The 144,179-nt window shown below is 39.2% G+C and overlaps 1 protein-coding gene across 2 annotated transcripts; it reads right to left on the bottom strand.

Annotated features, from left to right (window-relative positions):
- Positions 1-27,843: 27,843 nt before the first annotated feature.
- Positions 27,844-137,809, bottom strand: spon1a (spondin 1a). Of its 2 annotated transcripts, none has more exons than XM_057840026.1 (16): positions 137,350-137,809; positions 133,413-133,519; positions 125,581-125,714; positions 103,246-103,319; positions 102,756-102,878; positions 95,929-96,077; positions 56,232-56,296; positions 41,179-41,380; positions 36,736-36,876; positions 33,663-33,738; positions 33,382-33,567; positions 32,796-32,966; positions 32,518-32,685; positions 30,257-30,421; positions 29,133-29,402; positions 27,844-28,838 (listed from the first exon to the last, which is right to left on the bottom strand). In XM_057840026.1, exons 1-16 carry the CDS (start codon positions 137,579-137,581, stop codon positions 28,675-28,677), a joined length of 2,427 nt encoding a protein of 808 aa, XP_057696009.1. In that variant the 5' UTR covers positions 137,582-137,809; the 3' UTR covers positions 27,844-28,674. The 2 variants fall into 2 exon arrangements, with proteins under 2 accessions (XP_057696009.1, XP_057696010.1); XM_057840027.1 differs by having other exon boundaries at positions 33,382-33,564.
- Positions 137,810-144,179: the final 6,370 nt, after the last annotated feature.

The following is a 144,179-nucleotide window of genomic DNA, read 5'->3' as shown; positions in this document are numbered from 1 at the left end:
GGATTTTTGCTCACCGTTCTTGTTATCATTTTGATGCCACGGGGTAAGATGTTGCAGGGAGCTCAAGATCGAGGGAGATTATCAGTGGTCTTGTATGTTTTCCATTTTCTAATGATTGCTACCACAGTTGATTTCTTTACACCAAGTGTTTTACCTATTGCAGATTAAATCTTCCCAGCCTGGTGCAGGTCTACAATTTTGTCAGCTCTTTGGTCTTGGCCATAGTGGAGTTTCGAGTGTGACTGACTGACTGAGATTGTGGACAGGTCTCTTTTATACCGATAATGAGTTAAAAAACAGGTGCCATTAATACAGGTAACGAGTGGAGCCTCGTTAGACCTCGTTAGAAGAAGTTGGACCTCTTTGACAGCCAGACATCTTGCTTGTTTGTAGGTGACCAAATACTTATTTTCCACTGTAATTTGGAAATAAATTCCTTAAAGATGAAACAATTTGATTTTCGTTTTTTTTTTTTTTTTTTTTTTCTTCTCCACATTCTGTCTCTCATTGATGAGGTTTACCCATGTTGACTATTACAGGCCTCTGTAATCTTTTCAAGTAGGAGAACAATTCAACAAGGAGCACAATTGGTGGTTGACTAAATACTTATTTGCACCACTGTACATATTGTATATAAATAAAAACCGAATGCACAGATATTCACATGTAGATTTGAGGTGGATTTATACTTCATTTTTACAAAGACTTTAGCAAAATATTCAAACAAACAAGATTATTTCATTCCTTAATCATTCACCAAACCTTGAGAGAGTATTCCTTTTCTTGTTGTGTCAGCTCATTTCTCAATCGAAGCATTGAGTGAATAGACTCCTTGGTGTAAAAGTGTCAAATATTACTAATTATTAATTATTTTTCTCAACCTTTTTGAATTGTATTGTTTGAGTTGTTACTATGAAATTCTTATTGTGACCCCTTTTTTTTTTTTATCTTGCGCTTGATAAAAATCCTAAAAACAAAAAAGGCTAAAATCAATATTAAAATAACATGAACTCAGCTAAAACAAATCAGTTAAAAAAAAAACTGAATTGTGACTAACTATTCCACTCTAAAACCTAATAAAAATGTACTGCATTGTACTGAATGTACTGCAAACTAAGTTCAAATTTAATGCAAACCAACTATAATGAAAAATCCAATACGATTTTGACTGTTACCCACGCTTTATTTTTATAAATCCACTATGGCCTGAGTGATAGTATAACAAATGAGACTTGTGGTCCATTGTGTAAATAGCATTTTCCGTTGTCTCTTTGAACAGCCTCAGCTGGCTGGCCGCATATTAGAAAGAGAGAAGTCAGTAAGTAGACTCTGGGGAACAGTGGTACAAGCTCCTATGTGGTGTTTAAATGCATTCACATGAATACAACAAGTCATGTTTGCGTGAAAGTGTGTGCTTTCTGTATTATACATGTTTAGAGATTGTATTGTATGTACCAGGGGACAGTTGGCAGCAACATCTCATGTTTGAAACATAGCTTCTATATTCACAATATTTTACCAAATGGAATGTGTCCTGATGTGGTTATTGCATTTGTGTCCTTAGGGTTTAGAATGCTGGAGCGATTGGCAACATGGCAAGCTTTGTCACATTCCCTGCAGACAGTCATGCAATATGGGGATCACGCCACTTATGGCAAAACTAATAGATTTATAAATTTTTTAGTTGTGCATCATCATGTTGAAGTCATCATACTTTTTTTTTTTTCTTTTTTTTTTTTTTTTTATAGATGTGGTAATAAAAAGGCATAACTGGGATGTTTCACTAAATGTGTAATATGGTATTGAATCATGCATGTCCCTTCTCAAGCGCTAGTGGCTCCGTGTGACTAATCACCCCAACCCCCACAGTATGCCTTTTAGGTGTCTGGTCTTTCCCAACACCATTGCAACAGTGCATCTCATACAGTCGAAAACGACACACACGCAGCTCTGCATGGTGGGTTGCCACGGTAACAATGCAGCAAATACCTCTCGCGCTCATGTCTTTGATTATGGCTGTCCATTTCCATTCTTAGGTAGAGGGATTGATCACGATTCTGCTCACCAAATGTCTAATCTGAATTGGCGCCAGAGCAGAACAGCTGAAAATGACCTACACATTCTGATAAATCCTCTATTCCATTACATTTTGATTTGATTTTACTTGAAGAGGAGCATAAATGTTCCTATCACACTGCAAAAGAAATCCAGTACAGGATGATTACAAATCCCGCCTCAAAAAGTAGGATGCTTCCGTTGATAGGACAGGATGTGTAAATTTCTGAGTTGGACTTCCTGGCGGTTTAATCTGTTGGAACAGTTAAGGCGACTTATATTACTGCAAGCAACATGCACGCTAATTAAGGAACTGCGTGTTTTCACAATTGTACAGCGATGATATGAGTTTTGTCGCAGGGGGTGGAGCAAATAAACACAAATTGTGTTGTGATTACAATGACACACGTGTACACGTGCAGCAACCGTAGTCCTAAGGAGTAACGTGTGTTATCTACTAATAAACACAACAATTTCTCAAGAAGTCGATCTACATGCTTGTATTGCTCTCAGAGGATGATCCATGTCTAAATAATTCATTTTAACGACCCAAATGAAACATTTGTGCTCTGACTCCTTTGTCTGTGACTCCATTAAGCTATGCTCATGCTTCATTCATACTCAATTTTTGACAATATGGAACTGTAGAGAACAGAGACATACGCGTTACATAGCTTTTTCAAAAAGATAGTTTGAGTTTTGTATGGTTGAAGCATTCAATTGTTTAGCACAAGATAATTTGCCCAGCGCACAGTTTTGTATCTTGTTCAGTTCTTGACACCTGAAATGGAAAACTGCATATGTGCAGTGAATCTGAGCTTGGTCATATCAACTTAAGCTTATTTCTATAACCCAGGGGGCTGCAACCCTTGCCCTCGAGAGCCGCTATCCAGCTTGTTTTCCATGTCTCCCTCCTTTAACACACCTGAATCAAATAATCAGGATTGTTATCTGGCTCCTGCAGAGCGTATTGATGAGAAGATCATTTGATTCAGGTGTGTTAAAGGAGGGAGACATGGTAAACAAGCTGGATAGCGGCTCTCCAGAACCAGGGTTGCAGACCCCTGTGGCCTATACTACGAACGGAGTTCAACCTCCCCAGAAGTAATCCAGTTTACTAGCGGGTAACCGGAGTTGACAAAACCTGGTTGTCTAGTTTGTGGTCAATCGGTGCTACGACGCTGATTATGAGGTTGATTAGTCGAACCTGTGTCAACCCAGTCAGAGTTACTGCGCGTTCACATAAAAGGGGGCGGAGACCATAGTCAAACACTACTTGTGACGATGGCACGGGCACCTTACTTCACGGAGGAGGAATGCGCGATGATTAAAATCCACCCTCACCACGAAATCCAACACCGATTCGGCGAGTAGAGTGCGACGGGTCTATTGACAGCGAATTTACAGATCGTGTGATTTGTGAATGCGTCAATATGCCAGTTTACTTATGTCCATCAAAAGAAATAAAGCCTGCTGTTAGGACAATAAAAGAAGATTTGGTACGTTAACAGTAAGAAATAATTTATCACGCATCACCACATGAAGCAGGATGATTGTATGTTTAGTCCCCTTGACTGTATGAATATTTATTATTACTTATTTTTAGTTTGGGGCTAAAAAATCCAGCCCGACCCGAGTCCGATCAATCAACTTGATTTGCAGGCCCAAGCCCGACCAAAAAAAAAAAAAAAAATGGTTATATTTGTGAGGACTCAAGGAGAAGAAGGAAATGCGGGATGCCATGCGTTGTTGCGTAAATTAAAGCCCGTCTTTTGTAACGAATTTTCACAGTTAAACAAGACTGTAAGGTGCATATTCAATAAACATTTATGTCTTTTATATTTGTGCGTCTGTCCTATCAGTGGATTTGACAATTTAATCTCTTCGAGTTGGCAGAAAAAAACGCAAGTTTTCTCAATGTTTAAATAGTCTATATTTTTCTATGATTATTATAACTGCATTTACACAACGAAATAACGCTGGAAAGTTTGTTAAATATATTTCTTGTATGAGAGCAATGCTCCGCATTCGTTTACATTCAGCGATTTTAACAATCAATTTGAAGCGTTTCCATACCCCACTCCGAATCGCACGGCATACAGTGTTCTTACGCAGGTATTCAGCATCACAGATGGAATACATATATTGTCCCTAGCAAAAGAGCGCACGGACAGGCACACAAGCTGCGCGGTTGTGAGGGCCTGACTCGGCGGGTTACATTAGTGACGTCTGCCTCGATCATTTGTCACAGGTAAAGAATTCCCTAAGCTGAAAATCTATATCTTTCGTGGAGTACATCGTCCGGGTACGGCAGCGGATTCTGGCGGTCCCGAAATACCCGTGCCCTCCGGAGAGAGCCCCTCACAATCCGCGCGCCAATGTCGTATGGGTCGTCCAAGTACGCTGTCATTGTCAGGAGGACACGTCCGCGGAGGAGTGTTGTTTAAATAGAGCGTGGTTAATTGGAATCCTGATGTTAAGCAAGATCTAACTCTGACACGACCAGGTTTGGCGTGTGTTGCCATAACAACACTTCTCGGTTCCAACATATCCACCTTTCGTAGTCTCACATAGCCGCAAACTTACGTCGCACGTGATAAAGTTACTCTCGAAGTTACCCTGCTAAGCCAGAAAACCGGCTTTGTAGTATAGGCCACTGGTATAACCCTTGAACAATAAACAGTTTCAATGAGCTTCAGAGTCCCACAATTAACTCTTAAAAGTCGTGGGACGCGTTGACGCGTCCTGCGCGCATAACATCTTTGAAGCCACATCCCGCTGTAATTATATCACCCACGTGCCACTGGTTGTTCTCGTTTGAAATTGCGGAAGTTGAGGTCCACGCTCGTTTTTACTTGAAGTCAATCGACCAAGTAAAACGGGAGGTAATGTCATTTGAGTTTTATTGTTTTATTGCCCTAATAAATAAACATTAAAACGCTGCATGGACCATGTGTTCATATCCATACAGCCATCATTTCTTGTGTTTTTCAAAGCGGAAAGCATAACAAAAAACTACATATCCCAGGAGCCATTGTGAGGTCACAAAGAAAGGATTAATATATTACCGAGCGAGGCGCCATTTAATGAGAGGGAGGCCAGAGAGTGAGCGACGGCTGGTTGCATTGAGCTAGCGACTTTGTGAAACGTACGCAATGAATTGAAAACTAAATTTAGCGCAAGCAGTTGTGTTATTTCATCAACTCGAGGAAGATGTTACGAGTACCCCTGGTGGTCAGGGGCCACAAGCATAACATAAGACGGCAGGTGTGCAAGGAGGAGGCAGTGACAAATCAAAATTGCAAATAAAAAGTTCATTTAACAGAAAAGAAACAATGGACACAGAGCACACAAACATTTACCCAACCCCCTGCACTATGCAGCAAACACCAAATAAAAAGTTCCAAAAAAACCCCAACTGAACCTAGAACCCAAAACAACCCCCAAACTAAAACACTACAGTGACAGGCACCTATTGTGCCCCAAAATACATGGATGGTGTTGCCGCTCTATCTAATGGACTAATACAGAGGGTTACCTACGTGAGGTGGGAGACACGATGTATACCTGCAGGTGTATAGCTAAAGTCCCTACCTCTGTGCCAACCTAAAGAAAAATGACAAAAGAGATCATTAATAAACAAGTGGCAGAAAGCAAACTGAAACAAACAGAATCAAAGTCAAAACAGCCTTCAACAAACCAATACAACCAAATTGAGAGCTGCCACCGACTCTCTTGAACCAAGCAAACAATTCAACTTACATAGTGGCAGGACGAACAGATGATTGGATGATGAACTAATGAGGAAGTGGTTCCAGCTGTGGAGGCCTTCTGTGATCACACAGGTGGAGACTACTGAAAAGAAAAAATGCAGGTGAAAACCAACATAAACCAGTATAAAGTGAAAGGAAAAACATACATACCTGAACAAAAGGAAAAATTACTCCCCATCCCTAAAATATCAACTTCCAGTTGATAAACAGGCCTATCCGGAATAGCCCATCCATCTAATGCAAGCGTATGTCAGAAGGGTAGCAAAGCTATGACGATGTAACTAAACTGGCTTCGAACCAAAATAAAAAATGCCACAACAAAATAATACCCCGCTACTGACCACGAGACAGGGCATCAGCAAATACGTTGTCAACACCCTTTCTGTGTTTAATGACGAGGTCATAGCCCTGGAGGCACAAAGACCACTGCATCAACCGCCGATTGTGATTGTACATTTTATGTATATACACCAATGGGTTGTGATCTGTATATACAATCACGGGCGCAACACTGGAGCCCACATACACATCAAAAAATTGCAAAGCCAGAAGAAGAGCCAGGGTCTCCTGTTCAATAGTCGAATACTTCTGTTGACATCGATTGAATTTTTTAGAGAAGTAGGCAACCGGGTGGTCCAACCCTTCATCGTCTGGCTGCAATAAAACCGCTCCAGCACCCGTACAACTGGCGTCGACCTCAAAGGAAAATTGTCTTGAGAAATCTGGAGCGCTCAAAACTGGGGCACTACATAATAGAGCCTTACAATTTTCAAATGCTCGTTGGCATAGGTCAGTCCACTGAAATGGATGCTTCGGACTGACAAGGTCCGTTAGTGGTGCGGCCACAAGAAAAATTCTTACAAAAACTCCGATAATATCCTGCCATACCCAGGAAGCGCCGCAATTCCCTCCTGGTGGTAGGCACTGGAAAAGAGTTTATGGCTTCGATCTTGGCTGCCAAGGGGCGCACTTTTCCACCACCCACTTGCTTACCCAAGTAGGTGACTGAAGCCTTACCGAACTCGCACTTAGCCAAATTAATGGTAAGTGAGGCATCAGCTAGACGCTGAAAGATGGTTCTGAGAGTCCTAATGTGATCCTCCCACTCATTTGAATGGATGACCACATCATCCAAATATGCAGTACAATCTGGGACATCGCCCAGGACGGTATTGACCAACTTTTGAAAAGAAGCCGGCGCATTCTTAAGCCCAAAAGGCATCACAGTGTACTGCAGAAAGTTGTCTGGTGTTACAAAAGCAGAGATATCCGACGCACGATCACTAAGGGCCACTTGCCAATACCCCTTTAACAGGTCCAACTTTGACACGTAACGTGCCGAGCCAACTGTATCAACACAGTCATCAAAGCGAGGAAGAGGAAATGCATCTGGCACCGTCAGGTTATTCACCTTCCGGTAGTCAGTGCAAAACCTGAACGTTGAATCGGGCTTTGGAACAAGGAGGCATGGACTACTCCATGGACTAGAGCTAGGTTTTGCCAGACCATGCTCGAGAAGATATTGAGTCTTCAGTCTCATGGCCGCCCTCTTTACTGCATCGACCCGATATGGATGCTGTTTTATGGGTCGTGCATCACAGACATCAATGTCGTGCTTTAAAATGTTCGTGCGAGATGGAACATCTCCAAACAACAGTGTTTTTAAAAATCAAGGACTCCAAATCCTTCTGCTGGTCAGTGCTCTAATGAGTCATCAGACTCGACAAATTTGTCAACATTTCAGTATTAGACAACCGAGGAGTTTGCAGCTGGAGCCTACTGGTGTCCAACCCGTCGTCATCACACTCTGATAAGGACTCCTCGGAACTGGGTATGGTCACCGCAACTGCGGCCACTAAAGGCCCACTCCCAGTACTGGAACGGTTATGATCTGGTTTGAGCATGTTAACATGGCATACACGCGTTTTTCGCTTACGGTCGGGAGTCTTGATGGTGTAATCGGTTTCACTGAGCTTTTTCTCCACAGTGTATGGACCTGAAAACCGAGCAGACAGTGATGAACCTGGAACAGGTAACAAGACCAGTACCTGGTCACCCGGCCCAAACGAACGACAAACGGCGGTCTTGTCATACCGTGTCTTCATGTCGCTCTGCACTCCCGACACACACTCCTTGGCCAAACTACATGCTCTATGTAGCCGCTCACGAAACCGGCTCACATAACTGAGGATGTTTCTCTTTGACAGTCCCGCACCTAGGATTTCATCTTTTAAAACCTTTAAAGGCCCTCGTACAGTGTGGCCATATACGAGCTCTGCTGGACTGAAACCTAGGGATTCTTGTACAGTCTCTCTGACTGCAAAGAGAGCCAAAGGGACAGCATCATCCCAATCCCTACTGTTATCAAAACAGTACTTGCGCAGTATTGATTTTAATGTGCCATGCCATCTCTCCAACGCTCCCTGTGACTCCGGGTGATATGCACTAGATGTTCGATGTGTGATAGACAATGTTGTTAAAACCTGCTCAAAAATACCAGAAAGGAAATTAGTACCCTGATCAGTTTGTACCAATTTCGACAGCCCAAAAGTAGAAAAGAACTTGATCAGAGCCTTGACTACAGACTGTGATGTTATTTTTCCTGAGAGGTATTGCTTCAGGATATCTTGTCGCGACACACATCATAGTGAGTAAATATTGATTACCACTCTTCGTCTTAGGTAGCGGGCCAACGCAATCAAGGACGTGTTCGAATGCTTCGCCCAGCGCAGGGATTGGATGTAGGGGTGCTGGTTTAAGCCTCTGGTTTGGCTTTCCCACCACTTGACATGTGTGGCATGTACGGCAATACTGCACAACATCCATTTTCAAACCAGGCCAGAAAAAATGTCCCAATACACGATCATAAGTTTTTGTCACACCTAAATGACCTGCCCATGCATTTTCGTGAGCTAGTGATAACACTGCATGGCGGTAACTTACCGGGACAATCAGTTGAACAATGCTAAAATCTGTGTCCAACCGAGACTTCCATTTTCTTAAAAGCAACCCGTCCTCAATAAAATACTTTGCATCCTTATTCTTCAAGTCATGCGGGTGCTGAACAGCCTCAAAACATTTGGTTAGACTGGCGTCAGACTAAGGTCATCGCGAGTCATATTTAAAGAAACGGCATCAAAAGCTGATCCTTTTAACACAGACTCAGTCGTACTCTTCTCGGGGTTAACTAATCCGTCCGCGAAAAAGGTGTTCGATAAATCAACCTCACTACCCAGCTTTTTCGACTGTGCGCGAGTGACAACACAGACCGGGAACACGTCAGGGTAAGCCTGCCCCAATTCGTCTGGTTGCGACTCATCAGGTTTCTGCATGACTTCCAACACCGGCGTGACCTTACCACCGGCGATGTCATTCCCCAACAGAAAAGTGACACCTGGCATCGGCAATGATGGGCGAACCCCAACTGAAAACGTGCCTGGCAAGAGATCACATGACAAATTAACCCAGTGTAACGGTACCGTGATGTACTCCATTCCAATTCCTTGGACCACCACACTCGAGCCACGAGAAGACTCATCATTAAAAGGCAATACATCACCCAAGATAAAAGATTGGGCAGCTCCGGTGTCCCGAAGGATATGTACTGAGCATAGAGAAACATAACCGTCAAACATAAAAGGTTCATAAGAGGAAACCTCACCTTTATTTACTTGAACTGGTTGAGAAGGCACCGTGCATAATCCAGTCGGAGAAGATTCAGCCTTTCGGTTATTTCTTCTCTCTGGACAGTTGGCTATTAAATGATCATTCTTATGACAAAGAAAACAGCGACGTTCCGCCGAAGTAGGTGGCGACGCCCGTCCTGACAGACCAGCTTTTAAAACTCAATTTACTTTTGTCCCGTTTCTCAATGTCATCTTTTTTAATCAATGTGCTGTCGGTGAGTAATCACATACTCATCTACCAGCACAGCTGCCTCGGACACGTTAGTGACCTTCTGTTCATTTAAATAAGTAGCCAACCGATCCGATAGACTATTTTTAAAATCCTCCATCAAAATTAAATCACAGAGCGAATTAAAATCCGTGACTTCACTTGCCTTCAACCAACGATTGAAAAGAGTCTGCTTTTCACTAGCAAATTCCACAAACGTTTTCTCCGAGGCCTTCCTGTGAGCACGGAAACGCTGTCTATATGCTTCAGGAACAAGGCTATACGAACGCAGGACAGTCTCTTTTAACGTAGCATAAACCATGCTATCCCTCAGAGGCATTTTATTCATCACATCGCGAGCTTTCCCAATCAACTTGCTCTGTAGCAAGGGCGCCCACGCCTCTGGTGGCCATTTAAAAGCTGTGGCTATTCGTTCAAAGGTCTCAAAATACTCATCCACCTCCGACTCTCGGAATTCGGGGACGAGACCAATTTGCCGACTAGCGTCAAATGGCTTCTATGATGAATTATCACCCTGAGTTGCGACCAAATGAGTTCCGGACGTTACATCAAGCCTTTTAATTTCTAGTTCCAATTCCTTTAATCGGACAGCATTTCTAGCCTCAAGCTCCAATTTATACATGGCCTGCTGATGTTTATACTCGAGCTCACGGTCCCTCTCCTCTTAAGCTTCAAACGAGCTAAGCGAACCCTTAACCGAGGGGACGAAACGGCTCCATCTAAGGAGGACCTAGGGCTAGTGGGAGGAGTCTCACTCCTCACAGCCCGAAAAACGGGAGGAATTTCCTCCGGAGAATCCGAATGACCTCTACTCCCTCAATAGACACGCCCTCTTTAACCAGCAAATCAATGACCGATGCCTTCAGCTGAGCCCAAGTTTTAGACATTAGGAGCTCAACTCCAAAATGCGCACCGACCGCGCAAAAATCCGCTTTTCTACAAAGGTCCAATGGTCCCACCGTGGGACCCGCCAAGAAATCCTCAACACTAAAGCCTGTGGCCATTATCTACCAGGGCGCGCAGGGAATTACCAAAAAAAAGTAAAGTTAAACAAAACTCGCAATCCGACCGCCACTGCACACCAACACACCTGCCGCCTCCACGGAACCACAAAGTCTCCCGGATGAGCCCCCAAATGTTACGAGTACCCCTGGTGGTCAGGGGCCGCGAGCGTAACATAAGACGGCAGGTGTGCAAGGAGGAGGCAGTGACAAATCAAAATTGCAAATAAGTTTATTTAACAGAAAAGAAACAATGGACACAGAGCACACAAACATTTACCCAACCCCCTGCACTATGCAGCAAACACTAAATAAACAGTTCCAAAAAAACCCCAACTGAACCTAGAACCCAAAACAACCCCCAAACTAAAACACTACAGTAACAGGCACCTATTGTGCCCCAAAATACATGGATGGTGTTGCCGCTCTATCTAATGGACTAATACAGAGGGTTACCTACGTGAGGTGGGAGACACGATGTATACCTGCAGGTGTATAGCTAAAGTCCCTACCTCTGTGCTCTGCGCCAACCTAAAGAAAAAAAGACAAAAGAGATCATTAATAAACAAGTGGCAGAAAGCAAACTGAAACAAACAGAATCAAAGTCAAAACATAACAGCCTTCAACAAACCAATACAACCAAATTGAGAGCTGCCACCGCCTCTCTTGAACCAAGCAAACAATTCAACTTATATAGTGGCAGGACAAACAGATGATTAGATGATGAACTAATGAGGAAGTGGTTCCAGCTGTGGAGGCCTTCTGTGATCACACAGGTGGAGACTACTGAACAAAAGAAAAAATGCAGGTGAAAACCAACATAAACCAGTATAAAGTGAAAGGAAAAACATACATACCTGAACAAAAGGAAAAATTACTCCCCATCCGTAACAAAGAGGATGGGCCAGATTTGTCGTCATTTTCTTGATGAGTTGGCGAGTGAGAAAAGTGACAGCGGAGCACAAAGAGCGGAAGGAAGAGGACACCCCCTCCACCTCCAAGTGTGGGCTGTGTAATGTGGGCCTGTGCCTTGTTCCAGGACGAAATTGAGTGGCATGCCTGAAGAAATTGATTTATTAATTATAATAATATAAAATAATAATAATAATAAAAATAATATTTTTTCTCACTATTTTGCACTGTGTACAACCTGTTTTGACCATAGTATGTAGAAAGGACAAAAACACCAATGACCATACCTGCTGTTTCTGTACCTGATGTATCAAATATAAAACTATTAAGTCTGATTTTTTTCTTTTTAAAGTTGATCCTAACAAGTTGAATACATTTTATCAAGCTTCAAAACGGTTCGTTGGTTGTCACAGGGACATTAATATTACAAATTTTGACCAAAAGAAAAAAAGGGGAAATTTTTTTTGTCCTTTTGGTGTCCAAAATGTTGACATGGACATGATGGTGATGGTGTCCTGAAAAAAGGGACCCAAGCAGGCCATTGTGAACATTTTTTTCTTTGAAATATAAAGGCAACATTAAAGGCATGCAAAATCGGACAAAATAGGTCAGCGACACACAATGATCTAAAACCACAAATGAAAAACCAAATAGCCCCATTTAAGGAAAAAGGAAAAAACTGAGAAGGGACCACAGATGGAGGTATTGATGCTCATGCTACATTGCAATGCCTTGGGGGAACTGGTCCACCTCAGATCTTGTCTGAGTGGTCAGTGCAGTCTTATATTTGATCATTGCCCCCTATAGAGGAAAAGCAGCAGTAAAAAGGCCAAAACTGAAAAAAACAGAAGTGATTCAATCATTTCTACTAAAGTTGAATCTCTCATTTGTAAAGTAGAGCATTTCTGAGAACTGATGCCTGAAAAGTTTCCCGCTGACTTTTTTCTAGCTATCCGAGTCAGCAAAACATCAGCATGTTGCAAATGTAATTTTTGTAATGGGACATGCGGCACCACTATAACAGCAAGATAAGACAATGTTAGCATTCTCAAATTTTATCATTAATAAACCTTAAAATCACATCTCAAATGGTCCGAGAGTTGTTATGCATTAGCCATATGGTGTGATCTGATCAAACTTTCTCGTCAGAAGTCTTGCGTCAGTATTTTGTTCTAACTGTAGGCAGTTAATGCTAACATAGGAAGACTATAAAGAAGCACTTACAGTAAGATAGTATTCATGGGCCAGTAGCTTTGTCTTACACGCTTATTATTGAGCCTACAATGTGAACATATGTTCAAGGGACCCACCTCATAAGCTTATCCAGCACAATCAGTTTATGAGAGTAAAAAAAGCTTAGAGCAATGCCTTTAAAATTGAATACCACTAGAGTCCATTCATGAGAAATTAACAGGCTTTGAGGAAGTTAGAATAATATAGCATGAGATAGATAATACCCTAAGGATTTTAAAAAATGCTTGGTGGGGGATGGTAGTATATAATGTTCGGGAGCACTAGCCAGAGCCGTCACATGGTTGGATGCAGCACACAGCTCAGGAAGCCATTAACTTGTGCAAACAGGTCTTTCCTCCACTGAGCGCCATTCATTGATTTACTAATCATCTGCCTTTGCTTATTGGACTAACATTACACTGAGCAAGGGCTGGTCAACCTTTTATTACCAACATTGGGGGGAAAACAATCTTTTGGTTAAACAATGTCAGTTAGTAATGATTTTTGAAAGGGCAAAAGGGTGAGAGCCTGTAGCGTTCACCTGGAAACAAAAATAATGTGTTTTATATTGCAAAGTAGAAGTTTCATTTGACTAAATAATGTATATAAACACGATGAATGATGCATTTAACAAAAAAAAAAACCTTTACAACACAATGTTCTTAAGTCAACTATATTGTATATAGCTCTAACAGCAGGACATGATATAGAATTTAAAGAAAAACAAACATAAAAAATAAACCAAAAACCACCAACACAATGATACAATAAACATAACAGCGTCCATTCATACATCCTAATTAATGGTTGAAGCATTTCCAGTTGAAAAGAAAAATTTCAAATCTCCTTTCAACAGTGGCTCAAATATGTCATGATAATGGTGTACTTTCCATCACAGTCTCATGGGCAGACCAAACAGAATTGCAAATTGCAATAACTCAAATAAGATATAAACATCGTGGGGACCAAGATGGTGTCACCTTTCTATCTTTATGTAATTGATATGTATTTGGAATGACAAGATGCTATCAAGACCTACACCCAGACTCTTAACCTGTTCTTTATAATACAAAAAGTAGCTCTCCAGGTACCCCAATCATAACTTCGTATCCTGTACATCTTTATTTTTATTTTTTTAAACCTATCCTGTTCAGCTGTTTAACACGGAGAATGGAAGTCTAAGTGTCCGGTTGGCATGAACAGTTTTAATGTTTCACATTGAGAGTATGACATACTCCCATTGTGATCATTCAACATACCATATTTATTATGACAAAGCAGCGAACAGGAAAGGGTTATGGGGGAACAGAAAAAAGGAAACACAAGAAATGAAAGAAAACAAAAGCAACAGCAAGAAATACATTGAACACCTACACTAACTATTAATATGTTGGTGCTATCGTCAGCTAGTTGTATTTCCGGTTGACACCATGTGGGGGGGGGCTGTTGACCAGGAAAGAAGGGAGGGGAGTGGGGGAGACTATAAGCTAAGTGATTAGGAGGGGTACAGTGTACACAAATCAGCATGGTGATCTAGAACCCAGTAACCGTGTGAATCCCTTGTGAGTGTAAGCCCGTTGGCAACCGACCCTACGCCGCCCCACCGCTAATCCTGGCACCGGCACCCCCGACCTGAGCGCGTCCAATCACAACCAGCCACACGCGAGCCCAACCAAACACGTGACAGCCAAGCAGACGAGCGGAAACGCCGCACGGGCGCCAACCCAGGCCCACGGCCCCCACCCAGCGCAGCCCCTCCATCCTTCCCGCAGCCCAGCAAGGGAGCCATTGCTTTGCTTAGCCAAAACCACCTGAGGACAGAAGAGGCAAGATGGATATGGGTGATTTTTTCAAACCTAAGCTTTCAAAAGCGACAACAACTATTGAGCGAGAACCAAGGATTGAAGATGTGGACCATGAAACGCCGGAGAGCACCTCCAAAATGGTGAGCGGAGTTTCAGTTTGTCCCACTAAAGACGTTAATTGTACAAGAGAGCCACCATCGGTCGTACCACATTCAATGGATGACGGTCTTGGCCAAAAGCATAGTTGTCTTAGGCAGCCTGATTCAGAATTCCCCTAAAAATGATTGGGAAAAAAAATAAACGTTAATTTTCAACACATTATTATAAAAATTCCTGGCTGGAATATTCAGTCAAAAAGGATGCGGCGTCAACTTCTCGATTAGGTAAGACAGAAAAACACGCGCACTCACACACGCAAGCACACACACACAGCTGGGATGCCTGTATGTACGAGCATGGGCTAAGCATATATCTTGTAAGTTAATTTTACTGCTGACACTGCGTTTCGGGGTCATCAACTTGTTTTGCTCCTCCACATAAGTCAGACTCTGCCTATGATCTGGACACTGTTAATATTGAAATAAGAAAAAACAATTACATTCAAATATCTCACATCTCACCAGAGTAATCTTAAAATCGCTTAAGAGCAATCTTAAACCGCTTAACACTGCAACCATGACAATATTACAGCATGGGTAACATGTTTTTGGTAAAGCAGGTATTGGATAGCTTTGAGTACAAGCCTTATTAGAGTGCTGCTTTTATCCAGTGACAGCACACACACATACATGCACACCCACCCCCCAACACAAAAAGTGTTCATATTATTGATTTTAGTTCAGTCAACGTTATAGTGTCCATCCATCCAACATTCTCGAAAGCACCAGTCGAGGTACACACTGTATTGGTCACCAATAAATTGCAGCAGGATTGAAGAGCAATGATTGAAAAACACTACAAAAATGTCCCCCTTAAACTTTGATATCATCAAACAAATTGACCATACACATAAATAAAAGCCAATGTGCTGTGCTACAATAGTGAATAACTAGTAACGTGAGTACTCAGACAGAAATTACAAGCAAGAGAATATATTACTCCTCCTACAAACTGCAGTCCCCGTCTGTGGAATGAATGCAATGTTCATTGAGGCGCAGTGAGGCGCCATATCACCATAGTCATTATTAATTTCACAGGAAATATCACAGGGACCTTTGGTGCAGGCCCAACAGATGGACATGTGATTTTCTGGTTTTCTCTGCATCGCTCTCTGATTCATTGGGGTCCAAACCAATCTGGACAGAGAGGATTGGACAAATTGAGAGAGAGTAAATCAGTGTTCCAAATGTAGCGTTTAAAAAAAAAAAAAAAAAAAAAAAAAACAACTACACACATATTTTGTTGCATGCACCTATAATTTTATTTGCATATAGTGCATGTACTTTATTCTAGCAGCATAGCATTAAATACTTGTGATAACTGGTCAATGCAGTCATGAAATTTCTGATTAATATATGCATTCATCTATTTTGCACCATCTGGCTCTGAAATGAAACCAGCACTCATAGGCAATGTCTAATGAACAGTAGCATATGCCAAACAAGATATTAAGATATCTTCAGATTATTGATATCTATTAGATTATTGTGCTCTTTTCTGGCTGTAAATTAGTGCCTGTGGGCCTGTGGGCCTGTGGGAAAACTTAAGTAAGCAGAGGAGCATTGAGAAGCTCAGTGTTTCCTTGTAACAGTGAGTCACAGACAGAACAAACTAATTGCATTAAATAAATAATAATTTTTAGGGATGTCCCGGAAGCAAAATTCTTAACCGAAATGAATATTGGAAACACTTGGCTGAAAAACCAAAAGGCCAAATATTATACATGTATACAATTCATTTTTATTTCTTTTTTCATTATTTCATATTATTTTCTGATTAATGCCATTTGCCTGTTTTTCATGATCAGGTGGAAATAAAATATGATCCCTTCTCACAAGTACGCATACATCTTCTAAAATGTTCTACGACCGCCGAGGCTCGAGACATTTTGTTTGAAACCGAAATCCCTTGGGTGGGTGCATCCACTCAAGGCCTACTATTATTTTGTCAAACCAAACTGTATGACACTGCAGAATGCATTACAACATTCTTACTCTCATTCCTATTCTTAACATTTAGTGTTGAATAGAAATATAATGTTCAGCTCCAACCATAGAATTTCAAACACCCTAAATGTTGTATAATTTATAAGTCAACAAAAGTCACCGATCAAAATCTAGGTAAAAATCTGTTTGACAAATCTTAAAACAAAAAAAAAAAAAAAATGGTGTTTGAACCATCATCTTGTGAAAGTCAGCAAAATGTTTAAAGTTGGGATGAAATCTCCCTTTTCACTTCTTTATTCATTAGAACGCTGTCTGGTGAGATCAGTGGTAAATAGGGTGGTTTTAAAATGCCTAAATAAAATCGCACATTAAGAACCAAATATTGCTCTGACCTTGTCTGATATTGTTGTGGTCTTGTCTCCTCTATAAAATAATGAGGCGTCACGGCTTATTTGAAAAAATGTCAAAAAATGGCTCAGTGGCGCCCCCTTGACCCTTAAAATTTTCAAAAAGGCCTCTCAGGTTTTCAACGTAGAGCAATGAAATTTGGGGAGTAGATACCTTATGCCTAACTGCTCAAAAAAGCCTCTTGCACCCATATTCTAAATCCAACAGGAAATCGGGTATTTTGGATCGAATGTGAAATTTTTTCGGTTCACAGTTGGAGTTTACATTTGGAGGCTTGAACATGCACGAAAACTCACCAAAATTTGCACATATATTCAACTTTGCGTATATTTTGATAATCTATGAAAAAAATTAACAAAAAGGCTCAGTGGCGCCCCCTTGAAATTTTCAAAAAGGCCTCTCCTATTAGGTTTTTTCAACGTAGAATGATGAAATTTGGTGAGTCGATACATTGTGTAAAACTGCTCCAAAAAGTCTCTTGCACCTATTTTCCAAATCCAACAGGAAGTCGGAAATTTTGGATCAAATGTGAAATTTTATCGATTTACATTTGAGACCTTGTCGCCGAGGGGAATAGTTGGATTGTCTTCAAAATTGGTCAGACTGTTCAGGACACATATGAGATCTTAAGTTTTCAAAATGGTGAGTTTTCATCCAAGGGTCTGGCTTGGGCGTGGTCCCAAAGTTGGCCATTTTTGGGCAAAACACCAAATTCAGAAAATGATTAAAAACTCCGTGATACAAAGTTAAATCTTTTTCATTTCTAGCAAGTATATGAGATATCCCAGCCTGAACACGACTAAATTGAAATATTACCATTAGGCCTGGCGCCCCCTAGTGGGAACAGGAAATGGCCTTCTTTACGAGACAGGCTCCTCCTCCAAGGGAAAAAAATCTATTGACCTCAAACCTGTTTCAGGGGAGCCCCAAGACATGTGTTCAGGTGCCTAATGAAAAATATTGAGGTTTCGTTGAAGCGGAGAGGTCCAAACTGGAAGTGACAATGACCGTCAACAATTTGTCTCGCCAAAAGCTTTGAACAGTCATAACTCGGCAGATATACAACATATCTGCGCCAAACTTCCCGTGTTTGTTGAGAGTCCTACCCTAAAGGTTCTTGTAGGGGTCATTTGCATCAACTCTACAGTGCCAACTAGTGGCGACAAAAAGAAGTTTTAAAAAAGGCCTTTCCTATTGGGTTTTTTCAACATAGAGCTAGGAAATTTGGGGAGTAGATACCTTATGCAAAACTGCTCCAAAAAGTCTCTTGCACCCGTATTCCAAATCCAACAGGAAATCGGGTATTTTGGATCGAATGTGAAATTTTTATCGGTTCACAGTAGGGGTTTACATTTGGAGGCTTGAACATGCACGAAAACTCACAAAAATTTGGACATACATGCGGCTTTCCATAACGTTCAATAATCTTGCAACGTTACAAAAACATGTAACAAAATGGCTCAGTGGCGCCCCCTTGAAATTTTCAAAAAGGCCTCTCCATTTAGGTTTTTTCAACGTAGAGGGTTGAAATTCAGAGAGTCGATACCTTGTACAAAACTGCTCCAAAAAGTCTCTTGCATGCGTATTCCAAACCCAACAGGAAATCGGGTATTTTGGATTGAATGTGAAATTTGTATCGATTTACAGTGTGCACATTTCACACCTTGGCACCTAGGGAATTAGTTTGATCATTCTCAAAATTGGCGAGACTGTTCATGAGGCATATGAAATCTTAAGTTATAAAAATGGTGTGTTTTCATTCACGGGCCTGACATGGGCAGGGTGCCAAAGTCGGCCATTTTTTCGTCAAAACACCGAATTCCGAAAATGACTGATAACTCCCTCATACAACGTTCAATCTATTTTAAATCTGGCATGTGTGTGAGGTATACCAGCCTGAGCAGGACTGGATTGAAAATTTACCATTTGTGCCTGGCGCCTCCTAGTGGGAACAGGAAATGCCCTTTTTTACGGGACACACTCCTCCTCTAAAGGGAAAAAATCAATCTACCTCAAACCTGCATAAGGGAAGCCTTAAGACCTGTCTTCAGGTGCCTGATGAAAAATATTGAAGTTTCGTTGAAGCGGAGGGGTCCAAACAGGAAAGTGAAAATGACTGTCAACAATTTTTCTCTCCAAAAACTTCGAACAGTCATAACTCGGCAGATATATACAACATATCTGCGCCAAACTTCCTGTGCTTGTTGTAGTGACGGGATCTGTCGTTCACTTGAGTAAACGAATCCATTCCGGTTCGTTCAGTAAAACGATTCGTTCAAACGAATCGTTCAACGAATCGTTCGCCCCCCTCATCTCCCTCCCCACCCAAATGAATCGTTCGGTTAGTGAACGGGAAGTGACGTTGCCGAACGAATCCCCAAAGACCGCTTCGCAGTATAACTGAACGGGAAGTGACATTGCTTGGTCCCTCCCTCTCTTGCACATTGACCACTCGTCGTAGTTTCAGAAATGAGTGACAGGCGATATCATTCTGCTCTCAGAGACAGCCTCGTCTCCCTCCCGCTGCTGCAAAAGCGAGGGAGAACTTCCGCGTCGTCTGTCCTAGTTCTATGGGCTCAAAGTCATGGCTCGTGCTTGCATTTCGAATTAGGACACGGTTAAACATTTTCCTTTTGAGGGGGAAGTCGGGGATTTGGGGTCGGGGGCGCACGGACTTTCTTTAGCATGATCTTGCTCACATATACAATGCTGCTGCTAACAGCCAACGCGGCATGCCTGCTGTCACGAAAATAAAAATAAATCGAAAGTTTAATTTCTAATTATGGAACGGCCAACACATCATATTAACCTCTCGCTCTGTTGTATTTTTGTTTTTTATTATTAAGATGATCGTTTTGAATTTTTGCACTGGTATTAATAAATAAAATAATCCGGTCAGCTCCCTGTCGTCCCCGCATCTCAGATCGTCAAATGCTGACGAGAAATAATTGTTTGCTTTATGATTTCGCCTTTCTACTCTCATTAGTCTGTTAAGAAAAATGTAGACATATTGCGACATCTCCCGTGTCCGCGCGCTTTGTTTTTGGGGCGCTTGAGTAGCACATGATGGACGGATTGACATAATTTGTCAAACCAACCGACACCCTCTGACACGAAAAAAAAAAAAAAAAAAAAAACACTCGGAAAAAATTGACATGTATATACAGTTTCATTGCAAATCAGTATTATGGTGATCATACTAAATATTATTTTTTTTCTGTGCACATATGAGGTACATATCGCTGCCATGAAGCCTCCATATAGTGACAGTTCTCTGCCCGCTTCACTGCCGTCACGCGACCGCAGCTCAGGTTTTGCTTGCCTCGTAGCTACGCGTGTTTTAAATTACTGTAAATTTGATAGTATATCGTCATAGGCACAGTCCCGAGTCTGTTGAGAAAAGTAGAACACTAAACCATGCTCGCTAGATTTGTGTGGTGTTTTTGTCTTTTTGAGCAGCATTTGATAGGCTCCACGTTAACAAATATGTGACAAAGTCGTTTCCTTTCATTTTATGACTCGTTCACCGCATAGTCATTACTGGAAAGTCAAGTTAGCAGCAAGCTAGGTCAGGAACCGGAGGACCGAATCACTGAACGGGAAGTGACAAAACTCAGTCTTTCCCCCCTGCCTGCACGCTGGCTGCTTATTGGCCACACGTGGAAATGAGTGACATACGCCATGATTCTGTTTCCGCTCCCTCCCCTGCCCGCGATGAGGCTGGCGTCTGATTGGTCGTGTGCGATGTCAGAAGACGCTGCCGCTTGCTCAACGCCCTCCCACGCAGCGAACAAGCGCCACCAACTTCATAGAACGAATCAGTGCAGATGGTGATTAGTTCGGTCTCGTTCACCCAAACAATTCGTTCAAAAAGAACGAATCGTTCGCGACCGATACAACACTAGCTTGTTGAGAGTCATACCCTGAAGGGCCTTGTAGGGGTCATTTGCATCAACCCTACAGCGCCAACTAGTGGCAATAGAAAGTCACTCGTTTTTCCAATACATGTCCAGTTCTTTTCAGGTTGGTCATTGTAGTTTCAAGATCTATTAAAATACTTATTTACGGCCCATGTCCACGTGTCTCTGTCTGTTGCCGTGACGACCCTTTGTTCGCCATTTAAAGGAAATATTTTTTTTCAGAGACTCACGCAGCTTATACAGCCACAATATTTGGCACACTTGGTCGAATTGGCCCAGTTAGAAGATTAATTTAAGTTTTGAATAAGGGCTTGGCTGCACAGCTCAGTAGTGGCTCCTTTTTGTAGTACTCTCTCCAATAGAGGTTTTTATCTCTTGGGTGTGGGAATGTAAATAGGCGACTTTCGAGCATGTTAGGTTCTAATGAGATGATTAGAGAGGAGGATCTGCCACCACCCTGACCTGCACACAGTCCGAGTTGCGTGACGTCCGAGTTGCGCTAGATTGCGAGGGCCCGTTCAGTCCTGCTTGCAGGCCTAGTTATTATTATTTTTTTATGTCAACTATTTATGCAGGAACATTCTTAGTGGAGCTAAAGCAGTAAAAGCATTTTACAAATATACAAATGTAAACACTGGATTGACGTGGTCTGAAAGTAAAGGTGATGTATGACTTTACCTAGTTCAAAAAAACCTGAGAAAAACGTCAAGAAACTCTGATGAGCATTAAAATGAAAATTAACATGAGTTTTTTCCCATGTTATAGTAACAATTATGATCCCGTGAGCTTAATACCATTATCATATTGAACCGTGAGTCTCGGATATGGCTGCATCCTTTCTAAATAATTGTCTCCAGTAAATAAAAATGTTATAATGGCAATGGTAATATACAGTGGGGAAAATAAGTATTTAGTCAACCACTAATTGTGCAAGTTCTCCCACTTGAAAATATTAGAGAGTCCTGTAACTGTCAACATGGGTAAACCTCAACTATGCGAGACAGAATGTGGAGAAAGAAAAAAAAACAGAAAATCACATTGTTTGACTTTTAAAGAATTTATTTGCAAATTATGGTGGAAAATAAGTATTTGGTCAATTCCAAAAGTTCATCTCAATACTTTCTTATGTACCCTTTGTTGGCAATAACAGAGGCCAAACGTTTTCTGTAACTCTTCACAAGCTTTTCAAACACTGTTGCTGGTATTTTGGCCCATTCCTCCATGCAGATCTCCTCTAGAGCAGTGATATTTTGGGGTTGTCGTTGGGTAACACGTACTTCCAACTCCCTCCACAGATTTTCTATGGGGTTGAGATCTGGAGACAGTCTAGGCCACTGCAGGACCTTGAAATGCTTCTTACGAAGCCACTCCTTTGTTGCCCTTGCTGTGTGTTTGTGATCATCGTCATGCTGAAAGACCCAGCCACGTCTTATGTTCAATGCCCTTGCTGATGGAAGGAGATTTTGACTCAAAATCTCTCGATACATGGCCCCATTCATTCTTTCCTTTACACAGATCAGTCGTCCTGGTCCCTTTGCAGAAAAACAGCACAGAAGCATGATGTTTCCAACCCCATGCTTCACAGTGGGTATGATGTTCTTCGAATGCAATACAGTATTCTTTCTCCTTCAAACATGAGGACCTGTGTTTCTACCAAAAAGTTCTATTTTGGTTTAATCTGACCATAAAACATTCTCCCAGTCCTCTTCTGGATCATCCAAATGCTGTCTAGCGAACCCAAGATGGGCCTGGACGTGTACTTTCTTCAACACGGGGACACGTCTGGCAGTGCAGGATTTGAGTCCCTGGCGGCCCATTGTGTTACTGATAGTAGCCTTTTTACTGTGGTCCCAGCTCTCTTTAGGTCATTCACTAGGTCCCCCCGTGTGGTTCTGGGATTTTTTGCTCACCGTTCTTGTTATCATTTTGACGCCACGGGGTGAGATCTTGCATGGAGCCCCAGGTTGAGGGAGATTATCAGTGGTCTTGCATGTCTTCCATTTTCTAATGATTGTTCCCACAGTTGATTTCTTTACACCAAGCGTTTTTACCTATTGCAGATTTGGAAATAAATTCTTTAAAAATCAAACAATGTGATTTTCTTTTTTTTTCCACATTCTGTCTCTCATGGTTGAGGTTTACCCATGTTCACAATTACAGGCATCTCTAATCTTTTCAAGTAGGAGAACTTGCACAATTGGTGGTTGACTAAATACTTATTTGCCCCACTGTATATAAGGTATATATTTTTTTAATTCCAACAAATCATAAGCCAACCAGGGCCCTAAACAAAACAGAATCTTTTTGTACAGTATGTGAGTGTCTTTGACATACAAAAGGATAATTAGCAATACCAAACTTTACAAAAAAGACAGGAAAAATATTGCATGCCCACTTTATGGATACAGATTCATTACAATGCAAATTGTTTCAGGCTGAGAGGAAGGTCTGTTTACTTATCGGTTTAACAGCTTAAAACCTTTTGTTGCTTCATGATGATATAAAGAACAATATGTGCTTAGTGGGAGGTCATAAAACTTATTCATGCATTTTTGACACAAATCAAAATAAAATGTTATTTTAATTAAAGCATAGTTTTGGTTAGGTGACATGGGAAAAACATTTTCAAAAGCTGAAGTGTAATTTTGATGCTAAATTGGTTGCAGCAGCTATCCATTTCTTTCTCTTTCTTTCTTTCTTTCTTTCTTTCTTTCTTTCTTTCTTTCTTTCTTTCTTTCTTTCTTTCTTTCTTTCTTTCTTTCTTTCTTTCTTTCTTTCTTTCTTTCTTTTCATAACCCATTTTGTGATGTAAATCAGATTCATGTGCGCTGGATGCATTTGTTTTTGAATCATTAAGATGTTACTAATCATGTTCATATCCAATGTATTTACTTTTTTTTTTTTTTTAATTATTATTTTTTTTTTTTTTTTCTTTTTTTACCTGTCCTGTTCAGCTGCTTGACACGGAGAATGGAGATCTGAGTGTCCGATTGGTCTGAACCATTTTAATGTATCATATGGGCGTATGACATACTCCCATTGTGAACATTCAACATACCTCGTTTGTTAGGAGAAAACAGCAAACATGAAGGGGTTATGGGGGAACAGAAGAAAAGAAGGACAGAGAGACAAAAGCACAAACAACAACAACAAAAAACATTGACCGCCTACACTAACTATGAATATGTTGGTGCTATCGTTAGCTAGTTGTATTTCCAGTTGACACCATGTGGGGGTCTAATGACCAAGGAAAGAGGGGGGTATGAAAGATAAATGATTGGGAGGGGTGGAGTGTTCACAAATCAGCCATGTGGTCTAGAACCCAGTATTTTGTGTGAATCCCTTGTGAGTGTGAATATGCTGGCATCCTATTCTATGCTGCCTCATCGCACCCATCAGACATGTGATGGTCCCACATGAGTGGAGATGCTGCGTGGGTAACACCCCAGGGCCATGGGATGGGGCGGGGCAGTGCAGCCCATCTCTACTCCCCCAGCCCAGCAAAGGGCCCGTCATCATCTTCCTGGAATCCAAGGTGGTCCCCCAGGCCATCCGCACCCCAATCAACCAGCCTTCAGGGATGGGATTAGGCGACGCGCAACCACCCACCAAGCCCACCTGGTCCAAGAGCCACCGCTGTGGCCTCCCCAACCGGCACAGCACATCGTGGGACCCCCTACAGCCCACCAAGCCCAGGGCAGGTCAGGACCCCCACCGGGACAAGCGATAATCAGTCAACCCACCGGCACCCAGCCAGCGACCCGCGCCGGAGCGCAGGACAGAAAAGAGAGGGGAAGGCGGAAGCAGGAAAATGCTGAGGAGCCACCGCGGGGAAGCGCGAGATGGGCGCCCCGCTCCCTAAACCCACCGGTGTCCATGTTTAATAAAAATAAAGAAGGTTTCTAATTTTTACAAACCAAACCAGCAAACCTCCCTTTCCCAAATTTCAATATTCTTGTTCAGATTCAAATGAACTGCTGATTATGAACCCTGTGAAGCCCACTGATCATGCTGTGACATACATTTCTGAAGCGGATACTTAAGTCTCTCCAATCTAGAGCTAATTGTACTCCTAATGTCACTGTACTGTATAAAAAAAATATTCTTAATCGACTTCTCTGGATTTTGTTGAACCAATTTTGTCGCATGGTTTTAGAAGGTTTGGAATGGATTGGATTGTAAAGCTTGGGAAAACATCCTTCTGAGTTGATTGGATGTAACAGCCAAATACGATTAAAGATGAAACGTCTTCGACTAAGCAGAAAAACCTAGCTGTCTTGATTCAACCTTTGCAGACTACTTTTGGTTAAAAAGCAGTGATGCATATTTCTAAAATTTTGGATGACATAAGTTGCAATTTTTTCCAACAATGGAATGTCAAGTTAGTTTTTCACGATTGTTAACGCACAAAAATCAAAACGAAATGTATGATGTACTATATACATTGTGTATCGTATACACAGTAATACAGTGTGCTCACTTTAATTTGCAGGAACGAAAGACAACTGCACAGTGGGGGCAAAAGACGTGTTTTCACACCAGACCAGGAGAGCCTAACTGTGAACATGGTTCGTGAAAACAATGCAAGTACCCTAAGACAAGTCAAACAGATGATCATACATAGCAGGTAACGCAGCTTTCAATAGGATCCACACAACCCACACATGGCGGTTCTTCGAGAAATGTCTAGATTGGGAGAACAGCGCTTTTGATGTGGACGAGGCCCTCTGGCCTGATAGAAATCAAAGGCATGATGATGCTTCATCATAATGAATCCTCAATCATGTACAAAAAAAAACATGTTGGCTGCCTATTTGTGTGCTGTTTGAAAGTTTGTTTTCTGAAATAGTAGACTGTCCTGAGTCATGTTTCTCAAAGGAGAACTATCGTATTTTCCAGATTCATTTATCATTGTCATCCATATGGTGTGTTCCATTTGACCACAGTGTTTTTAGTTTTGCACTACAATGTGCTGTAAATGCTAGATAGTGTGTGGCATAAGCTGAGCTGTGTGTATTCAATGAATGGTATGTGTGTTATTTGAAATTCAACTGTGTGTAGCAAATGAAAACACGAGTGAACACAATGTAGAGATTTGATGGCAAGAATTTTCTTACAAAGGGAGTGTCAGGTTTAACATTTTGTGTGTGAAGTCTTAATTTGTGTGTGTGCAGTCTTGAGAAAGCCATTATTGTATTGAGAAACGTGTGTTAACAATTGTGGAAAACAATAAATTCCAGTTTTAGGTTCATCAAAAAGCTGGAGTAGTAGAGCTCAATATTGGCTTAGGCGTACTGACAGAGAGCTCATTATACTTTCACAGATAAGTTGTGTAGCCTATATTCTGCATTAAGGTTGTTGGCGCTGCATCTACAAGTAAGGGCTCAAGAGGAATTTCCAACCAGATTACATCCTAAAACACACACAAATTTATAACATGCTTTCCTTCTGTCAGTAGATTTGTTTCGATTTCCCCAACACGCAGAGTGTGTTTTAGCAGCTCAATCACGCCTTTAATAATTCACCCTGCATCTTTCCAAATCCTGTGGAGTGTGTATAGGCTTCGCGTGTGCGGTGGTGTTGGCATGGAAACAGGATTGGCGTTGCAATGGATCGAATTTTTCACCCTGAGTCCCTTGTTTTGCACTGAGGAATGCTTGACACCAGCCCTACCCCCAACTATTACACCATAAAAGGGAGCCTGGGGGGTGAGTAGAGGATGAGTTCTTCATGATTTCAGCAAGCACATGTGGTAGAAAGTATTTTATTCTCAAGACCACAAAATTCACAACCTTGACTTCCACAGGAAACCCTTCTTTTCAATAGTTTTTCTATTTGTATCATTGAAGCTCTTAGTGAAAATGTTCTGTTATGCTGCCACCATTATTAAAGCTTACTACACCTTCAACACAAGGTTACTCTCAATACTGAATTGATTTACATGTACGTATGAATGAGCTATTTTAGATAAATATTTTTTGCAGCACGTTTTACACTCATGATATAACGATAGTGGAATTTCTTGGGAGGCCTCCTGAACAAATTATAATCACCCCCCCACCACCACCACCACCACACACACACATCCCTACACCCACCATAAAATAAATAAATATACTAAAATTGCATTACATTGGCATCATTGCTAAAAAGCGAAAGCAAGCCACGTTGAAAATAATATACAATTTCTCAGTGACATCTAGTGGTTGCAAATGAAAACTACAACAACTGGTGACTGAATGATGTAATAGCCAGTAACCTGAAGTATTCTTGAAGGCCTTTTTTTCTAAAGCCAAGAAGTGCACACGTGGCCAACTCAAATAAAAAACCAAACTGAAAATCGCCATACAGTAAATGTAAAAAAAATAAATAAATAAAAAAAATAAAAATAAAAAAATAAAATGTTACTGGTCTATCAAAAGATGGCAAATTAATTTCTTAAGTTAAATCAGTTGCATTTCAGAGAACTGTTCTCTCAAAATAGCATTAGCAGCTTCACAAATGTCAGTAACAAAATGCAAATACATAAATTAAATGGCATACACATTAAAAATTAAGTAGATATTTGGATAATTGTTGTTATTTCATAATATTGCACGGTCGTGTATTTTACTTTTCAAATTTAAAAAGCCTTTCACAGCAGTCATTTGCCTTGTAAAATCTTAATTCTTAAATCTTGAATAAAACCACAGATCCAGTTGACAAGTTGTCACATTTACTTTTATTGTAAAGGTGATGTTATTCCAAAATTTTAACACGTTATAGGAACGAAGAGGGCAGAAAACATCTTCATAACATCTACACAACACTTTGGAAGGAATCTTAAGACATTATTTTTAAAAACAAAAAAAAAGAAGAAAATCACAAGGGGGGGAATATCTAGATATTTAAAAATGTTATAAATTATTATTCGAATTGTGGTGCAGCTATAAAACAACATTATTGGGGGTATGGGGGGAAGGGGGGGTTCAACAACAAAAGGCAGTGAAGAATTGGGAAGGCTGAGCACCAGTGTTTTTAAATTACTATAGTGATACTAAGGATACCACAAGATATAATGACTATTAATTTATTAAATTAGTTCTGAATATTTCCATGATACACCACAACACATTTACAGTCATCTTGAAGTGTATCAGAGCTACAGTACGGGAAAGTCAGTTTGGTTTGAAATCGCAGATCCTCATGTTTGTGTCGTAATTATAACACCAAGAAAATTTGAACGAAGCCTCTTTATATCTATTAACCTTCAACAGGACGATGGAATAAAATTAAAACTGATCATGTTGCATTGACAGAATTGAAACATCACAGGAAAAATAAAATTGGAGAGGACAGCAGACACCTTAATTTCCCACCCACCCCACATTTCTCCATGTCCGAAAAAAGTTTGACTTTTTTTTGGGGTTTTTTTTGTATGGAATATGACATTAAAGTGCCGTCAGAGCTCTAAATAGAGTGCACTGGGCCATTGTGTGACAACATACTGTACAATGCCTGGGCTTGTTCTCAGCTCCAGAAATGTCTCCCATGTACTAGTATTCTTCTTAACAAGGGTGCACGTTACATGCTCGAATCTCCTTCCTGTCCTTGCAGCTGGACAATTGTGCAGTCTTGAACTTTTGCTTCACAGTCATTAGCCGTTCTTGAATACCTCCGCCGCACACTTTGGTACATTCAGTCCAGCTTGACCATGGCCTCATTTTACATCCTAAAAAATGGTCAGGAAGACGTGCAGAGTTACGTAACGTTTGTCAAACATTTTTGATTTTTATATGTCAGTGAAAGACCTCTAATAGCTTGAATGAGGAAGGGAAAAATGGAAAAATACATGATGAGTGACCGCAAAATATACAACCAGACTTCCACTATTTGTAAGATGGTTCCTGCTGCCTTTTGTTTCTCCACTTTATAAAAAATGTACATAGTATATAGGTGAGCTCTTGGGGCTCTTCTAGGATAATAAAGTTAATCAAATAACATTAAATTGAAAAGAGACACCAACCTGGATGCTCATAGGCAAACGCAGTCCTGGTCTGTTTGCTCCTCTTTTTTTCTCGCGACTCCTTGCGTCGTTTATTCTCTTCACCGTTTCCCTGTCCTGATCTGGTGCACTTCCTGACCTTACACTTCTTCCTCTGGATACTTTCAGGACAGTGGTCTCCACCAAACTGAGGCTCCAACTTGACTGTGCGTGTCCTGATCGTGTGACCTTTACCGCAGGACTTATTACACTCAGACCACTCGCTCCACTCGGACATGACACAGTCTATGGCTGAAAAATGAACAACAGTATACAAGAAAATCAGTCTATTTTAGGGTGAGATGTTTTTCATAGAGTATTTTCATGACACAAGGTCACTGCCATATGTAATAATTTGACCCCTGCTACTTCAACAATGGCAGATCATTCATCGCACTCATATCTTAAATCATCATTCCCAATTAAAATGAATGGAAAATCTGGGAAGTAGCAACAACATTTTGTATGCACTGCATTTTACTTATATTTTATGCACAGACTATAATACAAACCTATTATGCATGCATGTGAGGTGAAGTGTTTTGTATTTTTTCAATTGGGGCTCCTAACCTAACATTGTACCCGTAGTAGCCGTAACATTGAATATCTGTGTGAATTTAAAGTGTGCACCTGGCCAATTGAGTGACGTGACAGTGGACAAAATATCAGGATTTACAGCTGGCCCCTGTGTGAGAGTGACAGTGTAAATTGAGGTTATATGCAGGTCATCTAAGAAAGTACTGTACTATAGTTTGTAAACATTTGTTTAATACAGCAATGGAAAGAACACCAGAAGCTGAATTCATCTTCCTCTAGCCTGATGACCTGTTATAGATTGTTATTTTGTTTTTATCTTATAGATGACAATTTGGTCCGACCAGTAATTCTCTGTTACACCACACAGTAGAGATGGCTGCAATTCATAATCGAGTTTCAATATATAAACCCCCAAAACAGTCTATTCTGTTACATTCTGATCAATAAAACTAATCAACTTTTTTAGGGATCTGGTTCACAATCATCTTAATTAAGAGTCGTATGAGTGTGTAATGTGTTTGCATGCTGTAGATAACTTTTTCTGCTCATTCAAAATATGTACCACTTACGACATTCCGGTAGCATGCACTTCTCCACCTGGTCCAACTCTTCTGTGCAGTCTCCTAGCTCAACAGGCGACTTGAGCATCCGTTGCCGTGTTCTTAGACCCTTGCCACATGAGACGCTGCAGTCACTCCAATCCGACCACATAGTCAGCATGCATGGGATTGTATCTATACGCCAAAAAGCAAGTAATTAAAAATAATAATAATAATAGTAATAAAAAAAAAAAAAAAAGCAGATGCACATATTTTATTGATACACCACAAAGAAATATTGATCTTGTCAGTGTCCAGTCTCTAGTGACAATAACTGCATTTGCAGGTTCACATTTGTCAAGATTCCTATGCTATTTACCTACTTGCCATATGGCTCTTTCTATTCCTCTCGGTGTTCAGTAAACTACAGTGTATTACAAAGGTGAGTAACCCCTCGCATTTCTGCAGATATTTAAGTGTATCTTTTCATGGGACAACACTGACAAAATGACACTTTTACACAATGAAAAGTAGTCTGTGTGTCGCTTATATAATAGAGTTTAGAGATGTCCCTATCGATCGGGATCGATTGGGTCCAATCACATAATTTTCAAAGTATTGGAATCAGCAAAAAAATATCGGACATGCCTTTTTTAATATATATATATATATTTTTTTTATTAAATCGTTTTCTAATGTATTTAACGTTACAGACAAAATGTCTTACACTCATCCAAAGTCTTTAGTTTTGGCTTAAAGTGGGGCTGTCAACTTTATCGCGTCAATGGCGGTAATAACACTAAAATATTTAACCCAATTAACGCATGCGCCGCACTATCCACTCACGCATTGTCGCGTTCAATCTATAATGGCTCCATATTATGTAAACATAGAACTAAAAGGCAACGTAAAATGAGTAGACAGAGTTTTGTCAGCCTTTGAAGCCTTTTTTTAATTGGCTAAAGCCTTACAATCCCTCTCTCAACGATCAGAAATATCGTGGGAAGCAATGTGGGGAAGAAAGGTAGTAGTTGATCTTTTACTTAACACCCTATTATATTTCCCAACGCTGAGAAGATATATCAATTGGTACCATTACGCACAGTCATGGTTGCACTTCCCAGCATGCATTTGGGCAGAAGTTAAATGGCTGAATTATCATTTACTGAAAGCTCATAAAAATCCACTAGATGGCAATATTTAGTCACAATATACAAAGTCACATTTGTCCTTTAAGAATTACAATTCTTTCTATCCGTGGATCCGTCTCACAGAAAGAATGTTAATAATGTAAATGCCATCTTGAGGATTTATTGTCATGATAAACAAATACAGTACTTATGTACTGAATGTTGAATGTATATATTGGTCCGAGTTTTATTCATTTTTTTCTTAATGCATTGCCAAAATGTATATGATCGGGAAAAATTACCGGGAATGATTGGAATTGAATCAGGAGCAAAAAAAAAAAAAAAGCAATCGGATCGGGAAATATGGGGATCGGCAGATACTCAAACTAAAACGATCGGGATCGGATCGGGAGCAAAAAAAAAACATGAACGGAACAACTAATAGAGTTCATTTATTTTCCCCTCAAAATAACTCAAAATATAGCCATTAATATCGAAATGTTATTCATTTTGTGCTATAACTCCATATTGCAGCGATTCTCAAAGTGTGTGGTACGTGGCCTCTCTGGTCTAGAAGTATGCTGAGGGACACACAATTAATGTTTCTTAATTGTGTCCTAAGTACTGTAACTTGGAGTTCACCTGAACATTTAGTGGGTACAGTTCAGTTGTATCTATTGTTTAAGACCAACAAATTTTCATTTAATTGTTTATATAGATGTTGGACATTTATCCTCTGAACTTGTTAGATCACTCGATGGGACATTCACCACTTAACATGCTGAATAGTGCTCTAAATGTAATTTGGAACGACCAAGCCCCGAACAAAATTCAATATGGTGAACTTCTTAAATTCACTCAAAAAATCAGAAAGCGAATACATATATTAGCTGGTCCTGTACAAGAAGCAAACCAGTCGAATGTCCTTTTTTGACACACTTGAGGCAGGCTTACAGTCTATTTAGGTAAAATGTTCATGTTAAACGCTATAGTTTTAAACACACATTTTAGGAATAAAACCTATACCTCAATTTTGATTAACATATTGGCTTACTCTGCTCCCGTATTTTTAAAGTGTTAATTTTCTTTTCTTTTTTTTTGTAGTAGGTAGTGTTAAAAGCTTTAAAAACCATTGCTGAAATTCTTTGCTCGTTTACTCACGACATTCTGGCATCATGCACTTCTCGACTTCCACAACTTCAGCTCCACAAATGGACCCATCTGCAGGAGGCATCTTCACCATACGCTCCCTTCTTTTTATGCCCTGACCGCAAGTGGCACTGCAGGCATCCCATTCCCCCCACTCAGTTACTAGACAGCTGCTGGGAACTGAGGATAATTGCAGGAAATCTGTTAAAAGCTGACTGAAACCTCAGTTTAAAGGGTTAAAAAATAACATTTCTTTGTTTGACAAAAAGAAAGGCACTTTTTCCTCTTACAGCATTCCTCGTTGACGACACAGTCTTCGGTCTCCTCCGTGGGTAGAGTGCAGACTGAGCCGTCATCTGGGAATTGCTTAACATAACGTTCCCGGGAACGTGTACCTTGCCCACATGACACACTGCATGGAGACCAAGTGATCCACTCTGACATCATACAGGTGGATGCGTCTAAAGAGTCAAATAGAAATGTAAATTATATGTAAGGCAGTCAGACGACAAACTTCTCAAAGTGAATCATTCTTTACAAGCCAGATTTAGAAGTCACTGTAACTCAGTGTGCAATAAATTTAAAAGCCTTACACACAAAAAAATAAAATAAAATACAGGTTCTCAATAATCTACCTCTGGCATTATGTACAGCACTATATCAATCAACTGTGATTGTAACATTTCACTCTGTGAACTGTAAAAAGGGAATCAAAATCCATAACTGTCAATAAAATAGAGTGAGCAATCTAAGTGGTTGTAAAGCCGCTTAGGCAAGTGTCATCCTTCAGACTGAATGTCTGGAATGATGACCTCATCATGTATTGTCAGGTAAAGCTTGTTTCCTGCCCCTTTGTGACCTTGAGATGGCAAATACCTTCGTCGCTGCATCCCGGCCCCATGCAAGGCTCGAAATCCTGGGTGTGCGGACAGGGAACACTCAGATCCAGCTGGGCCTTGAGCATCCTCTGCCTCATCCGCTTCCCCTTTTCACATGTTGCCGAGCTGCAAGCCGACCATGGAGACCAGTTGGAGTAGATACATGTCTCGGGGGTGTCATCTGCTGGGTGTGAAATAACAGGGCTATTAGAAAACCCTTCTGCTGAAAAAAAAATGCTGATTGGCTAGAGTAAAAAATTAGATTGTTTAGATCCAGACCTTCTTCTTTCTCCTCCTGGGCAATATCTGCCACAATGTCATCCACATTGTCTGGTACAATGTTGCACTGCTCTCCCTGTAGACTCAAACAAAACACTCATTGCTCTGGGGCTGTTGCGTTTTTATTTTGTTTACTTTTAATAAGGTAGGCTCCAACAAAAACAAGAGGAGCAGAATCTCTTACTAATAAAGTGACTTAAGCACATGGTTACAAGAGAAATTGAACTAAAATCCCCAAATCTGCCTCTAGATGCCACTGAAGGACTTCTCGTAATTGAGCCAGATTGTCTCGTTTATCCATCCATTTTCTTCATCGATCATCCTGTTCAGGGTTGCAGAAGTCATTTCTAACTGACATTGCAAAACGTGTGGGCCCACACACTCAGACCGCCCCCCACCCAAAAAAAAAAAACGTAAACGTAAACGAAGGAAAAACACCTAGCATTTGGCCATATAAAAATACTCATCAAAAAACATACATGTTTTTTTGTATATTTTATTGATGGCAAATACAGTGAAGAAAATAAGTATTTGAACACCCTGCTATTTTTACTCCAACTTAGATATCATGGGTCTGAAATTATCATCATAGGAGCATGTCCAATGTGAGAGAGATAATCTAAAAAGAAAAATCCAGAAATCACAATGTAAGATTTTTTAACGATTTATTTGTCCGGTGCAGCTGCATATTAGTATTCGAACACCTAAGAATACAAAAGTTAATATTTGGTACAGTAGCCTTTGTTTGCAATTACAGAGGTTAAACATTTCCTATAGTTTTTAATCAGGTTTGCACACACTGCAGGAGGGATTTTGGCCCACTCCTCCACGCAAATCTTCTCTAGATCAGTCAGGTTCCTGGGCTGTCACTGAGAAGCACCGAGTTTAAGCTCCCTGCAAAAGTTTTCTATTGGGTTTAGGTCTGGAGACTGGCTTGGCCATGCTAGAACCTTGGTATGCTTGTTACGGAGCCACTCCTTGGTTTTACTGGTTTTGTGGTTCGGGCCATTGTCATGTTGGAAGACCCAGCCACGACCCATCTTCAATGCTCTGACTGAGGGAAGGAGGTTGTTCCCCAAAATGTCACAATACTGGGCCCCGGATATCCTCTCTTTAATACAGCTCATTCGTCCTGTCCCATTTACAGAAAAACACCCCCAAAGCATGACGCTACCAACCCCATGCTTCACAGTAGGGATGGTGTTCTTGGGATAGTACTCATTCTTCTTCCTCCAAACACTATGAGTGGAACTATGACCAAAAAGTTGTATTGTGCTCTCATCTGACCACGAAACATGCTCACATGACTCCTCTGCATCATCCAAATGGTCATAGGGAAACTTAAGAAGGGCCTTGACATGTGCTGGTTGAAGCAGGGGAACCTTCCGTGCCATGTATGATTTCAAACCATGACGTATTACCAACAGTAACCTTGGAAACGGTGGTCCCAGCTCTTTTCAGGTAATTGACCAACTCCTGTCGAGTAGTTCTGGGCTGATTTCACACATTTCTTAGGATAATTGAGACCCCACGAGGTGATATCTTACATAGGGCTCCACTCCATTTGAGATTCACCATAATGTTTAGTGATGATTGCTCCAACAGTGGACCTTTTTTCACCAAGTTGCTTGGTAATTAGTCCGTAGCCCTTTCCAGCCTTGTGGAGGTGTATAATTTTGTCTCTGTTTGAGTTTGAGTCTTACTGATTGTATGGGGTGGACAGGTGTCTTTGTGCAGCTATCAACCTCAAACAAGTGAATTTGATTCAGGATAATAAATTGAGAAGGGGTGGACTTTTAATAGGCACACTAACAGGTCTTTCAGGGTCAGAATTCTAGCTGATTGACAGGTGTTCAAATGCTTATTTGCAGCTGTATCACATAAACAACTTGTTAAAAAAAATCATGCATTGCGATTTCTGGAGTTTTCATTTTAGATTATCTCTCTGACAGTGGACATGCACCTACAATGAAAATTTCAGACGCCTCCATTTCTATAGTGAGAGAACTTGCAAAATAGCAGGGTGTTCAAATGCGTATTTTCTTCACTGTATGTCTAAAGACGAGAGGTTACTCATTTTGATTTAACAATGATCACCTCAATATATATTGTCTGTTCAAAATTCCTTCTAATGCTTGTATGACATGTTTTTTGGGGAGGACATTACATTGGTAAGACACAATTTTATGAATACTCATTTTTTGACTATGTTTTTGACCACTACAACACATAAGACCTCCAGCTCCTCCTCCTCTCCACTTTGATGGTGTAAAAGGTATAATAAAGGGAAGCCAATTCCACTTTTATGTGAGTTCTAATTTGTTTTTAGTAGGACCAGGATAGTGTATTAGACTTGGGTAATAAAACAATACTGTGATGTACCTGTGGTAGTCAAGTTGTAAATACCGCAGTTTTAAAATGTTGAAGTCAATGCAGTAAATGCATTACAACTTAAAGGAAAGTTTAAAAATGCTTAGAAAATACTACCATGTACTGTATATGTGTCCTGTTTCTACTTGATTAAAATAACACTCCCATATCAACTGGGTTTTTAAGTCACACTATCGCTGTTTCAATAAAAAATGTTTGACTATGCGGTTGAATGGATATTACAGGTTAGCTCAAGGTAGAGAAAAATCAGTGCGGTTGTAAGTAAGCATGGTTTGGGTTCAAATTAGCCAGATCAGACAGTCAACACACACTAGAATTAAATAGCTCGTGAGGAAAATAATGATAACACGGTGATAATCAAAGACCTGGTTAAATGGTATTTTGCTGTGATATTCAAAGCATTATGATTAAATATTTTTTATTTTTTGGGGGGGGGTCCTTATTTGGGTTTTACGGATCACAGCACCAGATGCTCATTCAATTTACAGTCCACTTCTTCCTTGCTCTTCCTTGATTAATTCACTCGTATACAAGTTAACAGCTGAGATAGCAACGCAATAAAATATTCAAGATTTTATCTATCGATAGCATCTGAAATTCAATGCTTGCATCATCATTACCATCATCTCACTCCCCCACTTATTGGTCTTAGTACAGGCTTGTGACTAGTATAACAACCGACCTTTCTGGCAATACGTTCCACTACAATCCTGGCCACAGGACTGATAGCTCCTCCTTCAGGGTCATAGAAAGGGCTTTGAGGATGGTCCAAACTGGTCAGAGGACGGATTTTATCTTCGGGCACTGTCGGTTTGTTAGGTGACTAAAGAACACACAAGTGAACAAAAATTAAATCAAAAACTGAAATTGGATTCAATACAGTTCAATGCAAAACATGTCCATTTTTTTCACAGATATGATGTCACCTGCCAGCAGTGTACATGACAATAATGGAGACTTACTGAAAGGATTTTTTTTTTTTTTTTTTTAATTGTGAAACTACCTGCTGTAAGCCTCTTCAGTAACAGCGAATAGTGTAAAACCTTAACGGAAACCAAAATGGGAATAGTCCCTCCTGCCCAAACTTTTGTGTAAAACTGGCACTAGAGCAGTTGTGTGACAAATCTCAATGTTTCTGTTTCTCAACTGATAAACATCTGAGATATCTCAAAGAAGTGATCTGGGCTGAAAACACTTATTGTTTACTGAATGCTTTTTCATGAATCAATAATAACATATTTTCTTCTTTTCACCATCTTGCTTTTATTCCGATACTTAATCTGTGTGATTTTACAGTTTGTGGTGTCTTTTCATTCATCCTGCGTAATGTTGGGTTTGTGATTCACTTCATGTAATCTTGATTTTAATAATTATTTCTTTGGCTCTATAAAACATTTGCTTTGTATGTGAATGGGCCAACAGAAATAAATCATTTAAAGAAAAAATAATAATAATAATGTTGAATACAGACCATGGAAAGTCAACTCTCTTCAATTCTAACTATTCTAACACAAAAAAAAAAAAAAATGTTCGAAGATTGTTTTCCACCATTTTTATTCCAAACACACATTTGTTTGGACACCAATTTTTGACAAGATGCACATTTTTTTAAATTCAATACAACTAATAACGTTCATTTATTTTGTGTTTTCATGAATGACGTTGCTCAAAAATTGTCTGTTGAGCTGAAAATTGTTAGCTGCAAAACACAGACCATAGGAAACTCATATGAACAAAACCCAGGGGTTCAAGTCTACTATATTGCTTGTATTTGTTCAATATCTGTCATCATGAAGTGTTCCTGAAGTTGTGTATCTGCTACAATATTGATTCAGCAATATATTTCATCTATCCAACAATATATGAAAGTAGCAGAAATAAAAATACATTTTAAAAAGGGAATTTATTGGTGCATGCCAATGTAATACACAGCCTTATAACAATGATTCCACGCATGGAGTCATTCTGCCTGCTCAAACACACACACATATATACAAATCTCTTACTGTTGACATAAGGCAGAAGACATAAAACAGCCCCTCAAGGTGAGGGCAGGAGAGAAAGACGTCCTTGTCCGTTCTAGGAGAATTGGATGTGTGATGATTTGACGTGATTTGTGGAAGACTGGCAGTACATATATGAAGAAATGGGGTAGACGATGATTGGCAATGTGAGCAGCAGGCAGGTAGAGGAAGACAAGGTGTAATGACAAGGTCAGAATGATGTTGCGAAAGGGAGAGGAGGGGTAGGGTTATTCAAGGGGAAAAAGTGGAGAGGGAAGTTTTTGTGACTTCAATGGTTTGATAAGGTCTGAAATAGTGTGAAACAGTAGCAGTCAGTTGAGAGAAGTGGCCATAAAGGCCAAACACCAGTGTTCTATCAGTGGCAATAATAAATTTTATGGATCAGATCTTTCACAATGATAAATTGAACGATCTGCTATCACAGGATCTTCACCAAATTGAACATTTTGTTCGTTGGTCATGACTGCTGATAGAATATATGCCATCCTACTTTTGGTGGAAGTAATTATGCAATACTACAGATTTTCAGCTTTAATTTCAGATTCTTTACATATAAATAAAAAATATGTATGTCAGAATTACAACAGTTTTGTATCTGGGTGCCTGTAAATATTCTTATTCATGTAGGCTATATTCTCAGAGCATTGAAGCGATTGCAACCAGACATTTCTGGATGTATTGCACAATATTACATGTGTGTCTCTCTCTTAAGGAAGCGAAAGTAATGGCTGCATGTACAGCTTTGGATTGTTCCCTTGTATTAATTGATACATGTAACTACTCTTAAAAGCAGGATGAATTCCAGCTATACAGTATATAAGTACAGTATATAGCTAAAGTTAGAGCCTTTTGAACTCGTTTGGTGGCACTTCACTCGACAGATGGACTCAAAGGCAAGCATAGGCCTTTTAATGGCAAAGAAGTGCAATAACATGCAATGGTCTAGAGTGGTAATCACTTGAACTGTAGCCTATTGAGTATGCTTTTCACTTGTTAAAAACAAAAGAGAAGTGTAAATGCCCTAAGAACAAGCAAAAACTGATGACAGATGCAAAAAGTCTTGGCAGAGCATCACATGTGATGAAATCATGTGTGTGGTTCTTTCTGTGAGTTCCACATTTCAGGCTTTAATTGACTAAAAGCATTTTTCAACTAAAGGTCACTGTGAGAGTGTAGTGATACATTTGTCTGACTTTGGTGCAGGCAGCGTTGGTTTAGTTGCCACTCAGGGACAGTGTGAATGTATGAGTGACTGATTGCCCTGTGATTGTCTGGCTAAATAAATGGATGGGTAGGTTTTCGACTAATTATTAAAAAGTAAATGTTTGATTCCTTAATTTGTTTTATTACTTTTGGTCTCTAAAATGGTGGGTAGGCTCCGACAGAAACCTTTGTAAATACTAACCTGATTTGGATGTAATTAACCTTAAAATAAAATTGAAAAAAAATGCAGCTGCTCTGTGACATCAGCTTTACTTATGCACACACACTAATATACTCAAGCGCATGTGACAATGAGTATTTTTGACATCATGAAGAAGGGTGGGGCAAACTTGTATACTCTCATCTGATTGGCTAAAATAGTACCGTCATTAATAATATGAGGTCCACACATAGACTGGCCATTTTCTGGAAATACTGGCTTTTATTTACATTTCACCACAATTACGTTAAATCTTTATTTTTTGTGCCCCTTATCCTCACGAGGGTTGCTGAAGCCTATCTCAGCTCACTATGGGGTAGTAGGTGGGGTAAACCGTGAATTAGTTCCCAACCAATCGCAGTGCACATGAAGGCAAACAACCATGCATGCATACACTAATACCCAAATTTAGTGTTCAAGCAGCCTACCATGCATGTTTTTGAGACTTGCAAACTCCACACAGGAAGCCCGGAGCCCGGAATTGAACTCTTGATCTCAGAACTATGAGGCAGATGTTTTGACCGCCCTCCTCTATTAAATATCAGAACACAGTTCTTTCCACTTGGATGCACATGATAAAGTTGTCCATCCGTTTAGAGCACATCCCTTATGTTCCATTTCAAATCAATTGTTGTGGTGTTTGGAGGAAAAGAAAAAGATGAAAATTGTGTCAATGACACAACATTAATGGACCTGACTGCAAAAAGAGGGAAAGCAAAATCACCATCATCAATCATCGATTAATTTTCTCCAAGTTCATGACCAACGGTTCGATTTACTTTTTTAACGGCTGAGTCAATCACCTTGAACTCAAAGACCGCTGTATAGTGAATGTGTGCCCTTGAGCGCAGCACATCTGAATACCGATCAAGATGGTTCGATTTGCATGGACTGGATTTAGAAAGGTGAAATGTTAACAATTCAACATGAAGTTCATCAAAATGCATACAGAATAACACTAGAAAGTGTATTGGTGAGTTGTAAGGAGTAGATGAGAACAGGATGGTCCTGGGTTTGGGTAAATCTGCAAATAAGCAGCCAGTTAGGCTTTGCCCACCCACCCCTTCTCCATTGGGCCTGGCATCTGTTTTAAAGCACCATATTGATACAGTCCATGCTTTTGGGTGGGCTATATGGTTCGGTTTGGGCAGAAGGTGGAGGCCTTGTAGCCACCACGCCTTATCCCCTTCAGACTCACATGTCCTCTAATTTTAATGCACTACGCTACTCTGAGGGCCACATGAGGAGGGAGTCTGAGTGCTAATGATGAACCTGATGACCATTCTAATAAGATGGGAGGTGGTTAGTCACTCAGCTCTTGGCATGACTCCTTGGCTGTGTGCCCCCTTAAGCCCCCACCTTTGAGCAGCACGCTGTAAGATATTGCCCTCCCGTGGGGTTGGTTGGCAGTTGGCAGCTCCTTGCTCTCCTGAGTAAATCCGGGGGTATAGTGTAGCGGGTTCAGCTTGTTCTTTGACATGACCGTGTGAGTGTGTTGATTCATTAATACTGTACATCTCCTGATGCTCAAACTGATTAGATTTAGTCCCTTGGTCTTAGACTTCTCTATTTCTATATAAATACTTTATGATTTTTAACTTCTGCTACTGTCCTCTCATTTGCACTCAAATTTCACTGCATATTAGAAACAACAACTTAACAATTAGATCTCACTGACCTCATATGACACCCCGCTATCAGTGCCTGCATCCCAGGGGATGAGATCTTGGACTACTTTTTGGACCCAGCCACATTCTTTGGTGCACAAATCCTCTGCAGACAGACCCACATTCCAGTCAGGACTTGGCCCCAGCATGGTCAGAAAGGACATAAGGTGACGGGCACGGTCAACCGAGAATTCCGCGGATGGTGCAGCTCGCCTGGAAAAGGAATGAAAAATTATTATTTTATAATGTCCATTTATAAACCTATGAAGCAACTAAATAAAGATTTAATCTGGGTCTACAACATCAGTTGAGGCTCTTTACCAGTCAAATTTAAAAAAACAGAACTTACAGAACTAACACATTAAGATGTAAATAGATTTATACTATAGCAAGTATTGTGTGCCAAAATTTTCATAGTTTCTGTCATCACACTGAGATGGAAAGATGTCACAGTAGGGATCTGAAAAGTTCCATGTATAGAAGATGAGAAGACAGCTCTCAACAATGCAAAATAATTATCCGTTGACGCTTTGAAAATTATTTTCCTAATTAAATTAAAAATGTGGTTTGAGAGAGTGTTTTATGAGACAGAAAACATCAGTTGCATCTTATTGTCTCTGTACTCCAGCCGAGGAGGAACCCAAATATCGTCTTGTCTCCCTTGATCTATGATTAGCAGCCAAACTAATTAGACGATTGTACAAATAAGAAGTGAAACAATAGTTACTGGTATATAGTCAATTAAATAGACACTCTTTTTTTCAACCTGTCATCCTATTAATGCATTTGACTCCAGTGCACTCAGTCCTGTCCTTGAGCACTCTTACTAATGATGGCCCCTGAAGGCAAGGAACAGCCTTCATCCCCTGGGAACGTGCGACCGGAGTCTACACTCAGCCACCTCTTTCTCAGCAAGTACTGGAACTCTGACATTTATCTTCGCTACCACCTGGGCTCAACAAAAAAAAAAAAAATCACTGACAGCAAAGGAGAGACAGAGCAAGAAGTCTGGTCGCACACAAGGATGGCGTTAATCACCTTAGACAATCTCAACAAAGTGCTTTTGTTATACCAAAATTCTTGCTGCAGCTAAAGGTATGCATTTGCACAAGCATAAATTCAGGTGAAAATGTTTCAGGAGTTTGTTCCAGAAAGTTGAGACAGGGACACCAATTGTCCTCTGTGCTCCGATTTGATTATTCAAGTAGCTCAGTGCTAGACCACCAAAAATGTGTATAGATAAAAGAATTCAAATGTCACAATTTGAATAAAATTCCCATTCTACTTCAACACTGTCTGCAAATTGAAGTTCATTTTAATCTACGGTGATTATTCAGAAGTGACTTTTTAGTACACACTGGGTCATGAGGAGCCACCCCACTGACTTGCATATTTGGATTATTCATCATATTCACTGTCAAGATTTTTCCCTTCAAATCAAGTAACATAGAGTTAAAAGTACCAGGCCATTAAACCTTTACTCTTCTAATTAGACTATTTTTCTGGATTCATTTTTCTGTTCATACTAAAGAACATTTTTGAACTAAGCTATTATCTCAAAATGTTTCAACCTATGAGATTGTAAGCAAGTCAGGGCTGTCTTTCTCCTTTTAGTACCTGGGTACAAGAAGAAAAATTACAATGGCGTTATTCATTCGGAAGCCCCCCTCCCCTCACCTCCACATAAAACACCTTCCTGAACCCCTTATTAGAAACATTTGAAACAAGATCCTAATGGATTCAACCCAACGCCACGAGAAGCTATTCTATGTACTGAATGTGTTGACAGCTTTGCTTTTCGCATAATAAGATATAACAAAGGCGTGGCGATTCACAACTCTATCCCTCGGTTGCTCGAGTAAAAGACATGCTTATGCGCTGTGCCTATGATAGACATACAACTACTTTTGATATGATTATCTACCTCCACAACTGAACTGTCATGTCCATTATTTTTTCTGTAGGCAGTGCAAGGATGAAAGAATTAATTGGTCACGTATACAGCACAGTGTAAGATAATTATTCTTGGTGGACATCCCGACTTCTATTCCTGGATTTGCAATACCCTTTGGAGATTAAAGTCATCGGCCTTTTGGTCGAAGAGTAAATAAAATTGCACAGGTTTTTACCGTTAAAGTTCTTTACACGCTGAGCCAACAAGCATCTTGTTTTTCTCATGAATAAGAGATTAAATTGCTTCAGGGGCTAATGAACTCTGTAAGAATACACTAGGCGGCAGTTTCAGGGATGCGTTTGTACTGATCAGCAAGTACTGGGTCCAACTTGGAAGTTGCATGACTGGCCTCAAAATATAGGTCATACTTTAACTGTGGTGGGTCAACCAACATATTTTCGTTTTAGTCCGTCAATCAAATCACCAAATCAATCAGTCTACAAGAAATTATAGAAAATCACAATGACACTATGAAAAAAAAAAAAAAATCTCGAAGTGACTTTATCGTCAATAGTTAGCCTAACATTAAAACAATAGCTATGCAATTGTAACGGTAAAATACATTTTAAAAATATTAAAAATATATATATATTCACAGGTTTGTGACAAAATATCAAAATGGTGATACGTATATCATGATACTTTGTATCCCAAAAGGTTATCGATATGCACCTGCCAAAAATCGAGGCATCGTTTTAAAAAGGTGTCACTGTTAAAATAGGAACAACAAGTTACTATCAAAATCTTCAACTATAATAGTGTCTCAGTTAACTCTATGGCTGCCATTGATGGCGCTCGACGCCCAATCCATTTAGACTGGGAGGATCGAACGTTCATTCGTTCGAAACTAGAGCATTCACAGTCACTGTGAAATATAGTGGGGCTGATGTGATGAAGGTTGGATACCACTGCAGATAGTCCGGTTAGAACTATAATTATGCCCGTCCGAATTAATGAGACCAAAAAACTTTCTCTTCCTCAACAATGCTTTATTTCTCTTCTATTGTTAACGTGGGTCTTAACTTTCGTTAGGTGGCCAAAATATGCCTGATCAGAAAAACAACAAATTGCAACTCACCACCAGGGGGATCCAAAACACGCAACATGCAAACCTGGCATTTTTAACAGCCGCCCCCAAATTTGTGAAACAGATTTGTGTCAATTTAGGCCAGCTAGGTGTCTTCGTCTTGGGGGAAGGCAGGTAGTCTGATCAGACGAGCCACCGGTCGAACAAAGAGTTTGTCCTTAACTTGAACTTCCGCCACTCGAACCTTGTTGTCTCTTCCCGGCATGATGGTCTTGACTGTTCCGACGGGCCAGAGGGACCTGGGAGCCTGTGGCTCGGCCACCATGACCACGGTTCCAACCTTGAAGTCGTCTTTGTCCTCTGTCCATTTGTTGCGGGTCTGCAGAGTGGGTAGGTAGTTTTGTGTGAAACATCTCCAAAACTGGTCACTGAGGATTTGACTGTGTCTCCACCGCTTTCTGCTCAAAAGATCTGATTCGGGGTACACCACCAATGGCAATGCTGAATCGTGCCGCCCCATTAGAAGAGTATTTGGTGTAATGGCGTCTGGATCTGCGATGTCCGACGACACATAACCCAGAGTTTAGAGTTTAATATTCCTTCGATCTCCACTAGCACAGTTCTCAGCACTTCCTCAGGAACGACTTGCACTCCTAAGGTGGTGCGAAGAGCTGATTTGACTGATCGGATCTCTCTTTCCCAAACTCCACCGAAATGTGGGGCCTTTGGGGGATTAAAGTGAAAGTCAATTTGCCGTGAAGACAGTTGGCTTTTCAGAAGAGGGGCAAGTTCATTGAAGGTCTGCTGTAATTCTGCATTGCCTCCCTTGAAATTTGTCCCTTGGTCAGAGTAGACTTCATGAGGTTTGCCTCTCCTTGCAATCAGTCTGCGCAAGGACATCAGGAAAGCATCAACGTCCAGGCTGGTTAGAAGGTCAATGTACGCGGCTCTGGTGGTTAGACATTTATAGAGAATACCCCAACGTTTCTCAGTTCGCCTCCCCACCTTAACCTCTAGGGGGCCAAAGCAGTCCATACCTGTAGAATAGAATGCTGGATGATGAAGTCTGAGGCGAGCTGGGGGCAAGTCATCCATTTTTGGGGTTTCTGGTTTTGCCCTCCATTTTTGACATTCTGGGCACTCATGCTGGAGTTTACGCACTGCTTGTCTGCCTCTTAAAATCCAATAGCACCTGCGAATCTCCGCGAAGACCCGGTCAGCTCCTGGATGACGTAGCTGCTGGTCGTAGGTCTTGAGGATAAGCTTGGTGATGTGGTGGGCTGGATCAAGTACTACTGGATGAAGAGAATCTGTAGTAAGATTACAGTGGCGGAGACGACCACCAACTCTTATCAATTCCATTTCTTGATCCCACTCTGGTGACAGCTTCAACAGACGACTATCGGGACGTACAGCTCTCCCAGCTTTGAAATGTTCCACTTCCATTGGGAAACTGTTGCATTGTGCCTTTCTCAGAATTGTGAGTTCAGCCTGCCGGTAATCTTCTGCAGATGGACAGTAATCTTTGCTTGCCGCCCCGTGCAGGCTGCGAGCAGTGGTCTCTAACAATTCTTGGAAATGTCCGAATTGTTGTGGATCAGGTAGCAGATGAGCTGAGCAGTTTGAAATCTGGCCACAAAACACAGATTTCCTCATCTCTTCGGGAATGTCATTATTTAAAATGACCGGTTTGACTGGCCACTTGGAATGATGTTACTTTAAGAAATCTGGACCTTGGTTCCAGTGGTTGTGGTTCTTAAAGTAGCCCAGAGTTTTTCCACGCGTGATATCATCTGCCGGGTTGTTTTGTGAGTTCACATATCGCCATGCCATTGGGTTGGTGAGCTCCTGGATTTCCGCTATGCGGGTCCCGACGAACACCTTATAGTTACAGGACTCTGACTGTAGCTAAGTGAGGACTGTTGTGGAGTCAGTCCAGTAGATGTACTCACTTATCTCCAGTGTGAGCTCTCTTTTCAACATTGCTGCAAGTTGAGCTCCACTTAGTGCACCACAAAGTTCAAGTCTCGGCATTGATAGCTGTTTTTTCGGTGCCACGCGCGATCTAGCAGCCAGAAAGGACACTTGTACATTATCTTGATAGGTAGTGCTGAGGTAACTCACCGATCCATATGCCTGCTCTGAAGCATCACTGAATATGTGAACTGTCCTACTGCAGGTGGAATGATGCGAGTTGGATTTGGTGTAGCACCTTGGAAATGAGATCTCGGTGAGTTGGGAAAGTTCGTTTTCCCAGGATGTCCAAGCTTTGAGCAAATCCTCAGGCAAATTGGGGTCATCCCATTCTCGTTTTTTCGTCCAGAGTTTCTGTACTAATATTTTGGCTCTGGTGATGTATGGGCTGATGTATCCCAACGGGTCAAATTGACTGGCAAGCACCTTGTAGATGACTCTCATAGTAGGCTACTCTTTGATGGAAGGAGCTGGTTTGTAGCATAACGTATCCGAACGACAGTGCCACATAAGCCCAAGTGCCAACTCTTGAGGGTCGTGGCTGTTTTGGGTGAACCAGAGTTTTGTGCTTTCTGATGTGCACTCGAGAGGTAGGTGTTTGATTACCTCTGGGTGACTGGTTGCCCACTAACGAAGTTCAAAACCGCCTTCTTCCAGTATACGACGTAACTTGTTGGTGAGGGACTGTGCCTGTTGGACTGATGGTAGGCTCTGCAGCCAGTTATCGACGTAGAAACAACGTGTAACTGCTGTTCGGACATCTTCGTTTGACTCATTATTGTTTATCACGTGAGTTTGCAAAGCAAATGTGGCACAGCAGGGGCTCGAAACAGTTCCGAATGGAAGTACTAACCACTGGTACACTTCGGGGGCTTCATTGCTTGTGTTCCGCCAAAGAAACCTTAGGTACGGCTGTTCTTTGGGCAGGAGGCGTACCTGGTGAAACATCGCCTTTACGTCACTGCTGATGGCCACTTTATTCTCTCTGAATCGCAACAAGACTCCTAGAAGACTTGAACTAAGAGTGGGGCCAGGAAGTAAGTGCTCGTTCAAAGACAGTCCTTTGTACTTGAATGAACAGTTGAATACTATTCGATTCTTGGGATTATGGGTTACCATATGGTGGGGAATGTACCACCCAGGACTGGAGTCAACTTCAGTAGGTAACAGTTTCTTTATGTAACCTGAATTAAGGAGTTTGTTGATTTCCTCCTTATAGGCTACAATCTTCATTATGTCCTTTGCCACCTTTTCTCTGTACTACGTAAAAGGCCAAGTGCAGCTTCTTTAGGTGCTTGAAGCTGGGGTAGATTCTTTTTCCACAGTAAGGGTGTTGCATACCTTTGGACACCGTTCACTTCCACTCTGGTAGTTCTCTCCGCCAATGTCTTTAGTGCTTCAGAGTCTTCTCTTGATCTTGTAACAGCCTTTTCACTGCGATAAGGCAAGACGTCAAGTTGCCATAAACGTTCAACATGAGTGAAGAGGTCGGCTTGAGGTAGATGACCAGAAGTAAAGAAGCAATGTGCAGAAGGAAAAGCACTATTTAGGTGCCTTGATGGGCCTTGTAAGGTCCATCCCAAGATTGTCTTGACTGCTGCTGGACCATCTGGAGGCCCAAGGCGGACTGGCTCTATTGGGAGGATGAGGTGTTGATGGTCAGAACCTATCAAAAACAGTGGCTGTGCTTGGTCTATAGCAGGAATTGGCAAGTATTTAAGGTGGAGATATTTTCTTCTGAGGGTATCTATTGGGTAGGAGTGACTCCCCAGAGCAAGCTTCTTGGCAGTGGAGGCATTGCGTATTTCATAGTTTTGACTAGGGTTGGTGGCAGATGAAAGTGTGAATGATACAGAGGAACCGTGGACAATACAGACGTCTTGTCGTACTGTTCTTAGATGCAGATCCTCAGGACTCCCGTGAAGTCCTAGGGCTTGGAATGCCTCATGGAGGAGAATGGTTCGCTCTGAGCCATCATCAAGCACGGCGTAGGTATCCAGCGCTGTATTTCCATTTTTCAGGATGACTCTGATGACTTTGTTGCTACTAATAGGTTTATCCACATACAGTGTTTCAACAGTGGAGCACATTATTTCAGTGTTGTCATTGCCGACTGGAAAGCTGGTTGTGGGGCTGTGATCTTGAATTGCATTATTTTCGTGGAGCACCTCTAAGTGTTTTCCTTTGCACTTCTTGCATCTTGCCTTTAGAGTGCATTGTGATGACAAATGTTCACGCCCGCATCTCCAACATCTCTTGTTTGAACGAATCCAGTTGTCTATTTGGTCCTTTGTTAGGATTTTAAAGTTTGTGCACTGGTTAAGAAAATGTTGGGTTGTATTACAAAAAGGGCAGAATTTTGTTGGTTCTTTCGTATTTTCTTTAGGTTCATGCTTCGACGGCCTCATTTCAGCTTGCTTTAGCTCACTACTGTGAAACACAAAGCTGCCCTTTGGTTGAGTCTCTCTTGGTTGCTCTTTCCTTGTGAAAGGGCGGTCTCTGCTGTACTTGTTGGAAAACTGCGGAATATCTTCATGAACCCTGACTTCATACTCCAACCAATCTGATAAATGTAATAGAGTGGGGATCGGTGTTCGGAGAGGATTTACGTGTCTCTTGAAATCTGCTCGGAGGTGATGTGGCAACTTAGTTAATATTCTGGATACGTGTGAACCACATTTTAACTCTGTTTAGCCCAAGATCACTTAACTGAAACAACATCCCAACCAGGGCACGCACCTTTAAAGCAAATTTCCGGAATGCCTTGGTATCACCGCTTCTGATGTTTGGCTCGTCCATAAGCTCGGCGATGCGTTTCAGTGCTAACTGGTGAGGCTGACCATATTGTTCATTGAGAGCATTCAGAGTGTCACTGTAGGGGTAGCGGCTGCTGCAGTATGAATCAGCAAGGAGTAACGCTTCCTCCAACTTGAGATGATCCAGCAAAATCTGGTATTTGAACTGCTCTGTAGCATCTCGCGGCAGAAGATTATCAAGAGCAACTTTGAGGCGAGTGAACTCTCGGGGGTCCTCATGCACAAAATAGGGAATGGTTGGGGTTGGCCCTCGATATGCATGTTCGTGCTGTGTGCTGTACCTCGGAGGTTCGTATCTGCCACCAGGTCGATCATAATGATAGTGACTAGAATGTCTTTCATTAGGATAAGGTGACGTGTGGTTTCTTGGGTCACCTGACTCATAATTGTAGTCATAATTATGAAAACGTCTCTCATTATGTCGTTGGTGAGATCTTTGGAAATAGTAATGTGAATTTATGGATTCACCAAAGCGTTGGCGTGGACTCTGGGACTCACGATGACGTGAGCGTGGACTCGGAGACTCACTGTGGTGGGTGCTGCGTGGACTCGGAGACTCACGATGGCGTAGGCGTGGACTCAGAGACTCACGATGGCATCGGCGTGGACTCGGAGGCTCACGATGGCGTCGGCGTGGACTCGGAGGCTCACGATGGTGTCGGCGTGGACTCGGTGACTCACGATGGCGTAGGCGTGGACTCGGAGACTCACGATGGCGTCGGCGTGGACTCAAAGACTCGCGATGACGTCGGCGTGGACTCAAAGACTCGCGATGACGTCGGCGTGGACTTGGAGACTCACGATGGCGTCGGCGTGGACCTGGAGACTCACGATGGCGTCGGCGTGGACTTGGGGACTGGCGTCTGCGTGGACTCGGAGACTCACGACGCCATATGTGTGGACTCTGGGACTCACGACGGTGACAGCGTGGACTCGGAGACTCACGACGGTGTACGCTGTGTGGACCGAAAGACTCATGACGGTGTAGTCGTGGACTCTGCAACTCACGGTGTCGACCATGTGGACTCTGGGACTCACGACGGTGACTGCATGGACTGGGAGACTCATGATGGCGACTGTGTGGACTCTGGGACTCACGGTGATGTAGGCTGCGTGGACCGGGAGACTCACGGCGTCAACCACGTGGACTCTGGGACTCACGACGGTGACTGCGTGGACTGGGAGACTCACGATGGCGACTGTGTGGACTCTGGGACTCACGGTGTCGTAGGCTGCGTGGACCGGGAGACTCACGGCGTCGACCACGTGGACTCTGGCACTCACGACGGTGACTGCGTGGACTGGGAGACTCACGATGGCGACTGTGTGGACTCTGGGACTCACGGTGTCGTAGGCTGCGTGGACCGGGAGACTCACGGCGTCGACCACGTGGACTCTGGCACTCACGACGGTGACTGCGTGGACTGGGAGACTCACGGCGGTTACTGCGTGGACTGGGAGACTCACGATGGCGACTGTGTGGACTCTGGGACTCACGGTGACGTAGGCTGCGTGGACCGGGAGACTCACGGCGTCGACCATGTGGACTCTGGATCTCTAATCCTTTCACGTTGACCTCGTTACATGTCTGCGCTGCTTCCTGCGTGCTCAATGGTTGTGCTGCTTGTTCGTCGGTGATGCAGTTGGCAATATTTTCTTCTTCTGATGAGCCATTTTCTGAAGAGTCTATATCTTCTGATTCTTCCTCTTTGCTATCTCGCATGACTTCGTAATCCTCTAGGTCAACTGGAAGTTGAATTGAGCGTTTAGGTCTGTTGTGCTCATCTTCGGCGGACATTTGTCTGCTGTATTTATCCATCCGGTTCGAAGGACCATGTGAAATATAGTGGGGCTGATGTGATGAAGGTTGGATACCACTGCAGATAGTCCGGTTAGAACTATAATTATGCCCGTCCGAATTAATGAGACCAAAAAACTTGCTCTTCCTCAACAATGCTTTATTTCTCTTCTTTCTATTGTTAACGTGGGTCTTAACTTTCGTTAGGTGGCCAAAATATGCCTGATCAGAAAAACAACAAATTGCAACTCACCACCAGCGGGATCCAAAACACGCAACATGCAAACCTGGCATTTTTAACAGTCACTCTTTCTGATTTCCAGGCCATTTACAAGTCAAATTTCTGTTCATGTTAATGCAGATTCCTGGCCCACTTCCTGTTCCTTAACCCAAAATCAACAGTGACTCATAAAATGCCGCGAAATCAACAGGAAGGGACTCAAAATCAATAAAGTAATGATCTGAAATGCCCCAAAAGTACCTCGTTGCCTAGCATTGGCTGCCACTGATGGCCATAGACGTTCAATCTGTTTGAAGTGGGAGGGATGGCAGCGAATGAACGAATTTTCATTTGCTGCCACCCTCCCAGTTCAAATGGATTGGCTGTCTATTAGTGGTAAACTCATTTTTGTTTTTCTGTTTATTAGTCGTTTTGTAGAATGTCTTAGGTTGATTTCCTGACCAATGTATCGATAATCGTTGAATCGCCATATTGTGAAATCATCGTTATCGTAAGCTTTGTATTGCAAATCGTATCGTATCGTGAGGTACCAAGATGTTCTCACTCCTATTCATAGGAGCTAACCACTGCTGCGATACAATTTTCATACTATCAAACACTGTACCTAAATTTAAATGGAGCTTCCATTCAAAATCGTCACTTCTATTTTTGTATGCCAAACCTACTCTCTGTAATCCCTTGAAACATACTAGCAAGCATTACCGTAGTCCCATTCTGTCTGGTATTTTTGACACAATTTGATATCTAAAGTGTGCCTGCCTCACCGAACTCCAAGGCGCTTCCAGATAAGATTGTAACGTTACAGTGGGGCAAATTAGTATTTAGTCAACCACTAATTGTGCAAGTTCCACTTGAAAATATTAGAGAGGCCTGTAATTGTCAACATGGGTAAACCTCAACGTTGAGAGACAGAATGTGGAACAAAAAAACAGAAAATCACATTGTTTGATTTTTAAAGAATTTATTTGCAAATCATGGTGGAAAAGGGTTAATACCAAAAGTTCATCTCAATACTTTGTTATGTACCCTTTGTTGGTAATAACGGAGGCCAACTGTTTTCTGTAACTCTTCAAAAGCTTTTCACACAATGTTGCTGGTATTTTGGCCCATTCCTCCATGCAAATCTCCTCTAGAGCAGTGATGTTTTGGAGCTGTTGTTGGGCAATACGGACTTTCAACTCCCTCCACAGATTTTCTATGGGGTTGGGATCTGGAGACTGGCTAGGCCACTCCAGGAGTTTGAAATGCTTCTTACGAAGCCACTTCTCTGTTGCCCTGGCTGTGTGTTTGGGATCATTGTCATGGTGAAAGACCCAGCCACATCTCATTTTCAATGCCCTTGCTGATGGAAGGAGATTTTCACTCAAAATCACTCAATACATGGCCCCTTTCATGCTTTCCTTTACACCAGTGGTGTCCAAACTATTCCACATAGGGCCGCAGTGGGTGCTGGATTTCATTCCTACAAAACAGGTTGACATCTTTTCACCAATCTGGTGTCTTACAAGTGTAACCAGTTGATTGCAGTCAGGTGCTGCTTGTTTTAGCACAAACTCCATTGGTTAAACTGTCTGTGCTCGATTGGTAGGAACAAAAACCAGGACCCACAGCGGCCCTTGCGGACAGGTTTGGACACCCATGCTTTACACAGATCAGTCGTCCTGGTCCCTTTGCAGAAAAACAACAGTGATGGCTGCCAGCCGGGAACCTGAAAGCCACAGTAATGGGGTGGTAGGTGGGTCCCACACTTTTTCCTCATGGCGTGGCTCCTGGGGTGCGGCCTCCCCTCTGCCTGGGCTGCCGGCCGCGGCAGTGGGGTAAGGGGTCGGGGCTCCGATCTTGCATCGCCCCATTACAGTTCCTCGGCGTTCTCCTGCCTCCGCCTTCCCCTCTTCTCTGACTGGACATCCGCACTGCGCTCCGTCGCGGGTCCCCCCATAATCCCTTCCTGTTCGCTGCTTTGTCATAATAAAAAGGTATTTTGAATGATCACAATGGGAGTATATCAGACTCTCAATGTGAAAAATTAAAACTGTTCAGACAACCCGGGCAATCAGACTTCCATTCTCTGTGTCAAACAGCTGAACAGGACAGGTTAAAAAAAAAAAAAAAGAAAAACAGCCCCAAAGCATGATGTTTCCACCCCCATGCTTCACAGTGGGTATGGTGTTCTTCGGTTGCAATTCAGTATTCTTTCTCCTCCAAACACCAGAACCTGTGTTTCTACCAAAAATTTCTATTTTGGTTTCATCTGACCATATCACATTCTCCCAGTCCTCTTCTGGATCATCCAAATGCTCTCTAGCGAACCGCAGACGGGCTTGGACGTGTACTTTCTTCAGTAGGGGGACACATCTGGCAGTGCAGGATTTGAGTCCCTGGCGGCACATTGTGTTACTGACAGTAGCCTTTGTTACTGTGGTCCCAGCTCTCTGTAGGTCATTCACTAGGTCCCCCCGTGTGGTTCTGGGGTTTTTGCTCACCGTTCTTGTTATCATTTTGACGCCACAGGTGAGAGCTTGCATGCAACCCCAGATCGAAGGAGATAATTAGTGGTCTTTTATGTCTTCCATTTTCTAATAATTGCTTCCACAGTTGATTTTTTTACACCAAGCGCTTTACCTATTGCAGATTCAGTCTTCCCAACCTGGTGCAGGTCTACAATTTTGTTTCTGGTGTCCTTCGACAGCTCTTTGGTCTTGGCCATAGTGGAGTTTGGAGTGTGACGGACTGAGATTGTGGACAGGTGTCTTTTATACCAATAATTAGTTAAAACAGATGCCATTACTACCTACCAGTAATGAGTGGAGCCTCGTTAGACCTCGTTAGAAGAAGTTAGACCTCTTTGACAGCCAGAAATCTTGCTTGTTTGTAGGTGACCAAATACTCATTTTCCACTCTAATTTGGAAATAAATTCTTTAAAAATCAAACAATGTGATTTTCTGTTTTTTTTTTCATATTTTGTCTCTCGTGGTTGAGGTCTACCCATGTTGACAATTACAGGCCTCTCTAATCTTTTCACGTAGGAGAACTTGCGCAATTGGTGGTTGACTAAATACTTATTTGTCCCACTGTACATGAGGTTTGCACAGTACTGAGGCCATACTTACGTATTATTTCATTCGCGAGTCACAACTGATGTATTAATGGTATACACGTGTCCATTGTAATGGCTGTAGTAAGCCGCTGGAGAACACAGTGACGAGCATTGCCTAAAAATGCCAAGAGGATGCGAGCTCAATGGAGAGGGCCATCAAAACGACATCCAAATTTACATAACCACACAACAAATCTCGCACAGCACCCAATCCACACTTCAAACTGCCTCAGTGAAATTAAATCCTGGATGCAAGAAAACTATCTTCAACTCAACAGTAACAAATCAGACATAATCATCTTCGACCCTGCAGCCCACATCATAGACAGTCAATTTTCCCTCACCATCAACAACTGCATCCTGCCTCTCTCAACACATTCCCGCAACCTTGGTATCATTTTTGACAATAAACTAAGATTCGACCACCACATCAACCATATCACCAGAACTGCCTTCTTCCACCTCAAGAACATACTGTAGCCCGTCTTCGCCCCTCCCTCACCTTCTCTACTGCTGAAACCCTCATCCATGCCTTCATAACCTCCAGACTTGACTACTGCAACAGCATTCTCTTCGGTTCTCCATCCAAACTCATCAATAAATTACAATATATCCAAAACTCCGCTGCACGCCTTCTCACCCGGACCCCCTATAGGAACCACATTATCCCCGTCCTCAACAAACTGCACTGGCTTCCTATCTCATACAGAATTCAGTTCAAAATCATCCTTCTCACTTACAAAGCACTCAATAACTTGGCCCCTCCCTACCTCACAGACCTTCTCTGTCCCCACATCCCCTCCAGTCACCTCCGCTCTTCTAATGGAAACATCCTCGCACCGCCCAAACAAAGAACACACCAAACTTGAGGGGACAGAGCCTTCTCCGCTGCTGCCCCCTCCCTTTGGAACTCACTCCCTAAACCCATCTGTACCTGTTCAGACCTTCCCACGTTCAAAAAACTGTTAAAAACTCACTTTTTTAAACTAGCTTTTAACTTATAATTATTTTCTTTGTTTTGTTCTGTTCACGTTGTTTTCTGTTTTTGTTCCTACTGTAAAGCGTCTTTGAACATTGGTAAAAGCGCTCTACAAATGAAATGTATTATTATTATTATTATTATTATTATTATTATTAAAATGGTCTCGTCACTGCAGTGAGCATTTCACCCCAGACTGCCACAAATATTGGCGAACGTGGCATGTGTTGAGTTGGTTTGAGTTGAAGCCGTTAGCAAACGACATACTCAATGGTGACACCTGAATCTTTGAATGTAACTACTGAATACTGCAAGTAATTTTTTTGGTGTAAATTCTTTATGTTCTTATTCTTTTGAGGCTTCTCTTCATCCAGAAATCAGTTTCATTAGACCAGCAGCCGCACATTTAGTAAACTTTGATCCGAAGTGCACTTCTGACACAATTCACTCACTCACAAGAAAAAAGTCAACCAAAAAACAGGAATTTGGTGCAGGCTGAATTTATCTGGTAAGGAACACGGATATCTCATCAGGCATCATGGTTAACCCTTTTTAAGAATTAAATGCTCAAAATAACCACACTCACAAAAAAAAAAAAAAGGTCAAAGAAAATGCTTAAATTGCTGAGTATTTACATCACTGACAAAATCCCACTTGTTCTAAATAATGATATCACGGATGCGAGTTTTACTCAGCATGATTGGAAAGTGATTGGGAAGCAATTCAATCCGATGTTTTCCTCTGTCCAGATTTCGACTTTCTTTTCCTGCACCATGTCTGTGTGAATAAGCTGATTTCTCCATAGCAACAGCTTCCATCATAATTAGATGAAAAATGCAAGTGTACTATAGCTCTTTGACAACCTCTTCAGTAGAAAGCATAAGTGTGCTGACCAATTACTCCTGCAGAGTGGCTAGCCTTAACAACTGTCTCTATCTTTGACTCACTATCTTTAGGCAGAAAGCCCCAAGAGAGGTTGTTAGTTTCATACCAAAATCCCATCATAGCACAGCCCTCTGGTAATAATACGACTCTTTCACGCTATTGTAGCTCCCTGCTGCCTCTTGAGGCACGAGTAAGCACCTTGAGACAAAACGCTCTTCCACGAGCATGCTCACTTCCTGAGAACTGATCAATTTATTTGAGTACAGAAGTTTAAATCATGCAAAATACTTACACATTAAGTGGCTGCCAAGCCGGCCACTGTGCTTTCATCTTGATGACGGTCAGGACGTCATCACCCTACAAAAGTAAGAGATGCAATGTTAAACTATTCCATTTCTCTAATGAATGAACACATTGAATCAGTGCAATGTATTAAAAACACAAAACTACAGTAACTTATCCTGAACTAAACTTTTAAATAAACTCTAATAAAAACATTACAGCATCATTAGAATTGCTAATGCTCTGATATATTGAATTTCTTCGCAATAAATCTGTCAACTTGCAACAAGCATGGAAGGCTAATCCTGTTTTGAATTTAAGAGTTTTATTGAAAGCCCACGACCCATAAGAGATATCATATTAGCTGAGACTAGAGGAAGGTATTTTCTCAAATCTATCTAACCAAGCTATGAACAAATGCAATGATTGCCCATCTAAAATGTCTGCAGCAATCAGTTACAAGCACGGTTTGTAACAGGGTTTGGCCTCTGGTCTTACCTTGGGACTACATCGTAACCAATTTACAAAATCAGATGCTAACAGGATTATACAGATTGGACCATAAAGACGGAGTTGATTCCTTGGAATGATTGCTCTTTCATCTTTACACCACATGTGTGAATCCTATTTTGTATGAAAACTTTACAAGGACTTTTTTTCAGAATCGCTTCATCAAACATATATCAAATCATTCATTTTCCGAGTCAGATCGGACTGTTTGCCAAATAGATTGGATGGTCATTTTGAACTTGTCTGAGACCATTTCTCCCTCTATGCACTTGTGTTCGCTTGTTCTTATAATATATGACCATACAAAGTTTGATTAAAACCTAATGTAGTAATCTAATTTGAAAAAAAAAAACAAAAAAAAACGCAATTAAGACTTCAGATGAATTCAAAAGTAGCAAAGATAATAGATCTGCAACACATGATCATTGTTTGAGAGATAACCAGGTCTCACACAAGTGGTACGACAAGAGAAAATGATTGGAAACCATCAAAAGCCTTGATGACAATGACACGGTTAATGATGTTAGTCTCCCAATAACCTTTTGCAGAACAAAATTAAATGTCATGAGGAGAATCAATTGCCCAAAGAGAGACCGATTTCATGTCCCGCACTTGTCATGTAAAACACTTTTAAGTCAACATGTTGGTTTTACAGCAAGTTAAACTCATCACCGTGTCGTACTTAGTCACCTTATGTTAGCCTTATTTATAGAAGACATCAATCAACTTCCATGAACTTCCATGTTTTCACTATCTACCACAAATAGTAAAATGGTAAATGGTAAATGGTGTTACACTTAGTATCCCAGTACCCGGTAATATAGGCATACACTACCATTCAAAAGTTTGGGGTCGCTTAGACCCCAAACCTTTGAACGGTAGTGTATATGAACTCACTTCTATAATTTGGCATGAGGTTTAATGACTTGTGTCAAACAGATTTAATGACACTATGCAACACATCATTACATTCCTTGCACAGACAGTCTGATTGCAATGCCCATTTAACAAGTATTACTGAGTTACTCCCTTGTTCTTATGAAAACCATTAATATCAAGAAACTGGTGATGATGAAAATGACATTTTATCCCCTCCAGTAGTAAAATATCTGGAAGTAAAACCACCAAAGCAATATTTCTATCATTAATTACCTTTACCTTGCTTAGTGCTGTGAATTATAAATAAAAAATACCAGTATTTGATTGGCGCAATTGATGCCATTTAAGGGAAACATTTCACTGCCACTTTAGCTTTTGTTATTTTTTTCATGAATATAATGGATATATTTTGGGCTTAATAAGCGGGCACTAAGCAAAGGCATTTCCTACTGATAACAAATCAACTAGTGTTTACTATGTTCTGCCTCGTAATGATACACATAGCTGTGTTTGACATCTGCCCTTTTGGTTATAGGTTTAGAAGCAAAAAGACGCTGCATTTGTACAAATTACAGATGAATAAAGGTGAAACCTTTAGCGAAGACTGATCATTATCTTGGCTTGTCCTTCCGAGGGCTTTCCAGATCTGTAATTTAAATTTGTCTACCGGCCACTCAAGTATTCAGCTCCTAAACTATTTATTTTACTGCTGCTTGAAAAAAGGTTTGATATTCACCATTTATGTTTTTTTTTGTTGGGTTTTTTTTGGTATATTTTATTTTGCCACAGGCATATGTAATTTCTTGGGCGGGAAACATTTCATTATTTGGTCAAAGGATGCTGATTTTTTTTTTTTTTTTTTTTTTTTTTTTTGATTGTTTGGGGTTTTTTTTATTGTTTGACCATTTTGTTCGTCTCATTTGTCATTGTTGGACAGTTCACTTGGGCTTATTTCTATTTTGTAAAACAAACAGGATTGCTTCGAACACTCCTTAATTGAATTTTCCCTATCTATATTATTTCAAAGTGTATTTTTCCCCATCCTTAAAAAGTTAAGATACAACTTTGTTGGTTATACGCTGACCTCACTGCGAACAGAGCCAGTAGTTACTGTACATCCCTAGTGCTTTCTACTATACACATTTAATTATCAGTGTTTCTTTTGACAATTTAATATAGAGCCAAGGGAATACGGTGCTTAGTTGCATTTTCTGAAGACATAGTAGAGTTGTTTCTGTATTCAAACAAACGGGTACAGTTAATTCGAACGCTTCTTAAAACAGGGTCATATGACAGTAAGATATCATCATATGACATATGATAATCATCACATGACTGGGTTTTGTGATGTCATCTGTTGTGTCACGTCATCTGACATGATACCTGTCATGAATATGAATTTAATACTTATAAGTCTATGACAGATGTCATTAAGTGTCATTCAGTAAGTTGTGTAACTTTTAATGCAAAGTTAACATTGTTTCAAATATCTTTGGGTAACACTTTTATTAGGGTCATAAACTGTGTTGGAGGTTAGATCACTTAATGACATCATCCATTGATATCCATGACAAGTGTCATGTCATCATTATGACAATTTTAAGACTCTGTCATAGGAAGCATTCATATAAAGTATCACCAATCAAACTATATTTTTAATCTAGAATAATTATGTCGGTAGTATTTTTGTAGCAGTTTATAAAAAATAAAAATAAAAAAAAATGCATTTTTTCACCAACATTGTATGGATTAGACTTGTATAAATGCGCATGTTTTAAAAATGTGTTTCCTGCTGTTATGTATAGGGTAATCACGATCGCATATTTTCGCACACGAGTCCGGGTCACCTGATTTTGAGAATTTGATTGATTGATTGATTGATTGATTGATTGATTGATTGATTGATTGATTGATTGATTGATTGATTGATTGATTGATTGATTGATTGATTGATTGATTGATTGATTGATTGATTGATTGATTGAATTTATTTCAAAAACATGCATCACATCATGGATATACAAGAATACAAACAAAACACAATAAATTGATAAATTATCAATAAATATGGAAAAAACTAAATACATTTTGTTTGGAAATAAAAAGACAGAAAATGAAGAAAGGATAATTATAGACAATAGCGAAATTGAGCGAGTAACTGAGACTAAATTTTTAGGTGTAATACTGGATGAACAGTTGAATTAGAAGTCACAAATAAAGCACATAAAAACAAAACTGGCAAAAACTGTTGGACTACTGAACAAAACGAAACCCTTTTTAAATTATAAAGCACGCCATATCTTGTTCTCTTCATTAGTAATACACAGCTACTGTGTGGAGGTTTGGGGCAATACATATCCCAGCAATTTACAGTCACTTGTGGTACTTAAAAAAAGGCAATAAGAATTGTGCACAAGGCTAAATACCTCGAACATACAAATAGACTGTTCTTGGAATCCAAGCAGTTAAAATTCCTGGATCTAGTCAAATTCAAAACGGCCATAATCATGTTTAAGGCACGGAAAAACGCATTACCTGGAAATATACAAGTTTTGTTTTCAAATAGACAAGGAGGGTATAATCTGAGAGGGGAGTTAAATTTCAAAAAGCAATATCATCGTACAACAAAAAAAAGCTTTTGTCCTTCAATTTTAGGTGTGGACTTGTGGAACAAACTTACTGAGGACCTAAAGAAAAGCGCTAATTTGAGCGTGTTTAAGAGAAAATACAAAGATCTTGTTTTCTGTAATTATAGAAATGAATTATAGTATTTATGTTGAGAAAATGTTGAGTGATGCCAACCATTGTTCTTTAGGCATTATTGAACTGTTGTGAATTGTATTTGTTTTATCTGATTCATGCTGATGAGTATGTAGCGGACAAAGGGGTAGGATTCATATAAGTTTTTACTTCTTCCTACTCCTTTTCGAATCTTGTGTTTTGTTTGTATTCTTGTATATCCATGATGTGATGCATGTTTTTGAAATAAATTCAATCAATCAATCAATCAATCAATCAATCAATCAATCAATCAATCAATCAATCAATCAATCAATCAATCAATCAATCAATCAATCAATCAATCAATCAATCAATCAATCAATCAATCACTCACTCAGATCCCCTTGGCTTTTATTCCATCTCTGGATTCCACAGTATTCCATTTCACTTTCTATTAATAGATGAAGGAGAAATGTGGACATAGCAGAAATTAACAGTCTCCTTTTTAAGATACTACAGAATTGTTTTGCCCCTAGGACAAGTGCAATATTGTCAAAAGTGTTCAAATGTTGGGGTGACATTGACCTTGTGTGTTTTGTAAAAGCTTGTTCTGTCCGATATTGAGTGACATAACAGCTCTTTTGTGCCTTGGCGAGATCTGATGCGGACTCCAGCGAGTCCCGATCTGATATCGAGTCCCGATCGGATACCCAAAAAATAAAAAGATGTTTTTTTTTTTTTTTTTTTTTTTTTTTTATTTGAACAAAATTTCCAAACATGTTAGGACTGTACAGTTCAGTACTTCCTCTTTCACCGGTAGTCTTGTGGAGTATAAAACGTATATGGCGGAAAACACGGACAAGACTGAAAAAGCAGTTTCTGCTCTTGCACTCCTCTTTAAAAGAAACTACTGTATTTTAAGCCAAAACAACTGTTGGGTTTGATAGAACAATATGTCTATAGCTATGCTGCTGAAGCGGATTCATGGCGCATTAAGCACGGAACTATTTTTAATTTGTTCGTTTTACCCTGGAAACCCATTTACCGACGTTGCGCAACCGCTTTTGTTTCAACCCAGCCATAAAACAAAGGTGATTCATTATATTTATTATTCAAAATGTCTGTCATTTTTAGCTTAGAATCATTAATTGATGTCTAATATTTCGTTTAAAAAAAGAATTGACTTTAAAAAATTATTCACTCGCATATTTTAAACATTTAAACAAATTACTTCACAATGAAAAAAAGGGTGTCTTTAAAAAAGTCACGGATATTACCTCATAACTATCACTTAGTTGTATTTTTTTTTTTTTTTTTGTTACTGTCGCATTTTCTCCGATATGTTAGATGATAAATAGTCGATCCAAACAAAGAAAACTTGAAAAAAAAAAGTTTAAAAGGGTAAATATATGAAAAAGAAAATGTCACTCCTTGATGTCTGCGATTTCTGCATCGTGACCTTGATATCTTACCATGTTTAACCCATAAAATCCCCCAAAAATCCAGCTGTGGCCATTCACAGCTGTGTCTTAACACTCGGTGATTACATGCTACATGGAGTTTTTTTATCAAAACAAGGTAAGTACGCGATAATATCTCGTTAAAGTCATGGCGTCTTTAATTCTGCTCTTTCATGCTCTCACCTCCAGATAGGGTTTCACTGTTTAAAAATGTTTTTTTTATTTATTTTTTTTTAAATGCCCTCCTGTTCAAAAATTTTCTTCCCCCAGAAAATTGAGTTTTTAAGCTTTCCAATGATGTATCACACATGCATATCGGACAATTTTGAAAGTTGGCCAAATTGGGGGTCCCAGAGCGGCACTTCAAGTCACCTGAGTGTTTTCTGACATATATATTTTTTCTTTTGGCAATGCCGTTGTATTTCTGGATTATTTGTTACTTTTTAGCCATCACCATCAAGGAATATAAATATACTGTATATTATCAAAATATATAATCTTCAGCATGGTCTGGTGCAGTGCTTCTCAATTATTTTCTGTTACGCCCCCATCAGGAAGACATAAATGTTTTGCACCCCGCCCACCCCCCAACTTTCTTCCGCTACTGTAAATAGTATCATTTGTCCTTTTTTCTATTAAAGAAAAAAGTAACATAGATCAACTTACAATAAAGTATAACTTCATTAACATTGTTTATGTTTTTGGTAAGAGAAAAATGCATCACTTTGCCTGAATTCAAAAAAAGTTACATCCAAACTGTAAAAATACACTCAAGGTCACTTTTTTTGACCATTTGATACTGAAAAATAAAATTAGATAAAATCAATAAATAATACATTCAAATTGATTAGTAACATTAACTCATGAGGACAATATGCCAAATAAATTGACCAAAAAAACAAAAATGAATTGAACAAAAACGACAATGTCACTGGACAGAGGGACCGTTTTTATTTTTGCTGCAGGCAGTATTAGCTCCTTTGCAATGGTGTGGGGTTATTTTGCACAGAGCATGCTAAACAGTGCACGCTGGTTAACTGATGTAACAATGACAAAGCGGGATGATTGTTGCCATTATACGGCACATTGTCGCTGAAAAACAATCAGGCAGCTTATCAATGAGATTGGAGTCTAATGTCTTTAAGTGAAGTCTTAATTGATTTGGCTTCCCGCTGTCCGCTACAAGCAATTTTAGACACAGGAAACAGAGTGGTCTTTCCTCGTCTTCCACTGTATTAAAAGTCAAAGCCAAAAGCCAAACGGCGCAATCTTGGCCGCCGGGGGAGAACCGGAGGTGAGGGCGATCATCGTTATGCGCCAAAGCCGAAAGTGGCGCTTCAGGGCAAAGACAGTGGGTCACTGCGTGAGCCCCGCCCGAAAACGGTGCACAGCTCTTCATATCTCTTTGCTGTGTGCTCTTGTTTGGTTAAAAAATACTGCGCACTCTTAAAATGACTGAGTGGATGTGTAATTATACTTTATTCAAGTACGGCAAAAAAGTATGTTCCCCCAGGTCACATGCGCCACCACCGGTATCATCAAGCCCCGCTTTTTGAGAAGTACTGGTCTAGTGAGTTGGAAAGCTGCATATTTGAGATAATCACATTTCACAACAGCTTAGCAAAACATTACATCATGTGCTGACTTACTAAACCACTTAATTATTTAATGCAACCGAATGTGATCCGAGAACACTGATAATAAATCACCATATTTTGGACATCTAACAACTGTCACGGATTTCAAATACAGTATATGCCTGCGTAGTAATATTCAGTCAAAGCATAATTTAGGGTATTTTATTTTCTCGTAATATAAAAATGTTTCGAGACCATTTTAAAGCAGGATTAAAGTCTAGCAGCCAAACATTTCACTATAAAGCATGATATAAAGAGAGAAAAAAAAGACAAAAAATAAGACAGAAATGTATTGCTATCGTCAGTAATAAGTGTATTGCAGGGTGGTTCATTAAAATTCCAAGGATCATTTTTTCCTCTCTGATAAAAAAGATCTCAAATGTAGGATTACGCGCAAATTCAAATTGAGAACAGTTACTCTGAGCAACTGGTACGGCTGTGGCAGCTTTCACATCTGGTTAAGACATTTATGACTGACCGGAGTCCTGCTGAGACCTTAACAGAGTCATTTTATGTGTATGATTCAGGCAGGATAATTATTTGGGTTCTCGTCATAAGATTAAAAGTTCAAAAGAGGGTTTAAGTGAAACACTGTTGTTGCCCTGGAAATGTGAAGAATAAATGTAGGCTAAATGTAGTGCCTCTTGTCGCTCTGAGGGAAACTCCAGTGGGATATATTCTAGTCACCGTCTATTCGAAACAAAGACAATACACAGAAAGTGGTCTCTAAATGTTTTTGGGTATATACTGTATATATAATTATTACATATGCTATAGTTATTTGTTCATATTACTACCGATATATTGTGTTATCACTGCAACTATTACTGTTATTATCTGTGTAATCATTATGATTAGTAGAGTTGTCGTATAAGTGTTTTGTTGTCATCATTAACGTCATCACTGTTATCATGGCTGTTGTTGGCATCGTTGGCATTACTGTTGTGGCCATACCTGTCATTTTCATTGTTGGTGTTGTCACTATTGCTCTAATCAAATAGACAGTCCACATTTTATTGTTATGAACAAGTCTTTGAGTAAAATAGAATGCCGGTGCCGATGGTGATAGTTAAATGGTTATACATATCTATATAAATGAACTAGTATGCAAGCATGTTATATGGCTACACATTCAATTAATCTTGGAGTATAGGGCTGGCAAGTGGGAGCTCTGACGCTGGAGGTTAACCCCTTGGCTCAGGTACCCAAATCTTGTCTTTTAATGCACAGCTAGGACACGTAGCAATGAGTGGTCCTGTTGCCTGGGGGTTGTTTCCCTATGGCAGCAGGTCCACAAATAACAGTGGATGATGAATAATACACATTTCAATAATTATCACCACTGGCACCAGTAAAGCTGTTATTACATAAATTTTGATTTTGAATGTACAATCAATATAAGGGGACGGTGGTGAAGATGATGACGATTTTGGGAAGTGACTGTATTTACATTGAATTTTTGGGGAGTAAATTGGGGGTGGGACCCAAAAAAAAAGCTCGGCTTCTTCCCACTCCTTTTCGAGCTACGTATGTACTATATGTATTTGTTATTAATTTTTGTTATAATCAACATTACTGGTACTATTGTTATTTGTTTTTCCCTATTCTTGCTGTTTTTTGTTATTACTGCTTGAAATAAATTAATCAATCAAAGCTGTTGTTCAAAGAATCTGTTGCTATAAGAAAAAGTGTGTGCTTTATTGGCATTAATCTGATGATTATAAAAGTTTATTTTATGTGCTTGTTTCTTTTTGTTTATTTTTTATAATTATTGAAATTTTTATAGGTTGCAGAACTGTTTTATGCCATGCGCCAAATTCACATGACAAATTGGTTTCACATGACAGGGTCTTGAAAGCGTATGCATTTCCATGTGTGTGATTTGTGTCCACGCCACCTGAGCAATTATTGACACAAGGGCTGATGACGTGCATGCTTACGCATTAATCGCATTCCAATGCCTACCTTGTACCACACCTTAAGTTATTCTGAGCTTGCATTTGTGCGCCTTTGTCACTAAGGTAAAGCACTCTTTATGCAGTCTCAGGCATCACAGTGGATCAGAGAAAGCTAGAGGCCAGACAGACTCATCTCAAACATTTGAAGAATGATGTAAGAGGTGCTTGGACTTCTTTGACCTTTGAACCCTTTTAGCTAGTTTGACCTTCATCATTTTCTTGGTCCATTAACTCGAAGAGGATGAGTGAATCGTGTAGAGCATCATTCTAATATCATAGAAACCAAGATAGCATTCTATATTTGGAATTCCACCAATCATAAAACTTGTAATCATGTGACCTCCGCTTAAAGTCGTTGGGATTGAATCGAAGGGCACCCGTTTCACTTTTTCCAGATGTATTGCCGCTTTCTTTATGTCACATCATTTGGGTATATTGACCCTACCTCAGTAAACCTAACCTTAGTTATTGGTGATGACTTGCTAACTCCACGAGGGAAAAGACAAATAATTTCTGCAAACAGTTATCATATGAAACAAAGAGATGATTGTGTAACTCAGACCTTACCAATGCTTGCAGTATTGGTTTATGAAGATTTTTAGACCACCCAGAGGGAGGTCTCAAAAACTAACTTACTTTGTTCTTGTTCTTCTTGTTCTTGGGCAGGACACTAACTAAAACTGCTACTCCTCCGTTATTTGTGGACAGATCAGAATGAAATTTGGGAGTCATATTGTTGGAATGTATACGCATCAATCCTCTGAGCCTTATTACTAATTTTTATTTATTTTATTTTATTTCCCGGCATTCATTTATTGTCGGCATATTGTTGCCTGTAGGTTCCGAGTCAGCCAGTAAAGGGAGCGAGATAGTTTTAGTTCATTTCGAGCTTGAGTTTTTTTAATCCCTACTACTGGATTGATAAATAGTTTGATATCTGGGAAAGAAATAAAAATGAGGTTCACGAGTTCAAGGAACACAATATATTTGACCTAAAAAGGTCCACATTTTGTAACATACTCGCATTCGACTCCTGGTGCCTTTGGGAGACCTCTTTGATATCTCTTGTTTTTCCACATTATATGTGAATTTCCTCTGTTGACCAGCAGGTTTAACGACAATGTGCTCCAAAGCATTGAAAAAAAAACCAAAACAAAAAAACACAGAGACAGACAGAGAGATTGCAGTAAATTACGGTATGATAGTCAATATCAACTCAAAATGAATTGCACGTTTTATTGTCATTTTATTGATGGTAACTAACTGTCATTATTCACACCTATTTTGCACTACTATGGAATGAATTTGAGGACCTACAACGTCATAGCACTAGTATTATTGAATATTAGTCTCATGTTTTAAAATATAGTAATTATATAGGTACAGGCACATTAGATTATCCTGGGTAGTATATACCGTAATTTTGCCGCTACTTTTTTCCTTAACTTTGAATCGTAATTCTAATTTGTTTATTTATTTGGGTTAATAGGTAACACATTTTTTTTTACAGCGGCGTCATAAGTCTGCCACAAGACCGTCATAATTATGACATGACACTGTCTTGGGCATTAATGAATGCTTATGGCAGATGTCATTAAGTGTCATCCAGTACATTTGGTCACTAACTCCATTCATGTCCAGCGTTGATTTTTTACATCCATTCAAAAGTGAGTTACTTTGCCGGATGACACTAAATGATATCTGTGATAAGCATTCATTAATTCTCATGACAGTGTCATGTCATAATTATGACTGTTTTATGACAGTCTTATTAACCGGTAACACTTTATTTGACAGTGGCGTCATATCTTTTGGTGTAAATATTTCATAACAAAGTGAGGACAGCTGCGGCTTATAGACCCTACCCACGTGACGTCACAACTCCGCTCTCCTGAATAGTACCGCCCACTTGTCCGTCAAAACATAGTGTTAACCTGTTACGGCTACGTACATTTCTCCTATTTACGGCGTGTTTTTCTGCTCCTTAACATTAATAATCAAAATGGTGAAGGCGTGTGTGGCTGTTGGTTGCACTAACAGAGAAGATGGAAGGAGAGACTTGAAGTTTTACCATATTCCGAGGGATCCAAAGAGGAGAGCGAAATGGACGGCTGCAATTCGACGTGAAAACTGGGCACCAAAAAATCACCACAGACTATGTAGTAGTCATTTTATATCCGGTAAGATGCATTTAAGATATACTTAGAGGGTTTTGGGCTGACAAATAACCACAATTAAGATCATTGCGAGGCTAATCGCCGACAACATACGACGTAGTACGACATAGTTTCAAATTCAAGATGTTTGTGACTTCCCTTTCTTCCACCATCGTTATTTTTTGAATAATATTTAGCTGGTACCAAGTGAAAGAAACTGGCCTCGTCTACGGGGCTGACAAATAACCACAATTAAGATCATTGCGAGGCTAATCGCCGACAACATACGACGTAGTACGACATAGTTTCAAATTCAAGATGTTTGTGACTTCCCTTTCTTCCACCATCGTTATTTTTTGAATAATATTTAGCTGGTACCAAGTGAAAGAAACTGGCCTCGTCTACGGGGCTGACAAATAACCACAATTAAGATCATTGCGAGGCTAATCGCCGACAACATACGACGTAGTACGACATAGTTTCAAATTCAAGATGTTTGTGACTTCCCTTTCTTCCACCATCATTATTTTTTGAATAATATTTAGCTGGTACCAAGTGAAAGAAACTGGCCTCGTCTACGGGGCTGACAAATAACCACAATTAAGATCATTGCGAGGCTAATCGCCGACAACATACGACGTAGTACGACATAGTTTCAAATTCAAGATGTTTGTGACTTCCCTTTCTTCCACCATCGTTATTTTTTGAATAATATTTAGCTGGTACCAAGTGAAAGAAACTGGCCTCGTCTACGGGGCTGACAAATAACCACAATTAAGATCATTGCTAGGCTAATCACCGACAACATACACGTATGTATGTAGTGAGAGTGCTATCGCTAAACCATATAAACATTAAAAGCCTTAACTCCATTGACAAACGACATGAAATACATTAGACTTGACAGTGGATGTTAGCAATAACAAAAGACTATGAATGAAAATTTCGTAAATCACCTTTCCAAGCACAAGATAGATTCCTGCCGAATTTTCGTGGACGAGGACCTGTTTCACCCAACCAGCAACGAAGTATTTATAAGCCTCCAAGCTCTTGAAGTTTTTCAAATTTTCGTGGGAATAGGCTGATTTTGTGTGGACAAGATAATTGTAAATATCAGCGTCGCAGATGTCAGGCAGACAGGGCGAAGACAGTGGGTCGAAAAACATTGATTTGGGCATCAAATATGGATCTGGCGACTGTATAGAACGAAGCTTTTCCACATAACGCCTTTTATGCAACACATCCAGTGAGTTTACGGCATCAGAAAGCACCGGGTCTTCCATGAAATGCATTTTAAATTCCTCGATCAATTGAAAACAATGCTAATACAGAGACAAAATGACGGACAAGTGGGCGGAACCACACAGCGAGCACGTGGTTTTTTGACGTCGGTGGGTAGGGTATATAGTGCAGTGCATTTCATCTATGAACAAATGCCGTTTTCATGTCAAATTTGGTGGGTGGCGGCTTATTGTCAGTTGCGCCTTACAGTCCGACAATGACGGTAGTATTTTATTATTAGACAGATACCAAATGTAGGAGTTTTCTGCGCTTTCTCCAACCCCCATCCCAGAACATCAAAAAACAGACATGCTGCCTGTGCATTGTGCCACCCTTACAAAAACACATTGTAGCACAGCTCATATTGTTAAGAGAATAATTACTTTTGATTTTTATGTGTGTGGGTGTTTGCGCATATGTGAGTGTACAAAAATGGCCTCAAACAATACTTAATGCTTGCTCAATTAAACTTTGTTATACATTGAATCCTTTGGTTAGCTTCTCATTGTAGGATGGCCAAGCTTTAGTGACAAAAACAGCAAGCTATATTTGCACAAGACACTAATCACCGATAAGACAAGTGTAGAGCAGAGACCAAATGAAAGCAAGATTAGTTTTATTGACTAAATGTTGTAACTGCTAAGAAATATTGTCTTTGTTTACTGATGTGCTGTCAAGCCAGTGGGTTTACATCAAACCAATGTGAGACGGAAAAGATTGGACTCGTCCATATTGCGTGACCATGCATTTTAGAATGAAAGCAGCTCTTTGGAATGGAAAAAATTCTATTTTCAAGGTTGAGAAGGTGAAAAAGACATAGTTCAATTCCGGACTGAGCTTCCATTAACTATACCTGCACAAAACGCATAACTGTATTGAGGCAGCACTTTAGGACTAAAGGGCTAAGATGTGGCACACTGCATGGACATTGTGTGCCTATTGAAAAACAGACATGGAGCTCCTCTGCAATGCCGTCTCCATCCATTCCATTTTCTATTGTCTTTATAGACACATAACAACGTAATAATGCGCCAATACCGCAACCTGTTCCTGAGTCACACAGGTGTCTGTGACCAAAGGCGACAAAAAATAATTAATGTGTTCATGGTGCAATGTTTGATGAAAGAGTTTTGTGAGTTGTGTGAGGGATTTGCTTTATTCACATGAAATCATATAAAAGATGGCCTGCTTTTTAAAGCAGCGTTTGTAAAGTATCCCAATTCTAAAGAATGCAAAATGAAACTCAACAAAGAAAACAAATGGAAGTTAAGCAGAAGAGGATGAAAATGTGTTTTGCCACTGGTGAATGATTGTCAGTTGATGTACTGTATGTAAGGGAAGGATAAACTGTACTTAAAATACACATAGCCAACCTTTCAGTGATGACTAAACTGAAGTGTTGAATTCCTTAGTAATAATTTAACAGTGGAGAAAAAATTGGTAAAGGTAAATAACAATCGGCAAGGTGGCGGCTCAAATCTCAAGGAAGGAAAATAAACCTCTTACAAGTGCCGTCAACTAATTCTCATGATTTGTTTCTAAATACATGAAATATAAATGAAGATAAGTGGTGAAATCATATGTAAAGATAAGAAAAATTCTGTGCAAAATTGCTGAAGGATAGCAATAAACCCTTTTTGACCTCCTCAGCAAGCAGGAATTTTTGTGCGGGGCCATAGTATGAACTGACTACAATAAAAAACATGGGTTTGTGGCCTGCCCCTACTACTACTGGCCATTTTTCAATACCAAGTACGGCAAGTATGAACTTTTGAAATCAGTGAGTCTGGACTTAGAATGTCTAGTTGAAAGAACAAATTAATACAATTTCTTTATTTATTTATTTATTTATTTTTCCCCTTCAGGTATGACAAATCCAAACACACATACAGCATTTATATGTGCTTCGTTTAAATTGTGAATATGGTGGTTCTAAAGGTGCTTTAGCAGTGCTTAAACTAGCAGAGAAGGCCGTTATTGAATTACACTCAAATTACTTCTTTGTTTGTTGTAATTACCTCTGATACCTACATTGCTGTAATATTGGCAAAAGAAGACCTTCATTAAAAGAGTAACGTTTTCAATAACTGAAAAAAATAACAAAGAAGGAAGACCGTTAAAGAGGCATTTCACTCAGTTTTATATTTTGAATTGTTTCATGCATAAGAAATGGAAGTGCTTTGGTTAAAGTGTGTTATCCAAGTGTTCTTTTTTATTTAGTTGCAATCACGTTTGGAAGTTAAATCCCTCTGCAGATGCTAGGATTTGAAATTGTGTACTCGGTGACTACAGACAGCCCACAAATATGTAAGTACCCTTTTCATTGACCTTTCACACCCACAATTATCAGGATCCCTGAGCACTGAGACTACGTCTACACTAGGATGGATAATGGCCTTAAACGTGGAGTTAATTAGACTATATGGCATGTCAGTTACACTAATGTTACTCTTCTCCATATGTTCTTGCACGGGGTAGGTAGTCGTGTAATGTTATGAACTGCGGACCCGTCGCGCAATATGAACTGGTATCTCCGTATAATAATCGGATACAAATTAAGTGACGTCATGGAGCGCGCCATCGCCGTCTTTAGTGTGGCATTACGGCATTGTAAATAATGGAGGCGAACAATAAAAACATAGCATTTCTGCACCTCTTTTCTTTTTCATAACTATTGTTAGCCTATCCTCTAGAGCAGAGGTCACGGAACCGCGGACCTCGGTCCGGTTCAGGACCCCAAAGCCGTCTGGACCGGATCTCAAGTTGTCCGGACTAATACACGTTGCATAAACAAAAATCATTTTTTTTCTGCGGGTTTGCAGAGTGGAGGCGGGCAACAAACAAAAACCTTAGTTGTGACGCGCGTGAGCCAGCCAATGGGAGTGAAGCATTTGAAAGTTATTTTTAGAACAGCATGTCTCACACTCGCTTTGCAGACTCTGTGGAGTGACAGCCAAAAACTGAGCCGAATGAAGTTGGAGGAAGAGGCGAAAAGGTACTGCAAATGGCGTGTTCAAAGCTACGCAAGATTGATGCAGAAAACAGTGTTTAAGGAGGAGTGGACCAACACATTTTTGTTCATTTTACCTGCCGGCAGCACAAGACCGCTATGCCTCATCTGAGACTCATTTAGAGACGGTAGTGCTTGTAAAAAGCAGCAATTTAAAAAGGCACTATGAGACGAAGCACGCAGCTTTTTTTGCAAAGTTTCTCTATGAACTCTGCCATCCGTTCTCACAAAATAGCGGAATTAAGGGGTACCGCTCAATATTTTCGCACCTCAAGGCTTATGGTTCATTTATTCACTGCACAGCAACGCGCAAATGAATTCTCCCTCAGAATAGCGTGGATATTGGGTCAAAACAAAAAGTCTTTCAGTGACGCACCGATTGTCAAAGATTGTATGAGTGTAGTTGCTGAAACTTTGTTGATGGAAAGCAAAAAGAAGAGGTCTGTCAAAAAAAAAAAAGCAAATCTCCCTGTCAGCATCCACAATTAAAAAAAAAAAAAAAAAAAGAAGTCTTGAACATGCTCTTATGTTGCTATTTAATGATTCAATTAAAGCACTTTTTTAGTTTTTTGCATCTTTTATATTTTATTTACATTTTTGAATGTTGTAATTATCAGCATGGTAAAAATATGTTTGTATTTTTTGGAAAAAAAGAAGCATTAAAAATATTTCTGGACCCGAGATTGTTGTAATTTTTTTATTTCGGACCCAGAGGATTTTTAATTCGTCACCCCCTGCTCTAGAGTCTAGAACAGGGGTGGGGAACCTATGGCTCGCAAGCCACATCTGGTTGTTGAGTGCATCTAGCTCTCCACCAACCTGTAATTTTAAATGTGGAACCGGCTGGCTCGCTTGACATGAACAAGATGTGATGAGCTGATGGTGCATTCACACATTTTTCGTGTACCTTCAAACGTACTTCGCAATAATGTGGCTCAATTCGGTGCCTAATGGTGGTCCTCCCTACGCGGATTGCACGGAGATGGCCGTACAGAGCTCGTTTCGCACGCTAAGTCTCAGCTGGCCCCTCTCAACTTAATGCAGACCAAACTTGAGTGTATAAAAAAAGTGTAGAAGAAAATTAAACCACGAAAGTGAACTGCCTGGTACCTCAATGATGCGCAATCAGTGTCACTGTCATGACTTTTTACGCCTGTCAAAACTGTCGTTACTTCCAGGAAAGCGAGACTCACGAAACGCACTTCAGCGCACTCAACAGCACCCATTGAATGTCATTGGAGTATAAAGTGAGTGAATATTTTATTTTGTTTATTTTTGAAAAAGCTAAGCATTGTCTCATTTTCAAAAAGATTGTAGTCGTGTCTACTTCATGTGTCAATCCCCACAAAAGCATTGCCCACGCGCTTCTGCAGTACGACAAGGTTAAAAAAGGACCAACTAAATTGGCTTTTAAAAAAATTACATTCTGGGCACTTTCAATGTAAATTGCCGTGCAAACCTGGCGAAGATGGGATCCAATATTGTGAAAATTAATGTAAAAGAAAAAAAAAAACGAAATTCCAGTGCTTCTTTAATTTTATGGCTGACAGCCTACCCCAGTTGGCTCTCAGGCCTCCATGTATTATATACACAGGACGTATATCAAACAAAAAGGCATAATGCATCTCAGATTTTTCTGATCAGTGAAATTATAGACAAGGCTGTAAAACTGTTTTTATCCATTCACAAAGACACAAATCTTGGAGAAAAAAAAGTCATAATCCATGAATAATTTCCATCTAGTCCTGACAAGTGCAGTGAACTTTCATATGCAACGCTTGATTTAACATTTGTAATTCCCTCTTAGGCGAGTGGCAACATTCAGATTGGCATCATCACAAAAAGTTGTTTTTTGGTATTATCATAATAGAAAAATCCCAGCTTGTTACACCTGCACATAATAGTTTCATTATAAATGTGTGTGAGAAGGAACGATGGAAATTAAAAGGTATCCCAGGAAAAAATTAAGTCGAACATTTTAAAAGCTTGTGTTAAAGGCACTGTCATTGTCCATAACTGCAAACAATGTTTTTTTATCTTAATTTATTATTTTCAAACTGAGTTTTGCAATCTGTAAATGCATGGTGATGACCTGTATTCATATCTTTAAACAAAATCCCTGCTTTATGTACTAAATAGTTTAAAAATAAAGTGTGCATGATATTATCGTAATTAGAGATGTCCCGATCGATCGGCATCCCGATCGGCATCCCGATCGATTGGGTCCGATCACGTCATTTTCAAAGTAACGGAATCGGCAAAAAAATATCGGCCATGCCTTTTTTTAATATACATATATATATATATATATATATATATATATATATATATATATATATATATATATATATATATATATATATATATATATATATATAAAATCGTTTTCTAATTGTATTTAACGTTACAGACATAATATGTTACACTCATCCAGAGTCTTTAGTTTAGACTGAAGGTAGGGTTATCAAATTTATCCCGGTAACGGCGGTAATTAATTTTTTTGAAAATGTATCACGTTAAAATATTTAACGCAATTACTGCATGCGTCGCACGACCCACTCACGCATTGTCGCGCTCAATCTGTAATGGCACCGTTTTACCTATATAGAGAGATAAAAAGCAGCGTATAAAGTGTGAATTTTGGCAGCCTTTGGAGCCTTTTTATAATAGGCTAAAGCCTTAAACTCCCTCTCCCATGAAATATCATAGGAAACAATATGAGGAAGCAAGGTAGCAATAGATCTTTATCTTAACCGCTGGTGTCTTCTTCTTCTTCTTCTTCTTCCGTTGATTTCCGGCAGACTCGATGCCTATTGGCACATTGCTGCCTTACCCATTCCAAACGCAGAGAAGATATATCAATTGGTAGCACTACGTAGAGTCATGGTTCCACTTCCCATCATGCATTTGGGTTGAATGGCTACAGTATCATTTACTGAAAGCTCAACAAATACACTAGATGGCAATATTTAGTCACAATATACAAAGTCACAAGTCTTTCTATCCATGGATCCCTCTCAGAGAAAGAATGTTAATAATGTAAATGCCATCTTGAGGATTTATTGTCATAATAAACAAATACGGTACTTATGTACTGTATGTTGAATGTATATATTCAGCCGAGTTTTATTCATTTTTTTTCTTAATGCATTGCCAAAATGTATTTGATCGGGAAAAATTATCGAGAATGATTGGAATTGAATCGGGAGCAAAAAAAAGCAATCGGATCGGGAGATATTGGGATTGGCAGATACTCAAACTAAAACGATCGGGAGCAAAAAAACATGATTGGAACAACCCTAACCGTAATAACTGTATGTCTCAGAGATTCAAATCAAGAAGTATTTGTAATTCATGGCACTGGCTGGATGGATTTCCACATTGTGCCATTTGCATTGTAGATACATGTTTATCAATTCCACGTATATGTATGTATGTATATATATATATATATATATATATATATATATATATATATATATATATATATATATATATATATATATTTTTTTTTTTTTTTATATTTTTCAAACAGTTGTATAAAAGATGTTATATTGTTGTATGTAAAGCTTTAACTAGGTTTCCCATAGTGTGCGCATCTTATCTGCGTCAACTAACAATGAGTACAAGTGTATTTTCTATTTCAAAACCATGGCTTTGGGGAAAGAAAAAAAGGAACAATAGTTTTTATTTGAGCTGCTTTGTGTGGGACGTAAAGACGAGCTTTGATTTATATTTGAACTGTGAATAGAATTCCATCTTACAACCCTTGTTATGGTTTGTACTATTTCTACTTAAGAGTTTCCCATTTCCAGAAAATAAATCTGTGGTGGCGGCACCTTGAGATTTGCATGAGAACGTGAATAGGTGGGTGGATTTAATTTTAAAATTATGCACATTTACAGCATCCCTTTCCTATATCTACAATCCTTAAAACATGTATGGACTCTCGGTTAGACACTCATCCAGTTTGCTTTTTAATTATACAGGACAAAGACAGTAATGCTTCTCCAGTTTTAGCATGCTATGATAAACTACAAGATAGATGTTGTAAAGTTGGTTGCCGCAGCAATCACAGATCTTTGCTGTGAAATGGCCACTTGCAGGCCGCTTTCCAACATGATTAGTGGTGCAGCTTTAGGTGACTAGATTTAATATTGTTTTTGTTTGTTTAATTTGTTTTTTTGTTTTAGTTTTTATTTGTAATATTACTACAGGGGTGCCTTGAGATAAAACTTTAAATGTTACATGACCACAGATCATGTTGCAAATATCTTTCGCCACTGAAACAATGGTATCACAATTAATCTGTTCTAGTTTGCACCCTCAAACACAAAAAAATAATAATAAAAATATGTTTACCCTGTTTATTGTGAGAAAAATAGCATTCTATAACATAAAACGTATTTTTTTCAGAATAAAAAAAAAACTATTAAGAAATAACATAGTTCGACCACATTTCTTGTTTAATTCAATTGATTGTGCTGTTCCATCTGCTGTGTGCGCATGTGGCAACCAGATGAAATTATACAGCAGACATATGGTTACACTGTACATGAATCCATCTGAGCTGTAATATGAGTCCTTTGCAGCGAATAAAGGATAAATGCCAGTGAGTTGTTTTATCACGTTATCCAATCGTTTACACAGTGAAACCTATATGTGTATTAGTTGTTGTTTTTTTAAATTATTATTTTATTAGCTCCCCCAGTTCCAAAATACCTTGCTCGTCCCTTGACTAAGTGAGTCATACCGTATAATGAATTTCACCACTTGACAGCAAACGTGGAGGGCACAATTAATTCTGCTCAGCCACCGAAAAATTCACATTAGCATGTAAAGGGAAAAGATCATTCTCTGCACCTTTCTGACCAGAAATAATCAGGTTGATTGTAATTTTGCTGTACATATGTGTAACTGCATTTTCTAATGAGATTTAGTCTTCCCATGAAGGCAACATACTGTAGACTTCATTCAGTTCTTTCTTTTTAAATTACAGCAGTTAATATCTTAAAGAATATCGTTTGTCATGGAATAATCATTTCTTTGCTGTCATTCAGTGTAGTAACAGTATGCGGACAGCCACATGAAGCACAAGCAGCTGGGTTTTCTGCCTTTTCACACCCCCTGTGGAATATCTTCCTCAGCACATCCTCATATAATCACCATGTTAAAAAGATCATTAGTGCTAATTACCATGCAAATACCTCCGTTATTTCTTTCTGCTGATTAATATTATTTGGAGATCTTATTACCATGGAGCACTGAACTATGCAAATAAGCCCCACAGTAACTAACACATAACTATGTGAAAAAAGGCCAAACATACTGCTTGTCTATGTGCTCCAATACAAAAAAAAAAAAAGCTTAATTTTCTTCGAATACAAATAGTACACAAATCTGCTGATTTGTTTGCTCTTGGCAGGACAACTAAAAGGTTTTGGCACATAGCAGCGTATTTATTCAAACCGGTCAAACATCCCTACGGATAACGCAATTATGTGGAATTATTGGATGTTTTCTGCCTATAAACCAGGTGTAACTGAGCCTAAAGATGCCACTTTTCTGGATGAGATAGAAGTTCCTCTGATGTTGTGATCAAAGTCCTTTTCGGGCATCTCTGATCTGTCTGTCGCAGCACAGTTTCCTATTAATAGGCATCCAATTGGTGAAAAATTCCAACGGGATGCGAGCTTGCTGTTATCATCGCCTCTCGCAAAGGTTTGCGGAGCCTCCAGGTGTTAATTAAATCTCCACTGACATTACCTCATGCTGCCGTGCCGAATATGCTGCAGTGGAACTGGGCAAAGACACTTTCTTCACACGGATTTCTCTCAAGAGAGGACGGTGGAACGTTTCCCAAGAGCAAAGAGAATCGTCAGAGCTTGAAGTGGGCCAGTTTGTAAGCGGCGACTACATTTCTGGAGGGTTTGGAATTGATTTTCTGAGCGTGGTCAACCTCAGTCGCAATCACTGAGCCTTGAAGTGCAGTCTGGACTACTGTAGTGCTGCCTGGCCAATACGCATGGAAGCTCACAACCTAAGGCCGTATACACACATACACACACCTGAACACGTAGCCAAGCAGACCCAAGGCAGTGAGGTATTATTACAGAAGAATGGAGCAAACGGCCTTTAATGACCCAGTTTAAACTGTCTGTCACTCTCTGTGACTCTTCTCCAATTTAATAACTTCCTTTGTATCTTCCACAATCCTTGTTCCACAAAATTGATGGTCACTAACTATTGATGGGGCACCAAAAAGCAGGTCCTACTAACTCAAGACTGAACCTTACTTCTCTTATTCCATGTATGTATCACACACAGAATACCCTTTGAGAAAAGCATCTCCAGCACCATGTACCAGAATACATAATAGTTTAATTAAGTCCAAAACTCACTTGAGACATAAACTCTCCATTACCTTGAACAGAGATTCTGCATAACATAAGCAAGAATTCATCACTTTGCATAAATATATGCAAGACCACAGCTTTGTGAAGATGTCCTGTCCCTTTCACTAAATGCATGCCAGCAAGATGTTCTTACTTATTTTCAGTGCCGTCCACCCATAAATGAGCTGATGCTAGTATTTGTTTCACCAATTGCAGATGTGCTAACTCTGGCCATTTCAAGGCGGCTTTATATTTATTAGCATTTAAATTGTATATTCTGTAGTGGACCTGGGGAAGTATGGTTTATGGTTATAGGATAAAATTCATATATCAAACACAATATTAGGGGAAAACATATATGGAGGAAGGGGAGTACGAAAAAAAGCTAGTTTTTTATGTCATTTGATGTCAAATGTTACTTGAGAACACTATTTCAGTGAGACACCAGAGATATCTCTCACCATGTGTTATTTTTTCTATATAGCTTTTTGTAACACCAAGAGATGGACATTTCACAAGAGCATTAGTTCAGCAAGGATTAGGACAAAGGTGTAGGTGTTTTGATTGTTTTTCATCTTTCTGTGTTTTTTGTGACTCACTCACATCAAAGGAAACAGGAGGTGGTAAAAGGAGAGGGAATGGATGCCATTTAATCTTGGAGGTTCCACTGTTTTTATTTAATATTTGGTATATTTAATAGAATTTGTTGATATTGATAAAACAAAACATAAAATGCTAACAAAAAATGGTAATCTGCTATAATCACAAGTATTTTAAAGTACTATATTTAGGAAGATCTGTTGATTTTTAATTGTCCTGGTGGCTCACATTAAGAAATAGAGTTATTAATTAATTATTCTCCTGAACGGCTTATCCTCAAGAGGGTCTCGGGGGTGTTGGAGCCTATTCCAGCTCACAACGGGCAGGAGGCAGAGTACACCCTGAACTGGTTGCCAATCAGTCACAGGGCACATACAGACAATTTATCAAAAAGCTTGTCTCCTGCGTTAAGCCTCCGAATATCCAGTTATGGGGCAGGCCGGCCCAACTCAATTCTGACCGAACTGGAGTGTATAAAAATGCGTATGGGAAAATCAAACCACGAAAAGTGAACTGCGTGGTACCCCCAGTCACAGGGGCGCACGATCAGTTTTTTTCATGACACTGTCAAATCTGTCACCACTTCCCGGATCGCCACTGTTATGCACAAGCACTCCTCACTGCGGTTTCCACTTCCAGGAAATATACGCAGCGCCACACCATATATTTCTATTTGTTATTGTCCAAGTGGTGAGTGCACAACTGAGCATCGATGGTAACACCCCAAGTAACGATGTCAGGCTTTCGTTGTTAGTTTCTAAAGATTTATTTCAATCACAACTCGGCGACTGCTCTTAAAAGCCTAATCTGCCCTTAGTCCCTTCACTCTACATCCCACGTGAAGCGTTCAGGAAAAAAACTGATCACAAAACGGAGTTCCCGACCCCTGGTCTAGAAGGTGTAGTAATTTCGAATTTTTTATGCCGGCGAGAAACGAGTTCCAGTCCAGAGGTAAACCGCGCCGACGATGACGTAACACATGAGGCTGCTCATTTCTACTCTGCGCAGTTTATGCATATGCAGGCGTACCTTATAGAAGCAGGGGGGTCCTTCAATGCACCTTAGCGCAGTGCGGGCGAGTATAAAAATAGTCGGCAAAATACTCCGGGGAAAATGATCTGTCCTATTGTAGTCATTGCCTCAATCTCAGAACTGTAAGACGGACGTGCTAACCACTAAGAAATAGTTATATTTTGGTAAAATAACACTTCTTTCTAATTTTGGAATAACACTTTGGCCAACATTGTTGCAGTATGTTTTTTTTTTTTTTTTTTTTTTTTTTTTTTTTTTTTTTTTTGAGGATGGAGAACTTTAAGACTCGCTTCTGTATGGCATTAGTGTGAGACATCATCATATTTATAAAGCAAACACTGTTCAATTTATGTATATATCGGATCGCATTAGATGGTGAAGATATACCTAATGTTGTGTCTGGTGGGTGCATGCTGTTGACAGCGTACCTTTGTTTAGAGCCATGACTTTAAGCTCTATTAAAATTACAGAAACCTCAGTGAGGGAGTGTCATTGGGAGGAGGCCATGGTCTCATTTGCATAAGGACAAGATAACAAGCCCGACCGTTACCGGAAACAGATTTATCAGGTCTAACTCATGAATAAAATATCAGATTGATTTATAATGAATGTTTATTGTGTTTAGTTGGCCTTGATCTTATAAAGATCTGACAAATATTCAGGACACATCTCCTCCATATTTAAATAGACCGTCCTGCAGAATTCAGTTTATCTAATCTGAGATCTCTATCATCTGCCCGTTTTCAGATTTCTGCAGCAAGAACTTTCAAGCAGACCGTTTTATTATGCCCCAATTAGTGCTGAACACACCAAATGTATGTAAGGAAGCCAATACAGTTCCTGGCAGATGGTTTGGAAATGGCATGCCGTAATCGTTTTCTTTCAACTCATAACGCTCATTTACAGCATATGCCTACGTCTCCTAAAATTTTTCCACAGATATAATAAATCCTGCCACTGTGCACAAACATTTCTCAGATATTGAGCAAAAACATTGAATTAACATGTTTCGTCTTTGCTAAGGTATTAAGAAATCATCTCCAATTAGGATGAGCCTAAATATCATCAAATATTTTAATACATATTTGTATTATTTACAGTGAACAGTTACCTTAATTTGAGGATGTAGATGTGTTAAATTTCACGAAGATCGTTTCCTACATACTGTAAGTGTACTGTACATACTGTACGTACTAGAGGTGGGAATCTTTCAGCACCTAACGATTCAATTACAATTCAGAGTCTACGATTCGATTATAAATCAATTATTGATGACACCCCCCCCCCGCTATTAGCTGCTTTTAATGTTTTGTACATTAGTTACAAAAACTGTAAAAAAAAAAAAAAAAAAAAAAAAAAGCCTTGCAGGCTTAAATAAACGACTATTTCAGTATCACGTTAACAGTTAAAAACAATAAATAATATACTTAAATCCCCATTCTTTATCAGCAGCTTTAAATTACATTCAATTAATTTAAAGTTTTGAATAAACCTTAAAAGTTAAAATTGCTCCCGTTATTCCATAATTTCGCTTTTGTCTACTTTCAACATGTGAAAGTTTTAAAACTATTTTAAAGATAGAATCAAGTCAATATTTTACCTATTTAGGAGCATTTTAGATAAAAGGTTAATTAGGTTCGCTTGGAAGGTTCGCTACAACAGCCTTGCAGGGAAGTCTACTGCTTTAAGATGGCGGCCGTTTACTAACGCCCGCATCTAGCTTTCTGTACATGTGCTGCTAACGCCACCGAGTCTATATTGCATCTAGTCCTATATATATATATATATATATATATATATATATATATATATATGATATCTACTGTAACATTATGTGGACGTACTATGTAGCAGCTGTCGGCAGCAGTCAGGTATGTTGTTGTTGTTTTTTTTTTATCTCCCGGCATGAGTTGAGCTAGAGCCGTGAGTTGAGCATTGGCATTACCCGATGGGCCGGGTAATGACATGCATGATGTTTAACTACTCTCGCTCCGTTCCTCATTGCGTCCCGAAGATCACGCGGCGCGCTGAGTGTGTTTTACTTCCGCTTTACTTGACATATTTCAATAATCGGAATTTGGATGTTTGTGAATCGTTCTCGAATCTTCCACGGCCGAATCGCGAATAATCTAAGAATCGGAAATTTTGCACACCTCTAGTACATACATTAATCAGGTTCAGTCTCCCAAAATGTAATTTAGCCTTTTGCTCTATAGAACCATACAGAATGACCAAGCAAATAGAATGAATCAAACTGTTTCAGCCACGAATTTTGCTTCATCTCAATACAGATTGTGCTGGTTACACAACCTGCATATACCAAAACATTTTCATGTCCTTGCAGCTAGGGCTGTTACACAACCTGGATTTACCCCAACTTTTTCATGCCCTTATAGCTAAGTTGTGCAAACAATTTGACCTTCGGTGCTTTAACTGACTTTCCTATTGGATGCTATTACAAACAACAATTTGAATATCCATTATCCTGGAAAGCTGCAACTTGGTGCAAGTGACCTTTAACCATGATTTTAATGTAGGCCTGAGCAACAATAAGAATCAGTCCAAGTCCAAAACAAAGGCAAGCCAACACACACATTACTGAAATCAAATCCTATGGCCTTAAATCTGACATATAAACCCATGTTAGAAAATCTACTGTATTGGATGCAGAATTCATTTTAATGAGACAAAGCATACTTTATTATACTCTGTGTTTTTTTGTTTTTTTTTGAATGAAAAAACATCTACATGTACATATGTAAAATGTGCCAACAATGCAGGTATTGGCACTCTCATCCATTTCAGATTGAGCTTGCCTCTGGCTTCACTGCTCGACTGGAGCGATTATAATGACCGTCCTGGGATCCAAAGCATGCACGTAGGCTTTTGTAGTGCTTTGTTAAGCCAAACAGCAATATCTGCCGGGCTTACAAAGCAAGTTAACAGAGGAGACTTCCAGCTGAGATAAAATAATTATTCCATCCCTATTCGCTTTTCTTTCTTTTTTTTTTTTCTTTTTTTTTTAGATACTAACAGTGATGCATATTGAGAAGGAAGAAGCACAACATACAGAGTACATATTCTCTATCTGTAAATACCACCTCAAACTGATGTTCACGTTTCAGCAATCCTTCAACATTTTTAGCTGGAGAACATGCTTATGCATAAAAATAATAAACTAAATGATGTGAAACTTGTGATTACGCGCCATCCTTTGAATGGGTAACATACTTTGCCTCACTGACAATTCAACACTGCTCTTTACCAGACTAACAGTTATGCACTGCAAATTTATAACTTAATCAGATTATTTTTCTTAAATCTAGTCAAATAATTTTTAATTCATCTTGTTTTGAGTGTTAAAGTCTAGTTAACAGATGAATACGTCAGATTATTCCACTTTAAGTAAATATTACTATTTATTCTTATCAAGCCCATACATCTAAAAGTTAGGGTTAGGTCACTTTTCACCTAAATCAAGAAACGTTTGCTTTCAAATAATGATTTGAACCATATTTTTTGAATTATGAACATTTCTGACAAACAGGATTTTTTTTACATTATACATACTAATTTATTGCTTAAATAAATCTGTTAAACTTATCTTGAGCTAGCTATTTTTCTTATTTCAAGAAATCTAAGTGAGTAATATTTACTTCAAGCACTGGCAGATAATTTCATGTATTTCTAGTAGATTTACACAAAAAATTTTAACTAGTTTTATGGAGGTGTGTTTTTGCAGTGTGTCTTTTATTCAAATGTATGGCTTTTTAACATAGAATTTGAAATGGACTGCAACATAAAATTGAAAATGTGAAAAATTTGATTTTTACAGTAAAGGTCGTCCCCGGGTTAGGACGTATTCGACTTACGTGATTTCGACTTTACAATGCCGGAGTCTTTCTTTTTTTTTCGGCGTAAACACTACCTTTTTGTACCTCACAGTGTCTTTTTTTAACTTTACTTTATCAATATGACGTGTTCTATCCTCACTAAACGTGAAGTTGTTCAGCTTAACAGACTTGCTGTCTCTCATTTGTGGTTTTTGAAGCTTAATACTTATATCACTTTTGACAAATTGTAACGCTGTAACACACATGCTGTACTGTATGTACTCTTATGTTCAAAATGACAGACATTTTATAAATAAAACACTTGACACAAAACAATTGGTGTTCAAACGTCCATCTAGGTTGATCAATATGTAAATTTGGTTGATTAAATTATCCTAGTTTACCTAACAAAAATCCGCAAGCTTAAATGCTACAAATGCTAACACAGATCCAATTCTCATAGCAAATCGCTCACATATAACGCCACAAACTGTAGCTCTAAATTTAATTACAAATGCATACAGAATTATATATTAGCTGAAACAACTTACAGCCCTATGTGGGCAAAGCCAGAGCACAGCTGTCCTTTATCGATGTCTGCTTCTCAGTCATACAAGGCGACAGTCCAGCCAGACCCAACGCTTCCATCCTCCTTTTTTAAACAAAATCCAATACTTTTGGACTTTTGGATAGTTATTTTGAGATTTATGGGTACTTAAAGGTTTAATTCATAAATTCGTCGCCAGCGTAGGAATGGAACTCGTTCATAACCCGGGGACTATCTGTACTCTACTACTGATGGAGGATATACAGTAATCTCTCGCTACTTCGCAATTCAAACTTCACGCCCTCAGTCCTCAGTCTGTAATTTTCAATTCATAAATAAATAACTAAATAGAGATGAGCTGTCCGAGCCGATCGCGTAGTCTGACCCTCCCTCCTTCCCTTTCCCTGCTCTTTGTTGGTCAGGCAGTGCACTAGAGTTGCTTTTTGAAGTTAACGATCATTGAGAGACGGTTAAGGTCTGATCTTGCAAGAGAAGGTTACTTCAAAGCGCCGCATGTGTCAATCATCGTTTAACTTGTTAAACAGTTGTTGTGGCAACTCATTGTGTGTAGCTTGAGCGGATTTGAGGGAACTCACTCAATGGAGCATTTAACAAAGCCAAACATTTTTTTTTTTTTTTTACTTTATATCCGTTATATTTGTTTAAAAATAATTCGGTGGGACAGTAACGTGTTTAAAACTTATCATAATTATTACATTTGAAGTGCTTAAAAACCATTTATTAAAATACTGGGTGTTCCAAAGTGGTTGACCCTATTCTAAATGCCCATATCTCGGAAATACTTGGTAGATCTTAATAAAACTAAATACACTTTATGTTAAAGGTCATACGTTCTATTGGTTAAATTTACAAAGTACAAATATTTGTTGGTTCTATGACAGATTTTCATTTCATAAATGTTTTTTTTTTTTTTAATTATACTTTGGGGGAAAAAAGTGAAAAAACATGTTATTTGTATCTCTTTTCAATGCTAAATCTGAATAAATACATTAGCACACATTTTCGGGGGGTCGCTACTTCACGGTTTTTCACTAATCGTTCAGGTTCTGGTCTCGCAAAAAAAAAACGAGGGATCACTGTAAAACAATTCTGGAAAAATAATTTTGGGTCACTCCTGCTTCCCCTAGATTGCTTTCCTTACCTAGAAGCAATACAATATACTCTGGACACACATTGGAGTGCTCTTGTGTAACCACAGTAGACAGTAGCATCAGTGTACAAGTCCAAACAAAACATAAACATCTCACTGACAGTTAAGGACCCAAAGGAAGCTCTTTTATGTTTATTCCTGGTTGATAAACTGCAAAATAATTCCTCACATCTTTTCGAGGTGTGAATAAAGCACAGAGGTTTGAAAGACTAATGGCAAGTTTCACATTTATCCGAAAATACCTGAAGGTTCTTTGAAGTGGCAACAACTTGAAATGGCAGAACAATTTTGTCTGATGAAAAACTGGTATGTCCAAAGACTTTCCAAAAGAAGATTTATTGAGGGGGGTGAGACAGCACCATCAAAAAAACATTTTGACAATCACAATAAAACATTTTACTTATAAATGTACCTCACGGGCACTGTAAAACTGTCATTTCTACCTGAACGTATTACAGTCAATGCTGTATGTTACAATATGGTTGTGTTTGATGATTTATATTTTGAAGTGGAATTACAGATATATAATCCATGCCACAGAAAGACCAAATGGTCTAACTTGGTATCAAATTAAGTGTTTTATTGTTTTTATATCATACAGGGCTTTGTTTTGGCTTACTTACTGTGTTTGATATTAATAATGTTCAACAAACAAATGTTTGCAATCTGCAATGTCATTTATCAAGCTGAGTATTTATTGAATTATTTATACTGTTAGTGTATTAATGTGAATAATTTATTTTCTCTCATATGGTTTTACGGATTTCAGAGTTATACTCATAGCATTGCCAGCACTGTCAAAAATAAACAAACAACAACAAAAAAACGGCTTAATGAGTTTGACACTGGAATGAATTGTTTCTATTACTCTTATTTTGTATTCAGTAAAACAAATTTAGAATTCCTTACAGCTCTACCGTATTTTTCGGACTATAAGTCGCGGTTTTTTTTTCATATTTTGGCTGGGGGTGCGACTTATACTCAGGAGTAACTTATGTGTGAAATTATTAACACATTATGATATCATTTCACATGTTATTTTGGTGTTCTGGAGTGACACTGATGGTTTGGTAAACTTGTTAGCATGTTCTTTATGCTATAGTTATCTGAATAACTCTCAATAGCTATGGCTAAGTTCGCATTCTGCCTTTGGCAATGAGTGTTCAATTGTATTATTGACGTTTTTTATATTGAAATGCATGCTTTTAGTTTGTGGCGCTTTCACGCCCACGTGGGGGCGCACTCGCACTTGTTTACGTAAAGAAGAGCGCTCAAATGCCAGAAGAAGACGGACAGCTACGTAGCTGTCAGTGAGTGGGCAAGTTAGTGAGACAGAAACACTGCTGCAAACCTACGTTCATTGTTTATGCTTTTAAAATATCTCTACAGAGGTAACGCCTGAGTGTATCATCTTTGCTTTTGTTGTTGTGTGTTTTCCACCCGCGACCGGACACTTAGAGCCAGTTGTGTGGTTGTTTGAACGATGTGCTAATGCTAGCGAACGTATGCTAACCATTTATGTCATTGCTGTAAAAGCACCTAATTATCATTTATTTACGTTGATGCGAACCCTTTTTGGTATCGAGGCCCAAATTGATTCAGCAAGTTATACGGACGTCCAGCATCGTCATTTGGGAGTTCGCTGTATAACCAGGTCTGAGCCGTAGCATCCTGGTGAGGACAATATATTCGCATTTTGTTGTTCATGCACTGTACACTGTACATTTATTCAGCATGTTGTTCTCTATTGTATTTTTATATTAAATTGCCTTTCAAGATGACATATCTGTTCTATGTGTTGGATTTTATCAAGTAAATTTCCCCCAAAAATGCAACTTATACTCCGGTGCGACTTAGATCAGGGGTCGCGTTAACCGAATATTTTCCGTCGTTGACCGGTTTTTTAAAACGGTGACGGAAAAAACTGAAGTCCGTCCGTCATTTTGACAGGTTGCAATTCACACCCCAGATCACAGGGTGGCGAGTGAGCATATTAATTAGCTATTGTCTCTCTTAATGCATGACGTCGTTGGCTATTCTGTCAGAATATTGTAGCGTCACCGGGGTCTGGCGGCGGCACCGTGATTGACACATCAACGCGAGGTTCTTATTGGTGCACCCGGTGTGCCAGCGCGTCATTCAATTGGTGGACTAGATTGCCGCCTGTGCATAGACCCAAATCACATGACGTCACAATCCGCCCCCTTGACTGGAGCCGCCATATTGTGTGTCGGCTGTGTTTACACATTACCGCTACGTACATGCCTCCTATTACGGCGTGTTTTTCTGCTCGTTAACATTAATAATCAAAATGGTGAAGGCGTGTGTGGCGGTTGGTTGCAGTAACAGAGAAGATAGACGGAGAGACTTGAAGTTCTATCGTATTCTGAGAGACCCGAAGAGGAGAGCGAGATGGACTGCTGTAATTCGACAAGAAATCTGGGCACCAAACGATCACCACAGTTCTATGTAGTAGTCATTTTATATCTGGTAAGATGCATTTAATATATATTTAGAAGATTTTGGGCTGACAACCACAATTAAGATCATTGTGTGACGTTGGTGATTGGGGTCTATATAGTTGCCTCTTTTTCTTTGGGGGCGGAGTTGTTGTTTTGTTGGTGTTGGCGGTAAGCAGAGTAAAAAGAGGGAGAAAAATACCACGACTTCCGTGTCTAATTTTTCGCCTCCAAGCAAGCGCTACAATATTAATTAAAAATTAATGAAAACTAAATACTATTGAATATGTCATCATTATCATTTTAAAAATTTAAGTGACGGGTAAAAATAGATTATGACCGGATTTTTATGACCCTGTCAGTCAAAATGACAGACAACGAAAATGTCTAGCGCAACCTCTGACTTAGATATGTTTTTTTTCTCTTCGTTGGGCATTTTATGGCTGGTGCGACTTATACTTAGGTGCGACTTGTAGTCCGATAAATACGGTACATGAATTTGTTTTTGGGTTTAGCCTGTCACGTTCTGCTCTTGGTCAGATTTTGTGTTGTTACAGAGCCGGCTGTGGGGGCGTTCCCGACATCGAACCAGCAGCTAATTGCTGCTCATCAACAATAGTATAAAGACGCAGGCAATCCACTGGAAGGGCGCGGAGATATTTCCTCGCTGGTCGCCATATGACATCCTTGTCATTCAAGTAGCTTGCTATTTTGGTAATTTCGCCCCAGCAGTGGGTTTTGGTCGTCTTTCGCTTTAGTTTTGTATGCCTCTACCTTATGCAAGTACGTGAGTGTATTTTAGTTGTTTTATTGGCTCTCTGCCTACCATCTTGGTTTACCCTCGCGTTTGTAATTGATCCCCGTCGACCTTCTGTCACGAACCCGTTTTGTTAATTCCGCTTTTTACTGCGATTGCGATCCAATAAACCCTTGTACGCTTCCCTCAATCGTTCGTTGTCTGTTGTGAGGTCCAACCTTGTTTCTGCGTTCGCGGACCCCAACACAGCCTAAGCCATTCCTGTTTTGCGTTCCACCTGTGGAACAGAGCTTACAGGAGGAATCAAGTGACGTCTTTATTTTGCAATTACGGGAGGAAAAAAGATAAAAATGATGCATGCTGCGAGAGGAAATGGAAGATTTCATAGTCCACATGAGGTCTTGGCCCTGGTGGCCAGTCATTGGAGAGAGTCTCATTAGACTTCTCATTAGAGACACGGCAAGCTCCTGTAATGACTGTGTGCATTTACAAATCGTCTGAGACATAAAAGAGGCTATGACAGCGATGGACCCAGCCAATTTCATTGCTGCCAAGTCCTCTGATTACAACTTTTGAACAATAATACATGCTTATGGATTTTTGTATGCAGGGAACAATTAAAAAAAACTCCCTATGTAAATTACCTGTAGAATTGCAACTGAATGCATTCTACCTCGAGATCATACATTATTGACCATGGGATGCGCTGAATCAATTCAAATGTGCAAAGCATCTCAGGTGAAAAGCAGCTGTGAATCAAATTGAAGTCACAATTGTCTGCTATGTTCAGTGGGAATTGTGACACAGAGGCATGATTGCTAACCTGGAGTGCAGAGAATGTGATGGGTAGGCAATGTTTGAGAGCAATTTTATATTTCTTACCAGGCCATTAGATTACAGTATGAGTCTTAAATGAGTGAGCCAAGCTCATACTGCTGGAAATAGAATTGTTGTGCTTTGAAAAATTGTCTACGCTTGAGTAAAATCTATGATCAGGAAACCACACGTGTTTCATTTGTATTTAATTGTGAAAGACATTCAGGCCACAGGCTAAAGTATTAGATTCATGGCAGAGGTAAAGGCCATTGAATAGGATGGCCCAACAACTGCATCCCAGCAAAAATGGCAAACTTGGTTGTAAAATAAATATACAAGTAAGTAAACAGCCTCTGAGGTATGAAAATCTGGGGCTCTCTCTAATTGATACAAATACCTTTGGTATTGTGTGTATTCATAGGTGTGTGTGCATGTGTATGCCTGTATGTGTAACAGCACTGTTTGCATGTGTGCAAATGAACACGCTGATTAACGTGATCCATGGCTTGAGTGGAGCATGGCTATGAATTTCAATTCACCATCACCATACCCCCAGAAATCCCCACCTCACCAACCGAGACAGTGCACCTGAAACCAAAACCAATCGGCGTTCTCTGTGTGTCAGTACACACTTAGAATCAGAATCTCCTTTGAATGCTTCATCCGAGGACATGGAAAGAATGTGTTTTATGAGTTTTTGCAGTGTTGCTTAGTGGCTAAAACTGACATAATCTCGAATATGGTCATTTTCGAACTATGAACTGCTACTTTTCCTCCCCACTTTGCACCCTGCGACTTATAGTCCAGTGCAGCTTTATAGGGAATTTTACAGGCAAATGATCCGCTTCTCTTTCTGTCTAAATATCCAATAACAGAATATGGATGCTTGCAGCTTATTGTTCAGTGCTGTTTACACGATCAATGAATAACTACAGTTTAATTGTAAAAATATAATCGGATACGTATTAGAGTCCGAAGATTACAATAATAACTTGATTTTAATAACTATTCATTAATACATCAGATTATTATTTATCCATGGGTAGATTTCAATAAGTACGAGAAAAATTCAGAACAAGGATTGTTTTCGTTAACAATGACGATAACGAAAATGTTGTGTTGATGAACCTTTTTTTTTTTTTTTTTTTTAACCTGTCCTGTTCAGATGCTTAGACATGGAGAATAGGAATCTGACTGTCCTTATGGTCTGATCAGATTGAATGTATCACGTGGGAGTTTGATATACACCCATTGTGGATGTTCATTATGTTGTATTTATTTGGAGAAAACAGCGAACAGGAAGGGGTTATAGGGGGACAGAAAGGAAGAATGCTGACAGAAGAGAAGAAAGCGAAGAGAAGAACAAACAACAACAAAAAATACATTATTACACGTCTATGCTACCGCTATCATTAGCTAATCATAATATACCCACAGACACCATGTGGGGGGCCTGATGACCAAGGCACACCCCTCCCGCCGCAGCTAAGGCAAGAGGGCCACCGTCATCATCCCGGGACCCAACGCAATCTCCCGGACCATCCGTGCCCCCATTAACCAGCCCACAAGGAAAGGACGAAGGGATGTGCCACCGACCCCACCATCGCCCACCCAAACATTTTTCCATCACAATGACATAACGACAACAAGCTAAAACCGTGTCTTGGATGACTGTAAAATATTGAGACAATTGCCAGTTTTCATCTGAGCAGACGAGTCAAAATCGCTCCATAGGCTCTGTCATATGGACACAATACATGACATTTGCTTAACGTGCATTATAAATGTAAACAAATGAAATATGCACACCATAAAGTGCTACACAATTTTCATATATTCTGTATAAAACGAAAGAAAAATATAACTTACCAGCTAGGCACAAAAAGCAAGTTGAAATGAAATTAACTGCAATGATGCAATGGCTGCCAAAGTTAGCACTTCTTTTAGCACTCTGTGTTTGCTATGAGCCTGAGCAGTCATGTAATAACATCTGTAGAATGAGCTGGAATCTAACTAGTTACACTTAAACACCACTAAGGGGCGATAAACCATTACAAATAAAGACAGGTAATCTGAGGACTTGAAAGAACCATAAGAGTCTGCTGCCCCTATTGGTTAGAATATTTCCCATAATGCCAAACCAAGAACCTACTCTTCTATTGGCCTATTGTTGGTATCACTATCGCTTTCGGACAACGCCTCACCAGAAAGGTAAGCTTTTACATGTTTGTAATTTTTCTTCTTTTTTCTCTGCAGTATATTCTAATATTAACTTCATTACACGTAGTAACTGTTAGGTTTTGTATATTGAATGATTCAGATGTGTTTGGCTCTTGTTTAATTCTGGTTTTACCCTGATTGTAAAAAAAATTATTTGGTGTAATGGTGTAAAACGCAATTCATTCTGTGAGCCAGCGCAGCCCCTTCCTCCTCCCACCTTATATCAAATTGTGTCAAAGTGATTATTTGATACTTTTCCTATTGTTATTGTAAATTGTAACAACACTGCAACATTGCAAACACTTACCAGTATTCCTTATTACCAATTTAACATGGTTGAATGTGCAATTTCAGGCCTTGAAAATAACTAACTGGTATCGAACTAATCAGGATATGAATGACTCTAAAAACTCAAGAATGAACTATCGCCACATTCACAAGTAGCTCAATAAGCCACGAAGGAAATTTATTTTGTACAATAAAATGGGCCAGAGACTATCAAATACTAACAACACAATGCTCACTTAAAAATTGTGCTAAACCACTTTTTTTTTCATTAGTTTGACAAAAAAAAGTAGGACTAGCCAAAGGTTTCCAGTGGCAGACATCCCATTGCTCATACTGTGCTCTCATTATCAGGCCGTGTCTTCAGGTCTTCAATATTAGCCAACAATAAGCCCTCTGCAGGACCATCTGCTTTGCCAGCACCAGTTATTTTAGGACTGGGTGGGAGAGACAGCCGCAGAGCAGGGAGAGGAGAAAGAACATAACGTGCTATTTGTAGAGATAATAAAAAGACATGAGGCCAAGAAAGGAGAGAATACAAGACTTGGAAATTACTATATAAATGCATGCTCAACTCGACCATGAAAGTACTCCTTGAGCCTCATCAGGAAAAATCTACCAGCCCTTGTTATATCCAAAGTTTTCGGAGTTCAGTCATTCATTTCATCCATGAGTGGAAGATTTGCAAGCATTCTACAGTACACTTTTTGGAATATACCAAAAACAATCAATCAAAGAATTTGCCTAAATATCCTTTGGGTTGGTGCCAATTGGAGTAGGTTAAGAATGGCTTACTATAGCTACTTAAAAAATCTAACCAGTCTGAACAACATCATACCACTTATTTAATACTGCAGCAGTTTAAGAACCAAGCAAATCATTAGCCATTTCTGTGCCTGGCATATGAAACAGTCCATTTCAGAAGATTTGAAACATACACAGTTCCTTATTAATACGTAATTGAGAGCCTTGGACAGTCTGTCCTCAATCGAAACTTTGTATCTTGCCATGAAATATTATAGAATTGTCTGCTTCAAATTCAGTAACCCGTTTGAAAAATTTCTGTTTTCTATTCTTGGTGCACAAAGCAAGGTTTATTGAGGCATGATTGGGGTGAGGCAGGGCCGGCCCAGCCTATAAGCAGACTATGCCGCTGCTTAGGGCCCCTGACCACTAGGGGGGGGGGCAATCTGGCAGTTGTTTAATTTATATTCTATTTTGTTTACTACAGTTTGCTTTATTTGACTTTTGTGAGTTTTGATACTTGATTACAAGCTTAAAAAAATAAAAGTTCTTCCTTAACGTCTTTCTTTCCTCTTTTAGAAAATGGTTTGGCGCTATCTACTGTAAATACTGACAATCATTTGGGGTGAGAAGTTTGAAGTATGCAGTGCAACAAAATCTGATTAATATACAAAATATGGACGTATGGGTTGGATTGCATGTATGTAGGTTTCACAGTACACTGTGACGAAATGGTGGGCCAAAAATATGGGCTCCTTTGCATTATTTTGCTTAGGGCCCCCAAACGGCCTGGGCCGGCCCTGGGGTGAGGACTTTAAAGCCCTGACCCCAACAACGTCAAACCCCCTTAAGATGAACTAGAATGAAGTAGTTGTGTGCCATGCACTCTCTTATGTCCAACATACGTGGCATTTAAGCTAACATATTTGACTCTGGATGAATGAACAGGTACCAATTACAGGTAGTCCCCGAGTTATGACGTACCCGACTTACGTGATTTCGACTTTACGACACCGGAGTCTCATCCGCCATTTTAGCCCGGGTCGACTGACACGGAGATGACACGAATCGATAAAGTGGGTCGCGTCCTAGTATAATGTCAGGGACTAAACCGAGATGGGGCATGTATGAAAGCAGCCGGCTAATCCCCGGGTCACAGCACGAAGGCTGATGACGTAAATATCATGGCGGCCAATCGTCATTTCCCTAAACCAGTACTTCTCAAATAGTGGGGCGCGCCCCCTCAGGGAGGCGCAGAGCGATGCCAGGGGGGGCGCATGTGACCTCGGGGAACATGCTTCTTTTTTTTTTTGCCGTACTGGAATAAAGTGTACTTGCACATACACTCACTGTGTGGCAGTGGCGCTCTCATTTTCAGAGTGCGCGCAGTATTTTTTAACTAAGGAAGAGCACTCAGCACACAGAAAACAGATATGAGGAGCAATGCGCCGCCGCTGTTTTCGAAAGCCGTTTTCCGACCGGACTCACTCGCGCAGCGATCCACTGTCTTGTCCGGTTCTCACTTCGCCGCCCGAGAAGTGCCATTTTCGGCTTGGGATCGTCACGACGACCGCCCTCAGCTACGGTTCTACCTCGGCCGCTGAGAATGCACTTTTTTCGTGCCATTTGCCTTTTAGCTTTGACTTTTAATACAGTGGGTGATGAGGAAAGACCACTGTTTACTGTGTCTAAAAATAATTATAGCAGACAGCCAGAAGCCAAATCAATTAAGACGCCACTTAAAGACATTAGACTCCAATCTCATTGAAAAGCCGCTTGATTGTTTTTCAGCGAAAACGTGCCGAATATTGCCAACAATCATCCTGCTTTGTCAGTGTTGTATCAGTAAACCAGTGAGCATTGTTAGCATGCTCATTGTAAAATAACTCCACACCATTGCAAAGGAGGTAATACTGTGAGCAGCAAAAATAAAAACTGTCCTTCTGTCCAAGGACACATTTTTTTTTCTTTTATTCAGTTTTGTTTTTTCGGTCAAATTTTTTGGCATATTGTCCTCATGAGTGAATGTTTCTAATCAATTTGAATTTGTTATTATTTACTGATTTTATTACATTTTATTTTTCTGTATTAAATGGTCAAAAATGTACCTTGAGTGTATTTTTAGTTTGGATGTGACTTTTTTTTTTAATTCCAGCAAATTGATGCACGTCAAGTCTTCTCTGTTACAGACAAAACAATGTTAATAAAGTTATACTTTATTATAAGTTGATCTATGTTACTCTTTTTCTTTATTAGAAAAAAAGGACGCAATGTTAGGCAGATGCGTATTTATAATAGTAATTTTATAGACAAATGATACTATACAGAGAGTTTGGGGGGGCGGGAAACATTTACGTCTTCCTTGGGGGGGCGTAACAGAAAATAATTGAGAAGCACTGCCCTAAACAAACATTGCAACTATCAACATGCAAACTACAAAGATGGCAAAACTAAACTGAAAACATAAAGAAACTAAATTGCTTAGAGTCAAGAAAGAGACATTCCAGCATCCATGTTTGGAAATGTGCGGTTTATTTTGTTGCTGATGCCGACAAAAAAATGATGTAGTGTCCATGTTATAAAATCCCGATCCCCGCCCTCCGTGCACAGACAGTGCCGAGTCGCCAACAAGGAACAAGTCTGAAAGTGTTCAACATGGGTAATTCCCAGTACACAACCCAATGTTTAAAGGGCATGATGCAGGTAAATCACACGGCAATTTAGCAGGATATAAGTTTGAATGGGGCTTTTGTCTCCAGTCGTTTTTTTTTTTTTTTTTTTTAATAAGTCACGTAACAGTAACATCTGTCTGCACTGCTGGTAAGTACAGTATCTTATTTATTATTATTTAGGACTACCACTATTAACATTAGAATGGAAGCTGTTAGGGCTTTTCCTTATCACTTGTATTAAGACACGCCATTTATCCAATCTAGGGTAGCCTGGTTTATTTCTTAAGGGTTTAAATGCTTTGGATTTTATCTGTTTTATTGTTTTATTTGCTGTTTTGACTTTATTTGCGATGCGTTGTTTTTGTTTTCGTCTTTTTTCTCAATGTCATTGAATAGTACTTTCCTGCCTTTTCTTTATCATGAACTACGTATATTGTTGTTGTAAAGCACTTTGTGGACCTTTTGGTTTTTTTGTAAAGGGCTATAGAAATTTGATTTGATTTGATTTAATAGGTAGCCATTTCAATACTTTCGTTTGGTGGTAAAAACAACAACAAAACTTACCTTTTGTCTGATCTCCTCCTCCATTTTAACTGGTGATCCTAGCTCAGCTACTTGTCTGACCCCATCACTGGCCAATCCTCCGTATTCCCACAGCATGTAGTTCCTTGAGTGGGATGCGCCAATTATGGCTGACCAGTGATTGGCACGACCTGTTAAGACAGTCTTAGTTGAATACACATGCAACACATTGGGACACTGTCAACTGCTGATTCTTCATGCATATCAGGACAAAGCTCAACAGATGAGATCGAGTGTTTTTGTGGTTCTACAATTCTAGATGATAGTAGTCAACCAGTCAGCATATGTAAGTAGTCCGGCCTTTCCAACTGACCAATTACACCATGTAACACATATTTTGTTGCCAGGTTTTAACTGGTATTTCCTAATTTGTTTCGTTGCAAGGACAAATAAAATTACTTCTGTTTCCCCAAAAGATTGGGTTTGTGGTCACAAGTGAAATTCTATTCTCCACTTTTCTTTACTGTTGTACTAATGCTTTTATATACATGTATACATAAATATTTGGACGGACGGACAGATAGATATATATGTACATTTTCCTCCTTATTTCATAGACTTAGTCTGACCCGAAATTCAAAGAAATGACATTTAACATAAATATTTTCTGCAAGACTAGGACGTAAAATCAGAAATTTTGAATATAGTCTCTAATTTTAATCTTTAAACTCTTACCTTTTTAGTGGCGCTTTTTCATTTAGTTTGGACCAAGCAACACAAATAAAATGATTACAAGCAAGGAACATTTATTTTTGTAAAATGCACTGTAAAATATCAAAATTTGACTTTTCTTTAAAAAAAAAAACGCATACTTGCTGCCTAAGAAAGTGTCATTTATGTTGACTTCCATTATTTAGATGAAATTTACTTAATTATTACAAGTTTTAAGGACTAATATTAACCTTAATAATTGGATTATAGTTAATTGTTTATTTTGAGTTTGCAGTATTCAAATTAACTTGAATTAATTAGATTACAGTGACTTATTTATTTTGAGTTTTCAGTACTGAAGTGATACCTTCGTTAGCTTTAGTGCTGCTCGTTCATCATATACAGGTGAACTACATTTTTTTACCTGAAACAGTTCTACAATATAACAGTACATGCTAATTTTAATTTAAAAACAAATTTTCAAAGAGTAATGACCCTAACCCCAAAATAAATGGAGAACACTCAATGGATTAACTCAGTGGAATTAAACATAAAATTCTCAACAACGCATTTAAGACACAAGAGACATTGGCTCTTGACACGCTGCCGAATGATTTGTTAATGCTTGATGTGAAATGAACAATCAGTAGTATATACAGAGCTCTCTTCAACACTTTTATGGACATCACATCGATTTGGTAAGTTAATATTGTGGCAAGCGACGTGGAGAGTAACAGAGACTGACTTATGTTTTTAACACTTGCTGTAGTTGTGCAACATACACTGCACGACCCCTAAGAAATAGCGCACATTATTGAACAGAACACACGACATAACCACGTAACCACGACTCTCAGTCGTGGTTTCCGCAACTACCCATCATGCATTGCAGCGGAACGGGTAAATAACAGTCGCTACAATATGTTTTACTCTTTTATAAACAGTCACATTCCCTTATACAAGGCGACGCGACAGCAAAATATTTACTTACCAAATCGATGTGAAGTAAGTAAAGTAAGTGAAGATGTTGAAGAGAGCTCACCATCGACGTGTGCGCAAAAGTATTAGTGTAGGAAAAGCGTGAGATAGATGAGGCAGATCTGCGAATGTCTGAAAGAACGTCCAAAGAAAAATTGGTACAAAAAAGTATTTCTTCTAATTTGACTTAACTGAGATACATCAAGTTAGGCATGTTTTCCAGCCCTAAATTACTACTTACCTATTACAAATTAGTGTTCACAACAGGTTGATAAAAATTTGGTTCACTGATCATATTTAATTTAGTTATATATTAGTATCTGCAGTGTGGTTTTATTTATCAAAACAAGTTAGTTGGGGTATTTCACGAAAGATCAAATATATTCTGCCCTCTCAATTGGTCTACATTTTAGGATCAGAAGTAATGAATCATGGATTCTTTACCTCAGTAGTCAGTACGGTCATTGGAGTCAATTTTTCTACGCGGCTTCGTTTGGTCATGACATCACTCAGTTAAATTAATAGATGTATATCATCATTTGCCCAGACATTTTACTGATGTCTTGCGAAAAGGGCCGTTTTTAATGCATTCAAATTGAGCACAACAGTCACTGCAAGAATCAAGGCTACCTGCCCACTCACCTCGCAGCTGTCATCTGTTTTTTTGTAAATGCAATTATGGCCATCTTAGCAAAGGCTGCGTTTCTTCATCCATTCTTTTTTTTTTTTTTAACAAAGCCACCATCTGTCAAATAAGGGTACTTATGAGTGCTAAGTTCTGTAAAAAATGGCTCCACCTGATGTAGCTTTTGCCATGTCATTACACTCATTACCAGCCTCTTTCCTCTTTTAGGTGTATTTAATGGAAGTTCCCTAAAAGGTCAAATGCAGTGTAAATGGATTTGGTGTATGAACAAGTTACATTTGAAACAACGAAAGTTACGTAGGTAAGTACAGTTCTATGAATCCCGAATGACTGCCAGAGCATTCAGTCACTCAGAATCCTCGTGACCACGCGAGAAGGTTCTGTAGGGACGGCATTTAGGTTGACATCGGAAGTTATACCTTTGCAGGGGGTCAACCTGGGGTCACAGGTGACAATGTTGGTATTTTTACTCGCACTGCGCATGCGCGAAGGGTTCATTCAGTGCTTACAGCACCGCCTCTGGCGGTCAGCAGGGATGAAATAGAAATGAACTTGTCCGGCGGCAGCATTTCAAAATCTTTTTTCCTGGTTCCAGAGCAAAAAAAAGCAACCATCGAAAGTAGTAAGAATGCTATTCAAATCAATCCGAAAGCATGATCATCGCTTCACGCGGTTTTATCCATTATGAACTCATCTGGTACCCACCAATCTTTCAAAGCACCGCCCATTGGGCCAACACACTTCCTGATTCAGTCGTAATAAAGCACTACAGTGGGTCATACGTTATTGGTCACGGGATTTGAGGCAACCTCCGGTGCAGTGCTCCAGAAAAAAAGTCCTTCTGAGTCTTGAGTTGTGGTTCGGAGCTCCTCGTTGAATAAAACATCACTACTTGTCGGTTTGTCATCCATGTTGAGGGTGCGTCACTGTGCTCAACCCGTCGTGTTTAAATACTCTAAGTAAGGCTTGGTTCATACTGCAGGTCTTAATGAACAATTCCTATTTTTTGTCATATCTGTTTTTTTGGCGTGCCCTTTTAGACTGCCTTTGTCCATTGCACCAGTTCAAGTACCACATATGCGGACTAATTCACAGTCCGAGATGTGCTGAGCAAACTGACCCGCATGAGCAGGAGCATCATAACAAATGCTGGCTCAACGTCATCCTAGGGTGATCATATTTTGATTTCCAAAACGGGGGCACAAATAATCACCGTTAAGTCTTATGTTCAAAGTTTATATGGATTGATAGCATGCACGCACTGTGCTTGCATGACGCACACCCATGCGGACAGTTTGCCCCGATTCTTGGCCGTGTAAGCAATCTTGAAATATTGCTCATTTGGCGCACTGAAAGAAAACCGAGCGCTCTCAGGCTTATCCCCTTCCCCCATCTCATTTTTTATGACTGTTGTCAAGCCCACCTCTTCTCTAAAAGCCTCGTTCAAGCTAGGCGCGAACGCTAATGCACAGCTGCACCGCTACTGTAGCCCCTGTCTCTCTCACTCTTTGCTGACATATTGCTGCATGAATTCCAATTCAGGGGACTGGACAGTTCAGACTTCAGCCACAATCTGGAAAAATATGTCCCAGAACGGACTTCAACCACATATGAAAGTGACCTAGATGGGATTCGGAATGGTCCACATTTAAGCGACTTTTCCCGTTCAGACCGTCAAGTTAATCCTTCACTCAAGTCGGAAAAACAGGAAAAAATCGGATTCGTGCATTAAGACCTCCGGTATGAATCTAGCCTAAATTTCTTTAGTCCATGTTTTTTATTTGTAACTTTTTGTTTGTTTTTCTTGAAGTAGGCTGCGTTTGGGGAATGAGTTTATGTTAAATTAATATATTTTAAGTTACCACCAGTTTCCTTTTTCGCCTTCTGTTTCATTGCAATTGGGTCCTCTTCCGCTGGCCAGCCACCCCGGACTTAATATGTAGCGGTTCATGAGTCTGACTTATGTGCAGGCAGCGTGTGCTCAGTTCTTACCCAGTGAAGTTGTGAATTTCAAAATGTATGGTTGTCTGTCAGCTTTGCTAAGACTCCCAACAGAATAAACTTATATTGATGAAATCTTAAAATTGGACTGCTGCAATTGTTCAATTTTGTTGTGTGTAAAAAATTGTTCATTGTTTGCCACTTGCTTCATAGTAAGTTAGGTTGGCAGTGTGCCTTTACAGACTAAGCAGTATTGAAAATGGATGACTAATTTCTTCCTGGAATACATTAATGAATTCAAGATGCCCCCTGCCCTATGAGAGCATCCACCTCCTTGGGTTTTAATTCACTTCACTTCTGACACTCATGGCATGTCCAGTGGTGTTTTTTTCAATTAAACCAATGCCAAACTGGTACTTCTGTGATTTTTGGGTTAATAGGAGGCCTTCATGTAGCCCCAGCTCCAAGCACTTAACAGTGTTGCCCTATTTAACCCATTCAAATTCATTTGTACATATAAATAAAGTGGATTGACATACATATAAGGTGGTAAGTTATGTAGTCAACTTTAACTTTACTTTAATTAACAGATTCATATTTTATCAGGCTTGCCACAAATTTGCATCCTTAGTGCATCACACACTTGAAAGCCAAGATGACAGATAGCTCTCGTTATCAATCTGCTTGAAATTACTGTATGGTGCCATTAACGGGGCTTTCACAGGTGGCCCTTGAGTAATTTGTAGAGCTCAAACCAGCATCATTATTCATTTTATACTTATACCATTAAAATATAACATGGCTCAAACAATTAGACGAGCACTTCGAAAGCACATCAGATCCAAACGGGGGTGGAGGAGTGAAAAATGATCTTGAATCTTTCCTGATAATAAGTAGGTGACGCATTAGTAACAAAATGATGACACAATATTTGTTAGAAATGAAAATTATCACCCTATAGGGTGAGAAAATCAAAGACACCCCAAAAATGACAATGGAAAAAAATGATGCAGCAGACTAACAAAATATCATTGTACCAACTCATAATGATTCTCAGTCGTTTGTGTGGTATAAGTAAAGGCTGTTTAGTAGAGCTGGGAATCTTTGGGCACCTAACGATTCGATTACGATTATGATTCAGAGGCTCCGATTCGATTACAAAACGATTATTGATGCACCCACCCTCCTTTTTTTTTTTTTTTTTTTTGGTAATGTTTTGTCATTAGTTCCAAAATTGTTCAAAAATCCTCTCAGGCTAAACCAAACTACTATTTCAGTATCAAGTTAGCATATAACAGTAAACAAATATACAAAAATAACAGTAAATAAAATACTCCAGTCCCCATTCTGTATCAGCAGCTTTAAACTACATTCAATTAATTTAATGTTGTGAATCAACTGTTACAGTTGTTAAAATTGCTCCCGTTATTCCATAATTTCCCTTCTGTCTACTTTTGTCAAAGTTTTAAAACTATTTCATCATTTAAAGATAGATTCAAGACAAGATTCTGCCGATTTAGGAGTATTTTAGATAAAAAGTTAATTAGGTTCACTACAACAGAGCTTTCTAGAGAAGTCACTGCTTTAGTACTGCTTTAAGATGGCGGCTGTTTACTAACGCCGGAAAGTCTGTCATTTCGCATCTCGGTTCAATAATACATGTTCTAACATCGCAGTCGTCAGTCATTTTGAATCTAGTTCTACATATGTATGATATCTACTGTAGCCGTATGTTTGTAGCAACTAGCAACTGGGCGTTGTTTGTAGCGGCTGTCAGCCGCAGTCAGGTATGATTTTTTTTTTTTTTTTTAATTTAGCAGCATGAGTTGAACATGATATTTACTCTCGGTCCGTTCCTCATTGCGTCCCAAAGACCGCGCTATCTGTGTTTTACGTCCGTTTTACCTGGTATAATTCAATAATCGGAATTTGGATATTTGTGAATCGTTCTCGAATCTTCCACGGCCAAAACGCGAATAATCGAAGAACCGGAAATTTTGCACGCCTCTACTGTTTAGTATAAAAAAACAGCCTACTAGTATATAAAAGCAGATTAATGGTAATGTGTAAAGAAAAAACAGCAGATGATACAATAAATTAAAATGTTTAAATAAAAAACAACCCACAGCAGAGCACCAAAAAATGTCTTTTTGAAAAGGTTGTACATCTTCAGGCCAGGGAAGGAAAGCAGTTACTTTCTGCTGTATCAATGCATTAGGCTAATCACAATTTACTGCCTGTTCACATTTTACCCATTAAAATGGGTGTGCCTAATATATAAATTAATTGTGAGACTTTGTTCCAAACCAACCCATCTTGCTGTTAGATAGTGAATTAGGGCTCCCCTTCGATTTTAAGGTTTTATCTTCCTCAACTCTCATGAGTATATTGATCCGCTTGGTAGGAATTTTAACAAGAGGGAGGCACAGTAATCCCTGAATACATTCACATCCAGATAGCGAAGCACAAGGTTACGTGCACACACATCATCTCACAGAATGTCAAGACTGCAGTTTCAGAGCAGACTCATGATCAAGATGAAAAGTATGATAAAACCAGCGACATGAAATAGAGCAGATTCGTTCTCGCTTACGTGGGTAGTCTTTAGGGTGAATCTTCTCTGACCAGTTCCCATAGAAGGTGACTCTGTACTTTGCTGTTCCACAGGCACAGCAGTCAAGCAGGGGTTGATTTGTGGCATCACCATACAGAGATTCTGCACATAAATGGGGGATTCGGGTAACCATTAGTGAGAGAGATTGACAGGCACAGGCACTCAGAGAGACTTTTATATGAGGTGTTGAGTAAGGCACCCATTATACAGGAGATTGGTAATTTGAGTATAAGTGGGCAGCCATAGGAATGGAAAAGATGGGTATGAGAAAAGGTGTACGTTTTTTTTTTTTTTTTTTTAATGTAGCATCCAATGTCACAATTTTCAGGGGGGCAATCCTAATTACAGTCGTTCATGGTAAAGTCCAGCAGCTGAGTTTAACATCATTAAAACAAAAAAATGAAGCATAGTTCAGTGTGGTACCAAAGTGAATGGATGGAAGCATCCAGGAGCTGGCAGGGAATCCTACCTTTCTCACACATTTTCTTAGTGAGAGGGCCTTCATCCTGGAAATAGATGATCTTCTTCTGCACAATGCTTGCCCTACACAAGCACAACAAGAGATTGGGAAAGTAAGTTTGCTATAGGCTTCTCCAAGTACAAATTTACACTCAGGATGTAAAATGAAATTGCATACGGTGGTTAGGGATATGTTTCGAATGAAGAAGTATTTATTTGAGAATTAAGGAAAATTAAAATTGGAGGAAGATTAATTCAGACTTAAAAGTGCAAAGTAAAAGTGGATAGAATGCCTCATGGATATACTGTAATAAAGGGAGATACAAAAGATTCAGTACACGAAAAATTAATTTTATTAAAAGATGTGTGAAGATTTTTCCAATTAATATTACGAAGAATTATTCAGCATACGAAAGATAATATGAACTGTAATACATCATTCCTACTCGCAGTAAATTTTAAAAGTCACACCATACGATCCTGCTGCCCTATTGGTCAAAATCTTTACCATCATGCGCAGCACAATGATCCTGCGCACCTATTTACCGAGTTTTTATGTACAGTGGGACAAATATGTATTTAGGCAACCACCAATTGTGCAAGTTATCCTACTTGAAAAGATTAGAGAGGTCTGTAATTGTCAACATGGGTAAACCTCAACCATGAGAGACAGAATGAAAAAAAAATACAGAAATTGTACATTGTTTGATTTTTAAAGAATGTATTTCCAAATTAGAGTGGAAAATAAGTACAGGCATGAAAATGGGTCAGGGGTTAAAAAGGTGAAAGGGTGTGGAGGAGATATGTTCCAGTACACTGTACACCCCAACAAAATATTGAGCTCTGTCGACCCACACTGTGTTTCAGCAGGGCCGTGCAGACACTGTTGGAGGGGCGGGTGCTCGTAGATCAAAAGGGGCACATGAACAAGTATTTAATACACCTTAAAACAACATAACTTCAATTTTAACCAGCTTTAGATAATAATTGGCTGCGACTGTGACATACTTTAATTGGGAGGGGGCAACAGTGAATAGAAATCAAAACTGTCATCAACACTTTCTGGCTGTGACTCAGTCAGTCTGCCTCTTTTCTTCCTTCAAGCTCTGCATCAAAACTTCCTTCCTCAACTTGTTCATGTGAGAACAAACCACATCAGATGGTCACTGAGCCACCAACAGCACAGTTTTCTCAAAACTATTATTTCATTATTATCCATACTTAACTCTAGCACCTAATGATTAATAAAGCAATGACATAAAATCTTATTGAAAAATAACATTGTAATTGTGTTTATAATTGTATTTAATACCCGACTATCCTTGCAAACTTGTTCTTACTAGGTCTGCTATTCACCCAGCTGATGAGGTATCCACTGCCTTTAGCAGCCTCATCCAACTCCTTTTTTTATCCCTCAATCTCCTTTCCCTACGAGGCATGTCGATGTAATGAAATATAAATATTAAAAAAAAAAAAAAAAAAAAAAAACAGACTCCCCGGTGGCTTTTAGTTTTAAAGCTTTCTTAATTTCTCTCTCAATAATGATGGAGGTAGATTTGTGCTTTTATTATTCAATCAAAAAACAAAGCTACTTCTATCAAAAACAAAGTTGCTTCAATCAAAATACAGTATATACTTTTAATCCCAAAAAAGTCACTTCAATTAAAAAATTGTTTTTGATTGCAAAACTACATTTGAGACAAAAAAGCATTTGAAAACTATTTTTCTTGAATGAAACAAATTTTTCCATTGAAGTAATGTTGTTTTGTGTTTGGGCCACATTTTGGCCAGGACATTTGTGTCTTTATTATTCAATCAAATAAGTTGCTTCAAACAAAAAATATATATATAAAAAGAAAAACTTTGCACATGTGTCAATCACCGTTTAACAAAGCCTGAGAGGGTTTGAGTAGACTCACTATGAAGCATTTAATAAAGCCAAGCATTTTCTTACTACTTTATTCTTGTTTAAAAATAATTCGGTGGGGCAGTAACATGTTTAAAACTTATCATAATTCTTACATTTTGAAGTGCTTGAAAACCATTTATAAATGATACTTTGGTGAAAAAAGTGAAAAAACGTCTTATATATATGTATCTTTTTTCCAATGTAAAATCTGAATAAATACATTGAACACGCACAAAAAAATGGGTGGGGGGCGCTACTTCGCGGTTTTCACTTATTGCGGCGGGTTCTGGTCCCCAATAACCGCGAAAAACGAGGGATCCCTGTTTTTCTGAAAAGCTTTAGGAAGCAAGAGTCATTCCTACCACTCGTCGGGCCGGTGTTGTGCCGACACCGGCCGTCAGCTCAAGTCCCAGCCGAAAATAACGCGTCTCAGGCGAACGACGGGAGCGATACGAGGCGCCCCCCTCCATCCGAGAGCATGCCGCTTAATTTGACTCAACAGTGTGTTTCTTCGTTTATATTACCGCTAAATACACAAGCTTGACGCCATTTTAACGGGAGCTATTTTTTTTCATGGGAGATTTGGCTAGCTATGGCAGTGTTCAACGCAAGCTGCAACGAATGGCAGTAACTTTTTTATATCGCAAAATTTGAAAACGATTGAAACCATTACTCACCAAATTCAATCTGCTGGCAAATACAGGCAAGTGTGTATGCTGCGCTCTGGTCTGCCTCGGTGTGGATAAGGCCTGCTTTTTGTTTTCGCAGCTTTGCAATGCAACCAAAGGTTCTCTGAACACTCCATGTACACGTATGGAGTGCGCGCGTTTGGAATAATGGAACGCAGCTTAGGCCGATGATTGGTTCTCGTCAGCGAAGCATCTAGAAGGATTTGCTGTCTTTTTTAAAGAACCGATTTCTTAAGTGCTCAGTTTACGTACTAAGTTAATCACATGATGATGATAATAATAATAATTAAATAAAACCTCCCGACCCCCCCCCCCTCCTCCCAAAAAGAATTTCTCCTCGGATCTACGCAATTCACGTAGGTCGCCCTTTTTGAGTTCAAAACGGCGAATTTCGCCGAAAGGTGAGAGATTTTCATGCCTGTAAGTATTTGGTCACCTACAAACAAGCAAGATTTCTGGCTGTCAAAGAGGTCTAACTTCTTCTAACGAGGTCTAACGAGGCTCAACTCGTTACCTGTATTAATGGCACCTGTTTTAACTCATTATCGGTATAAAAGACACTTGTCCTCAACCTCAGTCAGTCACACTTCAAACTCCACTATGGACAAGACCAAAGAGCTGTCGAAGGACATCAGAGACAAAATTGTAGACCTGCACCAGGTTGGGAAGACAGAATCTGCAATAGGTAAAACGCTTGGTGTAAAGAATCAAATGTGGGAGCAATTATTAAAAAATGGAAGACATACAAGACCACTGATAATCTCCCTCGATCTGGGGCTCCATGCAAGATCTCACCCCGTGGCGTCAAAATGACAACAAGAACGGTGAGCAAAAATCCACCAACCACACGGAGGGACCTAGTGAATGACCTACAAAGAGCTGGGACCACAGTAACAGAGGCTACTATCAGTAACACAATGCGCCGCCAGGGACTCAAATCCTGCACTGCCAGTCGTGTCCCCCTGCTGAAGCCAGTACACGTCCAGGCCCGTCTGCGGTTCGCTAGAGAGTATTTGGATGATCTAGAAGAGGATTGGGAGAATGTGTTATAGTCGGATGAAACCAAAATAGAACTTTTTGGTAGAAACACAGGTTCTCGTGTTTGGAGGAGCAAGAATACTGAATTGCATCCGTAGAACACCATACCCACTGTGAAGAATGGGGGTGGAAACATCATGCTTTGGGGCTGTTTTTCTGCAAAGGGACCAGGACGACTGATCTGTGTAAAGGAAAGAATGAATGGGGCCATGTATCGAGAGATTTTGAGTGAAAATCTCCTTCCATCAGCAAGGGCATTGAAGATGAGACGTGGCTGGGTCTTTCAGCATGACAATGATCCCAAACACACAGCCCGCGCAACAAAGGAGTGGCTTCGTAGAAGCATTTCAAGGTCCTGGAGTGGCCTAGCCAGTCTCCAGATCTCAACCCCATAGAAAATCTGTGGAGGGAGTTGAAAGTCCGTGTTGCCCAATGACAGCCCCAAAACATCACTGCTCTAGAGGAAATCTGCATGGAGGAAGGGGCCAAAATACCAGCAACAGTGTGTGAAAAGCTTGTAAAGAGTTACAGAAAACGTTTTGCCTCTGTTATTGCCAACAAAGGGTACATAACAATGTATTGAGATGAACTTTTGGTATTGACCAAATACTTATTTTCCACCATGATTTGCAAATAAATTCTTTAAAAATCAAACAATGTGATTTTATGTTTTTTTTTTTTTTTTTTTCCACATTCTGTCTCTCATGGTTGAGGTTTACCCATGTTGACAATTACAGGCCTCTCTAATATTTTCAAGTGGGAGAACTTGCACAATTAGTGGTTGACTAAATACTTATTTGCCCCACTGTAGCCATGTTGCCACTGTGTTAAGAAAGATCTTCCTTTCTCTGCATTTTTATGTGTCCAATGCTCAAAAAATACTAAAGCTAAAATCTTTTGAAATCTCATGAAACGACTTGTTGTCTTTGATATTGTTATTACGATGATGATTGTAATTGTGATGATATTTAATATTATTTACTACAACTACAGTACTGCTGTGGCTGCAACACATGATATCTGCTGCTATTCTGTTGCGAATCAGTACGTGTACAATGGCACAATTATGTTCAATTTGACTCCAATCCTGTGTTTTGCGTCACAGCTGAGACATCATTAGCTTTGCTAATTCTAGTTATACAATGATAAGGAAATGGAAAACAAACATTCATCTACTGCAAGTCATACATGGGCTTCTTACCTTAAATGCATAAATGCAAGTGTTACAAGTTTTGTCCGTTTGTTTACAGGTGGAAAACGCTGTTAGGCAAGGGAAGACAACTTGATGTGCCTCACAACAACACTTACTGTACGTTGATGGACATATATCGAGACTACGTGCATTCTACTTTGATGATGAAGGGCTCGACTTATGCTCCACCTTTGTTAATGTTTTTCTAATAATTTCTTAATTTGTGATTTATTGACCTGTTATGCACATGCACCAATCATTTTGAATAAAACAAGAAATGGAATCATGTTCTCCAAAAGTTTTATTGCGATCAATATCTGCAATAAAAAAGAATGACATAGTATTTGTCTTTATATGTACATGTGTGATAAGCTCATAATAATCTAAACAAATGAACAATACTTTGTAGTATTTCCTTTTAACAACAAAATATGTGTCAGCAACTGTAATATTTGTAATTTTGCTTCATTTTGGTCACTCAAGTGGCCGGCGTATCAATCTACACCTCATGTTAATGCAGTCTGCACAGCTTGTTACAATTTTGTCCACAAACGATAAACGAAGTGATAAGAACAAACGCACATCACAGAAAGTGCTGGAGCTTCATCTACGTCGTGCTGAATGCATTTTTGGTCATTCCATGGATTACTCTGGTTTGATTTTGCAATTTTAACTTTGTCTACACACTGCTTACTTCAACCTCACTTCATGTTGTTCTGTCTAAACCGGAAGTCCGTAGCAGAAAATGTCAAAGATGGCGCCGCCCATGTTTCACTCAGGAAACCTGTCTATTATAAAATGTAAGGTGGCGTTTTAGTAGAGCTTGGAACGAATCGGGTGATTTACATGTAAAACACGATTCATTATACAAAAAAAAATCTTGATGCGAAAGCCACGCAGAAATGAATAAATTTTGTTATCTTAAGGTACCACTGTACATAGAAATAAATCCTGACAAGTAGGAGTGGGAACCTCTTGTTACCTCACGATACGATACGATTTGCAATACAAAGGTCACGATAACGATGGTCTGACGATATGGCGATACAATGATCGATACATTGGTCAGGAAATCATTCTAGGATATTGTACAAACAACTAACAAACAGAAAAACAAGCTTCTGCTGTGAATTGAAGTGAGTTTATCACTTGTAGACGTCCAATCCATTTGAACTGGGAGGGTTCTAACCACCCGCGAAGTGGCTTGGCGCGGCAGCGCTCACCCCCTCCCGTTTGTTGCAGTGTGTGAAAGTGACGCTATCGGCTAGACAGCCAGTGAACCCAAAAACAAATACTCCAAACGTAAGGCGTACTGTTCTTCAATTTATTGTGCTCTCAAATCATGGTAAGTGGAATATACAAAATGAATACATTTAAAACATTGCACAATTGTATTTTTCCATGTGTGAGTAGCCTCAACAGATTAGCACCATGAAAAGTTTGCCAAAAACAAAACACACATTTTCCTTTCAAATTCAATATACAAACTAACTAAAAGCTTACAAAGACGAATGTTAGCCTAGGCTTAGCTGGGAGAGCAACTTCGTTGAGTGTTACAGCCGCAGAGTGAGAAAACAAGCTTGATTCGCTGGAATGAAGGTGAAAAGGGGATAGCATCAAAGATCGCTAATTGCGAAAGATGCTCTTGCCCTAAGTACAAATCCACGTTCGCTGGATCAAGGCGAGGTCTCACTCCCGATGTTTTTTTTTTTTTTTTTTTGTCTTTGTTTAGATCAGTACTTCTCAAATAGTGGGGCGCGCCCCCCCAGGGGGGGCAGAGCGACGCCAGGGGTGGCGCGTGTGACCTCGGGGAACAGTTTTTTTTTTTTTTTTTTTTTTTGCCGTACTAGAATAAAGTGTACTTGCACATCCACTCAGTGGGTGGCAGTGGCGCTCTGATTTTCAAAGTGCGCGCAGTATTTTTGAAGTAAGCAAGAGCACACGGAAGAGACTCATGAAAAGCTGGAGAGCTGTGCGCCGTTTTCAGGTGTAGGTTCACTATCCTCCTCCCCTCACTATCCACTTGCTCTCGCTATATGATTGGCCGAAGAGTCGAAATGGTCTCCCGTGATTGGCCGAAGAGTCGAAATGCTCTCCCGTGAAATGCCTGTTTAAAAATGTTCCCGTTGTTACTTCTTGCGTTCGCTAAAAAGTGCTCATTTAAAAAGGAAAATCGATGGATGATACTACACACAGAGCGTATTATTAACAAATGCTAAAGTTGTATATTCATATCGCGAGAATAAGGAACATCACTGACAAGCGCAGGCCCCTGCGAACGGATAGTGACGGGAATAGGACAGGCCCCCGCGAGTGGATAGTGAGGGTAATAGGATAGTGCGCCTACACCTGCCAGACTCACGCAGCGACCCGCTGTCTTCTCCGGTTCTCACGTGCCCGCCCGAGAAGTGCCATTTTCGGCTTGGGATCGTCACGACGACCGCCCTCACCTACGGTTCTCCCTCGGCCGCCGAATGCGCTTTTTTCGGGCCGTTTGCCTTTGACATTTAATACAGTGGTAGACAAGGAAAGACCACTGTTTACTGTCTCTAAAAATGATTATAGCGGACAGCCAGAAGCCAAATCAATTAAGACGCCACTTAAAGACATTAGACCCCAATCTCATTGATAAGCCGCTTGGTTGTTTTTCAGCGAAAACGTGGCGAATATTGCCAACAATCGCCCCGCTTTGTCAGTGTTATATCAGTAAACCAGTGGGCACTGTTAGCATGCTCAGTGCAATATAACCCCACATCATTGCAAACTGGAGGTGATACTGGGAGCAGCGAAAATAAAAACTGTCCTTCTGTCCAAAAACACTTTTTTTTTTTCCTTCCTCAGTTTTGTTTTTTCGGTCAAATTTTTGGGCATATTGTCTTCATTAGTTAAAGTTTCTAATCAAAATGAATTTGTTATTATTTACTGATATTATTTTTCAGTATCAAATGGTTAAAAATGTACCATGGGTGTATTTTTACAGTTTGGATGTGGCTTTTTTTTTTTTTTTAATTCAAGCAAATTGATGCGCGTTAAGTCTTTCTGTTACAAACGAAACAATGTTAATAAAGTTATACTTTATAAGTTGATCTCTGTTATTTTCTCTAACAGGAAAAAAGGATACAATGTGAGGCAGAGGCGTACTTATAATAGTAATATTATAGACAAATGATACTATTTACAGTGGCGGCAGAGTTGGGGGGGGCGTAACAGAAAATAATTGAGAAGCACTGGTTGAGATGAAACCTTTCCACAACAATATTTACACTTTAAACTAACTTATACATTTTTAATTTATGAATTCTTTGTTTTTTAACACATAGGCATGACATCATGTAGACTAGAGCTGACACAGTGGCTGAAAATGGCAAAACTTCACTTGAGCTTTTCCACCCTCAAAAAAAAGTCATGCAGTAGAATTTTTTAAAAATTTTATTCAGAAGTGTTTTTACTTTTTTATGGAAATTATTTTGTTCTCGCTATAATCTTGAGCAACTTGAACTGTGGCTGTGTGGGTATAGTCTATAAGTTATATTTATTTTAATTTTATTTAAAATATTTGATTTTTTTATTGATAATTTATTTTAACAATATATTCACGTTCCACTTTGCAACTATGTTCTGAATTTTTTTTAAAAATCCTGTTCAATGGGGGGGGGGGGAATTAACCCATACATCTCAAAATGACACATTTTGGAGCTATAATTGCAATACTGTGAAACCGCGGTATTTTTGCCCACGGTTATCATACCGTCAAAATCTCATACCGGCACATGCCAAATTCCTAATTTAGTTTAAAGGTATATTTAGCCATTTTTTGTGGGAATGTGTCTGAGCCATTTGTTAAGAGCATTGTAAAAAAGTGTTTTTTAGCGGACTTTTGCTATGTAAGTTAGCCAATTGTTCTTTTGTTGTACATAGAATCTCTTTTTTGATATACATACACCGTGTGAGGCTCAGCTCAAGTATTTTAATTTTTTTTGTTCCTTATCCGATTACTCGATTATTCGAACTAAATAGTCCATCGATTAATCGACTACTAAAATAATCGATAGCTGCAGCACGAATGAACAAACGTTCCCAGACTAAATGGATTGGGCGTCGAGCATTGTCAATGGCAGCCTTAGAGTTACCTGAGACACTTTTATGGTTGAAGATTTTGTTCCTTTTTTTTTTTTTTTTTTAACATTGACACCTTTTTAAAACGATATCTCGATTCTTGGCAGGAGCATATCGATAACCTTTTGGGATACAAAGTATCACGATATATCACCATTTCGATATTTTATCACACCCGTACTGACAAGGGTACATTTTTTTGTCACAGAAAAGACTTTATGCACAGGAATTCTATTATTAATTAATTGTTAAATATTTTCTGTTGCTTTTGTTTATTTAGATAGTTGTCATTTTTCTGCTTTGTAATTTTTGTAGTCTGCCATTTAAAGGAAATAGAAAAAAGTAAAGAAAACTCAAAGTGCATTTTAATTAATCACAACCAAAACCTAATCAAACCATGCAACTGACATTCTCTAATTGTATAACATACTGTAGTAAAAGTTGTTCATCAAATCGTTACTCAGGTCAAATGAAAGCGCAAAACTATCTTCAGAAAGCCGTATGATTCAAATAAATGTGTTGCCTGTTTTGAATGCAAAATAGTCTCCATTGTAAGGTATTTCTTGGTGGGACAAATAATATAAAATTGGAAATAAAATCAATTATTGAGTGACTGTAGTCCAGAACGTTTGTTTTGTACAATATACAATTTTTACATAAAATAAAATTTAAGTTTTTCAACTCATTAACTTTGGAGTCTTGAGGACTCACAGTATGCTGTTAAAAAATGCTTGTTCAATTTGCTGTGACACACAAGCACACTGCAGTACATAAGGGGTGTCAGAGTAATGCTCTCTGAGATTGAAGTCCGGACCTTGTGCAAATTGAGCTGTCAAAGAGACTTGTTGCCCTAAATGGTGGGGTCTTGACATGTAAATCGGTCCCAAACAAACCTTTTCAGAGACCAAACAGATGAAAGCAGAACACAAGGCCCCTGCCATCTAACATTCTAACTCAAGCCCTTCAGACAGTGATGGCTGCTTGGCTGTTTCCATGGTGATGAACCCAAAACAATAAGGTGTGTGAATGTGAATGGAGGGGTTCGACAGTCCAGCTGGACTGGTCGCATACCAATTATTGTGGAGTATCAAACAAGGCTTAGCTGTACACTGCTCAAAATCATACACGAAATGATTATACGTAATTCAGGAAATAAGACACATATAGTAAATTATAATTGCTAAATACTAATCACTCTTGATTTAGTATTGTATTCCTTGTGTGATTCAGACCTTTTAAACTCTAAGATATTGTTGACTAATATTTTTTTTAAGTGAACAACTCGTGTATGTATAATTTCTGTTTGACTTTCAGTTTTCTACATCAAGAAGCTCAGCAAAGCGGTAATGATGGATCTTGCTAATATTGACTTTGAAGCACTGCCATGAGTTAGATATTCCTCCATTAAGCCAAGAAGATATTGGATTTGACTGAAATAGTCTGGGAGCTATAACTCGCTTCCCTTACAGACAAAGCACACTGATATTGCACATTAGTTTTAATCCTTTCTTAGAGGCATAATCACCATAAATGACGCACATATTCACACATGCATCTAATCATTCAACATACTGTAGTTTGCAATAAACTGTATGAAAAGTGCATGATCCATTAGATTCTGAATTTCATACATGTATTTGTAGATCATGTGACATGATACTGATTGAGACGACATTTTAAACTTTGAAATTGATGAGCTTGATAATAAAATGGCAAAACAAATGAAAATTTACAGATTTTAGACGGTCATTCTTGCAGACAAGAAAATGCATTACCTTTGCACTGGTACTTTGGTATTCACACACTAATAAAATGCAAATGTTAGGTGCCAAATACACTCAAAATCAAAATCTAACAAAACAGTTGTTGTTTTTTTTTTTAACTGTTAGATTTTGAAGGTGACCTACTATTGTGGTCGATTTATATGTGACAACAAGTGATTTCCGGCCACAGGAAAGCCATAATGCAATTAAAAAGGTTTAAAGAAAGTGACGCCACTAGCACTCCTCTAATTGTTCACACTTTAATTCAATCCCACCACAATTTCATATATCTCATTGAGAGTCACACACATTGCTGCACCCTCACCCACTTTGCTGGGCTGGCCAGACAATCAAGTGGAGTAATGCTTACTTAACATCCAATTTAAATTCTATCTTACTTTGATAGGTCCACACCGCAACCGATCCCAATCACCCCGAAAGTGCATTGATTTGTAAGAGTGCATATGTGTGTGTGCGCGTGCGTGTGCGTTAGAGAACGAGAAAGAAAGAGAGTTAAAATGATCGTTTTCTTTCAAAACCTCTTTCCATTTACAAGCTGAAGGGATGTGAGGAAGACAAATTTAATTCTCATTTTGCTCTGCCCCTGCTTCAACCAGAGATTAACTGAATTAATTCATTTCTTTTCACTCCTTCTGCAGATCCAAGGGAGAGGAAACAACTTTGAGACAATGCCATGAGAAGCGTACACACACAAAAAAAACACATGATAATGGAGCCCTGCTATTCTATCGGTATTTGAAAGCAGTAGCGTTTGACACATGCATGTGGCGGGACGTTCACTGATATAGTGTCTCACTAAAACTGCCATCAGAGTGCGACACACGACCCCGCATATCTCACACCACAGGGAGATGAGGAATAAATTGCCTCCCACCTATACAAATGGAGAGAAAATTGATGGTGGAACTTCACAAGTGACTGCTGTACTCGCATATGACTTATTATGGCTTTCGGACCAAGATGAATAAAGTCTAGGTTCAACTGTAGTACAGTTTCACTTTAAGCATTTATAGGTCACATACAGTGTTATTATGAGATAGTGAACAGCAGCGAAGCCAATTATTATCTGTAGTCCACTTACATGATGAAATATATTTTGGAGACTCCAGGACGAGAAGCATCGAGTTATTTCCAAAAACTCAACAGAATGCCAATTAGGTTAAATGTTTTAGGGAATTGTCATATGTTGATTGCATCAATCCCCCCCCCCCCCCCCTCCCAAGTTGTAACTCCTGGCATTACAGCGTTTGCTAAAGTACAAACTTTACACAGCTACACTGAATTAAAAACTGGTTGTTAGTATAATTTTTCAATTGCTTCAATGTTATTTAATCGGGAAAAAAATTGTAAGTACTTTATTCTGAGCTGAAGTTATTTGACTTTTTTATATCGTCAAACTTGACATTCGGAATGACATCATGGCTCCACCACTATTTTCGATGCCATAATCATTACCCGGAACAGTGTACTATATTTTATAGGTATTGCTTTGACATACTATGTTACATTGACTGCTACACTTGCAACTGGCGTTAGATTAATTCACATTAGATACGTCATTTACAATCGATCATTCTAATAAGATCGCTAGTAAGGACTCCAAGATCTGAACAGGCTAAACAGTAAACACAACCGTAACAGTGTCAACCAACCATTTAGCCTTCTAGTTTTTTCAAACTTCTACAATCAAGCACATTGGCATACTACGTATACTTTTTTAAAGAGCAGCTGAAGAGCTTTTTAGATTTCGGTGTAATTTTACTAATATAAACTTTGGAAAACTTTACAACTTTGAAACTTTGAAAACAATCATGTCATTTTTAACGTGTAACTGCGAGGATAATTTGCATTTTTTTTAGGTTTTCTGCACTCTGTTAATTGTCCTTTTCCAAACCTGGAAGTGTGATGTAAATTCCCCAACGCAACAGAAGACTACCCACGGCGAGCATAGCAGCAACAACGATATCAGTATATTTCCACTAAAAGTAACCATTCCGGATCGCTCATTCGTGACGATAATGATGGCAAAGGCTCCCAGGAAAGATGATCTACAATTAATCCTTACATGTTTGAACCCGAGGCATCAGATGACGACGATTTATTCGGCACAGCAGACGTTGGTAATGATGCCGGTTGGGAGCTCGACACTCATCAAGAAAAAAGTGGTAGGCAACTAGCATTGTGATTTCTCTCTGAACCTTTCCCCAGTCATTGAGTGATATAATTATCAGAAATTGCAAAAAAAGACTAGTAGTTATATAGATTTAGTAATAATTTTATCAAATTGACATGAATAGACAACCTGTCAGCTGTCTTATGTCAGGCAAGCAACAACAACTAAAAAAACAAGCCGCGATCAAGTAATAAACGTATCAAATTGTCAGTAAGGGTCTACCTAAGTTGTATCCGCCTAGACTAGTCTGTTAGGACTCTCTGATTGCAGGCTGGAGGCCAGATGGGGGAACGATGACAGCTGCGACCCATCACAATCAGCTGCCTTCATAAGCCTGCTCGTCGTGGCTGCTTGTCGCCAGACCAACACTTTTGGCATACCTGTCAGTCACGTCCAGCATTCAGATATTTCTCATATTGTATCACACCTAATTTGACTTCTTGTTCCATCCCAGAATTTCCCATGCCTGATCCTGAGCTGTACCGCTGCCTGATTGACCGCCCATCAACTTTTGACAGCTACGACCCGGCGCGCACGTGCGTTGCTCCGAGCGTCGCGTGAGATCTAATGAACGTTGCATACTAGCAAAGTTATTCTTAGTCTGCTTTGGAGTCCACTTCCCAGCGCACCCTAACATTGTTGCTGAAATGTTGTAAACAAAGACGCGATCGTGGACCCGGGGAGAAGTTCTTCCGCTTGACTCTCACAAAAGATGTCCAAATCCTTGCAGAAGGTTTTTTTTGGGCCACTCATAGAGTCTCGTACCTTCGTGTGAGCAATTCATCGCTACATATCGAGATGGCATGATCAATCTCACGAGTAAAACCCAGAAAATGTTTGCAATATATGGCAGGGACAGCGTGGAATTCATATGGAGTGCTGGCGAGGTCTTGGGGGAAATTATGTCATCAGGTAGCAGCTGGCAACGAGGCACGTCCCACGTTTCTAAGGTGTTGCTATGGCAGTAACTCAAAAACTACGCGGTCAATTCCAAACTATTTTTGGTAATGTGAGTTTTGAGACAGCGAATGGTGCATCCAGGCCAATTTAACCGAGTAAAACGCTCATCCGAAAAGCTCTTCAGCTGCCCTTTAAAGGCGTCTTCTGCCATTATAGTTTCATCTTTCGTTATCCATATACAGCAGGGGTGGGCAAACTATTCCACAAAGGGCCGCAGTGGGTGCGTGTTTTTGTTGTAACCCATTAAGAGGACACATTTTCACCAATCTGCTGTTTTACAAATGCAATCAGTTGATTGCAGTCAGGTGCTTCTCATTTCTGCTGAAACCTCATTGGTTATACTATCTGTGCTGGGTCAGTTGGAACAAAGACCAGGACCCACTGCGGCCCTCGAGGACTGGTTTGCCCACTCCTGATATACAGTATATAGCAATGCAAATGGCCTACGGCAGACAGAAAATCTGATGAATTATTGAGGATAAGATACAAAAAAAGCCTTTAGAAAGCGGAATAATTTGGAAATGATTGACTGAGTTGACGACAAAGGGGTTAGTTCAGCTTAGTTAAGACACAGCACTTTTAAGAATGCAGCCTAAGGTTCTGAGATTTCAAGACAAGAGTGTAATAAAACTCGGACTCTCGAAGAAGGCTGGAGACCGAAAAAAAATCTTTAGTACCGCCGCACTGCATGTATGATCAGAAAATTGACAGTTGTCTCAAACGTTCCAAACACCTCCACACTTTCTCATGTAAAGAAATGTTTGTTATGAAATGTAATGAATGTGAAAAGCCTTCTCGAGTCTTTGTTGGCTGTTTGTGACAGTCTGTGTTCAATGAACACTGTTTATTTATGTTGCGAGTTCTACACTCAAACTATCCTAGTCTTTTGTGCATGAAAGTTGCTGTCTGATGAAAGAGATTTTTGTCACCACCATGATAAATGATTAACTCATACCAGACATACTGGGCGTATACTGCACATTCTTTAACAGATATCCCATAACTAACAAATTCAGTCTACTGATCTATACAAGACATTTACAAATAGTACATTATAGCATCTGATTTGGCATTGATACATGGCACTACAACTGGATGGTAAATAGTTTAAAATGTTATTACTCAGGACTTAGGACAAGAATAAGCATCTCAATCCGACCCTGTCATCATGAACCAACTTTAAATCCAACTAAACCACTGTGCTCAATTTTTCCATCTGACAGACAGCAACTGCCCATCAATTATACTGCACTAAACCACTAGGGAGGGGCAACATGTGAGTCACTTTAAACAGATGTAGCCTACTTACAATTTCATAGATGTACAGTATATGTATGACATTTTTAATGACATTACAATTAGCCTGACAGTGCAGCTTTTCTGAAAACTGTTTTGCCATCTCTTTAGCTAACCAAATGTAATTGCAATACAGTGATCCCTCATTTTTCGCGGTTAATGGAGACCTCACCGCCACCCAACCCCCCGAAACAATAATGAAAATCCCCTAAGTAGAGGCGAGGCTTATTTACATTTTTTTAGTGTGTTCCATGTACTCATTCAGATTCAGCATTGGAAAGATACATATAAGAAATGTTTTTTTTTTTTCGTTTTTTTACCCCAAAGTAAATTTTAAATTAAAAAAAAAGTTTTAAACATGTTAATGTCCCACCAAAATGTGTTTAAACATGACTAGCATAGCAAAATTCTTGTCTTTATTAAATGCTTCATTGAGTGAGTCCACTAAAATCCGCTCACACTGCTCACTTACACACACACAGAATGAGTCACCACATCACACTACCGCTAATGTTTAATAAGCTCATACATTCGGCGTCTTTCAAGGTAGGCGCTCTCGAGCTTCTCTGGCAAGAGAGAAAGCTTCAGAGCTTTTACTCATTGTTAACTTTAACAAGCAGCTGCTTGGTGAGCAAGAAAAGCAGCAGAAGGGAGAGGTGAGATTCTGTACATGATCGGATTGGGATATCTCAATAAAATACCTTTTTTTTTTTTCAATTGAAAAAATAATCCGCGATGGACTGAGAGTGCAAAGTTTAAAGCGCAAAGTAGCGAGGGATCACTGTATTTGCTACACGAGTGCTTGTATTTTTACAGGCTGAAGGACTGTCAAGTCACTACTCAAGTAGTTGTTGTTGTTCTCCTTCTAGTGGACACTAATTTTGAAGTTTACGCCTCTGTTATGCGTGAACCAATCATCTTGAAACTTGCTACAGTGGGGCAAATAAGTATTTAGTCAACCACTAATTTTGCAAGTTCTCCCACTTGAAAAGTTTAGAGAGGCCTGTAATTGTCAACGTGGGTAAACATCAACCATGAGAGACAGAAGGTGGGGAAAAAAAAGAAAATCACATTGTTGGATTTTTAAAGAATTTATTTGCAAATCATGGTGGAAAATAAGTATTTGGTCACCTACAAACAAGCAAGATTTCTGGCTGTCAAAGAGGTCTAACTTCTTCTAACGAGGCTCCACTCGTTACCTGTATTAATGGAACCTGTTTTAACTCATTATCGGTATAAAAGACACCTGTCCACAATCTCAGTCAGTCGCACTCCAAACTCCACTATGGCCAAGACCAAAGAGCTGTCGAAGAACACCAGAGACAAAACTGTAGACCTGCACCAGGCTGGGAAGACTGAATCTGCAATAGGTAAAACGCTTGGTGTAATGAAATCAACTGTGGGAGCAATTATTAAAAAAAATGGAAGACATACAAGACCACTGATAATCTCCCTTGATCTGGGGCTCCATGCAAGATCTCACCCCATGGCGTCAAAATGATAACAAGAACGATAGCAAAATCCCAGAACCACACGGGGGAACCTAGTGAATGACCTACAGAGAGCTGGGACCACAGTAACAAAGGCTACTATCAGTAACACAATGCACCACCAGGGACTCAAATCCTGCACTGCCAGACGTGTCCCCCTGCTGAAGAAAGTACACGTCCAGCCCCGTCTGCGGTTCGCTAGAGAAGAGGACTGGGAGAATGTGTTATGGTCAGATGAAACCAAAATAGAACTTTTAGGTAGAAACACAGGTTCTCGTGTTTGCAGGAAAAAGAATACTGAATTGCATCCGAAGAACACCATACACACTGTGAAGCATGGGGGTGGAAACATCATGCTTTGGGGCTGTTTTTTTGCAAAGGGTCCAGGACGACTGATCTGTGTAAAGGAAAGAATTAATGGGGCCATGTATCGAGAGATTTTGAGTGAAAATCTCCTTCCATCAGCAAGGGCATTGAAGATGAGACGTGGCAGGGTCTTTCAGCATGACAATGATCCTAAACACACAGCCAGGGCAACAAAGGAGTGGCTTCGTAAGAAGCATTTCAAGGTCCTGGAGTGGCCTAGCCAGTCTCCAGATCCCAACCCCATAGAAAATCTGTGGAGGGAGTTGAAAATCCGTGTTGCCCAACGACGGCTCCAAAACATCACTGCTCTAGAGGAGATCTGCATGGAGGAATGGACCAAAATACCAGCAACAGTGTGTGAAAAGCTTTTGAAGAGTTACAGAAAATGTTCCGCCTCCGTTATTGTCAACAAAGGGTACATAACAAAGTACTGAGATCAACTTTTGGCATTGACCAAATACTTATTTTCGACCATGATTTGCAAATAAATTCTTTAAAAATCAAACAATGTGATTTTCTGTTTTTTTTTCCACATTCTGTCTCTCATGGTTGGGGTTTAGCCATGTTGACAATTACAGGCCTCTCTAATATTTTCAAGTGGGAGAACTTGCACAATTAGTGGTTGACTAAATACTTATTTGCCCCACTGTATGTAGCATGGACCAGTATCTATCGATCCTCACATTAGATTTATTTGTATCAAGGCTGATTAATTAACTGAGGACTTATTGTGCCTGTAGTTCCCAGTAAAATGAATGTGTGCTCTTCATCACAGCCTGTAGTGTGCAGTAGCACACACAATCTTGTTTTCACTCATTTTTAGTTGTGTATTTGGTGGATTAGGTAAAAACATCCACATTCCCTGAAATATTGTGGCTCGGTGGTACACGCATGTTCACAATATGAACCTAATATAACTTGAGGGACGGTATCTATAACTAAAAAATATTTTCTTGACTATGCAAATACGTTTGTATAGTACGGTGACCAAGAGATGTCAGGCGAAATGCAAAATCCAAACACTTTGCAAATTGAAAAAAGCGCAAACCCCAATTGCAAACGCTTTGCAATAGAAAAAAAACACGTATGCAAACTTCCACAACACGATCGCCAATTCCTAAAGCGCGATTGCAAATCGGCAAAAGCCCGAACCCTAATTGCCACAACACAACAGCAAATGGCTCGCAGCACAAATGCAAAAGGCTCACAAGACGAATGCAAAGACCTGCAGCACAACAGCAGGAGGATGACCCGGAAGTGAAAAAAAAAAGACGACACTTTGTATATTGCTATATGTGATTTGTGACCATCTCTACGGATCTCTGTGAGGTTGACCCCCCCACACCCCCCATCAGACCCCCATTTTGTTTGTGCTGCTTTCGTTTTAAATATATTTTAAAATATTTTATAGGTAAATCTGAGGTCAGCTAGGTTTTGTAGATACAGTATTATGCTTTTATTGAGATATTAATTTTGAGTGGTGACTTCACTCATAGCTTTTCCGTAGTTTAGCTCCGGCGGCTAATGGCGCGTACCAACTCTCTCAATAACAGAGGGGTGTCCTAACAACTAGCACAAACGTAGCACAAACAAATGGCACCACTTTGGGACCATTTTGCAGTAAATGAGGGGCTTAGAGTGATGTCATCACTCAAAATTAATATCTCAAGCCCCCCTATTTAATTCAAAAAATGGACCCGAATTTTTTTGTGTTATGATCGTGCTAGTTAATGGAGCACCCCTATGTTATTGATCGATTCGGTACGGTCCATTAGCCATGGGAGCTAAGCTAAGGAAAAGCTACGAGTGACATCACCACTCGAGCTTAATATCTCAATAAAAGCATAATACTGCATCTACAAAACCGTTGCAGCACAAACGATTGACACAATTCTTAATCGAAATGGGGGCCTATAAAAGAATTGTAAATATCTCTAAAACGAAAGCAGCACAAACAAAACTGTTACAGCACAAACCATTTGCATCATTTTTATATAAATTTGCATCTTATGGGGGGGCAACTTCACGGGTGGTCCGTATAGGTGGTCACAAAGCACATTTCGCAATAGACAATGTGTCGTCCTTTTTTTTTTTTTTTCCCTTTTTTTTTTTAATGTATTTATATTTTTTAACTTTTGGGTCATCCTCTTGCTGTCATGCTAATGAATTTTGCTGTTGTGCTGCAGGTTTTTGCTGTTATGCTGCGGTTCTTTGTATTCGTCTTGCGAGCCTTTTGTATTCGTGATGCGAACCATTTGCTGTCGTGTTGTGGTAATTGGGGTTCATGCTTTTGCCAATTTGCAACCGCACTTTAGGAATTGGGGATTGTGTTGTGGCAGTTTGCATTCGTACTTTTTTCTTTTGCAAAGCGTTGGCAATTGGGGTTTGTGCTTTTTTCTATTTGCAAAGTATTTGGACTTTGCATTTCGCGTGACACCTATCGGCCACCTTAATATAGCATTATCGTTTAACCACGACTGAGGTGTTACATATTTGTTGACTATAACAGTCTGTTTATCCACCATATTTTGTAGTATGCGTAATCGTCTCTATGAATTGCTCCCATATTAAAAAAAAAAAAAAATTAAAAAGCCAACACTTGCTATGATGTTACATGTGTTGATCCTCGTCGATCAATACAACTTTATTAAAACTTTTGTTGTGTTGCATCCCAGAGGCACACAACAACCTTCATTTTGACATCTGCAGGTGAGGGAAGAAGCCGTGATAAATACCCACTGCCAGCCTGTAATCATGATTTCCGGAGGAATGGCTTTTGAACGGTAAGCTTTTCACGCTCTCCCTCTTCCCCTCCCCAGTGTCAGGGCTCTGCTATTCTGTCTTCATTTTGAGTGCAACCTTTTAGGCTACGCTCATGGAGTCCTGTGTGAGAAGTGAACTATGACAAAACCTATAAAGAAGAAGTGAAAAGAAAAACGAGCAAAAAAATATATACATATATATCTATAATGAGATATGTTGAAATAGCCATTGTTAGTGTAGTGGTTACCATAACTGACATTAGTGCATCTGATGTAAGATGACGTCCTAGTCAATGGGCTCTTTAAAACGGCCTTGTGGACTGCTTGACATTACCAGTCAAGGGTGTCGCATCTGCTGTGACCAAGTACAAGATGAGCATAGTACAAAATGGATGGATGCAGATCTGTTCTCAAGCCAAAAACAAGTCTGTCAGGCTGAACGAAGCAATACCTGAGGCTCTCCTGAACAAATGAACAGCTGGCAAACCATGCCATGAAAATATTAAAAGAATAATTATGGAATGTGTTTATCTGTGACAAGATGCTTTTCAGCTGTGAGGTATCTTGTCAAATCTTCCTCCCAATATTTACTCATGGTTGTGGATTAAGAGAAGGATATCTGACATGATCTGTCTTCAGGTAAATATGAATAATGTTATTTTTGAGCAGACCCGTAAGGCGGCCAACAGAGGCATTTATCGGTGTCCATCAACTGAAAAACTCATACAAGTTAATGCTTGTGAGGCCAAGTGAGAAAGAAAATTGTATTGCGAAATATGAACGTTCTGCTTAAATTGTGGCGTACCAATGTAATGAAACAGAATTATTACCAAGTTTGGAAATGTGCTAATAGCATTACTCTGTGCAAAAGTATTTGAACTTGAATGCAGCACAAGGTTGAACAACAGTTAACGAGACAAAGAAAGGAGGGAAAAAATGTTAAGTGATAATGAAATTGAACAGATGTGACAGATTTTTTTTTCTGGGTTGCCAATGGTTTCATTGTGAATTTAAAACCATCTACAAGCGTTTACACCAACTGTGTTTTAACAGGCTACTGTCTGGGCTGGAAAACTACCACTGGCATCATGAGCTGGATGGAATAGTTACATAAATTGCGAGAAGACCTTTACTTTTGTAAATGAAAAATCTGGGTTATTTTTTTAGTTTCAATTAGTCACATTGATTTTCTAATTAAAATATTACTTCTTGCTTTCAAGGTTGACAGAGGAACTGTATTAAGATGACATAACTTGATATGAGAAGCAATCAAGATTGAGTATCCATTTTCATGAGTATGACCTGAACGTCCTCTTGCTAAGAGAATAACAACACATCATGTCAGGTAATGATAAGTTACCAGAAGTGAGACATCAAGCGCTCCACAGTATTACAAGAGAGGAAAATGGCCCAAAATTACAGACATCAGAGAATCTTAAGTTATCCATCATTGCAGCAAGTCAAATTAAGTCAGGTTTATTACCATATATAACCCTAAATCATCAAAAAGATCCCAAAGTGCTTCACAAACACTGACAGCAGTATTCCCACGGGTAGTTTATTAAACCTTAGAACATTAGAAAAAGCAACAATATCCTCTATGTCTAACCAACGATGCACTTTAGATGCTAATGTACTGTAATTTGAAGGACCTATAAACTATATATTTTGCAAAAGATGAAGAAAAAGATGCACAATGAAAACAAGTCATGAAAGGTCACGTTATATGTAGAGTATGTAAATGCATCTTATAGACCCTACTCACCAACGTCACAGAATGACGTGTCGCTGTATCCGGCCGCCATATTGTCCGTCATTGTTTATCCGTATTCTCAATGGTTTATTTGTCGTGCAATTTATAGTGCAATTCATGGAAGCCCCGGTGCTTTCAGACGCTGTAAACTCATTGGATGCGTTGCATAAAAGGCGTTATGTGGAAAAGCTTCAGTCTATCCATTCGCCAGATCCATATTTGATGCCTAAATCTGTTTAACTGATGATCCGTAGACGAGGCCAGCTTCTTTCACTTGGTACCAGCTAAATATTATTCAAAATGTAATGATGGTGGAAGAAATAAGCATCTTGAATTTGAAACTGTATGTTGTCGGCGATTAGCCTCTCAATGATCTTAATTGTGGTTGTCAGCCCAAAACCCTCTAAATATATATTAAATGCATCTTACCAGATATAAAATGACTACTACATAATCCGTGGTAATCGTTTGGAGCCCAGTTTTCTCGTTGAATTGCAGCAGTCCATCTCGCTGTCCTCTCCGGGTCTCTCGGAATACGGCAGAACTTCAAGTCTCTCCGTCTATCTTCTATTTTGTTGCAACCAACTGCCACACACGCCTTCACCATTTAGATTATTAATGTTAACGAGCAGAAAAACACACCATAATAGGAGGAATTTACGTAGCGGTAATGCGTCAACACGACGAGTTGACGGACAATATGGCGCGGAGGCGTGATTGTGACGTCATGTGAGTAGGGTCTATACTGTAGAGCAGCAAGGATAAAATACATTATATATTACATAAAGGTAAAATAATAGATTGTGTATGTACGTACTTGAGGAAAACACAACCAGAGCCGCTAGGGGGCGCGGTCCAGAAAACCTGGATGCTGGTCCGTCGACGAGGGGTCCCCTCAGTCACTGCAGGTGGGCAGTTTATCATAAACTGGGTTTCCTCCTCATCAATTATCTGTAGAAACAACATATGTACATTAGCCGAAAATAATATTCAGGCTTGGCCTTCAACAAATTTTGAATAATTGCATATCCATTTACTTCCAGTAGTTTAGCAAAATTTGATGAAAGATAACTGCCATTAGAGTCACTCAACTATTATATTAACATATGGGTGTTCTGTCTTCATTAAATATTGCTTTAATCATCCTGAAAGAAAAGGGTTTTTTTCTTCCGTTCGGAAGTGCAACCTGTTCAAAAGCTGCATGCAACCATCCGTGAGATAAATTCTATCAGTTACCCATCAGTCTTCTTTAATGTTTGTCTTTCCACAAATGTTACTGTTAAATTTTAGTAATTAAAACCAGTGTGGTCGGTCGCTAAATAAATTTCATTTTTATATTTTTAAAAATTCCAGTGTGAAGTAACCCTGCCATGCATGTGCCAATGATTGGTTGCATTTCCATTTGCACTGATATGTTGTTCTTGTCTTAGTGCAATGGAAATCAACTCAGTGCCTAAATAGAATTCACTAATAAAGAGGTTTAAAGTAAATTTAATCGCAAAGATCAATTACAAGGTCGATCAACAAATAAAACTAAATGAATAATATAAAATAAAAGCTAATAAAAATTTTCAATCATCACACTATTGACTCGGCGCTGTTTAAAAAAGGTATAATGCGACTCGTGGAATTGATAACTGCCTTATTCATGGCATAGAATATGTGCACGGAATATTAGAAAAGCGTGACAGCCAATGTTAACTCCAGGCTAAAAAAGACATTTCTTTTAGAAGAGGCAACATCAGGACTCTAAGAGCGAGATCTTCCTCCCACCATGAAGCTGTCAGCAGGGAATTTTCTTTGTCAGTTCACGTTATGAATGATTCCCCCTGGAAAATGGATGGTGCAAGGTTTAGTGTGTCTGTGTGTGCCTGTGAATGTGTAGTGGACTTGTATCTGTGAGGATATACTGTTCAAATCACACTGGGTTGTACAGTTTAAGATTGTAAAAAGTGTCTTTGAGTCTAGGTATGTGGATTAATATATGAATGTGAGCTTATGTCTAGATATAGGTGAAAGTGGACTTGTATGCAGTAACATACTATAGAAACTACAATGGGAAACACTGCAGGGATCCAACTGCTCCTCCTCACCCCTAAAATTTGACACAACGCAAGTAAATTTATCATCTACTTGCACCAGTGCAGATTTTTTTTTAACTTTATTATTATTATTATTGAATTTTTTTGTGGCTGACAAATTTTGACTCCATACTTAAGCCAAACTGTTGGCAGCAATGCGCAAATAAGTTGCTAAAGCATTGCGTTTATTGGTAATATCATAAAAATGAGTGGAAATGATAATATGGACAGGCTTCCTCCAGCTAATGGAAAGTTAAGTTCAAGACTTATTAATGTTGTTTGAGACCAACCTGACAATAAACCAAAATTGTGGGTGGGGGTGGGCACAACAGGACATCACGTAGTGTGATCTAGTTGTGCTAAAAGTCACACCCGAACAATCTTATGACATCCGACAAGTGGAGCCACATAAACAACATGTTGGTCCTCAATTAGCGGACCGCAGTCCACGACCGGACCACGGCACACCTCTCTGCGGACCCAGAGCAAATGGCGCTTTTCAAAAAACATATTTTATGTTATATATTATGTGTACGAGTCGCCGAGCTATCGCTATGCGCCACTATTCTATCGTTAAATTCTGTTTCATTTTGTCCAATATCTTCCATGTTCCCACTTCTGTTGTCATCGCTATGACAAAGATGCGCTGATTGGCTGAGCGAGTGTGCATGGATGCGCGGATTGGCTGAGAGAGCCTGCATGCCGCTACAGTGGACGGACCGCAGCAGTGTGAAACACGTGTCGCACAAGGCACTTTGCAATGATTGTTTACGTGCCACCAGTAGAAGACGGACTGTAACAAAATGTCATGCTCAAAGTTGACCAAGAGAAGAAAAGTCGACAATGAAAAATTGCTGTTTCAATGAGGAATGAACTAACAAATATGCGTCCATTTTACCAACTGCAAGTGTCAAACCTATGTAGATAGTTGCTCTGATAAAAAGTGAAAATGTGAAATGCCATTATGTTACAGAGCACAGCTCTTTTGAATAGATGTTTCCTGCTATATTAGAATTGAGAAGGAAATGATTTAACAGGTTGAAGCAGTCATATCAAGAGTCAAGCAAGGTTATTGTTAAATCTATGACAAAGTGCTCAGTCAGAATGTCGTGGGTGTTGGCCAAACAAAGGAAGCCGTTCTCTGATGGAAAAATAATAAAAGAGTGCATGACTGAAGTGATGGCAGCAATGTTCGAAGGAAAATGAAAGGAGGAGATGACAACAAAAATCAAACAAATTTCATCAACCAGAAGACGCACTAAAGTACTGGCTGATGATGAGAGTAAACAGCTTTGTGACCCCCAAATGCCATTTCTCTCATTGAGCAGTGTTTTACAGTTAAAGCTACTGTCAATAATTGTTATGTTTGCACCTTATTGACGGATATTGTCAATTATTTAGTGTGCATGTTTAAACAATGTACTTGCTTGTTTTTTTGTATTTTCATTTTAAGTCAAGAACATGTTGTGTTTATTTATGGAATTTTGGTTTGGTCAAAAGAAAACAATCTTCGACCTGTCTTGTACTTGACCGATATTAATAAATGGACCCATGCTTGTATGAAAAAAAAAAAGTTGTGGACCTTCAAGATTTGTATTTGAGGACCCTTGACATAGAGTATCGGGAAGTGATATCAGTTGATTTTTCTGTTTTATTCTTACAACAAAATGAACATTTCTTGTGAGTGACCTGCAAAGTCAAGATTCTTTGTTGAATTTCCTCATTTTGATGCACTATTGTTTAGTTACAATTGCGTGAAATCTCCCAAAAACTCGGTGAGAGATCGGTGCAATATCGCTATCAGAAATCCTAGATGGGACGAGTTTTAAAAGTAATAGTATTTAACATGAAAAACAGCAGGGCTCCAGACTGCGACCAAATGGTCGCATTTTGTGACTAAAATTAGAGCCAGTACGAGTTTTCATCTACTCGCAAATGCTTGGCCAGTAACATTGCAGGTGTTTTGTTGTTGTTGTTGTTGCTGGAAAAACTCCTTCACAGTTAAATCCACTAGTTGACGGTAATGTAACGAGCTTGCCAAGGAAAAATACAACCAAAAAAAAGAAGGTGGAGGTGGGCGATATGTGGAGCGGGTCAGGAGCTGGACACACGGGAGGCGATGAGCGATGCCAAAATACGAATGTCATCGGCGTTTAGCTGCAGGCTAACACATGTGGCGCGATGCGACTACAGCGGCAAGTGACATGCACCGCCCTCTGCCCATGCGTCATCGCTTGTCTCTGATTAGCTATGAATTTGGAGGGCATTTTAAAATGTTCTGTCTTTTCTGAACCCCAACAACTTTCCTTTTTTTATTAATGCCCCGCAATCCAAGCCGAGAGGTATTATAAAGTATGTGCTGGTCGTACACTGCTAAGTTTACTCTCCTCCATGTTGACAAAGTGTGGCATGTGGATGTCAATTTCCGGTTTAGCCAGTGTCCCTGCAGGTGATTTCTCGATCAATAAATCCGTGGCTGATAGTTTGTTGTGACAGGTGACAGCGACAGAAATAGAACAAAATTCCTCTGTTAACCTAATTTCTAATTATCATACTGGTTGATGTCAAAACTGATAGAGAATAAGATATAGAATTATAAGTTTGTAGTTTTATGCATTTATTATGAAAGTCAACATGGACCCAGACAAAAGAAGGAGTCATGTGTCCCATCCCTGGCACATACCATATCACCAATGGCATACCTAACTCTCAAGAACTTTCCCGCTCATGCAAACATTTTGGAAATGCCAGAAATGAAAATTATTGCAACATATAATTTCGTTTGTCAAAATGACAGAAATGAAAATTATCACAACATAGAAACTCTTTTGTCATGCAATTTAGGAGTCGCAGCATCATCTAACAATCTGGACACTTACAACTCAACATTTCCTTGTTGACATATGACATTTGCCATATGTCGTCAATTTTACGACTGCCATTCCGGGATTTAAATCCAATGTCACACAAAAAAGACAATTTGAACAAACTTCGGATGAGCCAATTGAAAAAAAAATGTCCCCTAAAAGTAATACTGTATATACAGGGGAGTCCCTGTCAACATTGGGAAAAAAAAAAAAAAAAACGAGACTCAGGCGTCGTAAAGTCTAAATCGCGTAAGTCGGGTACGTTGTTCGTTCTTCCACTTACACATTCAACTCAACCACTTCCAATTTTATATTTTTCTTGCTATGCACCTAAATTTTCCATGGTGAAAAACCATTGGAACTGTATGAGAAACATAACCTTCTTTTAAATAAAGCGAGTCTCCGGCTTTTGCAGTTCGTACTATACTTGTTTATTATCTGTTGTGTTAGCAGTAGACATTACTGAAACAAATCAGTTAAAGAATGTATGGAAATTTGGGCAATGGATTGGTCTTCTTCACATCATGAATTTTCGATTAGTGGTTTTTATATGGGTATAATGGTCTCTTCCTGGAGACAGTGATAATCAACACAGGGTAGAATCGTTTGGGGAGGATTGTAATCTTTGTATTGTTGACATCCTTAAAAGCACTGGGGTGCGGAAAATAGTTGAAAGTAATGAATGTAGTGTCAACTTTTTATCAGTCCTGTTTATATGAGAAATATATGAATGTGTGTGTTTGCTCGTGCTTGTGGGGTGTGTGTGTGTGTGGGGGGGGGGGGGGGTTATGGACTGTCAGATTACAACCCTTCGAGAGATCCGTGCTTTCTTACAGGAATCCTCGGGTGATCTGACTAGATGTCAGCACATGTTAAAATCAGAGAAGCCTCATGGGTATCAATTAAAGTGAGCCTACACTAGAAGAAGCAACCAATCACTAAACGGGGACCTTTGACCCTTTTGTTTTTTTACAACCTCCCTTCTGCCAAATGTTATAAAAGCAGAGAATGGAACAATTCAATCAGGGAAAATTGGCACAACGTGCATGTGGTAGTGGCAAGTTTGGCTTTAAGTACATTCCATTATGTGAATGTCACATTATCTCATTTGTAGCTAACGACTCACGAGGCAATGTTGCCAACCTCTGACTTTTCTTCAGCCCCCCCCCCCCACACCCCACCTGACATATCCACCCCCACCACCGCATTTCACGAGTATTGTCCCGTGAGATACCGCCCACAGGTTTAGCCCCTTTAACACACACAGTGGCAGCTGAGACTTGGATAAAAGTGCTTCTCATGAAGTCAGGAGCTGTCCTGAGACGATGGCGCAATGGGGCATACTGAGATTTCCAATGAGCTGTGCGTCAAATTGCATCTTGTGTTGGACCGTTTTCTCCTAGACTGGAAGTCTGCCTGCCCATATAGGAAAAAAAGAATGGAGGAATTAAATGTGTGTGCAGTGGTAAGAGATGTGCGTGGGGTTCACAAAAGGCATAAAACAAAAGATTAAATCAGATGGTGACAATAGAGGAATAAACTACACTTATTTTTGACAGAAGTTTATTTTTAACTATTACAATATGTCAGTAAGAAGACAAATAGTCAAGATGATTTGCTGCAGTGGCACAGCGTGGGATGCCGATGCCGAGGGCAAGTCAACGAATGTAAGATTTGTAACCTTAACCCTGCACATATACAGTATTTGGCAGTTTGACCAATCAGCAAGATATACACTTGTGTCTAAAATAAAATTTCTTGGTACTATATTGCCATTAATGTATTCTAGCAACCCCCCCCCCCCCCCCCGACTAAAAAAATGAAAAATGCAGAAATTTGTAGATAATTTGTAAATATTCAGTTTGTGGATAATGATTAATTATTAATTCAATGTGATCCTTTTGATGTGTGTGTGACTTTACCACCAGGAGGCAGTATAGTACAGTCCTGAATACTTAAATGAAGAATATTTTCTCAACCCTTGCAAGTGACGCAGTAAACTGCAGTAATATTGGTCATATTTGCATAGAGAAAGAGAATATACATGTGGGTGTTGTATTGTCTTCCTACATGACGAAGCAATGTTCAATAATAATTTTTTAAATATACAATATGTAACTATCTTTTATGTTTAGTTTGGCAATAAACCTCAATGGGGTGGCAATAAACAGCTTGAAACTGCTTTTAAAAAATTGTATTTCACAAAACTACTGCTCGTTGTGAATTGAGTTCATTTGAGTTTACTGTTCATAATCCATTCTTTGAATTTTTGCTCGCAAGTCTAAGCATAAAAATTGGATGACCGTTGTTCCATGTGACAAAACTTGTAACTTATTTCCCACCAAAGTACGTTTATTTCTGTTTGCAAGGTAAAAACTTGAAAATTAATGTTCGAAAAGTACTGTTTGAAAAGATATTTTAAGAGAAGAAAACTAATGAACATTGGTCATTGTTAGACACAGAACTATTGAACAAGTCAAAGTGAAATGTGAAACATACTTTCAGAAACTCACTGACTCATCACAGCTTTTTTTTAATGCTTGCAATCACAATTTTATTTTGTACCCTTTGGGCCACCGCCTGTTCCTCTGTACCTATCAATGCAGAGGCCTACTACAGTATGCTGCTTTAGCATCCTCTCACGTCAAGCAACAACTCCAGCCCTGGATGTAAGAGAATAAAGAGAATGTCCGCAGCCTGATGTGAGGATTATGCAGGACAAAAATAGAATATTCAACATTTTATGTCTTGAGAATTTTGAGGTCCAAGTTCACAGTGAGTGCCACTGCAAAGCAGTGTAACTATGGTACATGTGGTCACTGCACACAGCAAATCAGCCTGCAGATTCAATAAATCAAAAAAAAGGAATTTCAAAATATGTTGCTAAATTTGTCCTCCCTAACAAAATAATGATTTCATGCTCAGCGCCCAAACATCGGGTTGTTTCAAATTATGTTCTTAACTGAGATTACAAAGACCCTGGCAGCTTTGATATACTTAAAAGCAGTTCCATGTGTTCAATCTTTTCAAATCCCTGGATATGCTTCATGTTCCACACTCACTGGCCACTTCATTAGGTACACCAGCCTGTCTAATGTTTATTAATAATTTAAGGGTTGCAGTGGTGCGTTACATCTTTCATTTATCGTCATTCAAAACTCTTTCCATAAGTGTTTCAATAGCGCTTACATTTCATTAAAGTGTACAAGTGTACTTAATGAAGCATAGTGGTAGTCATATACACTATATCACTTTAAGCGTACACATTGAAATGTATAATGAAGCCAGATGATAAAACTCACTAGGGCATATTCCAGGACCATCATTTCTCGGACCATCAACCAATATTCTGCTGCTTCCACTGCATTAGAACTACAAAGATTTGTTCACCCCCTTCTCCGTTGTCAGGTGTGTGAAACAGCACCCCGCTGTCTCTGTCAGCCCTACACTTTTCTTCCTTACCCCTTCTTCCTCAGGCTGGATGTGGCTCTATAAAATGCTAATTGGCCTCCAAACTCCACCAGTTCCTTTGAGTGTACAGTAAACCACACACAAGAGTAGCACTATAGGTTCCGCTTGTTTATACAACCATAACAACATCCTAGGAAAGCAGGACCGGGTGAAACATTCACCTTGTTAGACAAGTTTGAAATGTTTAAGTGTCTATACTAATGGGAATTTTTCTGATTACGTTGGCTCACCTGGTAATTTCCAATATAGTCCTCCTCCTTGTCGCCTTCTGCACCCTCTTTCAAGGCAATGAGGGTAAAGCCTCTGAAGTAAGAGGGGTTGGTCGCAAAAAGAGTCACTGGATGGAGGTAAACCACAGTAGCAAAACACATTAGATGACAAGAAATTGAGATAAACATTTATTGAAATTCTACAATCGTCTGAACATAATCCAACTGCACGGTGCTGACATTCTTATCTTTTCCAGAGGGAGCAGCGTGCAATTACAATATGTTTTAGACTTCCAGGGGAGAGATTGAAGATGATGCTTTACATGAAATATGATATAGAGACAACAACATAATCAAATAAACCAAAACAATCATATCAGTGTATTTTATTATATAATGTGAAGTTAAAGTGTGAAGCCTGCAATGGCGCAAATGAACCAACATGGCTAAACCCCTTATCTGTAGAATGCATTTATGAGATTTGTTGAGCATTTTCCTTTTTGTTTGAAAAAAAAATTGAGTTAGATTTGGCAGTTGATATATTTTGATATCCGCTGCCATTGATGGCGATATATATTAGGACTGAACTAGGGCTGCAGCTATCGATTATTTTTGTAGTCGATTAATTGATGAACTAGTTAGTTCAAATAATCGAGTAATCGGATAAGGAACATGAAAAAATTAAAGTACCTTAGATGAGCCTTAAACGGTATAAAAATAAATTAATAAATGAGGATGAGTCCAACAAAAGAACAATTGGCTAACTTAAATAGCAAAAGTCTGCTAGCTTAAATGCTATAAAATGTTAACTTTTTTTACAATGCTCTTAACAAATGTTTTAAACACATATTCCCTCAAAAAAACAGCTAAATATATCAATAAACTAAATTATGAGCTTAGCTTATGTTGTTCTTAACAGGGATCAGCTGGATTCAGCCATGAGAAATGAGTCATATTCACTGTTGCTACTAGAGGCAGTGTATCCACCCAAATCAATACAACTAAATGCAAACCTTTTCAAAACAAACCATCATGCCACTTTAATCAAAGAAATACTCAAAGTAGCAAAATTTAATTCAAATATTTTTTTTCTAATCGAATTATTCGAGTTCGAATTACTCGAGTTAATCGATTAAACGTTGCAGCACTAAACTACGATACTGGAAAAAACTGACATTGTGACTTTTGGGGGGTGGGTTTTAAAATATTGCGATATTTATTGCGATATCAAAACTACAAGAATTTTTACCCGATGACTTGAATAGCTCTGTTTGGGAAGACTTTGGTTGACTCACTAAATTGTTTTCAAGTAATACTGTTTAATCCAGGCTAAGAGTGTTGACCTGTGAATGATGAGCATTGTTGTATATAAGAGGGATCCAGGAGGCTATGTCTCTGCACACTTGCTATTTTTCTGAAGCAAAACAAAGGTTTGCATATTTAAAAAAATAAACAACAACAAAAAACAATCAGATGCCTTGCAATGAGACTATTGCGCATGCGCACATTGCGATGGTGCTGTGCAAATAATATACGTATTGTGCAGGCCTAATATACATCCAACCCGTTTGAACGACGTTTGATGCCAGCCCCTCTCCTTTCATATAGATGGAACATCAATCACTGTCAATGGTACTGAAATATGTTCATTCACTTCCAATACTGTCGTCACAATACTAACATTTTCAACTCGATAGCAATACTACAAAAAAATACTCAATATTCGATACCATTTTTGATACTACATAAATAATAATATTACTACTTTTTATACTAATAAAAAAAACCTTAACAAGGAAAATGCAAAGAATATCCTCCATTACAAATACTGTCAAGAGTAGTGCAAAATCAAGTTTCCCCCATGACTACAATTTTCTGCTGATCGTTGGTAGTGCAAAAACAAATAAATAACTAAATCAGCAGCGGCGTCTCAATGGGCTGAGTATCGATTTTTGCAAATAAATATCACATCCATACACAACATATCAGTATCGATCAGTGGTGTTACCAGGATGCCAGGTGTGGGTGGGCATTAGTCTTACCTTAGGGGGCAAAAAAAAAAAAAAAATGTTGTTTTGATTTGGTCTAAAAAAATAAAAGTTGATTTGATTTGATTTGATTTGATTTGATTTGATTTGATTTGATTTGATTTGATTTGATAGAACACATCCATAACTGAACAGTATGGACATGCTGGTGACAATGTTTTTTTAGGTACCCTATTGTGGTTCCTCGGTTTTATTATTATTATTTATTATTATTATAGTTATTCTTTGTTCCGCAGCCCCTTTGAGCTCAATTTGACCCCCTTAGAATGCTTCAAAATGCACCAAAATCGGCAGGCAGATCAAGACAGGTGCAATCTTTGATACTGTGTAAAGACAAATTCCAAATACACTATGTAGCGCCCCCTAGCAGTCATTCTTTGTCCCGCCGACGCTTTAAGCCCACTTTGACCCCCTCAGAATGCTTCAAAACTCACCAAACCCAACAGCCGGGTGAACACTGATGAGAACTTTGATAAAATGTAAGAAAAAAAAAAACATATCTAAATGTGTGTAGCGCCCCTTAGGAACAAAACCAACATTTCTTTTTTCTTTCTTTTTTTTTTTTCTTTTTAAGGTGAAAGAGGAAGTAACAATGCAAAGGTTAAAACTTAGAACACATCAGTACTATATGAGTGGGATACCATACGCGGTGCCGAGACTGCCGTTAGTACTACATCCAGTTTTCTTTGGGTGGGCAGAGCGTGTCCATGTGTGGGCAGCGAACACCCCCCCCACCCCCACCCGGTAATGCCCCTGGTATCGATACTTTCATGTTTTTCGATGGTTTTGACAACCCTAACTTTCAGCCCTCCCAGTTCAAATTGATTGGACGCCTATAGGACAACCAATGAGTTAACATTTTCAAATGGAATTTGAGGGCCACAGAGCAATGAAGGCATGAGGATTAGATTTTTTCATGTCCAAAAAATTGTCAGTTCCAAACACGATGTGTACAATTTCATTAGGTTGGAAAGTAGAATTGGGAAGTATGGGTATGCCTGAATATTGCATAAAAAAATGGGAGTTTAAAACTTCTGGAGAAAGGTAGATTTACTTCCAAGGACTGCCTTGAGCAAGGCACTGGAAAATGCAAGTCTATTGTCACAATTTGGGGGAAATTTATCAATGGAAAGTCTGGGATTTTATTTATTTATTTATTTATTTATTTATTTATTTATTTATTTATTTATTTATTTATTTATTTATTTGGCTAGCTAGTTAGCTATGCTTAGACTCTAGCCAGAGTCATTTGGCGTACGCATTCCGAGGTGACGGCTCTAATGGCTACAATTAGCCTCCTTTGTTGAATGAATTCCTCAATCTAAGGGATTACTTGATGGCTGCTATTTTCAACATAGTTTAATATAGCGACTACGAGCGCCCAACGACGAGACTGGAAAGAAAGGACTGGGTGAAGTTGCAAGCAATCAGTATTTAAAAGAAATTGCTTATTTACTAAACAAAAGCTAATGCTTACAGCTGAAGTGGACTATTAGCTAAATGCCATTTCGCCAACTGGCTCTTCTCTTGACTTACTGACCAAAAAAGCCAAGTAGCTGCTTTAGACTGGCAAGTTCACCTTCCAAGACTAATAAATACAGGGGCATGAATAAACATATTCCAAAACATGTGTAGATTTGTTTTGTAAATAATGTTTCATTAAATGATAGCAATAACAAACAATGCCGCAACCAGATCAAGTGTTGATTTTATTAACTCTTGAATTTTAATACTTTCTTAATATTTTTTTTTTCAATTGATCTCATGTGTTTGTTCTTTTTTGTGCTTGTTTTGAAAATCGTAATATTTGATGTAATCTTCAATGTTACGTTTAGTAAAACCACTTGCAACATATTGCAACCTTGCATTATATAGTATTGTAAATGTTAACCGTGAGTACGCACGCTAACCTCTGTAGGTGCTCCCTGGCTGGTAGCTCTCGGGGTCTCCTTCCACGCGCAGCCTGAACTCACTGTTGCCGTCCCTCCGGGCGCTCTGAGCCCGCAGGATGCGGCTGCAGTAGCCGTCCGACTTGGCGCCCGTGTCAGAAGGCTCCTCGGTGGACATGGAAGTGTTGCACGCCGCCGTGGAGATAAGGCACAGAATGAGCATGACGCGTGGCTCCAGCTTGCGCGACGACATCCTGACGCTCGGGAACTTGCAGAGGAAAACAAACTTCCAACAAAGACCTGTTTTACTCCAAAATGTTGTCTGCTAGGAAGCTGCATCCATGTTTGGTGTGCGGGAAAACGCAAGAATCGGATGAGGTGCGACGATGTGCACTCTCCGAGGACGACACGCACACTGGAGGCGTCTGGCGAGAGTGGAACGAGAATAAGAGGGGGTCCGTGAAAATGGACGAGCATGGAATGAGCGTTGCGCGTCTGTCTCCAGGGTCACAGCACGTCCTGTTGACCAACTAGCAAAGACAAACATTCCCAGAAAGGAGGCAATGCGTTTGACATGCTGAACTCTGTGTGTTCGTGAATGCCACACACAGAAGGTGCGCGCACACAAACAGGCACCCAAAGTAATCATAAACTATTATAAAAGCTTGCAAGGGTAATTAGATATGAACCTTTATTGCCCATACACTGTAGTAATTACCATTTGCTCATGACACTATACCCAGATAGCAGACAGACGTTGAAATGATGTTGAATCAACATTCCACTGTCAATCTTCTATCATTGAATCAACGCTGACGCCTGACGTTGATTTGTCATCACTTTTGCACCCTCGATTAATGTTCCATCGTTTAAATCCTTACAAAACCTAAATGTCATTTCAATTATTAACAATATTGGAACAATGCTCAATCAATGCTTTGTATACAGACAGAAGAAACAGCTAGGCTGACTAATAAAATATACATGAACGATTGAAATATATATATATATATATATATATATATATATATATATATATATATATATATATATATATATATATATATATATATATATATATATATATATATATATATTAAATAAATATTTTAATAATGAATAAATAATACAAAGAAAATATTTGCTAGGTTACAAATTACTTTTAATTGAATCACAACAATAGAAAACTTCATTAACGCTCAGTAAAGTTATTTCAAACGTATGCCTCCTCCTTAGTCTGCTGAGCTTCGCTGCAAACTTTGCCACCAACGGGACAGAACAATGTTGTTTCAACGTCACTGTCAGGTGTCATTGGTATTTGTAATGTTGATTCAACATTGTTTATTGTCAAAATTTTAAATGTCAACCATACTGATAATTTTGATGGAAAATCAACATTTATTCAATGTCTGTCAGCTATCTGGGTATCCTCTGAAATCAAGGACACCACTTTGTGTGTGTGTGTGTGTGTGGGGGGGGGGCATATTTGATTACAAACTGGTGGCTGTTAGCAGAGAAGCAATTCTTTGTGTGCCAGCTCTGAAATTCCATAATGTTGCTTTGACTTCACAGTCTTTGTGTGCAAGTTGCTCCTGTTTGAGGGAGGAGGTCATCTAGTGGGCGTGTGTACCATGCCCTCTATCAGTTCAATGGCTACCGATCCAGTGTTTTGGAATTTGTGGAAATGGGATGGAGATGATCCTGTTGCTTTCCCCTAAACTTTCTCCAGGAATGCAGCTTGCTCTTTCAGGGATTCCACCAAATATAAACCTCCATATTCTACATAAGCATTTCCTGGGTTACAGCATATCAGCTGCAACAAGATTTGGGACAAGTGACCACGGCGACTGCAAATAGCCTGGAAAATCGCGACAACTTAAAAAACAGAGGAAAATACAAAACACGTGGACTTCAAGTTGCAAAGTATATATAAAAACGGGATGCCCAAAGAAGCAAGAGTAATCTGCATACGAACTATCACTGAACTGGAGAAATATTAACGGATTGCAGTGTCAACATAGGATGGAGCGGATCAAGACTGGACTGGATACGGAGGTAGCAAACGTAATAGGGCTGCAGCTATCGATTATTTTAGTAGTCGATTAATCGATAAACCATTAGTTCGAATAATCGAGTAATCGGATAGGAAACATGAAATGTTAAATTAACTGAGCTGAGCCTCAAACGGTATACAAATAAATAAATAAATGAGTTTCTATGTACAACAAAAGAACAATTGGCTAACTTACATCACAAAAGCCGCTAGTTCAAATGCTATAAAATGCTAACTTTTTTACAATGCTCTTAACAAATGGTTCAGACACATATTCCCACAAAAATAGTCTAAATATACCTATAAACTAAATTACGAATGCATTAAAAAAATTTCCTCAAACAAAATGTTGCTTATGTTGGTCATAACAGGGAGCACCTGGATTCAGCCATGTGAATTGAGGATGAATAGAAGGCAGTGTATCCACCCAAATCAATAAAACTAAATGCAAACACTTTCAAAATAAACCATTACAACGTCACTTTAATTAAACGAATACTCAAATCAGCAAAATTTAATTCGAATATTTTTTTCTAATCGAATACTCGAGTTAATCGATTAATCGTTGCAGCTCTAAAACGTAACACAACCATGACTTCATGATTGGCTAGAACTTATTGTGGATCGGGGGATAGGAACCAACTAACACAGATAATACGAGACAGCGGGGAACAAAAACGGAAAAGTTTTGAGTACATTGATCACCACAATTTGGATTTAGAACAGGACATAGATCCGGACAGTAATTTTTTCTCTTCCATTGACAAAAACTGCTGCTATTATACAGATGAACAATATAATAAGGTCATTAAACATATGGCAAAGTTATCAATTATTCATTTTAACAGTAGAAGCTTGTATGCAAATTTCAAGAAAATTAAGGACTATTTGAATACTTTTACAGAACATTTTGATATTATTGCAATTTCAGAAAAATGGATGAATACTGAAAAAGGAACAGACTTTCGAATGGAGGGATATGAATTCATACTGTATATGAAAACAGAAAAAACAAAGGTGGTGGAGGAGTGGCTATGTACATTGATGAAGCCTCAGACTTCAAAGTTATTGAACAAATGACAACTGTGGTGGATAATGCTCTTGAATGCTTATCTATTGAAATATGTAAGAATTCAATAAATATTATTGTTAGCTGTATATACAGGACACCAGACTCAAATATTGCTGCTTTCAGTGAATGGATTGAAAGGATGTTTTCAAATATAGGCAGCAAAATGTTTTTTATAAGTGCAGATTTGAACATTGATCTCTTAAATTCCAATAGTCATAAACCTACAACTGACTTCATCGAAACAATGGACAGCATGAGTTTTTTCCCAAGAATCACTAGGCCAAGTAGAATTACATCGACATCTGCTACGCTTATTGACAATATTTTCACAAACAATATTGATGATAAAGCAATTAGTGGATTATTGATAAATAATATGTGATCATCTCCCAGTCTTTACAATAAACAATATAAAACTTGGAAGGAAAAAGGAGAAAAGAACAGAACGCAGACGAGTGAAGAAAGAGGAATCCTTAAATTTGTTGAGAAATGAATTGATGGATCAAAACTGGGCAAACAGATATAACGGCAACAAAGTTAACCAAGCATATAATAAATTCCTAGAAATACAGTATTTATGTTATTATATGAAAAACATTGCCCAATTAAGGAATACAATAAAAAAACATGCCTATGGTACTTGCCCATGGATGTCAACAGAATTAAAAAATGCATGCAAAAAGAAAAATTATCTTTACAGAGAGGACTACAGAGTCTGAACAGAAATACAAGAAATATAAAAATAAGTTGACTAATATTATGAGAGCTACTAAGAGAGATTATTATGCACGCATATTAGAGGATAATAAACATAATATGAAAGAGACATGGAAGATACTAAAACATATCATAGGAAATAGTAATATGTACAACAGTCTGCCGAAATATTTTACTGATGAGGATGTAGAAAAGTACAACATGGATGAAGTTGCTAATAAAATGAATAATTTTTTTGTAAATGTGGGTCCTAAACTAGCACAAAATATACCTGATACCGGAAATTATGAAGAATATTTATCTGAAAGAAATCCTTGTTCTCTCTTTCTCAAACCTGTGACAGCAGGAACTAGTGGACATTGTTTTAAAATGTAAGAATAAAACATCTACAGACTACAATGACATTGATATGTCATTAGTGAAAAAGATGATTGAGGCCATTTCTAAACCATTAACATACATATGTAATTTGTCGTTTCAGACTGGTAAGCTTCCATATAAAATGAAGATAGACAAGGTAATACCAATATTCAAAACTGGGAACAAGCATTCCTTTACGAATTGTAGACCTATATCTCTATTACCTCAATTTTCAAAAATATTTGAAAAACTTTTCAACAATAGATTGGACTCATTCCTAGAAAAACACAACATCCTTGCTGAAAATCAGTATGGGTTTAGGTCAAACAGGTCAACAACTCTGGCAATAATAGAAGCAATAGAATCAATAACAAATGCTATAGATCATAAGAAATATGCTGCTGGAGTATTTATAGACCTGAAGAAGGCATTTGATACAATTAATCATGAGATATTATTTAATAAAGTCCAACGATATGGCATTAGAGGAATAGTGCTTGAATGGGTAAAAAGTTATTTTAGGGGGAGGCAGCAGTTTGTCAAATTAGGTAATAATTCCTCCTCATGTTTGGATGTTGTGTGTGGTGTCCCACAGGGGTCAGTATTGGGCCCCAAATTCTTTCTTTTGTATATAAATGATATGTGCAAGGTTTCCATGCTCCTGCAGTTTGTGCTGTTTGCTGATGACACAAATATTTTTCATTCAGGAGATAACATATTACAATTGCAGGGGGAAATAACAGCAGAAATGAACACATTAAAAATATGGTTTAGTAATAATAAATTATCATTAAATTTAGAGAAGACAAAAATAATATTATTTGGGAACTGTAAAAACGATGCACAGTTGAAGATAATAGTAGATGGGATAGAAATTGAGAGAGTACATGAAATCAGGTTTTTGGGGGTAATTATTGATGAAAAACTTAACTGGAAATAACATATCGAACACATACAGGGCAAAATTTTGCAGAATATTGCAATAATAAATAAAGCAAAGTGGGTATTAGATTCCAAATAGCTCCACACTCTATATGGTTCACTAGTCTCTCCTTACTTGCAATACAGTGCCGAAGTATGGGGCAATAATTTCAAAACTTCGCTATATTCAGTAAATGTACTGCAGAAAAAGGCATTATGGATCATACACAAAGCTGGTTATCAGGATCATACACACGCTATTTCATAAGTCAAAATTGCTCAAGCTTTCAGATATCGTACAATACCAAACAGCACAAATAATGTTCAAAGCTATAAGAAATGTATTATCTCAGAATATTGAGCAGTTGTTTACAAACTACGAAAAAAGTTACAATTTACGGGAATATTGGGACTTCACAAAGAACCCAGATTTCGGACGACAAGGAAAAGTTTTTGCATATCAGTATGTGGGGTGAGACTACTGACGAAATTTCTTGTGGATTTAAAACAATGTATAAATATTGGACAATTTAAGAAACGGTATAAAGATATGATTTTCATAAAATATAAGGATGAGGGAGATATGGATAACAACTAGGGTGTTGTGGTTATGGGGATATGGGACATTGTGGTCATTTCTTCATTTCTTCATTTATTTATGTTTTCTGGGTTGATTAATGGACTGGGCTTTTGCAACATTTGTATATTGGTAATATGCAGGGTTATATGGTGAGATTGTATATGTGTTAAACAAGAATGTATACTGGACTGTCTCAGAAAATTAGAATACACAATATTCTAATTTTTTGAGACAGTCCTGTGTTTATATACAGGACTGTCTCAGGAAATTGGAATATTGTGTATTCTAATTTCCTGAGACAGTCAGGAAATTAGAATATTGTGTATTCTAATTTCCTGAGACAGTCCTGTATATATACACAGGACTGTCTCAAAAAATTAGAATATTGTGTATTCTAATTTTCTGAGACAGTCCAGTATATTTAAATGTAAGGAATGGAACTGATATGTCAGCACTTAAGGACAAGGGGTGGGAGTAAATAAGTTTTTACTTCTTCTCACTCCTTTTCGAATACTCATATTTTGTTTTTCTTTTTTTTTTTTTTTCATTATTGTCGCCGTTTGTTGGTACCTATGTATTAGGTATTCGAAATAAACGTTTAAATTGTCAATTGTCAAAATTGAATCAATGTTCCCTAAATCTCATTCTTCACTTAATCTTCTTCTAGCGAGAAAGGTAAGAAAATGGAGTGTTTGGAAACATTGCTTAATCTTTACACAAGTTACTACTACTGGTTGTTCCCATTGAGATCTATTGATGGATTGATGGACGGCCTTAAACAGAATTCATGTCATGTTTGCACTTTGCAACCGGTTTACACTGACTATGAATGAGTGACATTGTTGACTTGTGTTGAATTTTGTAAGGTATGTTCTCTGGTTGTTGCATAAAAAGTTTAAAACCACGGTGTGTGCCATATTTTTCACACGCAGGATGTGAGTAAGATTTGCCTCCAACTCTTTAGAGAGTTTGGGAAACATTGGACTCCTTCCATGCATCTTAATAGGTTTTAAGAGCCTCAAAGGTGTTCACAATGTAAGCCGTGATGAAAACCAGATCTTCAGCATTGTCATTCAGCAGCCATATTGCTGTCGTCGGGCTTGCTGTATCTGGTCAGTACTACAGAGTTCAATATGTTCAAAGGATGG

Source organism: Corythoichthys intestinalis, chromosome 1 (genome assembly GCF_030265065.1).
Source record: "Corythoichthys intestinalis isolate RoL2023-P3 chromosome 1, ASM3026506v1, whole genome shotgun sequence".
In the NCBI taxonomy this organism is placed as follows: domain Eukaryota; kingdom Metazoa; phylum Chordata; class Actinopteri; order Syngnathiformes; family Syngnathidae; genus Corythoichthys; species Corythoichthys intestinalis.
This window is presented reverse-complemented; position numbering and strand designations above follow the sequence as displayed.

Bases quoted from the DNA above. Each gene is read 5' to 3' on its own strand.
- spon1a (XM_057840026.1), bottom strand. From the start codon at position 137,581: ATGTCGTCGCGCAAGCTGGAGCCACGCGTCATGCTCATTCTGTGCCTT. The intron at 41,381-56,231 runs GTAAGTATTTTG...TTCCTTTTCCAG, and splicing joins GCTTGGCAGCCACTTAATGT to GCGAGCTGCACCATCCGCGG. The intron at 28,839-29,132 runs GTTGGTGTCTCT...ACCATTTTTTAG, and splicing joins GTTTGCCTATGAGCATCCAG to GATGTAAAATGAGGCCATGG.